Here is a 144,179-nt window from a genome sequence, read left to right on the forward strand (position 1 = left end):
GAGAGAACGTGAGCAGGGGGTAAGGAGCAGAATCCCAGGAAGTCTCCACACTCAGCACAGAGCTTGACATGGGGCTCGATCTCACAACTCTGAGATCATGACTTGAGCCAAAACACAAAGTCAGATGCTTAACTGACTGAGCTACCCAGGTGTTCGTCTCCTCTCTTCTCTTCTCCTCTCCTCTCCTCTCCCCTCCTCAACTCTCCTCTCCTCTTCTTTTCCTTTCTTTTTCTTATTCTTTCTTTTTCTTTCTTTCTTTCTTTCTTTCTTTCTTTCTTTCTTTCTTTCTTTCTTTTCTTTCTTTCCTTCCTTCCTTCCTTCCTTCCTTCCTTCCTTCCTTCCTTCCTTCCTTTCCTTTTCTTTCAATTTAAGTGTAATTAACATATGTGTCCCTGTTTAGGTGCCCTGGCTAGTTCAAACGGTTAAGTGTCTGACTTTGGCTCAGGTCATGACCTCAGGGTCCTTGAGTAGAGTCCCAGGTCAAGCTGCCTGCTCAGTGGGGAGTCTGCTTATTTCTCTCTCCTTGCTCATTCTCTCTCTCTCTTTCCCCCTTTCTCTCAAATAGATAAATATATTAAAGAAAAAGATATATGTGTTACAACAGTTTCAGATGTACCATATAATGGTTCAACAACACATTATTCAATGCTCATCAAGATTCATATATTCTGAATCTTGTCTGTTTCAACAATCTTCCACCCACACCAATCCCCCCACAACCACCAGTTTGTGCTCTGAATTTAAGAGTCTGATTTGTCTCTTGTTTTGTTTCTTAAATTCCACATATGCATCAAATCATATGGAATATGTCTTTCTCTGACATTTTGCTTAGCATTATACTCTCTAGGTTCATCCAGGTACTGGCAAATGGAAGATCTCATTCTTTTTTATAGCTGAATAATAGCTTATATATACATAAGAAGTGGATGCTACTTCTTTATCCATTCATTTATCCATGGACATGGATTGCCTCATTATCTTGGCTACTATAAATAATGCTGCAATAAACACAGGAGTGTATCTATTCAAATTAGTGTTTTCATTTTCTTTGGGTAAATACCTTCTAGTGGAATTGCTGGATCATATGATAATTCTATTTTTAATTTTGAGGAACCTCCGTAATAGCTAAACCAGTTTACATTCCCTCCAACAGTGCACAAGGATTCCCTTTTTCTCCACATCTTTGCCAACACTTGTTATTTCTTTTTTTTTTCCATTTTAGGCATTCTGATAGGTGTGAGGTGATACGTCATCACGGTTTTATTTATTTATTTATTTTTTTAATTTATTTTTTATTGGTGTTCAATTTACTAACATACAGAATAACACCCAGTGCCCGTCACCCATTCACTCCCACCCCCCGCCCTCCTCCCCTTCTACCACCCCTAGTTCGTTTCCCAGAGTTCGCAGTCTTTACGTTCTGTCTCCCTTTCTGATATTTCCCACACATTTCTTCTCCCTTCCCTTATAAATTCCATTTCCCTGATGATTAGTAATGTTAAGCAACTTTTCATGTGTCTCTTAACCATCTGTATGTGTTTTTCAGAAAAATGTCTGTTCAGGTCCTCTACCCACTCTAGACACAACAATTAAAGAAACAAACAAAAAAGAAATAAAAGGCATCCAAACTGATAAGAAGTAAAATTTTCATTATTTAAAATGACATAATACCATATTAGATAAAACCAATGACTCCATCAAAAAACTACTAGAACTGATAAATGAATTAAGTAAAGTCAGAGGATACAACATTAATATACAGAAATCTGTTTCATTTCTATACCCCAATAATGAAGTAGCAGAAAGAGAAATTAAGAAAACAAACTCAATGACAATTACACCAAAACAATAAAAAGCCTAGGAATAAACTTAACCAAAGAGGCAAAGGACCTGTACTCTGAAAATTGTTAAAAAATGATGATGAAAAGTGAAGATGATACAACCAAACAGAAAGATTTTCCATGCTCGGGGGTGAACAAAATTACTAACATGTCCATACCACCCATAGTAATATCCAGATTTTTTTAAAATATTTTTTTCTTTATTTATTTATGATAGTCACACACACACAGAGAGAGAGAGAGAGGCAGAGACACAGGCAGAGGGAGAAGCAGGCTCCACGCACCGGGAGCCCAACGTGGGCTTCGATCCCGGATCTCCAGGATCGTCCCTGGGCCAAAGGCAGGCGCCAAACCGCTGCGCCACCCAGGGATCCCTATCCAGATTTAATATAATCCTTTTCAAAATACCAAACTAGAACAAATAATCCTCAAATTTGTGTGGACTCTGAAAAGCCAAAGCAATCCTGAGAAAGAAGAACAAAACTGGAGGTAACACAATCCCAGATTTCAAGACATATCACAAAGCTAGAGTAAGTCAGAACAGTAATGTACAAGCACAAAGATAGACAAAGATAGATCCATGGATCAGAATAGAGAGCCCAGAAACAAACCCATGTTTATATGATCAATTAATCTATAGCTAAGGAAGCAAGAATACACAATGAGGAAGAGATAATCTCTTCAATAAATGGTGATAGAAAAACTGGATAGCTACCTGAAAAAAAAATGAAACTGGTTCACTTTCTTAAATCATACACAAAAATAAACTCAAAGTGGATTAAAGACCTAAATGTGAGACCTGAAACCATAAAACTCCTAAAAGGAAGGGAGGCAGTAATTTCTTTGCCTTTAAAATATGTATATCAAATCATTATGATGTGGGACACCTGAGTGGCTCAGTGGTTGAGCATCTGCCTTTGGCTCAGTTTGTGATCCCGGGTTCCTGGGATCGAGTCTTACATCAGGCTCCCCACGCAGAGCCTGCTTCTCCCTCTGTCTGTGTCTCTGTCTCTCTCTCTCTGTGTGTCTCATGGATAAATAAATATTATTTTAAAAAATGATTGTAATGTACACTTACAGTGTCTTACAATTTAATTGTCAATTGTACTTCAATAAAGCTGAAGTAGGAAGTAAAAATATAAAACCTCAAAAAATGGCTGAACAAAAAATTTAAGAACCTGTATACAATGTACTTTTAAATAATATACCATAGAATCAAAATAGGATAGGACAAGCATTTGTTACCTGAGGGTAAGTAAATAACGATGACGAGAACACAGAGTAATGCCTACATAGGAGACATGAACTTCTCAGGAAGCCATTTTAATGGTACTGGCAGATCAATAATTTTCAAGTGAAAAAAGAGTTGGTAGTAATGTGGTAACCCACACCATCACTTCTGTGAGTTAGTCAGGGGAGTGAGCTATATGTTGTCCCTGATGAGAGCAAAGAACTAGGATTCGATACAATGATTGCAAATGTTCAAGAGTGTGAAAAGTTTGTTCACATGAGATTGCAGATTTCCCGGAGCAAAACAGAAGGAATAGAATACATTCAACAAAGAATTTATTGGCTGTCTAGGGAAACGTAAGTTACTTAAGTTTCTGATGCCATCAAAAGATAGTAGGATGCAAGTGTGCTTAAGAGATGTAATTTCAGACTTGAGAAAATGTAGATAAAATTAAGTTGAATTTTTCAGCATCCTTATAACAGGTGATTTCTCTACTTTTCCTGAATTGTGACAAATACCGTACCTGAGATTCTTCTGCATTTGATATTTTGTTTTGCCATTAGAGCTTCCCAGTGATACAAGCAGTTTAGTGTTTTAGCTCCATTTTCTTTAAGATTTTCTTCCTATTTTTAGAATTTTATTGTATTTAAATTAAATTAATTAAGATATAGTGTATTATTAGTTCCAGAGGTAGAGTTCAGTGACTCATTAGTTGTATATAACACCCAGTGTTCATCACATTATAGGCCCTCCTTAGTGCCCATCACCCAATGACCCCATCCCCCCACCACCCTCCTCTCCAGCAACCCTCAGCCATCAAAAAAAATGAAATCCAACCATTGGCAATGGCGTGGAGAAAAAACTACAGGGCATCATGCTAAGTGAAACAAGCAAATCCAAGAAAGACAACCATCATAGGAGAGGGGCATCTTATGTGATGAGTTTGGAGAGAATATTCAGCTCTCTTTTGGTTGGCACTCAGAAGATGGGGCAAATATAGGAAAGTTGACAGTCACTGACCAGTTTTCACCATTCTGTTAGCTCCATTTTCTGAGTGAAGTAGGTGATATCTACAGAGATAAGTAACACAAGGAACTCAACGTGACACAGTAAGTAGTGGTCAGATTGAGGTCTTCAACCTGTAATTGAATATCCCAATCAGGACTTTATTTTACCTCAACAATACCTCCAAGGTATTAGGTATTAATCTTTGCCAGAAATTGTGAAACATGTTTTCTGTCATATTTCTTTGATATCACTGGTAGTAATCTACCAATATAGTTTACATCGGAGTTTACAGAATTTATTTGAACAAAGTTTTATGGTCAAATTATATAGATTGAAATCACTGTGGTTGATAAACTATTTTCCTCCTGAAGAAAAAATAAAACCTTATATATTATTTCTCGAATAAAATGAAAACAGAAACCTAAAAAGAAGGGGGCAACAGATATTTTCTGCTAAGAAACATTGCAGCTGATTGCACAATTTCTGTCCCATGCAACAGACTGTGTCACACTTAGTGACCGATAACAATACAAAAGTAATCCTAAATCATAAGATTTTTATGAAATGCCAGGTATGGTAAATGTGGCAAAATGAGAAAAAAAGACAAAACAAAACAAAACAAAACTCTGTATTCAGATGCGTGTTTCACAAATACTATTTTACCCTGAACAGCATCTTTATCATATAGCCTCTAGGCTGTACACATTTATAACAGGAACCGAGGTGAGACATCACAAAGATTGCTGTGTAATTTGGTGATCACAGATAAACCAGAGGTAAAGTCCTGCTGAATCAAAATACATTTGATATTAAGCAATGCATTTGATGCATTTGGCTCATTTTTGGAAAGTGAATCAGAAACGGCACAAAGGCAGGAACAAAATAGAAGTCTTAATAGATATTTGAATAAAAATATCTTAATTTATTGCAGCAATCTTTGAAGAGATAGTATTGTATTTGCTTGAAAACAGTATGAAAAAATATGGTTTTGCAAGTCATTTAGTTTGTGATATAATGAACCAAATGGCTTGCTGAAAATTTGGATGAATTCCAGTTCAACAGCCACTATTCAAATTGGTAGTGACAGCTCATTCTGAGGAAAAAATGTAATTTTGAAATGATTGATATGAACTCAAAGGGGTGTGGAGAACTGTAGTGTACTTTGTGCATAGGCGTTGTGACAGGTTGGCACATCTTTAATTCTGATTTAAAACAAGCCAGGGCACTGCAGTTTCAAATGCCATTAAGCTTATATACCACATAAATTATTTGATTTACTGGAATATTCCAAAAAGCAACATGTGCCAAAATTTCAATACTATGAGTCTGATTTCGGTATTAAATTGGCACGTTATCCTCTAAAACTAATTCCAATATTTTCTTCCTTTAGTAAGAGGAAAAACATTCATACATATTAATTAAATTTAATTATAACTTAGTAAATGCTGGTTCTTTAATCATGAAATCCAGAAGTATACCAGGTGAAAGGAAATAAAGAGTTCCCGCCATAAAAACATAACATTAATCTCAACATCAAAATGGGGTCATAATTCTATTGGATGACAAATGGCGCTAAATGTAGATTACTGGCAGGATTCTTCAATTCTGCCCAGTTAGATTTTACTGATTTGGCATGTAAACATTTAATTTCTTCATTGTATTCCCACACAGACTAATTAGTATTTTTCCAATACAAAAGAATTCAAAGGAGACTATATAATTTTGAGGGTAGATTTTCTTTAAAAAAAGAACTATGATTTTTCAGTGGCCATTGTCACAAAGTGGATCTTAACAAATTATATCCTCAGAGAAACTATTCTAGTAGTTATGACTTCCTAAAAAGCTTAAGGTGAGGGGTGCCTGGTGGCTCAGTTGGTTAAATGTCCAACTCGATTTTAGTTCAGGGCTTGATCTCTGTGTTGTGAGATTGAGCCCTGTGTTGGGCCGGTGCTGAGCACCGAGTCTGTTTGTCCCTCTCCCTCTGCCCCTCTTCTGCTCATGAGCACACTCTGCTTCTCATTCTAAAATCAATCATTCTAAACAATTTTATAAAGCATAGGTGGTATTCTCTTTAGTGAGATAGTTTATATTGTCCTTTTATTCAGAAGCACTGTTGTAGGCCCCTTTTCCTAACTGTTTTCCCTTTTCCTGTAAGTTAATTGTCATAGACTGTCACATGCAATATTACTCTACACACACACACACACACAAAGGACCAAGACCACAGGTCAAGGAAGTAGCCATCCTCATACTTTCAGGTATGAATCAGTTATTTTCCAATAAAAATGACAGGAATCCAAATCAAACATATTCAAAATCTAACTAAGAAGCTCAAGCAATAAATAATCTTAGACAAGACTTGAGAAAGGATCCAAAAATTTCCTGAAGGGAAAACCAAACCAAACAAAACTGTTCTTCAGTAATATTTCATCTGTCTTTTGTCTATGTGTGCCTATCTGTAGATTCCATTCTCTTGAAAGAGGTCTCTACACAGTAGCACAAATAAACACTAGAAGAGCTAGGATTTACTGTAAATAATGTTTATGGAAAGTTTTCACCATTTTCTGTATCCCTTTCAATTTGTTAAAATAAATCTGACCATTTCAGTTTTGGTCAAATATCCTTTTCTTAACTAAATGGGGATGGCACACATTGGCCGGTCTCAGAAGTCTACCATGATGTTTCCTATATTGAAGGTTGCATTTGTAGATCACATTAGTGTACAGGAGGGACGATTCTCAAAATAAATGAAAAGTTCCATCATCAAAGGAAAGGAGAGGAGTAATAGATGTTTTGAAAGAAACAAGGAGAAAGCTAAATTATTTGTATGATTAACCTCTGTAATATTATCTTCTTTCAGTGCCTGAAATTCCCATTTTTAAAAATGTCACATTTATATTATTGCAGATCATCATTTCCAAATGAACACTGTAAAATGTTTATATTGTGCATTGATAGAGAAAAGAAGTCCATGTATCGAAGAAGAGGTTTTTTAACTGAAAATAAAGTAATATTCATTTATTAATATACCACCCCAGATGGACCCAATCTTATTTTACTTTTTTTTTGATTTATTTATGGTAGTCACAGAGAGAGAGAGACAAAGACACAGGCAGAGGGAGAAGCAGGCTCCATGCACCGGGAGCCCAACGTGGGATTCGATCCCGGGTCTCCAGGATCGCGCCCTGGGCCAAAGGCAGGCGCTAAACCACTGCGCTACCCAGGGATCCCGTTACTCTTTAGATATACAACAGAACTCTTATATGTCAAAGCTCATAACTGTTTTAACTGAGTATATGGGAATTGGAGACTTTGGAGAAACAGCTTCAATGGAGCCCTTCATCCAGACCAATCATAAATCACAAAAACTTAGAGGTATTTTCAAATGGATTGAATATGTGAAGATAAATATCTAGAATTTTAAATTTAGCTTAAAACTAAATGATGTAAAGTATATAAGTTCAAGACTTTTATTTTTCAGCTGTGCACATTATTTCATTACTGTACTTTTTATACTGTTTGATGCGATCCATTTAAAAGTATACATAGACCAATCACATAAGGCACATGATCTACAAAGTCCACCAAATCACCCATTCTTCCAGATATAGACAAATCTAATTTCTTCATTATAGTATTATTCTAATTAAGATAAACATCAATGTGAGTTTATGCTTAGAAGCTCAGGGCACATAGGTATTCACCATCTTGATCCAATAATCTCTACTTCCCTTATAAAATCTGAATCAATATAATCAGAAATTTTAGGTACATTTAAAAAAAAGTCAAGGGATATGGCAAAGAGAAAAAACCAGCAGAGCTTGCAAAGGCTGAGCTCAAAATAGAAATATTCAACTTGAACTTTAAAAAGTAACCTTGATAGATTGTAAGTTATATTTGCTTTTGGAAGGCTTAAACTGTATATCCAGCACAAATGTACCAGACAAGTCAAATTCCATTGACCTTGGCAATGTCTGAAGGAAAATGTATTCATGGAGATCAGCTGTGCTGAAATTAATCTCTTCTGTTGACAAAATAAAAGTGATGTTTCTTTCTCAAAAAGAGAGAGAGAGAGAGATTATTTTGGCTTCTGGGTTACCTACAATGCTTGGGGCAGAAAAACTAGTCACTGTGGCATTGTAGTCTCTGAAAAAGAAAATCTCATTTACTATTTGTCACAGGAAGTCAATCATGGAGTATCAGTGCAGTGAGGCAGTTTAGCAATCTATGTTCCTGCTAATCTCTCTTTCAGAGTCTACGAAGGGCAACTCTGAGTATTTAAGTAACCGTCTTACACTGCACTTTGGGAAATTTCATTTCATTCTTTTAAGCATGTGTGATATGGAAACATCAATTTTTATTTTACCTGAGATTGATCTATATACTTATTAGCAGACTTTTTAACGTTGTTTTAAAGTTTCAGAGTAGGAGCCTCAGGAACGTGAAAATAAAGCAAAACCAAAACCAAAGACATTCTAAAGTCTATTTTTTAAAAAAATATACTTTTCACTTTAGGACAATTGAAGTTTGAGAGAAAAACTGTAAACATACTACAGAGAATTCCCATATACTCTACATTGAAATTCTTCTATTATCAGCATCTTACATTAATATGGTCTACTTGTTACAATTAATGAACCAATATTATCGTTAGCTAACATGCATAAATAGTGAACCAACCATTATTGTTAACTAAAGTGTATACTTTTTTCAGGATTCCTTAGTTCTTACTTGATGTACTTTTTTCTGTTTTAAGGTCCCATCCACCATACCACATTACCTTTAGTGGTCATCTTGCTGAAGTTCCTCTTGACTATGACTGATTCTTAGAAATCCTTCACTATTTTAGAAGTATCGGCTCAAGCATTTTGTAGGAAGTCTTTCTATTGGGAGTTTTCAGGTATTTTCCTTATGATAATACAGGGCTACGAGCATTTTGGAGGAAGATCACTATGGTAGAGTGCCATTGTCATCATTCATGAAAAAATGCTCCCTATTTTTAATTTTAAAAAAAGGAGGGGGAATTTGAAACCATAATCATTATATTGTAAGTGGTGAAAATGAAAGAGATAGACGATGTTCAACTATTTGTTTCTTAAATTCCATATGCAAGTGAAATCATGTGGTATTTGTCTTTCTCTGACTTATTTTGCTTAGCGTAATATGCTTTAGCTTCATCCACATCATTGCAAATGGCGAGATTTCATTCTTTTTGATGGCTGAGTAATACTTCATCATATATATGTGTGTATATATGTATACCTATAGAATTTCTATTTCCCAATACAAATGAAACATGAGCAAGTCCACAAATGCAGATATCTATAGATAATTAGAACAAATGAGTAAACAAAACCAAATGTATTAAGACTTCCTGAACAACCATAGAGAAAGTACAGGCTGCATGTGTATTCCATGGGTCTACTGGCCACTGAAGTCGACATTTAGACATGAAAATAATAAAATATACATCAGAGTGTTGAAAAATAATCAGAGGGAGATCTACATAAATGCAATGAATCTATAACTGTAATTCATTAACTCCAATAAGGAAAGAGTGAGAAATGCAAATTTACTTTAGTTTTTTTTTTTTTTTTAAACAGCAGAGTTAGGTATACCCAAAGAATAATAATGACAATAGCTATTTAGGATTATCTGGTATTTTCTAGTAAATAGCACCTAAAATAACTGCATTAAATTTATCATCAACTAAAACCCCAATTCTTATTTTGGTAATCCCTTTTGGATACAGAAATTATATTTATAATTTTCAATTCAGACTATATTCTCTAGATACAGAATATTTCTTTGAGTCCTATGAGATATCTAGGTTGCCCTATTTCCTATTCTGCAGTAATACAGGTACAACAGTGTTCTTAATAAAATAAATATGCTAGGTATCTATGGTGACTAAGTCAGTGTGAGAACATAGTTGTAGACATACTAGCTGATAAATCTGGGATGCTCCTCAACCATGGTTATGTCAGTTTCCTTACTTATAAAATGGAGATTACTTATAAAATGGAGATGATTATTATCAGTTATTTTATGTTTATTTTTCAAAAATGAATAAACATTTCTAATGAATTCAAGATCAAATATGTGTGTATGCATATATATATATATATTTTTTTTTTTACAACTTTTTAAAGTTAAAGTAATATAACCTGCATTTAATGCTATAATTAACAGTGAGCCATAATGTTTCAAATCTGGGCAGTTAGATGCCAGAACCAAAATTCTCAGAAAATAGGTTATCATCTTCCTCTAATAGTTCAATCAGTAATAGGCATCTTTAATATGCATGTGTTTGTTTCATACACATCCAGTATTTTGTTGCCAAAAGTAGGATCATTAATATAGGTTTTGTACTGACCATAGTCTCTAAGTTCCTTTTATGGATACAGTCATGGTATCAGCCTTTTTATTTTCAGTTGCTTCTCATAAAATTATAGAGCATGAAATAAATTCCAGTTGTTTGGATTCCCAGTAAAAGTGATTTCTCAGTAGATGCTATTAAAAAACAGAAGAATAAACACCATATCCTAAATTATATTTCAGAATAAGCACTGTAGGTAAAGTAATTTCCTGTTGTTTGCCAAATGTAAATTTGAAATTCACATAGCGAGTTGATGGTGGAACTAAACCTAGTCCTGTGAATGTTGAACTATCAGTGGAACAGTTAAAAAAATTGCAGCCTATAAAAAACCTCACAGTACTATTAACAAATTGAATGCAGTTATTTCTAGTGAGAATCCTAACCAGTTAAATAAATCTCTTTCTAACTCAATATAATGATGGCTTTCATTTTAGTGCTTTTGCCACCCCTTTATTAGATATTTTAGTTCATGTCAAAGAAAAGTGACTTTATTGGGTATTACAAGCTATTTGTATTAAGAATAATGTTGAACATTTGAGTTGAGTATACTGATTTTTTAGCCATGGCATTCCATTTTTGGCAAGATTGTTAGTTAATCAGAATGACTGAAAAAATAAACTAACCTTTTTTTAAAACAATATAATCCATTCAAGAAAAGATGGATGATAGAATAATTTCAATATATTGATTTGATGTCTTATTCCAGTTGAATTTGAATCAAAATCTTTAAAGTCTACTTTCTACCTCATCATATAAATAACCACATTAGTTTCAGTTTATGAAGAAATGTAGAAATTTCTTTGCTCAAATGAGTGGTCACATATCAATCTGCCACTAAGGACTAAAAAGAGTTTTTATTTTTTTTCCCATGACCTTATTTTTATAATTATAATTCGACAATCATGAATACTTCAATCAAATATGGTACCATAATTTTAAGCATTCTATGCCAATTTAAAACTTTAGGCATTCGCAACCTCCACACCATAGGAAATATAAGAATACTAGAACAGTACAAGAAACTTGAGTTCACTGTAACTTATTTTTTGAGAAAGAAAGCATAAGAACTTACAACTTATGTGATATATCAGTCATTTGAAGCTTCAAAGATTAATAAAATATATTAATTTTCCTCAGTAAGTTGAGAAAGATGTAAAGATGACAGCTATGCAACTAACCAGCACATTCAGATCTCTAGTTTTGAGATCTGAACAGAATATTTGTGGGACACCTCCTATTAGATGTGCTAATGATAACAAGAATTCAACATGAGAAAAAGTAAGTTCATTTTCTCTTCTTTGACCCTGAACCTATTCCTTAGCTCAAATCTACCTCATGCCTGCTTTTGCTAACTATGCAATGGCATCAATTTCCACCCAATCATAAAACTCAGATTCAAGAAGTAGTCCAGATCTCTACTTTTATCGATAAGCTTAGCCAACAACTGACTGACTCCCATTAAGTCTCTCTCAAATACCTTTTCACCTAATTATCCTTACAGTTGATTACTTACTTTAAATTGGTCTTCATCTTGAATCTCTGGGACTACAACTACTACTTCTCAAGTAATCCTCCCTCTCAGTGTATCTTACCTTTTTACATCAAATTTTCATACTATTGGGAGAATGATCAAGGCAAAACACAAATTAAACCATAGCCTTTCTTTTTGTGAAACATTTAAGTGCACCATCTATGACATAATTATTTATATTTCTCTAGCCCAATCTTGTTATTCATAGCTCCATTTGCACCTCAAACGTTGACGATTCTAAAACTCCTCTACACTAAGTGCCGCCACTTCATGTGTCCCACTTCCTAGCTCCCGTGCACTTCTATAATCTTTTCCCCTTGAGTGTGGGCTTAACCTAGTCACTTGCTTTTAATGCATAGAATATGGCAACAGAGATGATATGCCACTTATATTAGCACCCTCCTCCTCTTCCCACACCCCACTTCTCTTTTCTCCCTTTCCCTTTCTCTCTCAAAATGTTGTGAGCTACCTTGTCCATGAGGCAATCAACTGTTATCTCAGGCCAAAAGTCAAGAACAACTTGAGACCTGCCAATAACCATGTCAGTGAGCTTGATGCAGATCCTTCCCCAGGCACATTTTGAGGAGGCTGGAGTCCCAGGTGACAACTAAGTGATAGCCTGTGACAGAGCCTGAGCAAGAGGCCTCTTGTCAAGGTTCACCCAGATTTTCAATCCACAGAAACTATGAGTTAATTATTGTTTATTTTAAGCCACTAAGGTGTTGATAACTGGTTATACAGCAAGGAATAAGTACACATGTTGAAAACAGCTGCAATGGAGCAGAAAGGAATAAATAGAAATGATCGGCTAAAAATTCTATGAGGTAGGAATTTTTAAAAGGTTATCATTATGAGTCATGATGATACTAAGATAAGTGGCCATAATATACCATAAGAAAAAATATTCCTATCAGCCTCATAACAATTGTGAGGACTATTTTAGATATTGCATTGAGGTCTTAGCAAATACATCAATCAAAAAATATTAATGGCTGTCATAATGCTGCTGCTTATTATTTGAAGGGACTTGAAAGTAATATCTTTTTCTATCTATCTTTATTAGAAATCTACTTGAGATAGGCAAAGAATAATAAGGCATACAGAATATAAAATAGAATTTTTATTATTGTTAATATTATTGCTTTATTTTGTGAATGAAGGTGATACAGTTGAAAGGCAGTGACAGATTCTAATGCCGAATCCCATAGAAAACTTACTCACCCAATGATAGGTAGCTTTGGAATTATTTCAGATATTACCATGTATAGTCAGCTTGAAAAAAAAATCTGTCCTGAAGAACAAAATGTGGGCTCCCAGTAATCTGACTTGTAAAATTAGAGAAAAATAGTGGACTGAGCTACACATTCCCAGGTCTACTCTCAAAGTCACTGACAAAATACCACTCATCTTCCCATAAATAAAGGAGGAAGGAATGGAGATATCAAAGATATTCTAATGGTATGTCCTCCATGTGAAAAAAAAAAAGAAAACATTAAGAGTGAGCAATAGTTTCCCATTATCCCAACAATGATTATATTTATTTTTGTATGCTGTCTAAAACTAGCATAGACTTTATAAAATTATCTGTTCAATAAATATTTTGAGGAAAATATGAATAAGCAACCCAAACGTTGTAAATTAAAATGATTCATAATAATAAATTAAAATAGCAGGTAAATTCTGGGTTCGCCATAGATGGAAATAAAACAAAACAAAACAAAACTAGAAAGTATGCTAATCCCACCCATTCAACAAAAAATACGAGATAACTTTTAAAAAAGCAAAACTCTTCTTGAACTTCTCAGAAAAAAGAAATAAGGACAAGGCAAAATCTGAAATCTAAGGGAAGACAGTCAACTCCAAGGAGTTACCAATCACAAGCATTTGCATACATCCAGAAGATGCCATGTGATATACAAACTGCTACAAATAATGCAGGTTATATTTTCAAAAAATTATTAAAGACAAATGTGGGCCATTATGAGGATACATAAAACCCTGAGAACCTCAGATCCAAGATCCACATTCACTCCCAAGCTATTGTCCATGAACCTAATTGGGTAGTTATGGACTGCATGTTTATGTCACCCCTAGACTTATATGGTGAAGTTCTAACCCTAATGTGATACTGTTAGGGGGCAGGGCCTTTGGGGGTACATTAGGTCCAAAGAGTAGAGCCTTCATGAGTGAGATTAGTGCCCTTAAAAGCAGAGACATGAGAGAGCTCTCTCACTCATTTTCTCACTCTCTTTCACACACTCTCTCACTCTCTCTCTTTGTAAAGGTACAAAGAGAAGAAGACCAGATGCAAATCAGGAAGTAGGCCATTATAGGACACAAGATATGCCAGCATCCTGATCTTGGACTTTTCTACCTCTCCAACTATGAAAAATGTTTGTTATTTAAGCCCCCAGGCTATGATGATTAATTATAGCGGCATGGAATGACTAAGACAGCTATGCACGAGGAAGACTGGAATCAGGATGAAGGGCCAGAACAAGAATCTCTTGTTGTATAAACATAGAGGAAGGGAGCAGCACATGCTGTGGGAAAGACACACCTCAGAAGGATCCTCTTTACTTTCTTCCCATGAGGCAAAGCCTCAAGATACTGGGAGAAGAATCGCAAACACTGTTGCCTTTGGAACTCAGGCTAAGGTCCACTGTAGCCGAGAGAAGGGATCAGAAACGTACTCCCGCTACTCCTAGGAGGTGAACGAGGAAATCTAGCTTCAGTCCATTCAAGTCACCCTACAAGTGGAGCACAGAGAGGACCATTGAGAAAACCTCACCTTCATGACTCAGGGATACAAGGTCTGCCTGAGTCTGAGGCTAAATCAAGACAATAGGAAATTTACTGTAGGCCCGTCTCCACCCCAAACCTTAGGCTAGCAAGTACTAAATGACAACACAATTTACCCTTGAGGAAATTTAGAAGCATGAGTAATCTTCTCGAAGAGTAGTCACAAAGGGAAGACCTAAAACTGAGGGTAGAGCAACATCCCTGAAATTCTTAAGCAATCCAACTCCCACACTAAAAACAAGGTAACATTAGAGGAATTTGAAGCCTGTGGTAAGGTGCAAATAACCATAGCAACAACAGGACCAAACCCAGATCAATTCTGAAATAGACTGACTCAACAACCCACAGTAAAAACCTGGCAGAAAAAAGAAATGTGTCTGCATGCATTGATACGATTTTCCTAAGTGTTTTAAGCTTACAGAAAATATCCAACTTCAACCAAAACTTACAAAATGCACAAAGAAACAAGAAATGGATGTACCATCAGTAGAGAAAGTAATAAACAAAACTAGTCTTAGATAGGTCCCAGTTGTTGGAATTATCAAAGACAAAAACTTTAAAAATAAACACTCCAGTGAAAAAGGTGAACATGTATATAAAGAGATGGGCATTTCAGTACAGAATGGAAACGATAAGAAATAAATGAGATAGTGGGAGGAAAATGTGATTTTTCAGTCATAGAACACTACATGCTAACTGATGCACTCTTCCCTGTAGAACCACTCGAAACACTTAAGGATCTCATCTGAAAATATCTTGATATAATTTGTTTATATTTGGTTGGGGGTCTTTATTCCTTTATATGATGAAACAATAGTATGAATTTCAGGGTTAGTCAAACAAAATGTCAGCTCTCAGAAACATTTCTAAGTATGTGCATATTCTGTGCCCATCTCTCTCTCTCTCTCAGTGCATATGGTCCACCTGGGACTGCCTGTCAGATTTCCCACACCCACTACTTGCCTCAGAGTGATGATTTTCTAGGGTGACTGAGAGGTCCTCTCTTCCTTTTGTGAACCAAATCAAGCAAATTAGGGTTTTTACTGAGATCTGATACATATTTTATGGGAAAGAGAGGGTCGTTATTCCTCTAGGATCACTAGTTAGAAGAAGGGTTATGCAATCTTGGATCTTCCAAACTTTCTTTGCCCACATGTGGAATGTAACTGAAAAAGAAATAGCCATAGGAAAGTAACGCCAAATAGAAGGAGAAAATGAAAAAGGTAATTTTACAAAATTTTTTCTGGGGTCTTTATTTCTTGGCTTGCCAGAAAAAGCCTTCATTTGAATACAGACTTGGAATAAGCTTGATAGTTCAAATAAAATTACAAAAACTATGGAAATTATTTTTTAATGTTGGAAAATGTTTAGCAAAACAGAAAACATACAAAAATAGAAGACAAGTACCTTTTACTAAATAAAAATGTACAGATTTTAAAACATACCAGAAAACAAGAAGTTGTATAATGAGTATAAACATTTGCTACAAATATGAAAAGGATTTCATTTCCACAATAAATAATATTCCTGATATCAACAATAATGAAAAATGTTAACTACACTGGAATTTAAAATGGAACATGAAAATGTACAAAAAGTTATAACACATAGCAGGTAGCTAGCTACTCAAGATGTAGGGAGATTTGATAGGATAGATGACTTAGAAGCTTTTTCTATTTGCAAAACCAAGTGTACTTATTAAGAGAGACAAGTCAAATAGTTTAGCATATCATCCATTATTAACCTGGTAGTACATGGTATAACTTATTTCCCATAAAGCTAACTATAATAGTCCCTTATATAAGCCAGCCTCAATGATTGCTATTAAATTAGTGTCACCAACTGGTAGATTACACAGTTTAAAACACTTCTGCTGATTGTTCCACGGCATTACTGTTTATATGAAACCTTAATATCCGCTAAACATAAAAGTAAAGCTAAAATGAGATTATATAATTAAGAAATTCATCCTAAAGATTTCCATTTAAAGACAAATTAATTATATGCATTATTTCATGATGTATAATAAATATGTCACTTTCATAGAAAATTGCCTAATAGTTTTTAAATTTAAATGGAAAGATAGGGATCCCTGGGTGGCTTGGCGGTTTAGCGCCTGCCTACAGCCTAGGGCACCATCCTGGAGTCCAGGATCGAGTCCTGCATTAGACTTCCTGTGTGGAACCTGTTTCTCCCTTTGCCTGTTATCTCTGCTCCTCTCTCTCTCTCTCTCTCTCTCTCTCTGTCTCTCATGAATAAATAAAATCTTTTTTAAAATTTTTTAAAAAAATAAATGGGAAGATAAAGTATAAAGTCAAAAATACCAAAGATTACTTTGTTTAGATCAGAACATACACACTAGCTATTACAGAATATAAATCTGAACATGCTGAGTCGTGTGTGTATTATTAGTGTGACAGGACACTCTAGAAAAAAAGTACAAAAAAAGAAAGAAAACTTCAGTGGTGACATAATACATATTGGTGTAGAATAGTGTGTTTAGAGAAATAAAAGAAAGGCCTTATGATAGAAGTAAATGAAAAGAGCTACTTTTGCATAAAAAATGGGATTATCAACAATACTTTAAAAAAGTGTGGCAGTTATATTTTACGTCACAATTTTGCTTAGTATCATGCTTAGAAATATGCACTCTCCTATTAGTGCAGCCACTCATTGAAATGATAACTTGGAAAGTCACTGCTTAGAGCATTAAAAAGTTAGGTCTAGTTCATTGCAAAGAATTTCTTCAACTTTAAGAGAAACAACATTTTCCATAACACTAACTGCATCTTATTAGATTTGGGCTTTATAAACAAATTCCAAAATTATTTGAGTGTATTTTCTATATATGCTATGGCCAAATATTTTAAAAATTTATTTAAATCAAATATTAAATTCTAACATGTGAAAGATATCCCACTGATAGTTTTAAAATACTGCCTCATCTGAGTACTGTAAATCATCCTTATTTTATGATACATCTTTATATAAAACATGTTTAAAGAAATGCATTTATTGTAATCAGTTGTTGAAACAGGATATAAATATTATTTCCATTCAAAATTCATGATAATTCTATCAGAGCTAAGTTTAAACGTACCTTTAAATGTACTGACTCTAATGAATAAACTTTGCCAAAAGTACTATGATTATCATGGAACTATGATTCACATTTTTAAGAAAAATTAAATTCCCTTTAATAAACCTATCATGGAAAAGGAAATATAGATATCAATTAGCGCAACTGATAACATCACAAAAGGAGACAGTCATACACCATCTAGTATCTGATGAAAGAACATAATATGCTTAAATGCTACTTATAATACTACTTAAATAGTCCTGCCCAAATGTTAGACCTGATTCTGTTGAAACCTATAGATCTAGCTACTCATTTTAAAAACACAGAAACACAGATGTCAGAGAAATGTCCCCAAAATAGTATGAAGGTGTAATCAATAACATACAGACTGCATATGATCCTATGGGAAAAAGATTTTGTCAACAAATAAATTACAAAACAAAACCAGAGACAAAACTTGAAGATAAATGAGTGTAGTGTGAACATGTGCATGTATATATAAATTACAATAATTTTGGTTCAAACAAAATGAAAGTAATGGAATTTTTAAGACAATGGGAACATAAGAACAATGATTTTTAAAGGATACGGTTTTAAAATTTGCATATGATTATGACATTATTTTTTTTAAAGAAATTCTTTTTTAAAGATACATATTTAAGCTTTTACATATGTAAAAGTATGGTTTATAGAAGCAGTTAAGATATAAATAATATAATGTTAGACTTCAGTTGATAATCATTGAAGCTATGTGATGCTCACATAAGGAATCATATTAGTCTTCTTTCATCTAATTTTTTCATAATAAAATTTAGGGACACCTTAGTGGCTCAGTGGGTTAAGCATCTGCCTTCAGCTCAGGTCATGATCCCGGAGTCCTGGGATCAAGCCCCATATTGGGTTCCCTGCTCAACAGGAAGCCTGCCTCTCTCTCTGCCTCTGTCTGCCACTTCTCCTGATTATGTGTGCTCTGTCAAATAAATAATTAAAATCTTTAAAAAAAATTAAAAATTATTTTATAGTGCCTATTTAAAGACAAAGTATTATAGAGAAGCCATAATAGAGAAATTTATTTATTTATTTATTTATTTATTTATTTATTTATTTATTTATTTTTTTTTTTATTGGTGTTCAATTTACTAACATACAGAATAATACCCAGTGCCCGTCACCCATTCACTCCCACCCCCCGCCCTCCTCCCCTTCTACCACCCCTAGTTCGTTTCCCAGAGTTAGCAGTCTTTACGTTCTGTCTCCCTTTCTGATATTTCCCACGCATTTCTTCTCCCTTCCCTTATTTTCCTTTTCACTATTATTTATATTCCCCAAATGAATGAGAACATATAATGTTTGTCCTTCTCCGACTGACTTACTTCACTCAGCATAATACCCTCCAGTTCCATCCACGTTGAAGCAAATGGTGGGTATTTGTCATTTCTAATAGCTGAGTAATATTCCATTGTATACATAATAGAGAAATTTATTAATGATTTTTATCTTCTTACTAAGCAGTTTGATTGACTTTTATTATTCAAAATAGATTAACTTATTTTTTTCAAAATAGAGTAATTTATGCTGTTACTTTTCACATTTGTAAAACCCAAAAACTTTTTATTCTCTTTCAAATGTATAATTAAGGATTTCACTCATTATATTTACTGAAATTGCTTCCAATGATTGCATTTTATTATAATTACTTTTACTAGTAGAGTAATTTTTCTGATTAAAGCATTTGTAGATGTTACTATGATGAATACAGAAGATAAATGGATATCCAAGAATAATTTATATCTTTGGCCTTCTTATCTCAAATAACCATTTCCAAAATTATGCTCTTTCTCTTCCCACAAAAATGGAATGTTATATAATCAAAGTGAGATCAGTATGAATTCACCAGTTCTGATGCTGTTAATAATGAGAAGATAATACCTAAATTAAACATCTGTATGAGATTTATGGAAAAGGAGTTCCAGGCAGATGAGAGAGAAAGAAAAGAAAGAAAAGAAAGAAAGAAAGAAAGAAAGAAAGAAAGAAAGAAAGAAAGAAAAGAAAGAAAGAAAAGAAAAAAATCTCTGAGTTCAGAAAAGGATTAAACTGAAGAAATCAACAAATTCAGTTGTCCAGAAATGAGATAAGTCAAAGGAAGAATGGATTCAAGTAAGTTTTGTTAGCAAAAGTCATATTATGATTCATGATTAGGAATAAGCAAATGTGAGGAAGATTGATGAGAAATGGGGAGGCATGTTCTGGTTGTTGGTGAGGAATTTAAGTTCATAAAGTAAAGTTTAGGGAGTGTTCGGGAGAGAAAATGCAAGTCTCAAAAAGTAAAGAAGTAGGCAAACTGAAGTAAACCAATGTCAAAATCCTTGAAATAGTCTAGGAAAAGACCCTACTGAGATAGGAAATAAAAACTGGTCAAATACATGATATATTAGGAATTAGAGTAGATATGGTTTGAGGTTGGAGGAAAGAGAAGAATGAACTGTAAGATTTTTCCACACCTCCTCCACCCAAGCAGCTGCATATACAGTTTCGGGATTTACCAAGACAGAAAAGCTAATAGGAGAGCAGATACGCAGAGACAGAGTATGTAATCTACAATTGTGTTCTTTTCTTCTTTCCTTCCTTCCTTCCTTCCTTCCTTCCTTCCTTCCTTCCTTCCTTCCTCTCTTCCTTCCTTCTTGCCTTCCTTCCTCTCTCTTTCTTTCCTCCTCCCCTCCCTTAAATTCTTTCCTTAGCTTTCCTTTTCTTCCCTTTCTTTTTAATGAAATTTAAAATCTGTATTTTGTACCCAACCCAAAATGTTAAGAAGACAGTTGCATATATAAATCTGAAAAGTTCAGGGGCTCCTAGGTGGCTCAGATGGTTAAGTGTGTCTGCCTTCAGCTTGGGGTCATGATCTCTGGATCCTGGCATGAAGCCCCACCTCGGGCTCCCAGCTCATTGGGGAGCCTGCTTCTCCCTCTGCCTGTCCCTCTGCCTCTCCCCTTGCTCATGGTCTCTCTCTCTCTCTCTCTCTATCTCTCTGCCTCAATTGAATAAATAAAATATTTAGTAAATAAAATAAAATAAAATAAATCTGAAAAGTTCATGAGAGGAAATGTTCAGGAGTTATACATTTCATATCATTACATATCTGACTTTTTAAATCTGTAAAATGAAATGAGATTCCCTGCACAAAAACGGATTCTTGGAATGTTTTGCAATTTGTAAGTTTGGAAGACAAAACAAAAGCTTTTTAAAGTGAGTGTGCATTTTCATGTCAGGACTTTAAGTATCAGAGGTTATTTTTGTACTTCAAATTCATCTAATAATGCATCATGCTTCACAAGAATGAGTGAATCAATAAACAAGTAAGATGGAAATCCTGAGGAGAACCATTCAGAATAAAGTATTTTTTTTTAAGATTCTATTTATTTACTCATGAGAGACAGAAAGAGAGAGAGGCAGAGATACGGGCAGAGGGAGAAGCAGGCTCCATTCAGGAAGCCCAATGTGGGGACTTGATCCTGGAATTCCAGTATCACACCCTGAGCTGAAGGCAGACGCTCAACCACGGTGACACCCAGGCATTCCTAGAATAAATCATTTTAAAAAGATGAGAGAACCTTCTGGCCACAATATCTTAGCCATCCTCCTAAAATGCCTCAAAAACTGAACACAATATATAAGTTAATGGCTTTCAAAAAAAGTAGATAATTTCTGTCAGTGTAGGACAGTGATTTCTGAGAGATAGAAATAAGACCTCTATCAACATCTCAGCTGACTGCCTGGAGACAGTGCCCAGGGCACATCCAAAGGGAGTTGCCAGATTGAAGGTAGAAGAATAGGAAAAATAGGAGCAAAAATTTCCCCAGGTTTTATGAAAATCATTTACCCACAGATCCAAGAAGCTCAACAAACTCTAAATACAAGAAATACAAAGAAAGTTACATGAAGGCACGTGATCATGAAGTTTTTCAAAGCCAGAGACACAGAGAAGGACATAAAAGTAATCAGAGAAAGAAGACACATTATGGATAGAAGAACAATTACAGGATTAAAACAAGGTAATACAAAATAAAATAGAACAACAATTGAATGGACTGAAGAAGAAAATTGTCAACCTAGATTTCATATCCAGTAAAAAGGCAAAACAGAGGCAAAACAAAGGCAAAGACTCAAATATACAGAAACTATAAGGCTTCATTACCCACAGATCTGCCCTGAAATATGTTAATAGAAGTTATTAGAATAAAATATTAACACATAACAACCCAGTATGAAGAATACTAAAAATCTGTGAATAAATATAATTTCCTATTTAAATTACCTTCAAGAATAATTGTTTATAAGCAAATAATAAGAATGTTTTATGGCACTTATGACATATGTAGAAAGAAATGTATAAAAATTACATGTAGCATGGGAAAGTATATATGGAAATATTCATTTTATAGTTTACATAAGTTTTAAGTGACACAATATTATTTGAAAGCATACTATGACAAGTAGAAATGTATACTAGGAAATTTAAAGTAATCTATCTCACGCACAAAGAATTACAGTTAATAAATGGACAAAGCAAATAACAGGCAGTCATGAAAAACTCAGTTAATTCAAAAGAAAGTTAAAAAAGAAAGACTAGGACAAAGGTATAAAGAAACCACATACACACATACACAGCCCAAAATGATAGATACAAATCTAACCATATCGTAGCCAAATCAAACTCAAATAGGCTAATCATCCCATTTAAATGCAGCTATTGTAAATAAAATGTTATAAATTTAAGAGAAAAAAATATTATTAGGGATAAAATGATCACTATTTACTAGTGATATCAGCAATTCACCAGAAATAAGCAATCCTAAATGTTTATGAACTTAATAACAAAGCTTCTGAATACATTAAAAAAAAAACAGAACTGAAAAGAGAACCAGGCAAATCATAGTAAATTTTTTTTACAAATAACCCACATAAAAAGTAGACAGAAAATCAGTAAGGAATAAGAAAGCTTGAACATTATACTTAGTGGTTAAACACTCAGGACTTTCCTTTAAACAAGACAGGAATGTCTGCTCTCAGCATCCTATTTAGTACAGAAAATCCTAGACAGAGCAATAAGGCAAAAAAATGAAATAAAAAGATCTACAGTTTGGGAAAATAAAAAAAAATTAACATGGTGATATAATTGTCTACTCAAAAAACTCCCAAGGACTAGAGTTGTATATTTTGAACCATCCTGTCATCCCAAAGAGAAAACACACTTGGTCACAGTGTTTGATACTTCTAATGCACTGTTGAATCCAATTTGCTAGCATTTTGTTGACTATTCTGTACCCATGTCCATCAGGCATATTAGCCTATAGGTTTCTTTTCCTGCAGTGTTCTCGTCTTGTTTGGGTATCAGGGTAATGCCAACATCATAAAATGAGTTTGCATGTGGGTGTTCAATTTTCCCAACTCCATTTGTTGAAGAGACTGTCTTTTTCCTTTGGATTTTCATTCCTGCTTTGTCAAAGATTAGTTGACCACAAAGTTGAGGGTCCATTTCTGGGCGCCCTATCCTGTTCCATTGATCTGTGTCTGTTTTTGTGCCAGTACCATACTGTCTTGGTGATTATAGCTTTGTAATAGAACTTGAAGTGAAGCATTGTGATGCCATAAGCTTTGGTTTTCTTTTTCAATATTCATTTGGCTATTCAGAGTCTTCTCTGGTTCTATACAAATTTTAGGATTATTGATGGTATTTAGATAGGGACTGCATTGAATGTATAGATTGCTCTGGGGAGCATAAACATTTAACAATATTTGTTCTTCCAATCCATGAGCATGGAATGTCTTTCCGTTTCTTTTTGTGTTCCTCAATTTCTTTCATGGGTGTTCTATAGTTTTCCAAGTACAGATCCTTTGTTGTGCCTTTATTTTTTAAAATAAGTTTTCCGTCCTTTTTTTTTTTCTGTCTTGTCTCTTTCTGGGACTCCTACTGTGTATATACTGATTTGTTTGATGGTTTCTCATAAGTCCTTTAGTCTCTCTTCACTCTTTCATTCTTTTTTGTATTTGCTTCTCTAACTTGATCATTTTAAATGATCTTTCTTCAACTTTGCTGATTGTTATTTCCTTCTAAGATTGATCGAGTCTGCTGTTGAAGCTGTTTATTAAATTTGTCAGTTCAGTATTCTTTAGGTACAGAATTTTTGTTTGGCTCTTTTTTCCCCCTTTTTTATATTTCTATTTTGTTCATGCATCATTTTCTGGATTTCATTTACTGTTGCTATGTTTCCTTTTAATGCACTAGGCTCATTTAAAGTGATTGTTTTGTTTTGTTTTGTTTTTTGGTCAGGCAATTTATAGATCTCATTTTTTAAGGTCTCTTGTTGGAGATTTCTATTTTTTTTCTTTGACGTGTCATGGCTTCCTGATCCTTTGTGTTCCTTACATCTTTGTGTTGCTGTCTGTGCATATGAAAAAATAGCCACCTCTCCAAGTCCTTATCTACCATCTTTGACAAGGAAAATCTTCACCTGTCAATCCAGGGAGAGATTTTAGGAGTCTCTCAAGCCTTTTCTGTATATATGTGTCTTCTCTGGACTTCTCTATATAAATTACTGAACAAAGGATTGACTGGTTTCTTTTCCTTTTAAATTTTTTTTTAATTTTTATTTATTTATGATAGTCACAGAGAGAGAGAGAGAGAGCCAGAGACACAGGCAGAGGGAGAAGCAGGCTCCATGCACCGGGAGCCCGACGTGGGATTCGATCCCGGGTCTCCAGGATCGTGCCCCGGGCCAAAGGCAGGCGCCAAACCGCTGCGCCACCCAGGGATCCCTCTTTTCCTTTTAGGAGCCCATAATCTCTTGTTCCATCTGGTGTCTGACTGCTGTACAATAGGCCAGTATGTTGGATGCATGCTTTATTTCTATCCCTCCTTCCTTGTCCAGGTGTCTAACTCTGTACCTTCTCTCTCTGTTGCTGAGCCAGTCTGGGTACAGTAAGCCACCTGCGCCTTTTCTTTGTTCTGAGTTGCTCTCATTAAATTATGCCAGTTCCTTCAGCATTCCACGTAAAAAGAAACAAACTACTTCCTCCAACAGCTCATTGATAGATCAGGGCCATAGCAGGCATACTCAACACTTTATCTCTTTCTTGGGGGAGAAGCCTCAGATTCTGTTTTCTCTCAATCTCACAGAGCCATCTCACCTTCCGCAAGCAAGCAGCTTACCATGTTATTTTTTTCTCACCTGCCTCTAGGTATCTTATTTTTGGCTATTCCATCAACACTCCATGTGAAGCAAGACAGAAACTGGCCCCTCAGGTAGCACAACTAAAAGGCCAGTGTCTTCTATGTTTCACTCTTCTTTTATTCAGGGAGAAGTTTCAAGTTAAAGCCAGCCCCCTTTAATCCCTAAAGCCTCAACTCTTTGACCACATGGTCTTTCTGTCTTGACCAAACCCCATCTTGAGCCATTTCCTTAGCATTGTCTACCTAGGGTCCCACCATAAGTCACCTTCCTAGCATACATTATCTGGTGCAATCTGATTGGCTCATGATGAATAATAGACACTCCTATCACTTAGCAAATTCCAAGAGCTTAAAGGTTATGTCCCAAGAACTGAGGATAAAATCCAGCCACATATTTTATTTTATAGATCTTCTACTCAGGGTATGAAAAGGTTGAAATTAAGGTGTTCCCTAAATGTGGACCCTGAATCAAGGAATGAAGCACTTTCAATCTCCCTTAGGTTGTTTGAGAAATTCATTCATATGTAGTTTTGTGACTGATATCCTCTTTTTTTGTTGTTGTTGTTGTTAGCTCTTGGCTGGAGAGCATTCTCAATGTCTAGTGGCCACTTCTGGGTCTTTGTGACATGGCCCACTCAGCAATATGCCCATTTGCTCCTCAGGCCAAGAGATCAGTCTCTGCTTTGAGTATCTTTTAACATGGGCTCATTTAATTATGTCTGATCCACATAGGGATAACCTCTCTACTGATTATATTAAAGTCAACTGATTAGGGACATTAATTAGGTCTTCAAAATTCCTTTGACCATATCACAGGAATATTTCTCATCATATTCACAGCTGTTACTGGTACTCAAGTGGAAGAGTTTATAGGGTGGGAATTTGGGGTCTCAATTTTTGCTTGCCACATCTCTGGGAAACAATTTGTCAGTTTCTCATAAAATTAAAACAGAGCAATTGCACTACTGGGCTTTTATCCTAGAGAAATTAAAACTCATATTCACACAGAAACCTTCACATGAATATATGTATCATCTTTGTTCATAATAACTGGATACAAAAATGCAAAACTCAAATGTTAATTTTTAATTAACTTACCAAAGAGGAATCATATTTAGAGAAGAGATCTAGCAAAGGAATGAGGATTTCTAAAGGAATAAACTTCATGGGAAAGGACTCATACATGCAACAGGAAAACAGAGCAGTGCCATGGTGATTAACAGGAATTTAAAAAGACTAGTGTGGTTTAACCTCATAAAACAGTGGAAAAATGATGAAAGATTCCTTTCAATACTATAAAACCCATAATTGGCATATAATCAAATAAATTACCTAGGGAAATTTTACTAATTAAAATATAAACACTTTTAATACATCATTTTACTTGTTTAATATAATTGTCTATATATAGTATCCTTGTGAAATATCAATTTACTGTACAATAAAATGTAGCTGGATAAGCTATAGGTTTCATTTTCAACACCTATTGATGACGAGAACCTTGGCATTTTCAACAATATCTCCAAGTACCTAACAGTAATGAATCAGGTGTATGAAAGTATCATGCATGATAATAAAATAAATGTCCCTAATGACCTTTATAATATGTGAAGAAAATAAGGAAGGAGAAGGAGGCAGAAGAAAAGTAAAGGTAAAGGAGAAAAAATATTAAAACTCAAAGTTGAGATAATAGAGATTGGCTAAAGGAAAGCATTTGTTGGGGTTTTTTGGGTTCAATGTTGTTAAGAACATTATAAATGAATGAACTTTTTTCATCACTTATGTGTGCACGTATGTATATACACATACTTGTGTTTTAATATTTCCTAAATTAGAACATGTTCTGTAATCATAGTTGGTTAAAGGAATTTTATAATGAAAATTCTATTTCCTTTACATATGCTAGCTTGGACTGCAATTCTTTTGTTGACAATAATACAAAGAATATGGCAATATCAAATGTTATAAAAGAGATGTCAGTAGCCTAAAAGAACTTTTAAAGAAAATAAAAAGTACATTTTCAGAAATCCTACATTACTGAAGCTCTTCAAATCACAGAGGAAAATACTGTACAGAAAAACACAGATGTGGATACACCAATTAATCAATAACTGGATTTAAAATTCCAGAATATGAATAAAGAAAAGATTTAGGCATATCTTAATGAATTCTTTTCACTTGTTTTTTTAAATTGAGCATGAGGGATATATGATTAAAAGATATATTTAATTAAATTTAAAAAGCTCTTTCAAAAATATAAAATATACGTTGTGGAAATTTTGTATAATAATTTACTTAGCAATGTTTCTGAATTATTTTTTGTAGCAAGTAAAATAGAAGTGCAATTATACTCTATGGCATTTCTGGTTGTATGAAAATTGTATTGGGTAAGTTCTTAACATTTGCAATCCCAGGAAAGGAACAAAAAAATCATATACCGTATGTCCAGATATTTGTTATTTATCAAACTATTAAGCAAAACATCTATTATCCTCCCATTTTGATAAATACCACTTTATTGTTATCAAGAAGGCTCACAGTCCATCCCTTTTCTCTTTCCACCCTCTAGGTCCTTCTTTCATCAGGATGAGCCTCCCATTCACATATGCATATACTCTCTAGGCTGTTCATCCAAGTTCAGTCTATATTGTAGTCTCTACAATCAACAATTCCCTTTCAACAACCCTCTGGGATTAGAGGTAGATCTAAATGGGTGGTCTGAGCTATAGAAGACTGATTGGCTGTTGAGGATTTAACTAAACTATTCTATTGCTGCCTCAGCATCTAGTCTGTAAACTAAGTGGCTCGCAGGCCCCTTGAACTGACACCAGCCTCTTTCTCAAGTGCATGCCACTGATGACAGCCTACATAGTAACAAGGGTAAGTCTCTGTTAGGACTTTCCCTATGCTGCTGCTGAGGGACAGTCTCTTCAGCCTCTCAACTCCTTCATTTATGCACCCTCGAGATAAGACCATCCTAGAGCTTACCAAAATGTCTCATAGTTAGTTTAAATTGACCAATCCAGCCTTAGCCTGGGAACTCCAAAAGCATTCTACCCACAAATCCTAACAAAGACATGTACCTCAAGTCTGCTGCTTGCTTTCTGCCCACACCCTGCCCTGACCTCCCCATGTGGTCACTTAAGGCATGCTGTGTTCTTCCTCCAGTACTGTGAGTAATAAACTTCTCTATTTCACTTTCCCTTGTGGTCTTTGTTAAACTGTGGCTCAGTATTCACCCAAGGGCCTCATTTAACAAATGTTAATTTAAAAAAATATCTCAACACTAGCAAGGAAGCTAGCATAGGCCATGGAACCAAACTGAGGCTCATTTCGGGTAGAAGAGAATCTCTAAGGCAGCTATAATGTAGATAGGTGTTCATTAGGTTCAGCACTCTCCCCAGGGGCCTGAAGAAAAGGCTATAGCCAGAGAAGAGCCAGAATGAGTCCCTCATAGAAATCAGGCCCATATCAGAAGCTCTAAGCTCTTCTTGGCCAGGTATAAGGCTGGCACGGTAAGGCAAAATGCTTGAAAATCAAACTGACTTATAAGAAATGTACTTCAAGGCTAACAGGTTGTTGATAAAATGCTGGCATGTTGCTCAAATGATTTTTTAAAACTCCTGATATGAAATAGTGAGTCACGTTTTCACATTTTTTCCTTCCCTCCTTTTATTGTGTCAATAATTCCTTCATCTTGCCATCACATATTTGCTATCGCACCTCACAAGTTCCACTGCACTATTTATTGAGAAGAACTCTTCTGAGTTCTTCACTATTCCCATAAAAACACCTTTGCCAGAGAATCTGCAGTAATTCTCCAATTACCTAAGTTATCTAGAGAGTCCAACAAAACTACACCAAATAGTACCATGACTGATTGGCTGAATTTAAATTATGGAAATACTTTCATAACTACTAGATTCATCTATCTGAATATGGAAAGGATTTTTTTAAAGATTTATTTATTTATTCATGAGAGACAGACCGAGAGAGAGAGGTTGAGACACAGGCAGAGGAGATGCAGGCTCCTCACAGGGAGCCCAATGCGGGACTCGATCCCAGAACCTAGGATCACGCCCTGAGCCACAGACAGGCACCCAACCACTGAGCCACCCAGGCATTCCAGGATTTTTTTTTAACAAATCAGATTTAGTACATGCTTTTTAGTGAATGAAATTCCTTAGTGAATATAACTGAAGCGAAGGTTTTGTGTCATTAGAAGGAATTATTAAAAAACATAAATTAAAAAGCAATCCCAATGTTAAAGTAAAAATTTTGTTGAACATAAAATATTTCTTAATACAATGGTAAATTAAATATCTTTCGTTTTCTTTATTGTAAGTGTGCTGAGTGAAGATAGTATGTAACTACATCTAGATGGCTCTTCCAGTTTATCAAGCTTCGAGATTACCATACTCTAAAATGCTTCCCAAGTGCCATTATTTTAACTAAAATTATTTGATATGTACCTGTACCTTGGACAGTACGCTTTATATCAGTTAAATCTTTACATTAATATCTTTGTATTTTCCTTAATGAGTCCCTTTCAATGTTGAAGAAAAGTGATAAAGGAAAATAAAATGAATTGGAGATAAAAGAAAATGCTTGAGAATGCATGTTCACTCATCAGATTTTATCATTAGCATTACTTTCATTGAATTAAAGGAAAACTAATTTAGTACTGAAATACGCAAATAGCTTGTTTGTGATGTTATAGTTCTACGTCTTAGAGTGCTAATTGGCTGCCTGTTGAGCCAAAGAAATCACTGCAGGAAGATCTAATATGTCTGTTACTATTCAACTAACAGTGCTAAAAAAGCTAGCATATATTTATATACCCTTACTGCTTCGCACTAAATGTAGTATATAATAGGTACATAATAAAGATTAATGAGAAAAAAAATAGTGAAATGGAGGTCAATATAATAGTCCAATTTTCACAGGGTCTTGGTTACTCTCTGGTCACCAACCTGGCACCTTCAGAAAGTATTGCTTTTAAACCCTTAGAGTACACCTAAGGCACTTAAGTTGCCTTTAGTACACCTAAAAGCAACTTAATTATAACAGTGAGTACCCCCAGATAAATCTAATGAGTGAATGAAAATGCAATTAATATTGATGAGCTACTAGAAATACACACTATTACCAAGTCTTTAATTCTCATACATTAAAGCACAAACTATAATGGAATCCCAGTGAGCTGAAAGAGTTAATAAAGCTTCATACTGCCCTGAAAATCTCCACTTTGGAACAAAACTGAGAATTGAGTTTGAGATTGAATCACCTATTGTAGGAGTGATAAACAGAGGAATAGATCAAATGACTGTTACAGTGTAACCATGAATTTTCTATCCTGTCTTATTTCACAGAAGGTGGGTTATATATCTGGCTGATAGATTCTAGGTTTTTCAAGAAGACACGGGAGATGTTAAAACAAATACTAGAAAAAAGTATGTGAAATAGATTCTGTAATTAATATATCTACAAACAAACGGCTGAGCAACAAGCAAGAAACTCTCAAAGTTAATGATGGAGAAATCAGTCAATAATTATTTCTAGTTTGACTCCATGCCAAGAAACAGAAATCGTTTTAATGAAAAATGTAATAGGAGAAAAAGGAACACTTGAGCAAGCTACATGAAAATAAAAACTTCAGTGCTAGATGTGAAATTACTGATGCAGATAAAGAGAAACTCTTTAGATTTACTCTTTTCTTTGGGTGATAGATAGCTCACAATGCAGGCAGAGTATCTGCAGAATAATGAAAAGAAGAATTTTCTTGTATGCTTGATAGAAACTCAAGAAACTATGTGAGATTGATATAATGAGACAATCTACAATGCCTAGAGAAGAGGTATTGAGCAACGTCAAACCATTAAACAAATCACAGTGGGCTGGATACCCAGAGACCAAAAAACAGCTTTCAGAAAGTCTGATAGACTTTATGACTTGGCTAGTGGCCAAGGCACTGCACATGAAAGATGACTGAGATAGGTTTGATACTGAATTGCATTTGTGAAAGGATAGACAAAACTAATTCAGGAAGACATACAGAAATCCATGAGGAAGTAGATTATAGACAGAGACAATATTTCATTTGAAAAACACAAATCTGACAAATGAAACTAAAGGGATCACTAATCATACCATCCCTTTAAGAAGAAAGAGGAAAAAAATTAACGAATGAATTTTAAAAATTCACCCATAGATGGAATATATAACACTGTGCCCGGTGCAATATCAATCACTTGCTATTACTTAATTTTAGCAATACTTCAATAAGCCACTTTATCTTTTTTTTGTCATCTAAAGAAACTGAGGTTTATAGACTTCATCTCCATGAGAAATATATTTTAAAGTAAACTCAAGTAGCCTTCATCTCTACTTACTACTAGAGCTGTACCTAAAATTGTCCTTGATGATTCAATGTCATAGTCCTCTTCTCTACTTTTTATCACACTATTTCACTCAAACCCTTCCTTTCACCACTTGTGTTTATCAGTTCTATTGTTATACGCAAGTCTTTGAAATAACAATTTTTCTAATTTAACAACCCGTTTATTGTTTGACTTTTTTTTTCTTGGCCAATGCAGACAATACAGTTCACCATTCCCATCACTTTCTTGATGATTTAAAAAATTCTCTTTCCCCTGAGATAAATCGTCCCTCATCTTCCAATTCTGAATTAATCCTACCATAATCATTCCCATTTCTTTTACCCAGGATTCTAACCCCTATCTTGGCAAATCATCTAACTCTACCAATGGACATCAATGAAGATTCAAGGACTCCAATATCGATAATCTTTCTACATTCTTCCAGTTTCCTAGACAGCTTTGTAAAATGTTTATTGACAGCAGTTTTTCTGAGACTCTCACACTTCCCCAGTCACCAGGGGTACTTAACTACCTACAACCTTAACAGCATCTGAAATAATTTTTCTTATTTCTCTGCTGCCTCAGAAAAAGATGTAGTTTTTCTGTTTCTTGTTTTTGTTTTGCTTTGTTTTTTTTTCTCCTTAAATCAAAAGCTAATCCTATTTTGTTTTTCTGGCTTGGGTTACTAAAGTCTGTTTCATTTTAAAGATGAGATGCATTTAGCAACCCAAATCTCAATTATATGGTATATATAATATTTGTAATTCTGCAAGAAGAGAGGCATGATGTTGCATAATAAATCTCCATGAAAATGTGTAATATGTGTCTAGACATAATAAAATATTGTGTAGGTTTATTTAATGAATGCATAAATAGAAAAGGTAATTTAAAAGAAGTATTTCACAAAGATAAAAAGGAAAAAGTCACACTCTAAATTCATGTACTCATGATCCTTGGTATAGGTATAGATTTATTTGTATAGACTGCATTAAATAATACCAATTACAACTATCTTTTCATTAAAAACATCAAACATTCACATATTCCTCTTTCTAAATTACAGAACCACAGTTCATGGTCCCTTTCTTTTTATTTCTTTATTTTATTTTTTACTTTCTGTGACAAAACAATATTATTATATGCTGCACTGAATTTTTTATATAAATCAGTAAATCATTAGATTTAGCTGAGATATTTTAAATATTGTATTTAAAAGGAGGACAAGTCTTATCATTACCAAATTAAATCAGCTTTTCCTGCTCTCCAGTGATATCAAGACAAATTAAATTGTGTTATTCACAACTTTCTAAGAAACAGATTTTTAAAAGTTCTGCTTTACTCGTCCATAAAATCAATTATAATTACTTCTTGGATTTGCATTTGATTTAAAGTTGAGTAAAGCTTCAACAATTTTCCATGAAGTGATTTGACATAATATTAAATGCTTTTCCACTGTGTACAATTATATTTTCCTTAATAAGACCTAATATTAATATGTTCAATATGTACCTCATTATGATTCTGAAATCCTATACTTTTTAAGGGCAGAATATAGCTATTAACTTGATAAAGACTTTAAAAGAAAATAATTTACTGAATAAATATAGATTTCACACTTCCCCTATTTCAGTAATATTTTATTATCAAATATTAAATATGAATTCCTGAGTTAGGATGTGCATTCTAATTTAAAGGTAAAAAAGACGTTGCAAAATTTCTAGTCAACTTTTCAGGAAATGATTAGAAAATAATACATTAAAAGGGAAAGAAATAATATGAAAACCCTGAAGGTGAGGAGAATTTAGCATTTGATCTTATGGTATTAATAAAGCTATATATATAATAAAGCCGGTCTTTTTTTTAAATAAAGATTTTGTATACAGAAGTTAGATGAGGACAATATAGCAAGAACAATTCATCTTAATGTTTTTAAACGGACCCAGACCTATAGGCCCCCTATATTTTCAAAGTTTGATATATATTTAATTTTAATATTAAACTATTGGTTTATTGATCTCTTGGAAAATTGCATCCTCTAGCACCACTGCTACTTTAAATAGATTTGAAACATATTTCTAATCAATTTCATTCAGGTAACCTTTAATAGTTTAAACAGGTTAATTTTTAATGTCATTTATATTTGAAAGGAGCTCAAAATATTCGACTGTTAAATATTTAATAATATCATTACAAAACATTTAAGTAATTCAAGGCAAGACCCTAGAGGCATAGGGATCACTATTTCTGGCTCTTGAAACACCAAACAAGTCCATTGAGATTTATGCATTTTTTTCATGATTTAATAATGTGGTTTAAGTTGTTGCTAGCTTTGCAAAAATATAGTGTAATAGCACAGATGTGACTGTTAATTAAAAAGTCTCTTGTCAGAGCAAATGGGTTTCTGGGTGATGTTTTAAGCAAGATTATGTCATTTAGAAAAAAATTCTGGAAAAAAAAAAAGAAAACAATTCTGAGTACACAAAATCCTGAACTTATAAACATTATGTGCCTAAGAGACCACTACTCTTTTCTGTCCCTAACCACCATGCTGAGTGAAGAAAAGTAAAGGTAATTTACACAAAGTATTTTTACATATTTTGGTAATCTCATACTATTTTAATTCAACGATGTTACTTTTTTAAAGATTTATTTATGTGAGAAAGAAATGGGAGGGGCAGAGGCAGAGGGATAGAGAGACTTAAGCAGACTCCTTACAAAGTGCAGAGCCCAACACTGGCTGGGTCTCAGGATCCTGAAATCATGACCTGAGCCAAAAGCAAAAGTTAGTTGCTTTAACAACAGCGCTACCCAGGCACCCCAAGACAACCATATTTCTGCCAATGCCAAGATTTATCTTTAGTTTTTCACATTGTAGCTTTGTAATCTTAAAAAACAAAAAAAAAGCCAACAACGTAGGTGACAAGCACCTTTGCATCTTTATATCGATTTTATTGTCAGTGAAAATGGAAATGGCTAAAATTTGCCAAAATAAGATTTCATAAATAATTGATGGCATTTTACATAACTTAAAATGTAGGAAGAAATTAACATGCCCTTCTAAATAATCAGAAAAATACTTAGATTTAAATAAAACCAATTCAAACATTGATTGAAGATATTTTGTGCATGAGGTATCATAAATTATTTTTCCAAAACCATCAAATTTCACCATTTTTTCTAAATCATGATGAAAAGTATTTAAATCACATACATTGGAAAAAATTTATCAATATATATTCACAAGAGAATGAATGATCATTAATATTAAATGTAGGTAATTTTATATAACCTCCTGACATATCATAGATTTTGTAATTTACCAGTTAAGACACTTTGTTTTCCAGCTTATGAAAGTTCCCATGGAATAAACCAAGGAATTTCTCAAACTGTTTGACACATAAAGGAGTATGCTAATAGTGACATTATTCACTTAGACATATACAAACACATTCACATATACTGACACATGCACACATGTACACATTCACTCACAGAGACATGTGAGTGTACATTTGAGTTTTGTACATGTAGAAAACTCAAATGTATGGAATATATATGCATGTATGGGTGGCTGTGTATAGTTAAAAGTATACCCTTGTGAAAATACATTAGAAATCTGGGAGCTGTTTACAAGGCTTCAAATCTATCACTTCACTAATAAGATTTTTATTCTCTTTCCTGGAAATTCTTTCCAATTTTTTTAAAGATTGTATTCATTTGTTCATGAGAGACACAGAAAGAGAGGCAGAGACACAGGCAGAGGGAGGAGCAGACTCCATGCAGGGAGCCCGATGCAGGACTTGATCCCGGGACTCCAGGATCAGGTCCTGGGCTGAAGGCAGAAGCTCAACCGCTGAGCCACCCAGGGATCCCTCTTTCCAATTTTTTATCTAATTTTCATATAATTTCTTTGTTCTTTTATATAATTTTTTTCTCAAAGAACTTTTAAGTTTTTGTTTTAAATGTTCCACTGTGTCATTAGTAAGTATAATGCTTAGCTTAGGGTTTCATTAGAATGCTTGAATAAGAATGTAAGTGACTTTATTAACTTTTTTGGAAAATACCAGCCATCATATGCTTAAATATTCTCTACTCCTAGTCTGTCATCTAATATATCTGCTCAGACATAAAAAGTCAAAAGGAAAGTCACTTAAGATGTGGGAAGTTGGGGCACCTGGGTGGCTTAGCAGTTGAGCATCTGCCTTCGGCTCAGGATCGAGTCCCACATTGGGCTCCCTGCATGGAGCCTGCTTCTCCCTCTGTCTGTGTCTCTGCCTCCCTCTTTGTCCCTCAGGAATTAAAAAAAAATGGAGGGGGAAGTTACGGGGTTCTACCTTCTTGAACTAAATTATTACTACAGAAATTTGGAATTCTTCTGCATCGGTTTGTCTCCTCTGTTGATTAATTCATCTGATAATTTATTTATATCAGCATACACTCACAAAAATTTAAAATCTGTGTGAAATTCAACACTACTTTATTTTCTTGCATTGTGTATACTGACTTTCTTCCAGAGCACAGTATAGGATGAGTAAGAAAGAGTAACTTTATAGTGGAGAAATCTGACAAAAATCATTTCTATTAGGTGATCAAGGTCAATATCAATAGTGACAAGTCATGTTGATAGTATGTACACTTGATATGACATGTTGGAAATGATGCTTTACCTCCATGATCTTCCTCCACAACACATAACCTCAGTCTACTCTCATAAAAACATTATACAAATCCCAACAGATAGACATTCTACAAAACACTTGTCCAGCAATTTAAAAAAACTGATAAGGTCCTCAGAAACAAGGAATGTCTGAAGAACTGTTACTGTGGAGTCTGGAGAGACATGAAAATGGAAATGTAATATGGTATGAGATCCTGGAACAGAAAAACTCAAGTTATGTAAGTTGGTAATAATGCATCAGTACTGGTTCATTAGCTATAGCAATGTACCATGCTAGAATGTAAGATCTCACCATAGAGGGAACTGGATCTGAGGTATGTGGACACCGTACTATATACGTATTCCCCATATTTTTGTAATTCAAAAATGTCCTAACCAACGAAGTTTAGTTTTTCTGGAGTTTTGAGATAGAATTGACATATAACATTGCGTTAGTTTAAAGTACACAAATGGTGATTTGATACTTGTGTGTATCGTGAAATGATGACCACACTAAAGTTGGTTAAAACCTCCATTATCTCACATAATTACATGTGTGTGAGAGAGAATCTATTCTCTTAGTAACTTTGAGTAACTTTCAAGTTACTAAAACTTTCAAGTAACTTACTTAGTACTTGAAAGTACTAGAAAGTACTAACTTTCAAGTAACTTATTAACTCTTAGTAACTTTCAAGTATTTAATGTAGCAATGTTAACCATAGTCACCATATTGAACCGTTCGCTCTCCAATAGTCATCTTCTAAATGGAAGTTTGTACCCTTTGACTGACATATCAACAGTTCCTCCACTATTTTCAGTGTGGCTGTACCAATGTACAATCCCAACAATAGCACACAAATGGTCCCTTTACTCCACTTCTTTGCAACACTCATTATTTCTTGTCTAAAAGGCAACCATTTTAACAGATTTGAGGGGATATATCATTGTGGTTTCATTTGCATTTCCTTGATGAGTGATATTGAATATCTTTTAATATATGTTTTGGCCACTTGTATGCCCTCTTTGGAAAAGTGTATTCGCATCTGTCCATTTTACAAATCATAGTATTTGAGTTGCTTTGTTTCTGCTATTATATTTTGAACATATTTTACTATTTCAAATAGTAACCCCTTAACAGATAGTTTACAAATATTATATCTTTACAAAAAAAACTACATAGTTTTTTCCCCCATTGTATTGTTACTTTTTCTTTCGCTATGATAAAATTTCACATATTCCATTTATTTATTTTTGCTTTTCTTGCTTGTGTTTTGGGTGGCATATTCAAAAATCATTGTGAAACCGATAAAGCTTTTCCTTATGTTTTTTTTTTTATTAAGAGTTTCATAGTCTTTAATCCATTTTGGGTAGTTTTTGTGAGTGGTGTAAGATAGGAGTCCAATTTAATTCTTCTCCTTATGATTATCCAGTTTTCCAAACACCATTGATTGAAGAAACTCTAGTTTCTTCATTAAGTAACTTGGCTGCCTTGTCAAATATTAGTAAACTATATATCTGAGGGTTCATTTCTAGGATCCCAATTTTGTTCCATAGTCTACGACCTATTTTTATGTCAGTAACATACTGTTTTGATTATGATAGCTTTATAATATAATTTCAGATCTGCAAGTGTGGTGCCCCTGGCTTTGCTCTTAATTCTTAGGATTACTTCGGCTATTCAAGGTCATCTGTGGTTCTGTTTGAATTTTAGAATTCTCTTTTTATTTCTAGGAGAAAAATCCATTGGAATTTTGATTTGTCTGAGGTAATATGGTTATTTTAATATCAGTTCTTACAGTCCACAAACATGGGGTTGGATCTTTTTATTCATTTACAACTTCTTCATTTCTTTCATCCAAGTCTTCCAGTTTTCGGTATACAGGTTTTTATTGTTTTTGATGCTACTGTAAATGAGTTTCTTTTCTTTATTTCTTTTTTCAGATATCATGTTGTTAGTCTACGGTAACACGGCTAATTTTTTATGTTGATTTTGAATCCTGCAATTTTAATGAATTTGCTATAATAGCTTTTTTGTGGAATCCTTAGAATTTTCTGTATCTATAAGATCATATAATCTTCAAACAGCAAATATTTCTTCTTTCTTTCTGACTTGGATATTTCTTTTTCTTATCTAATTGCTCTGGCTGGAATATCCAGAACTAGTTGAATAGGAGTGGTAAGAACAGATATCCTGTCTAACTACTGATCTTGTATAAAAACGCTTTCATTCCTTCTTCATTGAGTATGTTAGCTGTGCGCTTGTCATAAATGGCCTTAAATATATCACATAGAGTTGTGGTATGTTCCTTCCATATAATTTATTGAGAGTTTTTGTCATGAATGGATGTTGAATTCCATCAAATGTCTTTCTTTCTGCATCTATTGAAATGATCATTTTCAACTTTTATTCTATAAACGTGTATCACATTGATTGATTTATGTATGATGAATCATCCTTGTATTCCAGGGATAAATCTTACTTGATATGGTGTATGACTTTTAATATCCTGTTGAATCCAGTTTCAAATTTCTATTTTCCTCAGAGATATGGTCTATAGTTTCTTATTTGGTGTCTCTATCTGACCTTGGCAGCAGAGTAATGCTAGCCTCATACAATGAGGCTAGAAGAGTTCCCTTCTCTAAGTTTTTGGAAGAGTTTGTGAAGATTCTTCTTTTATTGTTTGATAAAATTCACCAGTGAAACCATTTGGTCCTGGGGTTTTCTTTGTTTGGATATTTGTGATTACTGATTCAATCTCCTTACTAAATATTGGTCTTTTCAGATTTTCTATTTTTCCATGATTGAGTCTTGGTAGTTAGTATGTTTACAACCATGTGTCTCTTCTAGTTCCTCCAATTTATTGGCATATAATTAGTTGCATTGTGTCCTCTTTCATTTCTGATTTTCTTCATTTGAATTTCTTTTTTCTTAATATAGCTTGTTTGTCAAATTTTGTAAAATGTTTTCAAACACCAGCTCTTAGTCTCATTGATTTTTTCAACTGCTTTTTAAAATTTTTATTGCATTTATTTCTGCTCTGATCGTTATTTCACTCCTTCTGTTAAACTTCTGAGTTTCTTCTTTCTAGTTCCTTGAAATGTAAGGTAAGTTCTTTAAGATCCTTCTTTTTTCTTAATTTAGGTGTTTATCACTACAAATTTCCCTCTTATGACTGTCTTTTCTGCATCCTGTGTATATGGAATATTGTGTTTCACTTTTTATTTTTCTCAAGATATTTTTTATTCCTCTTTTGATTTTTTCTTTGACCCACTGGTTGTCCAGGAGCATATTGTTTAATTGACACATATTTGTGAATTTTCCTCCTTTCCTCCTGTTACTAATTACTCCTTACATATCACTATTGTCAAAAAAAAGATACTTGTTATTATTTCAATTTTAAATTTTCTAAGATTTGTTTTCTTACCTCATACACAGTCTATCCTGGAGAATGCGCTATATGTGTTTGAGAAAAATGTGTATCCTGCTATTGCATGAAATGTTCTGCATATACATGTTAGGTCCATTTAGTCTACAGTATAGTTCAAGTCAAATCTTTGATAAACCATAAACTCAGTATCTCAAACTTACATAATGTATAGCTCGGGATCTATGTTCTTTTTTCCCCATTCTCTCTCTCTCTCTCTCTCTCTCTCTCTCTTTCTCTCTCTCTTTCTCTCTGTCTTTTGACTTTAGCTCAATAAATTTAATAAAAATAAAAATGTAGGGAGAAATGTAGTTGATCACCTGTGATTTAGCTGTCTGTAAAACAATTTTAAAAAACTTTCAACACAACATACTCACCGAGTTTGTATATCTTTGAACTGTCCTGATTCTATTTTTTTAAGAAAGTAATACAGATATTTCTTTTTGGCACTCTGAATGTGTGGCAAATGCCTCAATATACAAATATAAATTTTTGGATAGCAAATTCTTTTTTTTAAGATTTTATTTATTTATTTCTGAGAATACACTGAGAGGAGAGAGAGAAGCAGAGACACAGGCAGAGGAAGAAGCAGGCGCCATGCAAAAAGCCTGACGTGGGACTCGATCCCAGGTCTCCAGGATCAGGCCCTGGGCCAAAGGCAGTGCTAAACTGCTTGAGCCACCTGGGCTGCCCTGGATAGCAAATTCTTTATTGTGACTTCCATATTGATTTATTGCATTCTTCTTAAATTTTTATTTTCAGTTGTTATGGATTGGTATTGTGTTACAAGAGAGATATATCAGTGAATTCAGATGAGAACTCTTAGGTATTTAGCATTTCTAATTCACATATTTTTTTTTAATTCAAAAAGAAAAAAAATAAAATACTTTTGGAAGTATTATTCTAGACTACTGAACTTAAATATTTTTAGTTTCTACAAGTATGTTGAAAATAATCCTCCAGAGATAGAAATCAACAAGTGTGAAAGGAAGGATAATTGGGTTATCTATGCAATTTTGTTTCAAATCGATGATGATTTCTAGACTAAAATTCATGAATAAAGTTCTGACTATTTCTAGGATGGTTGATAGCAAAATATTGTTTAAATATAAAACATTTGGTCTGTGGAACTTGAACTTGGATTTTACACTGAATGCCTGTTATATGTCTATATTGACTAATGGAGTGATGATTTCTATTCAGTTGTTCTCAATCTGACTATATAAACTGATCGCCTTCAACAACTGGTTCCTCTTTATATTTATAAATATAAACATATATATATGTAGTGTTTATGAATATTCAAGTGGTTTTTAAACATCAAGACAGGATGGCATTTTCCTGTATGCAAAAATATCAATAATAAAAGGAACATCTTAAAGAATATATATTAATTTTCTATGGTTGTGTAATAAATTACCATAAACCATTTAACTTAAAACAATCCCCATTTAATAACTCAAGTTTTTGTAAGTCAGAAGTGTAGCAGGGTTGGTTAGATTCTCTGTTCAGGTTGAAATCAAAATGTTGACCAGCTATTTTCTCATCCAGAATTAGGGCTCTCCCTTTCAAGCTCATTTGGATTCTCAAAAGAAAATTAGTTCCTTGAAGTTGTAAGACTGAAGTCCTCATTTCTTCAATGTCTGTTAAATGAGAGCTGCTCTCAGCTTCTAGAAGCCACCTACTTCCATGTCAGATAATCTCCTCTATCTTCAAGCCATCCACAGTGCATCACATCCTTCTGTTTCAAATGTTTCCGTCTGCTAAGCCAGATAGAAACTGTTTTTGAAATGGTTCACAGGATTAGTTCATGTCCAATCAAATAAATTTCCTGTGCTATACAACATGATATGATCACAGAGGTGATATTACATCATATTTCACAGGTATAGGGTGGCACAGTTTTGGGCTGCCATTTTGGAATCCTGCATATCATGGGGTGGATCCTGAGATCTTCAGATTTAAAAGAAAAAGGAAATATGGAGGGGTACAGGAGAAAAAGAAAAAAGGAAGATGACACAGATACTTAAAACAATCGATGATCAAGACAGGCACTCAGAATTCCTATTTGTTTTGAATATAGAATTTATTTTAGAAAGAAGTTTCAGAGGAAAAATGGAGTTATAAATTTGAAGGCAGAGCACTGTAGTAGGAATTGGGATTATACCGGCCTATTGTTCTTTCAAGAAACTTGGCAGAGATGAAAATGGTGCAGAAATTAAGAAAGTCAAGGATGAGAGAGATTTGGGTGTTTATGTTTTGAGGAGATCCAGGAGAGAGGAAAAGCTTAATGAAGGCCAGTAAAAAAGAATCAAATTAGTTAAGAATCCCATGTATAAAAGTTTTAAAAAATTAACAAAGCACATGAACTGAGGGTACACAAAAAGCCTATGTGGATTATTTTTTCTTATACGAAGTAAGTCTTTGCTTGTTTAGTAATACAAAAGTAAGTGGCTCTGGCATTTTCTGAGTGTGCTAACGTTTCTCCTGGTGTGTGCCTTGCAGTCCCTCAAAGTATATCTTAATTGCATTCTGAGCATATTTTCCAAAACAAAATGGTCTGAAAAGAAGGTGACCAAATATTTGAAATGACAACACTCCAAGAATAGCTAGATACCTGGTTGGCATACTCAATTAACATGGAAATCTCACTGAGGTTAGGATTTAAACTGTTAGGCTTAGAATAACTAACAGGCACATGTTCAATATATTATAGTTTTTTTCTATGAGTTTAGCAACTAAATTGCATAAATATCTATTTTTCAATGGTTATTTTAACCAAATAACTACATGTTCCATTTATTTGTAACTGATTGGCAAAAGACTCAAAAAGAACTCAATAAACCCAAACATGCTTCTTAGTACAAAATACACAATTAACATTAGAATTGTCAACATACACAATTTTTTTAAGACTGAGTAACAACATAGCATGTTTACTATTGTATCAAAAAGGAAATACAAGATTTCCCCTATGTTTGTCATTTCTGTTAACACACACATCTTAAAACATCTTTGTAAATGACTATTTTATATAACAGAACTATGTTCATTATTTAAAAATGATAGCTATATATTTTGGGGATAAAATCCCTATGTTGGAAGAAAAATGTTTACCTAAGAGAAAGTTAAGATGGAGCACAGTCTTTGGAATATTGTGGTGTGTGTGTGTGTGTGTGTGTGTGTGTGTGTGTAAGTAACAACATACTAAGTATTGTAAGTAGATCTAATAATTAGAGATAATTTCATGATTCCAAAGCATGGTAGACCAAATAATTGTTCTTCAAAGATGTCTGTTTCCTAATATCCAGACCTGTAATTATGTTACCTTGCATGGCAAATGGACTACTGGTTATTACCTTAAGAATCCTGGAGGTGAGGGGCATCTGAGTAGCTCAGTTGGTTGAGCCTCTGCATTCAGCTCAGGTCATGATCCCTGGCTCCTGGGATTGAGACCCACTTGTATGGTATCCTCAGCAGGGAGTCTGCTTCTCCCTTTCCTCCCTACTTTAGGCTCTTCTATCTGTTTCTCTCTCTCTCTCTCTCTCTCTCTCTCTCTCTCTCAAATAAATAAATAGTTTTTTAAAAGGCATTAAAAAAAAAAAGAATCCTGGAGATGAGACCATTATCCTGGATTACCTAGGTGGGCCCAACACAATCACAAAGGTTCTTATAAAATGGAGGCCAGAAGGTTAGAGTCAGAGAAGGAGATACAATAACAAGCAGAGGTTCAGACGATGTGATGATGGGATCATGAGAGAAGAATAAAGATGCTCTCTAGAAACTAGAAGAGGCAAAGGTACAGATTCCAGTTTTTGCCTTCTCCCTTTCCCACAAGGAGTTTGAACAGAAATGCAGCCTTTCTGACTCCTTTTAGACTTCTGATATCTAGAACTGTAGCATAATAAATTTCTGTGGTTCTTTTAAGCTACTAAGTTTGTGGCAACTTATTACAGAAGTAACAAAAAACTATTACACCAAGTGCAGTCTAATGTAACTATCCACACACCAGGTAGTATGTTTAATTCAATGCTTTTCTTTCCATAATTATGGCTATATCACACGTAAAAATAATTGTTTAGCTTATAAAGAATGGTAATTTTAAAAGTTGATTAAAGCATTTCAGAAAGGCTGAGCAAAATCTCAGGATTCCTGTCACACTTTTAACTACTCAGTGATTAGATTAATCCTGGTTCTAGTAAAGTTCCAGTAGGAGGAATTTAGTAACATGCACAAAAGAAGTGTTATGAGTCTTATGATGTAATAGGGATAAGACTTTTAGTGTGTTGACAAAAGACAGGACTTTATCAAAGATCTGTGTTTCTAGGTAGCATCTGGCTGAACAGTTCTAACAGAGGGATAGAACATGACTATGTCTCAGGAGGGTCCTCTTTCTGCCTGGGTAGCCTACAAATTGAAAAATGGCCTGTCCTCATTGCTGAAGTCTTTCTTGGCCTTCCTGCTTTGTGTCATGTCCTCTTGCTGAGGATGAGAGTTCAGAGACCTGAGATCTAGCTTCCAGGTATCTCATACAGATGCAATCTCAGCAGTTTGCCATTTGGGAGCAACACTTCTCTATTCCTTGCTCTTGTTTTTTACAAGATAAGATATTCCTTTGTTACCCTCAAAGCTACTCCATAAGTAAATTTAGGAAACTTCCACTTATGTACGAAGGATTGATCCAATGGTTTTCTCTCTGTTCCCTCCTTAAACCCCAGCAATACAAATAAAATATTCAAATTGTATTCCAATGCAAGTACAGATAAGAAATTTTGATGAATTTTGAGGGAAAGTCGATAAATAAGGACAACTGACTTAGCAGAGAAAGGAAGATAATCCTTACAGTCATGGAGCCAATTAATAGCAGCTAATTTATCCAACAGAAAATAGGGGTCTCAGAACTTTGGATGCAACAACTATCTCTGAAGGCTGGAATGTGAGAGTTAAGACTGCAAGTAGTACGACTGAGGCTCCTAGACTTTTTTTCTGCAAGGCTTTGCTACCAAGAGAATGTGGATTTCCCACCACAGCATAATAGAGAAAGTAACCTCTCTGAGAAGGCTGGGTTAGTAAGGCTCTGGAATCAAATAACTAAACTCAGAGAAGGAATGAAATTAAGAATGAATGCAAGCCTGCAAAGTGCATGGTGACACCCCTCTGCTCTCTTTTTAACATACTTCCCAGGATTCTTTCTGAGCAGTGGAACAGACCAAACGTCAAAACATAATGACATTTCAGATTTGCCCAGTGGATTAACATACTCTTATTAACCACACTATGGTAAAATTCTTTACTCTGTTAATGAAACCCATCCAAAAAGTGTTTCCAATCGCCACCTTACTGCCCTATTTTTAATTATAGTTTTCCAGAGATCACCATGCATGTGTCCATACCAATAGCAAAAACAAAAAACCAACAAAACGAAACAGCTCAGAAGAAATAAGCAGCGTTCTTAGTTTTTTTTTTTTTTTTTTTAGGAGGCAGCGTTCTTAGCTTTAAAAAAATTCCAGTAAATGTATAAAGCCAGGCAACATAAATGAAATGCATTCTTTAAAAATATATCACAATGCTATGCAAATGGAGTGTTCAGAAAAGAAAATAATTATATTTTTTTGGCTTGCAAAGTATAAAGTTTTTGATATGTGTGACTTCTTGGCAATGCCATTAAAGGTAACGGGTGCCCTACTCTCCCTTCTCCTCTTCCTGCTAACTGACATGCATGCAAGTGGCTGGGCCAGCCATGGCAAATGATAAAATGGAAGCCATATGGTGGAACAGTAGAGATTTAAGAATCAATAAACTAGATTCCTAATATAGGGGAGCTATCATGTCAGCCTTCAACTGAGGATATTTAGACAGCTACCTGAAGAGAGAAATATTTGATTTAAGCCACTGTTATTCAGTCTCTACAGTAACCAAATCTAATTGATAATGGTAGATAGTTGATGTCTTTTTTTTAAGATTTTATTCATGAGAGAAACAGAGAGAGACAGAGACAGAGACAGAGACAGAGACACAGGCAGAGGGCTGTGTCTCCATGCAGGGAGCCTGATGTGGGACTCAATCCTGGGACCCAGAATCACGCCCTGGGCTAAAGGCAGGCACCAAACCACTGAGCCACCCAGGGATCCCCAGTTGATGTCTTTCTGATAAGCACACAGACACCACAAAGGAAATAAAGGGAAAACAATGCAAATAAATATTGGGAGCAAGTAGCTAGTGAGTGTCACAAAGTAATAGTAAAAAACCTGCAGTTTTGACCAAAATATCAATAAACTTTATATTTAAATCAAAAATGGATATCAATGTCAACCTAAATATCAAAGGATATAAAGAATATATCAAATGGTACAAAGACCATTTAAGAATAGCAAGCTTCAAAATATTTATCTTCATGTATTGTTTTTCAGAAAGCTACTAGAGTACATGTTTCATAAAAATGATAAAAGTGAATCATAAAAAATAAACAGTGTGGGAAACAAAAGATAAGTATTCAATACAGAAAAAAGGCACAAGACTTCCCAGGAACAAAATAAAATGTTCCTCTACAACAGCTCTTTGTCAGATCTAGAACACAACCAGTTCAGGAAGCAAGATGAACACCAAGTGTTTCAGGAAACGTGAGTCCAAGAAAAAAAAAGATGGAATGGATATCTTACCTGATAAAATATTTGAGCATGTTGAGATGAGTTCTACAGTTCTCTTGGAAAGCCTAGGTTAATCAATCAGTGATAGGAAGAAAGAAAATACACACATACACTCACATGAAATAATTACTAGCTCCAAGAAAAGCAAAATGCTGTCCCAAACAGGAAATGTAATAGGAACAATAAATGATGGGAGCCAGTTTACTTATTATTATAATAATAAAATTAAATAGTAGAACATTGAGCCAGGAACTGAGACATGAGTACTGGAAAGTATGTGGCGAGGAAGATGGGTAACAGGACTTTGAACAAGGTTACATCATCACAATCCACAGCAGGCAGACAACTATTCATAAACAGAAAAATCTAGAAATTGTGACATTAGCGATTCCAATGTTTAGAAATACAATGCAACATGCAAGAAGAAATAGATGAATGAGTCGCATAGGTTTACCTTTGGGGAGTGGGAATCAGGAAAGAAGGATTAAGGTAGAAACTCCTATTCTTCCTTAGATAGCTTATAATGCTATTATTTTCCTAAATAAAACTTACACATTTAAAAAAAATTAAAACTTATCTCCCTACAATTCATGCTTTCATTTTAGCCACATAAAAAATCCAGATATCTACCAGCTTGGAAATGAAAGAGGGTATCAGAAAACTTTCCTGTCATATCAGTTTTAATTTGCCCACAGTACTTCAGTTTGAATCCTAACATAAAGGAAATAAAGAAGCTTTGCTTTCTGTCTGGTGCCCTGAGCATTGGCTTCCTGCACACACCCGTACTCAACCACCCATTATATTTCAATATTTCAGTAAGAGGAGGGTACTGAAATAACACAGGATCTTAGATTTATCAATCAAATACTGTCAGTAGACTTAGTGTATTGCTAATTTTTAACCAATATTCAAATAAGAGATGCACATTCATATCAGTTTCCTTGAAGATACAAGACAGTCTCAGTAACAATGGCGAAGTATTTATAGTTGTCTGTCTTCAAATAATTTAATAGCATTGAGTCATAATCAGAACCTCTATGGGGTTGAGTAGCGCAGGTTAAAATGTTTCTATAACTTAATAAGTATTACCTTATTGTGTAGTGTGATTAAGAAATCATTTATACCTTTAATTTTTCAGTCTGTCTTTGCTTTCTTTCCCTCCTTCCTTTCCTTCCTCTTTCCTTCTCTTTATAAGCTTTTCTCTTAAAAACAGTGATTTTGTTTATTCCTTCCAGAAATACTAGATTATAGGCATATTACTCCCAAACAATAGCTAGAGCAAACCTCATCAATTTAAGAATGGGGAGTGCATCATGTAATGAGTTTATGCCTGTATCTCTGTTACCAAATGGATCTAAAGTGACATCTCAGGGCCTTGTTAATGAGATTGTTCTTATGTAAGGGAATCTGGTAATGCGATCATACCAAATCAGATTATTTAGAGATAATGTTAACACAAATTAAATTAATTAGTGTTCAATTTGTCCTTCACAAACAAAAAAATAAAATAAAACAGCTAACTAGTAATATAGAGTGATACTAGTGATGAAATAACATACTTTAGGATCTAAGCCTAGAATTTGCAAATTAGGAAGTTGATAGAACAAAAGTAGTTGTATATTTAAAAAAGTCATATGTAAGACAAATGCTTTCAAGCCCATCAACAACTGATTCTCCTGCTCATCCAAAGCTTTGTAGGTAGGTCATTCTTATTTCTGCAAATTACATGGTTATTCTATTTTCTAAAGTGTTATTCTATGTACAATTTGGTTTTCCTTCAAAACTACTAAAAAGTCACACCTAATATGTAGCATTATTAGCCTAAGTTTTAGATGCTTTTATAGAAGCCATCAATCCCTCTGTATAATTGCACTCTTAAAGATGTGATTCCCGTCAAAAAGGAGAATTACAGACCAATATCCCTGATGAACATGGATGCAAAAATTCTCAACAAGATACTGGCCAATAGGATCCAACAGTACATTAAGAAAATTATTCACCATGACCAAGTAGGATTTATCCCTGGGACACAAGGCTGGTTCAACACCCGTAAAACAATCAATGTGATTCATCATATCAGCAAGAGAAAAACCAAGAACCATATGATCCTCTCATTGGATGCAGAGAAAGCATTTGACAAAATACAGCATCCATTCCTGATCAAAACTCTTCAGAGTGTAGGGATAGAGGGAACATTCCTCGACATCTTAAAAGCCATCTATGAAAAGCCCACAGCAAATATCATTCTCAATGGGGAAGCACTGGGAGCCTTTCCCCTAAGATCAGGAACAAGACAGGGATGTCCACTCTCACCACTGCTATTCAACATAGTACTGGAAGTCCTAGCCTCAGCAATCAGACAACAAAAAGACATTAAAGGCATTCAAATTGGCAAAGAAGAAGTCAAACTCTCCCTCTTCGCCGATGACATGATACTCTACATAGAAAACCCAAAAGTCTCCACCCCAAGATTGCTAGAACTCATACAGCAATTCGGTAGCGTGGCAGGATACAAAATCAATGCCCAGAAGTCAGTGGCATTTCTATACACTAACAATGAGACTGAAGAAAGAGAAATTAAGGAGTCAATCCCATTTACAATTGCACCCAAAAGCATAAGATACCTAGGAATAAACCTCACCAAAGATGTAAAGGATCTATACCCTCAAAACTATAGAACACTTCTGAAAGAAATTGAGGAAGACACAAAGAGATGGAAAAATATTCCATGCTCATGGATTGGCAGAATTAATATTGTGAAAATGTCAATGTTACCCAGGGCAATATACACGTTTAATGCAATCCCTATCAAAATACCATGGACTTTCTTCAGAGAGTTAGAACAAATTATTTTAAGATTTGTGTGGAATCAGAAAAGACCCCGAATAGCCAGGGGAATTTTAAAAAAGAAAACCATATCTGGGGGCATCACAATGCCAGATTTCAGGTTGTACTACAAAGCTGTGGTCATCAAGACAGTGTGGTACTGGCACAAAAACAGACACATAGATCAGTGGAACAGAATAGAGAATCCAGAAGTGGACCCTGAACTTTATGGGCAACTAATATTCGATAAAGGAGGAAAGACTATCCATTGGCAGAAAGACAGTCTCTTCAATAAATGGTGCTGGGAAAATTGGACATCCACATGCAGAAGAATGAAACTAGACCACTCTCTTGCACCATACACAAAGATAAACTCAAAATGGATGAAAGATCTAAATGTGAGACAAGATTCCATCAAAATCCTAGAGAAGAACACAGGCAACACCCTTTTTGAACTCGGCCATAGTAACTTCTTGCAAGATACATCCACGAAGGCAAAAGAAACAAAAGCAAAAATGAACTATTGGGACTTCATCAAGATAAGAAGCTTTTGCACAGCAAAGGATACAGTCAAAGATGTGATTCCACTTATTTATCACATTAGCTGTGCTACTGGTAATGAAAATGCATTTCCCACAGAAATCATGTGACCTACTGGGAGAAATGTTTAAGTAGAAGCTCCTCAGGTAATTAATTACACTGTGTAGAAGTAAGTTGAGATATAACACTAAGAGAATGTATTGCTATGAATCATAGTTCTTTATGAAACTAACTATGTCTCATATGGACATACTGAAAATGTTTAAAATACAGATTTAATTGCTTCTGATTCTACATGTTAATTTGGCTTTCTTTTTAAAAACACAAAACTTTGATTGTCTTAAATTGATTCTAATGAGTCAAATGCAAGCAGAAACACAGTAATAAAGCAACTTAAATCATCCAGTTGAGTGACTGACAAGGTTGGAAATCATTGGCAAGTCCAAAAAGCATTCAGTTATATATATATTCAACCTATGCCATTGCAAATAATCATATTCAAGTATTCATTCAGCATGTGATCAGTAAAGACCTCCTATGTATCATCAGCACGTTAAAAAATGGATGCATAATGAGGAATGAGACATGGTCCTTAACTTTATCAAAATCTGTAACCCATGCCAGATACATAATATGAAATTGGATTAGGTTCTACAAGTATAGGATGTTTTGAGAGAATGAATAGAATTCACTTAACTCTGATTATGCCTCTCCGAGGTAACATTTACTCTAACATGTAAAATATAAGCGCTGATTACCCTAGCATGCCACCTAGCAGGGTGGGGGGACTGTGGAGAATTTCAGGTATAGGCATGAGCAAGGAGTGTGATGTGAAGCTGTATTTGACAGAATCAATCACATGTAATGGAAAACATGTTTTTACTAGGGATAAACTGTAAGGACATAGTAATACAAAAAATGACAATAATATTTGCAATGTATATCCCATATCTGAACAATTTAGATTACTGCATTAAAGATTGCCTGCAGAATACATTTATGGGATATGCTTCTGGCTAGGACACTTCAGAAATCTTGAAGACAACATTTTGAATGGATCATAGTAGCAACTTTATCTTTGCTTTTTCCTTACAGAAGGAGAATTAGAGCACAACTCAAGTCAATTATGATAAATAGATTTACTCTGAAAAGTCTCTACTTTCTGATATATTTCTAAATTACATGGAAAAGTTTAATGTTATCCTGCTAATCATCTTATGTTTTTCAAGAAAAAAATATTTTTATCAGGTTAAAATTCATAACAAAACCTGGGGCACCTAGGTGGCCGTGTGGGTTAAGTGTCTGCCTGCCTTCCGCTTAGGCCACTATCCCAGAGTCCTGGGATGGAATCCCATATTAGGCTCCCTGATCAACACGGAGTCTGCTTCTCCATCTACCCCTCCCCACTGCTTGTGCTCCCTCTCCTCTCCTCTCTCTCTCTCTCTCACTCATACTGTCTCTCAAGTAAATAAAATCTTTTAAAAAATTAGCAAAGCCTATTTTAAAAATTTTATTATTAAGTATTAGACAAATTAGAAAATTAAATGTATATTTTGGGTTTTTTTTGTTTTTTTTTAAATTATTTATTTATTTATTTATGATAGTCACAGAGAGAGAGAGAGAGACAGAGACAGAGACACAGGCAGAGGGAGAAGCAGGCTCCATGCACCGATGTGGGATTTGATCCCGGGTCTCCAGGATCGCACGCTGGGCCAAAGGTAGGCGCTAAACCGCTGCACCACCCAGGGATCCCTGAAATGTATATTTGAATTCCAATTCAAAGATGGTAAAACAAACTTCATTTGAATTTTTCCTGAAAAAAAAAACACATAACTTCTGAATGTGCAATATTACTAAACCAAATAATAATGTTGGAAAGGACTCTGAAATGTATAGATCCAAATGATCTGTTCCAGCTTCATTAAGTACTGAGTTCAGGTTTTGTATCCCAAACTATTGTTGAAGCATGAAGTTCACTATGTTATTTGCAGAGATTAACTGGCCATGAAATCATCAAAATTTAATCAGCATTTACATTCATAATATTAATAGGGATAAATTCAAAGCAAGTTACCTGAAAAACTACTGAACAAAAAAGCTGACAGAGGCAGATAGGTATTTTACGTATAAACATTATTATTTTCCAGTTTTTCTTATAAAGTAGCACTATGATTTTGTAAGACCAACAAACTAATATCTAACACGTACATTTGCCATGACATGTGTGAAAGACAATACTGATTAGAAATGTTAGGTGAATCTGATGCAAGAAGGAAGCTTGTGGGATACTCTCCAACGGCACTATACCTGGGAGTGGTCAGCAACTGACTAAAGATATAAAAGACCAATTATTGAGCAAATAAATCCAGAAAAGCCTTTTTCATTGTACTTGACAAATGCACAGAAATTGTTAATACAGAATACTTCCAATACAGGCATTTGTGTCCATTATCTTAATGGTGATACGAAGCAAGAATTGTGTTGTCGTTTTTTTTTTTTCTGTTTTTTGGGGGGGGTTGGAGGATCTACTACCAACAAATACAGCTAGCTCTGTGTTTGTGTTATATCAACGAAGAGATGTGAAATGGACTTCACACTTCAGGTTTTGAGTAGAAATATGTTTTAAAGGCAGAAGCTTGCACTAAATTAATATTGGTGCATCAAAATATAAATCAAATACTAGTTTCCTTAGTAAGATTGACTTGGCCAAAAAAATCAGTAAGTTGCACAAACTAAATATATTTGATCACATGTATTAAAATTGTGAATATATAAATCGATGTATTAAAATCAATATTTGCTCAATTAATAATATAAGAACTGACTGTAAACAAGTGTTAATTCATGCTGAAGTAAAATGTTTTTCAATGGCAAGAGTACAGTTGCAAATTTGGAACTGAAGAATCAACTCTCAATGTTCCTGTCAGATAAGAAACCAGTTTGGTTCCAACTCTTCAATGATGAGAATTGGATAGTCAATCTTTCTTTGGTATTTTTAATGATTTTAATCCTTTCACACAAGGAAGGAATGCAACATGGCAGATAAGATCCAAGGGCACAAAATAAAGTTGGAAGTTTGGAAGAAAAACATTTGTAGGGAATGTTATGACATGTTCCATAATTTAACAATTATGAGTAAAACAGGTCATGATGCTAATATGTACTTAGTTGAAAGTTATCAGCAATTGTCCCCCATGTCTGTTGATGATTGCAGCCCTTCTGAGAGCTGTGAGGTGGTATCTCATTGTAGTTTTGATTTGTATTTTCCTGATGGTATGTCTTTTCATATGTCAATGTCTTCGGCCCTTTTTTTAAAATGGATTGCTTTTGAGATGTTGAGTTTTAGAAGTTCTTTACATATTTTGGATACTAACTCTTTATCTGATATGTCATTTGCAAATATCTTTTCTCATTTGTAGGTTGCCTTTGAATTTTACTTGTTTCCATCACTGTTCAAAAGCTTTTTATTTTGATGTAGTCCCAATAGTTTTTGTGTTTGTTTGCCTTGTCTCAGGAGACATATCTAGAAAAAAGTTGCTATTATAGTCGACGTTAAATAAGTTACCCCTGGGTTATTTTCTAGGATTTGTATACTTTCAGGTCTCACATTTTGGTCTTTCATACATTTTGAATTTAAGTAGCAGCATTACTTACAATAGCCAAGATACAGAAGCAGTCTAAGGTGTCTATCAATTGATGAATGGATAAAGAAGATGTAGTGTATATGTATATACACAACGGAATATTATTCAGTCATAGGAGAATGAAATCTTGCCACTTGCAGCAATATGTATGGAGCCAAAGAATATAACACTAAGCAAAATAAGTTACAAAAAGACAACTACCATATGATTTTTCTATTATGTGGAATTTAAGAAACAAAACACATGAGCAGATGGGAAAAGAGAGAGAGAGAGAGTGAGAGAGATACAAATCAAGAAAGACTCTTAATCAAACAAATTAATTGGTGGTTACCAGAGGGGAGGAGGCTGGATGCTATGGATTAAATAGGTGATGGGGGTTAAGGAGTGTACTTGTCATGGTGAGCACAGGGTAATGAATGAAAGTATTGAATCACTGTAATGTATACCTTAAACTAATGTTAACTACGTATGTTAACAGGAATTAAAATAAAAACTTTTTAAATAGGAACTCATAAAAATATAAAAGAGGGAAGTTATCACCAATCCCTTATTATTTTAATACAATGCTTTGTATTTTTTTTTACATTTTTATTTATTTATGATAGTCACAGAGAGAGAGAGAGAGAGAGGCAGAGACACAGGCAGAGGGAGAAGCAGGCTCCATGTACCGGGAGCCTGATGTGGGATTCGATCCCGGATCTCCAGGATCGCGCCCTGGGCCAAAGGCAGGCGCCAAACCGCTGCGCCACCCAGGGATCCCTGCTTTGTATTTTTCATTAATTAGATCAATCAATGATAGATCCACGGATTTGAATCTATTTTTAAACATTTTTTCATCAAAAAACTTGCTTAAACTGAAAAGATTTATACTATAAATTTTTAGGGGAGTATACTTCAAAAACCAAGTATAACTCTACATTTGGATAAAAATTATAAATTAGTATGCTGAACTTGCTTTATAATCTCCTCTCCTACTTTTATCAACATGCACCTCTGTCTCGCTTCTTTGACATATATTTTTCAAACTATATAAGAGGTTAAATATGTATTACCTCCTGCAAGTAGTGAGGTTATAATCCACTCTAGATTTGGTAGTAAGTACATAACAAGCACTTTCACCACAATAAAAACTGTAAATATTGATAGACCTCTTTAAAGTGGACCTAAAAATATTCTATACAGGGAACTGCTATTTCATTCATAAATTTCTGACTAGGTGTGATGTGTAAGGACACAGTGTTATTAGAGCAAAACTGATTCTTGTAGCTCATCTCCAGTCTGTTCATTTTTAAGGATCAACAAGTATATGTTTTGTGAATATTTTCTTTTTTTAATGCTATGTTTATTTTGATCTATTGGATATACTTTTATCCTTACCAAACCTAATAATGAAAATTGATATGTTCCATGTTTTGTTTTCATTTTTCCGGAATTTCAGTTTCTTGTTGGATTCTTCAGAAGTATTAGTTTATGACAGATGAGAGGGTAATGATGCTTTAGACATGATTTTAGAAGCACTGATATAGTTCATATTCCTACACCGTGTTCTTCCTGTAGTCTATCACTTCGAGCACACTTTTAAGGTTCTCATTTGTACTTTCCTTTCTCAGACCTAAAGTTCTTCAATTGCAAGAAATTATCTACAGCTATTTCTGGATCATAATAGATGCCTCAAACACAGTATAAAATCAATGACTAAATAGTTACATAAATAATTATTACAAGTATAACTGTAACAACACACTCATTCATACAATATACACTCTTCAAGGCTACAATATCGCTAAATTTAAAGTAGGTAATTCTAAATGTATTTTGATATGTGACAGTATTAAACAGAATTGTCAGGGCAGTCTTGGAGTATAGTAATTTATATGCAAGTGCAAAATTATTCTCCAAAATACAAATGGTATTTATCTTGCTATCTTTTGGCTGCTGTGACTTTGGGTGACTATTATTTTCTTCTTCGAGCTCTGCTATATTTCTCATCATTCTATAATGTATAGCTGATATCTTAGCAATAATGATACTGGGTTCAAATACAGCTTCAATGTAATATGACCACCATATCCACTTAAACATGACCTTTTGTTATGTTGCACATATTTTATGTAACACAATATTATTAGATATAGTAGGAAAATACAAATGTAGCTTCCTCAAGCATCATGTGCTAGTACCCAAGTTAAATAAAATACAGAACAATTATCATACTTTCTGATCCATTGCTTATCAAGAAATATTTACTTTTATATTACCTATTATTAGGAATTTACTGATTACCTATTATTAGGAATGTAATTACATGTAAAATATATGTAATATAAGTGTGTATATATACATATGAGTGTGTGTGTGTGTGAGTATATATATATATATATATATATATGATTAGTAAAGCAGATGTAAATTCCTGCCCATGCAGGCCTTATATCCTAGGTTGAAAACTGAGACATGCACAATAACTTTTTCTAGAACGTTCGAAAAGGACATAGTGTCAGCAAGTTGACCTATAACACTTTTGGATGATCATTTTGTTGGATGAGTTCTTTTTACCATTTTGATTATTTTGGTCTCGTCTAAAACACAAGGATAGCACACTATCACTTGATATACAAAAATATGCTTGAAGTATATTTTTTTCTGCACAAATACAGTGTGGTTCCTCTACCTTGTAGTCAAAATTCTCCATAGAAGAGTTCTCAGAATAGAAAACATTGCATTGAGGTTACTTAGCATCTCATCTGTCATACTTACGTAGACTTAAAAGAGGGGAAAGAAATCATACACAATGTCCTCAGAAGACAGCAGTCCACCTTTCAGCTATTTGAGAAATAGAATTATTATAAACTTAATAAAGTATTCTGCAGTTATATATTCCAACTAGCTTAAATTATTCATTTCATATCCTAGTACTTCCCCCCACATATGCCACTTTATGGTTTTAAGCTAGTTGATTTATAAAAATGTCATCAACATAGTGCAAATTAATGATTCCAGCGATACACATTTGCGATACCTTAGGTATGTGACAGGCAATTAAAAAAAGTTGTATTGATTTGTCTAAAATGTTAAATGACATAATAGCCATACAGTAAAGTATTGAATAATTTAAGTAAATCAATGTTTTCTGAATTTTGTAGGAGTACAAACTGTCTTGGGTGCTAAAGTAAATCAATATAATAAAATAAATATGAAGCAGTTTATAATGACGAATGTATGGGTTGATAATAACCAGAGGTAGAATCTGATTTAGCCATTGTAACAAACAACTTCCAGGCATCTTTTGTGCACTATTCCCATCAGAAAACATGGTATTATATAGTCAATTGATTTTAGCACTTAAATAGCTTTTCATTTGCAAGACACCTAGCCTCAGTATAAGCTAAACCTTTCCCAGAGTGTCATTAGTTATGGCTTGATTTAGAATGATAATACATATTTACTACCATTACAGCGATTTTGCGTGTTTTATGTGGTCTGTAAATAATGTTACATTTTATGAGGAAATGAGAAATGTTCATTTGTTGTTCTCCTATATTTGCAAGATTTAGGATTTAGCATTTTTGTACTTTCACGGATCTCTTTTTACCCTCATTTCCAATGGTAAATCCAATGAAAAATATTTATTTTCATGTAGCTAGGTCTGTATGCATTTTTTAGTTTCCCATTTTATTTAGAAAATAGAAGCATAGTATTATATGCGTATGTAGGGACATGTTTCTCCTACATAGTGTGTCTTTGTGGTTTACTACAATTTGAAGACTAATGAAATCTTTGGACCCTTTCCATAGGAAAAAAAAAGAAACTATGAATGTAGACATAAACACAATGCTATATATAATTTAAGAGAATTCAGATTTATCCCGAATTCTTTTCACATTCATACACAAAGAGTAACAATTAAAACATGGAAAACAGCCATAATTGCAGTGCTGGAAACTTTAAATACTTCAAAGTTGTAGCTGACTTAAAATGATGAATATAGATAATTGCTATAAATACTTTGCCCGTAATTTGTATTATCCCTTCACTATTAATTCAGAAAAAAGAAAATTCCCCAGGAAAGGGCAACGATGTGAGAACATCACTGAGAAAAGATAGGTGGAGCTAAAAGGAGTCATTCCTGAAATAGGAGATCCAGAGTGGACAAAGGACTAACACCCAAATTACAGAAAAGGAAATACACACACACATCTCATTGAGACCTGCTAGAAAATCATGGTGGATTAGGTATGGGCCATGTTGCCAAACGGAAATTGGATGGATTATTTTATACTGACCTTGGTAAAATGATTTGGACTCTGATACAACCCTCTTCTGCAAACTGGGGATATTAATATGATTTATTTCGTGCATCTGATGGTGAATTCCATACAAAGTATTTAGTTAAATTCCTGGCATACATTTGGTAGGAAGATTGTGACTAAACTCAGAGTGTGCTTTCATTTCTATACCAATTCTGTTTGTTATACGAGTTGTTCTGAACTCAAATGTGGGACATCTTGGAGATAGGGAAAAGCCTTAGAATGTTTGGAATGTTTGGAGGGACAACCAGGCTAATCAGATTTTTTATCCCTCACTTATCATACTAAACAGTAGGCAACAGAAACATCTACCCTAAGGGAAGGAGGGAATAATGAGGACCCTTTGGCCAGAAAGCAGAAAAGAACCCTGTGCAAGAGACACAGATTAATCAAAAGGTTCCATGCTCAAAGGTCCAGTCATAGATAGGCATACCATCTGGAAGTATATATCACCACACATGCAGCACCAGACCTGGAGGCAGGGTATAGTAAGCTATATGTAGTACTCTCAAAACAACCTAATGGGAATCTCAGATTCAAAAAAAATATTTATATTGGAATATAAAACCAAGAATCAGCAAAATGTTCAGAAAAGATAATCTCGTAAACCTAAGAGATCAAATTCAATAAACAGGTAATAATTTTTCTATAACGAAAGTTAATGTATAAAGCAGCAGATAAAAATATTAAAATAAATATATAAAAAAACAAGACTGATATGAGAAGGCCCTGCATCCATAAGGTAACATACTAGAGATTTTTCAAATGAAATATTTTATTTTAGGAAAAAGAAAAAAGAAAAGCTCAATATTGAACTGAATAGGGGAATGAGAGGAGAATGAAAAGAGACACTTAATGAGCAGGCAAATAAAATGGGACCATGTTCCCAGGGAAAGGGCAATGCAAAGGGAGATAAAATCATGAATGAAGAGTTAATAAGTATAGAAATCAAATTATAACTTCTCGAAGGAATGAGCAGAAGGCAGGGTAAGAAAGGTGAAAAGAGGAAAGTGTCACTCATTTTTAAAAACATACAGAGAAAAGTTAAAATGCTGACTAAAAAATACCAATAGTATAACTATGACATTTTTAAGGAAAAAATGTAAATAAAAGCATAAAATATTAGTGTAAATTAAATCCTCAACCCTATCCATGAACTCGAGACTCATAAAACCAGCTTCTCATTTAACAGCTCCATTTGCATGTCTGATAGATATCTCAAATACAGCTTGTTGAAAACAGAACTCCTGACTTTATCTCCATATAGACAAAATCTCTCCATCAGCCCTCTACATCTCAGTAAATGGAAACTCAATGGTCGGCGGCTAGAACAAGGATCTTAAATGATCTCTGACTCTTCTCTGTCCTTCAAGTGTATATCCATTCCAACAAAAAATCTAATTCGGACCTCATTCCAAAATATAGGCAATATCCTACCAATTCTCAACACCTCTATCACTTGTGCCTTTTTTCTAAGCTACCATTTTTGCTTACCTGGATATTTATTTTACACAAATCTCATATTAGCCATTCTAAATCTAAATCTGCCCAAAACCTTCTAAAGACTCTTCATTTCACTCTAAATTAAACTCAAGTCTTTTAGAGCTTGCTGGTTTCTACATGGTTTGGCCTTTAGCCACATTTCTGACCTCATCTCAATTATCTTCATCCTACCTGGCCTTTTTGTTGGTTTTTGACCATGCCAAGTGCCATTTACTTTTTTCACAGCTTCCGAATTTGGTTTTCGGTCTGCCCCAAATTTACTTTGCTCATCTCTTGGCTTCACTTGACAGGGATCATGAGTAAGTTCCAGACATCAATGGATGTCCTTCCCTTCTAAAATCCATAGCCTCGCCACTGTCATCTGTCTCAAATATGATGGAATTGATTTCATTATGCCCTCTCATCCTGTGCAAATAGGTAATCACAGGAAGCCTAAACCTTCATTTTATTAGGCATCTTATGCATTCCAATCTACAAATTGATTAAATCTTCCTTATTCTCATCACTTTAAAGCCTTCCCCAATTCCTGAACTCTTTCTATCATGCCTTTTGAAATGACCAATCATCTGCAAAATCCACTTTGTCTTCATATTTTCTCTGAACACCCTTACTCCTTTTGTTCCAATAAACCTGCACTCTGCCTGAGAGGTCAGTGCTTTTACATAGTCTTTATACATAGAAACTGTTCTCTATGCCACTGAAAAGATGTTGAACCGTTGGGTCTGGATATAAAAAGGTGTGTTTCCTGTTCTTCATTCCATCCTTAAAACTATTATCTCCTGCATTTCCCTAAAACTATCTGCATTTAAAATTCTTGTTAGGGCAGCCAGGTGGCCCAGCGGTACAGCGCCTGCCTTCAGCCCAGGGCATGATCCGAGAGACCCAGGATTGAGTCCCACGTCAGGCTCCCTGCATGAAGCCTGCTTCTCCTTCTGCCTGTGTCTCTGCCTCTCTCTCTCTCTCTCTCTCTCTCTCTGTGTGTCTCTCATGAATAAATAAATTTTAAAAATCTTAAAAAATAAAATAAAATTCTTGTTATTACTTTATATTTCCAATTATGAAAATTATTGTTGCAGTTTCCCAATACCTACATTATTAATCCTTATTTTTGGATGACTTCAGTTCCCAATTCACTGTCATCCTGTTTACTGGTTACCTGTCTTTTTGGGATTTCAGTATGTGTATAGATGATCCTTCCAACACCTTCACTTCTGACACCTTGAGTCCTCTACCTTGATGTTCCTATTCTTCACCCTACAAAAGCAACTCACCACAATCTTGTCCTTACAGATTTCTGCATATCTTTCATCTCAATTTCAGGCATTTCCTTCTCTGATCCTTGCCAACTAGCATTTGAGGTCACTTCTTTCAAGATCTAGGCTCCAGGGACATCTGGGTGGCTCAGCAGTTGAGCATCTGCCTTTGGCTCAGGGCATGATCCCAGGGTCCGGGATCAAATCCCACATCCAGATGCCTGAAAGGAGTCCGCTTCTTCCTCTGCCTATGTCTCTGCCTTTCTCTGTGTGTATCTCACGAATAAATAAATAAAATCTTAAAAAAAAAAAAAGGATCTAGGCTCCAAGAATCTCTCTACACCATAGGGGCTACAAATGTTACTGCATTTCCACTGCCTCTTACCTATTGGGTGTCCTCTTGTCTTTAGCCATCTTAAATACCATGGTCAATCAATATAATGTTTCTTTTACCAATTCCTTGTCTCTCCCCTCTTTTTTTTTTTAATTTAAACTCACTTGGAAAAAGCACCACTTCTGAGTTAAACCCAATTGTCTACATTTATTTCTGCATTCTTGCAACTAATCAACTTTACTTATGTGATGGCACAACCTTAGGAGCTTTTAGGCTGTCCAACAATCACACAACTCCAGGTCCTTCATCTCCTACTCTCCTAGATGGCTCCTTTACTGTCTTTGCTCTCCTCAAAAATTCTAGCTCTCCTTCCTCCCTTTTCCCTAATTTCAGGAGATGTCCTGATTTACCCTTTGCTGGTTTAATTTCAACATTAAAAAAATGTTCTACAGAATCCCACTACCACACATACCCACTCTCAGGATCTGCACCTTATGTACTCTCTTTCCAACTGTTACTTGAATCAATTGTCAAAGTACTATACCAACTGAATCTGTTTATTTTCTAGATAGAATCTCCTCTGTCCATTTAAGTTTTATGCTCTAGCAATTTTTTATTCTTCCTTCCTTACTCTATATTTTGTGCAATTTTATTCTCAGGAATATAACACACACACACACAGTTCCTTTCTACATACTAAGAAACAAAACAAAATGAAATGGATAATACAAACTAGCTTGATGCCATTTCTCTCAGGTCCCACACAAGTTATTTTCTCCCCTTTAAAAATATCATCTTTAAGTAGGCTCCACGCTGGGAGTCAAACATAGGGCTTGAACTCACAACCCTGAGATCAAGACCTGAGCTGAAATCAAGAGTTGGATGCCTAACTGATTGAGCCACCCAAGTTCCCCGCAAAATATCTTATTTCTCTTAAATTCACTCAGATTTAGCTCTTCGAGTCACCAAAATATGGTTTCAAGGGCAGGGGGAGCCAATATTAGGGATATTTTTACAACATATCCTTCAAAAAATAATTTATGAACTGGAAAGGATACAAGTAGATTCAAAGTTTAAAGGAGTAATAGAGACAAGGAAGAAGTTTTAGCATTGGAATAATCTACCTCTCTCATCATACTTGTCCAGGCCTATTGTGAAGCACATTACTTGGCTTATGTCAAACATCACAAAAACAGAATAGTATTTGAGTTTTTATACATTTATTTATTGTACATTGTTCTTTAGGGGCTTTGAAGAAAAAAATGTGGGTATATTATCAAAATCAGCTAAGAAGTCAGGTGAAATCCTCATTTAATTAAATCATGCCCAGGTAGACAGATTGATGAATATGTGTGAATTTATACAGAGATAAACAAAAAAATAGTTCTAAAGATTGATCAAAAAAGTTTCATATGAGGTCAAAAGATTAAAAATGTATGACAAATAGCATTTTAAGTATAAATATGTAACTTCATTCACAATGCACACAAATGCTCCTCTCCACTGCTCCACTGTTCAGTTGCTTTGTGTTTTCCAACAGCCCAGTCTCCCAAAGTCCAGCTATTTATTAACATAAAGCCATCAATCAGAAAGTTCTACTATCACTTGAGAATGAAAAACGTAGCTCCAAACCACATTTATTTACATATAAAATACATCTTGCTTTTCATGCTGTCACAGTCATGGGAGAGATTGTGATCTATTTAGTCGATCGTTTTAACTTAGTTCTATTGTTCAAAATTCTCAGAATGTAACACTAACTTTGTAATATGCAGTATGGTGAATAATATCATATTAAATACGTCAATGACAACAAAAAATTAAAAGTAAAAATAAATGAATTTATAACTTACACTTTTACTTATTATAGATAAAAAGAAAACTGTATTATTAAAATACTTTTGTCTTCCCAAATAGTTTGGGAGTTGGAAATAGTCCTGGTAAATATTCTCATTTGTAAAGCTCTAGTCTTTATTCACATCTCTGTATGTTTTTTGTTGTTTTAAATTGGGAACACATTTTAAATTTAATTTTCCTCTTAAAATCACAGCAAAACTATAAATCCCAACAAAGTTAGAAAATATGTAAAAAAAAGTAACATTTTTACTAACATTGGTTATAGGATTATAGATACATTGACAAAGGCCAGGAAGACTGATGCAATTATCTATGGGAACTAATTAGACAACTGTCTGATAAATCTTTTAATTGAAAGGCACATTGAGTTCCCAGACATAAACACATAGACATGAGTTTTCAAAGTTTTTTTTTTTTGAGTTTTCAAAGTTCTGATGAAAAATGCATAATTCTAAAAGATCTACGTTTTGAAAAATACACAAAAAAATTGGACAACCATCAAACTTGTACTGACAATACAACTTGGTACAATAAGAACTCAGTGATAACTGTTAAATGTTAAACAACTGGCCAGGTTGCAGTTTCCTATCATCTGAGAGATCCTGAAGGACAAACCACAAACACCAATACACAGATGAGAGTGTTCAGGTTTAATCTCTATGTCCAGATAGGCTCTCCATCTGGGTTCATTTGCAGAGGAAATTGATGAAAAGTAAAAACACTAGAAACCTCCTTTTTCTTCTTCTTTTTTTTTTTTTTGGCTAAAAAATGTATTGTCAGGTTGTAAAAAGATTTTATTTATTTGAGATAGAGATTGAGAGAGAGAAAGAGCAAGAGCCAGGGAGCAGAGGGAGAGGGAGAAGCAGGCTCCCCACCGGGCAGGGAGCTTGACTCTCAGGGCTCCATCCCAGAACCAGGAGATCATGACCTCAGCCAAAGGCAGATGCTTAAACAACTGGGCCACCCAGGTGCTCCTAAAAATGTTTTGTTGCAGAGACTACATGTCTGCAGAAGCCTGTGAGTGTTCTATCCCAAAACTGCATCAGGAAAACTTTAGCTGCAAATGCTCTGTAGATCTCATAAAGGGTACAGAAGACAACAGAAAAGGAAGGACCACTTAGCACAACAAATTTCAACTGTGAAGGACATAGGGATTTGTCCTAGAAAGCAGTACAGGGCTGACATATGGATTTACCAGGGGATTTACCTCTCTGCCTTTGCCTAAAGGCTTCATAATTCTGACCAAGCGAAATAGGATAATAGCTCTTGAGCAGTTGTTCAGTGTTTTATTTCTGTTTACCCTTTTTCAAATTGTATGTTGTATTGCGATTGCCTATGTTAACCAAACCACTGCATATTTGGCATGGGGAGGGGAGTGTGTACAGATAAGCTGCCTTTGTTTTTTAGTTTGTTTGTTTGTTTTTAAGTTCAGTTTATATATGGTCAGACCACTTGGTACTATAATTGACCCTGAAAGAGAAGACCACACATTAGCTAGAAATCCTGGGATGGGTGACATAATGGAAAGAACTTTGTGAATTTTGCATGTGAAAAGAAAGATATGCAAGTATTCTTATCTTTTCAAGAGCAAGAACTGTGGCAGAGACAGCGAGCTGCCCTCTAATAACCTCCTCTCGCAATATAAGAGTATTTTGTTGAGCAATGGTCATCCAGCTAAAGCAAACTTTTCCAATCTCTCTTGCGGCTAAGTATGGCTCTATGCCTAAGTTCAGACCATTGCACTATAAACATAAGAGTTGTCAGGGTTCTTTCCCTAACAGAAAGAAATCCTCCCTCTACATCCCAGCCTTCCTCATTGCTTCACTCCTCATGCATAAATCACAATATCATAGAGGAAACTGGAGTAGACATATTGGACTATGAGAATGAAGCCATGTGTTGAGATAATGGAGCAATGAAACAGAAGACTGACAGTTATGGAGTTGCTTTACCTTATATTTATTGGAGAAACAAACTACCTTTTTTTTTAAAGTAACAATTATTTGGAGTCATTTCTGACTCAGCTAACTCCAGTATCCAAACTAACCTAAGAAAGTATTCTAGGAAAATTAAAACAAGATTCAAATGAAAGGAAGACAAAGGAGGCCCCATGAAGACTGTCTTTTTAGGGCAATTAATCTAATTACATGTATACACTTGAGAAGTAAGAAGATAAAGATGGCTCTTTGATCAAGATAATGTAGTTCCCAATCAAAAAAATAGGTTATAGAAATTGCAATATTTCATATGACTTTTCTATATCCACAAGATATTAACTCCAGGAAAATCACAATACTGTACCAGTAGTTATGGTATGATTACAAAGCAATCTAACATATGATAATTGTTTTAAGCAGTTGATAAAGTGTAAGAAAGAGAATGAATTGAACCTGAGAGCTTGAACATGCTCCTTCACGTGGTTTAAAGAAAAAGATACATGTTTTCTTACTTGAGACCATCGCTAACCTTAATTATGTAGTTAATAATATGTACATAGCCATGATACTGACTTGTAAATCTCTCCAGTTTGAATGCTGAATGCATTTTAATGAACCCTAACAACAGATTTTTAAGATATAAGTTAATATTATTCTGCTTAAAAATTAGAGACTGTAGGTACAGAGTGTTCAGGTATTTTTTTTCAAGACCTAACTGCCTCCAGAAGCTGGACCCCCAGGTTTATTGCCTGTAAGAACGGACAACAGGATGTGTAAACTCAAATTGGTATATTATGTTTTAATTGCATTCTTTAGAACGATGGTACTAATAATCAAATCAAACAAAACCAGATATTTTAAGGTCTTTAAAAACCTTTTAAAACCTTAAAATATCTGGTGATTTCTAGAGAACAGGCTATCATTTGGGGATTATGGAAGGAGCCTGTTAGAGCCTATATAATTTATTTTTGCACAATTTAATGTTTCTCTTTTACTGTGTAAATATATTATCTCTATTGAAACAAAGCAAGGGTGAAACTCTGTGAATACTTTTCCATGATGAAAGTTGTAAAAGTCTGTTGACACCATAATTTTTATAATTAGACCGTATTGTCAGTCATATTTATAATAACTCCTAAGCTTTCTGTTCTACCTTTCATATACAGGAAAAATACATAGATTAAATTATGATCTAATTTATAATGATGCACGTTAAATGATAGGCAAATCATAATTTTAAAGGCATTACAAATTTAGAGGTGTAATATACTAAAACTACTGCTCACATATTAATGGAAAAAAAGTACTTTTTTAAACAGAGAAAGGAACAAATTAATCAAAGACTGATTCCTGCTGTAAGTTGGTCTCTCAAAATAAAAAAAGAAAAGAAAAGTCTTCCACTAAGCGCCCTGAAAAACGACTAAGGCCAAGGTTAATAACAATGGCCAAGCATTGGTCATGTCAGGCGGGAGGCCGTCCCCTCCCCTACTAGGGATGTGCACGGATGTAGCTGCTGGACTCGCCCCCCAGGCCTGGTCATGTCAGGCGGGGGTGGCCCTGCTGCAGCCCCGGGCCCCGCCTCGGCAGGTGCTGGCAGGTGTCAGGGTGCCCCGGCCCCAACAGGGGGAGGCTAGCAGAGCCTCCGGGCTGCGGGCTCCAGGACAGAAGAGCGGCCCAGGCTCCCCCGGGTCCCTGCTCGGCTTCCTGGTGCTGCCCCGGGGGAGGCGGAGAAGCCCCCCCCGGCCCCCCCGCAGCCCGCCAGGCCCCGCCAGGCTCCTCCTGGGAGCACCCGCCGGCGCTCTCGGGCCTGCCCCGGGGCTGGCCTGTGGCTTCTCTGGGGACGCAGCCCTCAGCGGGCCGCCCTGCGCGGGGAGACCGAGGCGGCGGCCCGGGGCGCCGGGGGCCCGACAGCCCGCCCCGCCCCGCCCCGCCCCGCCCCGCCCGGGACCAGCCCAACGACCCAACGGCCGGCGTCCTGCGGGCGCGAGGGGCCCCTGGAGCAGACGGGGGCGGGGGGCGCGGAGCCTTACCTGCCGCGGGAGGGGATGCGCCGCGGGGAAGACCCTCGGGAGCCCGGCAGGCAACCGCGGCCTCTCGGGGAGCCCCGCCCGCTGAGCCGGGCCCTCCTGGGGGGTGCAGGGCCCGCCTGGGGCCTGACCCGGCTGCGCTCCGGCACCTGCGGGTCGGCGGCGAGGGCGCTGCCTGGAGCCCCCCGCCCCCAGCCCGTGGACCTCCGCAGGCACCTTCGCACCTGCGCACTGCGGCGGGGGGGGGGGTGCGCGGGGCCACTGGAAGCGGCCGAGCCCCGAGGTCCCTGCACCTGCACCTGCGCCGCCTCCGCGTCTGAACCCTGGTTGGCAGCTGCCCTCGGGCCCCCGTGCGCCCCCTCCCGGGTGCACCTGCTGCGGGGGGGGAGGGGAGCGGGGCGGAGGACCTGGGCGCCCCCGCGCAGCCACACGCAGGGACAGTGACTGCGGAAGGGCAGGTGTGAGGAGCTGCAGGGGAGCACCTGCAGGGGACGAGGGTGCACGTGGCCGGAGGGCTCCCAGGAGCATCTGCGCCTTCCTCGGGCTCGCCCAGGGCCCCCAGGACAAAACGGCTTCCATCACCCCCTTCCGTCCCTCGCAGGGCTTGAAGGGGTTGGAGAAAGATTTTTTTCCCATGCTGTTTGTGTGCATAAAGTCCTTTTTCCCTTTTTTTTTTTTTTTCTTGCAGAACCTTTCACAGTTCGGCTTTGGCGAGTTCCACACCCCACCCCAGCCCACCCGGTGTCCGAGCCCGCCCCGCCGCCCCCAGCCCCGGAGCCCTCCCGCCCCGTGCACCCTCCTCCCCTGCAGGTGCTCGGACACGGGGTCGGGAGACTCGCCAAAGCCGAACTCTGGTAGGTTCTGGAAGAGAAAAAAATAGGGCTTTATGAGACAAACAGCATGGGAAAAGATCTTTCTCCAACCCCTTCAAGCCCTGTGAGGGACGGAAGGGGGTGATGGAAGCCCTCAGGTCCTGGGGGGCCCGGGGGGCGGGGAAGCAGCAGATCTCACCCACTCTCCGGGGAAGACCGCTGAGCGGACCCAAGAAGACCACGAAGTGACCAGAGTCTGGGACGAGCTCGTTTCCAGGAGGTAGAAGACCTGCCGTGGAAGTCCCTGGCCGTCCCCGTCCTCCCTGCTGTCCCTTTATCGCGGCCAAAACGGTTTATGTTCTTTGTTCTCATTTTATTTGTTTTTAAGATGTTCTTCATTTATTCATGAGAGACACACACAGAGAGAGAAAGAGAGGCAGAGACACAGCAGAGGGAGAAGCAGGCTCCATGCAGGGAGCCCGACGTGGGACTCGATCCCAGGTCTCTGGGGTCAGGCCCAGGGCTGAAGGCAGGTGCTAAACCGCTGAGCCACCCGGGGATCCCCTTTGTTGTCATTTTAAAAAGAAGTTTCCTCTAAGTTTAAGAAACAAAACAGAATACTGTGTGGCTTAAAACCCCACCGACAACTCTTTGGGGGGTCCCGAAAGAAGCAGGCACCTGGGCACCCATCACTCTTCTGTCCGTGAGATCCCCAGATACGGTCTACTCCAGTAGACCTGGTGTATCCAGTCGTTTACTCTGGAGTATGATGATATATTCACACACAGGAAAAAAATTCAAAGTAGGAAACATGATTTGTATACAAACATATTTGTGTACAAAAAGTGTACATCAGTCTATTTACAAAGCAGATTCCATCAAAGGGATAGATGGCTCAGCCCCACCCCCCCTGTATAAAAGATATTAGCCCAAAGGACTACAGAACCCAGAATGTATCACTCTGAAACCAGAAAGGACCCAGACATTAAAAGAAACGGAAGCGAAAAATGATACAGTGATTCACGATTTGTAACCTAAATTAGTCACTGAGGTCAACACAATTTATAAACATTGCATACTGGTGATAAATATGGTAATGATATCAATGATGTATTAGATGGAATAATTGTTTGCTAAGGACATCTCAACTCGTAGACTTGTGGCCGCTTTAAACCTTCACATACTTTTCTGAGATTTGCCTTCCTATGTTTTGATTTGAATTTCATTCCTTTTGTTAGAAATAGAAGGGTAGCATCTGCTTAATTCATCTAAATACAGTTCAGATAGCACTGGCCATCAGTAACGTGAATTTTTAAGGCGAAATAATTTATCATTCTTCCGTTCACTTTGTTTTTGTTCTGTATATATGACAATATGTCGATCAATATCATTACCCTTTCATGGAAATTTTAATAAAGTTTAGACAAATGAGCAGCTTCAAAAACATTTTAATCCCCCATTTATTCCCTTTAAGGCTGTGTCTAATTTTGTAACTGGCACTTGACAAGGCAATGAGTCTTCCTTCCAGCCTGCTGTTAAAATATTACTTTTGCATGAAATTCCCATTGGAATGATATGCCAAGAAATATGTTTCTAAATTCTTTTTTCTGTGATGGAAAAATTACATAGTTTCAAAATATTTAGCTACTCGGAAGATGAGAAATTAATTTTTAAAGAATCCACATGATATCGAAAAACCAGAATACCATCAATGTCTTGGTGCAAGATGCTCACAGATTTTCGTATCATTGTGGTTTTGCAGACTTCTCATGCAAAATCAGATTATAAACTGTGAGGGGTGTGTGAGTGGTTTTTTTTTTTTTAATTTTCGCTTCTTAGACATGCTCTTGGGAAAACAGAAAATGTTCTAATACATGACTGATTGACATAATCATGCCTTGGATGCTTGTGGCAAAGGCACTGCTATGACAGGGAATGAAGCTATAGCCAGATGGAAATTTAAGGATCTCCAAATTATAACAGAAGTAATTTTAATAAGATGTATTTTAAATAACAAGAGCTAGTTTGGGAGTAGAAAAGCGATAGGCAATTTTTTTCTAAGAGGGCGAAGTAACCAGCTTTCCTGGAAAAAAAAGGACATTTGTTTATCCATTCCACCCCTGTTTGTTCATGGGCAATTTATGTATGATCTGTAGATTTTAGAGATCCCATCACTCCTGACTAATATAACTAGGAGGACTGCAGGTATAAAAGGACGAAAGTAGAACAATTAAAATAATGCTCTTCAGGCTACTCTCTGATTACCTAAATCATTCATATCTGAGGCCCCTTATTACAAATGCAGAAACTTGGCCTGAACACAGATCTATAGAATGTGAATATTTCTAGGTAGGAATCCATAAAATATTCATTCTTTATGATTCTTGTGTATTATACCCATGTACAGGGCTTGATGAGGAGTGTTGCCCCTCCCTATATGAGGGGTGCATTTTAGTTTCATACTATAGTTACTGAGCGAACGATTTTACATAATATAATATTAATGTAATCTCTCCATGTGGCAGGAATGACTGCAAGATACAGTTCTATGTGAAGAAAAATAAATGTTGCTGGTCAAAGGAAGAGTTAGAGCATAAAAGAGTTTATTTTGGTGCCAGCACTGCCCTTTTAACGTTACCTGTATTGACTAAACCCCCAAAACTACTAGAATAGACTCCTCGTTTTTCAGATGAGGAAACTGAGGCATGGAGAGAATAAAAAAAAACTTGCTCACAGTCATAAAAAAGCAGGTGGCAGAGGCAGGCTTTAAACTGAGATGGTCTGTCTGCAGACTAATCCTGAGCACCGCACTATGTTATAAAAAAGTATGGCACTTACCTTAAGGGTCTCGGACTGTGGTTTATGAGCTTTTTGTGTCACAAAGCCCCTGAGACTCTAACACAGGCTTGGACACCCTCCCCAGAGAAGCGCGGAGATGCAAAGGTACGCACAATTTTGCCTGCAATTTTAAGTGGCTCAGACCCTTTAGAGCCCATCCAGAGATCAAGTTCATAGATCTCAGCTTAGAAATGTGTGCCCTTGGGAGCAAAGTACCTGTTTTGGTACCGGCCTTATAACACATACAATCTGTCTTATTTCTTCCTTTCTAAATTTCAGATTTGGGGCTATATTTACCAACCATTCCAAACTGATACACCGACATATATCAGGGAAATTACAGATTTCCCAAAATACTCTCTCCACAGAGTGGAAGGAACCAATTTGAAGTAAACAGGAGACAAAGGGATTTGGTTTTTTTCAAAGTCAGAAAACCACAGGTAGACCTATTCCTCCTCCTCACCTCTCTCTAAATTCTGTTGTTTCATTCTCTTCCATCTCCATCACTGTCTCAATTGCATTGCCCCTGTCTTCGCTCAGCTCTTCATTTTGTCCAGTCTGGAGACCTGCCCTCTATCAGCTCTCTTTTTTATTGGCAACAAACCTCCCACTCATGTTCCACTCACTGGCTGCTGAGCTTTATAAATAATCAAAGCACACTCCCTGCTTGTTTTTGGAAAGTTCTCCTTGGCAGTGCAGGACAGTAGGCCCTGTGGTGGCCACCACAGCCAAGAGTGCCTGGGGCCAAATTCCAGGATTGCTGTTTTGTAACCGTGTGACCTTGGACAGTTCCCTAACTCTCTGGGCATTGGTCTCCTCAGCTTTAAAATGGGTATAATTACAATAATTTCCACTTACAGATGTTGAGAGGATTAAATAAATAATATTTTTAAGTACTTAAAATAGTTTCTGGTGCCTAGAAAGCATGGAATCATGGTAGCTTCTTTACAGAATATGTGCAGTCCTTAAATAAATGACCATACAGGACAAGAAACCGCAAATGGTCCTCTCCACACACGTAGGATGCTAAAGATTGGGGAATACAAAATTTATACTTATAATTTGAGGAAAACATGCCCATGTGTTATCCAGGTCTACATACAGGACTATATTTTAAAAACAGGGCTGTCCTGGTAGTTGAAGAGAATTTAGAATTGGAAAATCTTTTTAATCCTAGGGAGAAAGCAGAGTGACACCAATTTTATCTTGCGTGTATCTCAGAATATATAAATCAAAGTACACATTTGTTAAAAACATCATGAAAATGGTTTACTTAATAACCTAACATGTATTTCAAATATGTATACTACAATTTCGTTTTCTAAGTATATAAGTGATATTTCAAACAATCAAGAATAGGGAAAGCCCTAATAGTGATGCTAACTTTAAAATTTATGGAAAATATATGATGAAAGTAGGAAGATTCTAATATCACTATAAGTTGCAAAACAATCTTAATTTAATAATTTGAATGGTAGTTACCAGTTAATAATTAAACTCCCAATATCCAACTTCCTTAAACATTACAATGACTTTTCTTCCCCTAATGGGGTCTACTGCAGGTGAGAACTTTGAGTAATGGAAGGCAGATGAGTCATTTCTACTGCATTCTTCCCTTCCTTCCTTCCTTCCTTCCTTCCTTCCTTCCTTCCTTCCTTCCTTCCTTCCTTTCTCCCTCCCTCCCTCCCTACCTCCCCTCTCTCTCTCTTTCTTTCTCTCTTTCTTTCCTTTGTTATTTTTTCCTCCTCTCCTCTCCATTCTGGTAAGCACAGTGTCTAATCTCTTCAATCTTGAGTAGAGTGACAAGAGGCAAGTCAAATGGAAGAAGAAATACATTAGCTTTGTATTCTCTAGGCTGGGAACATCTGATTGCAGATACAATGAGGAGTGATTTTCTTATTCTCCATGCAAATGAAAGATTGTAAGAGTGAGGAAATTGATTTTCAGAAATGTTGTTTGAAAATTTGCATCTTGGTCTATAAGAATGTCTTACCTATTATATCTTACTGCCTCAGTCAAGGTTTCCAAGTTAATATCTTATAATATCTGTACAGCTTATCTTTAAAATCTTAATAGAACTGTTCTCTCTCTTATCAATTTAAGGATGATCATATTTTGTTTTTTACCTGTGTCCTAAATTCCCTATATTTTATGTGGTCTTCTTTTTTAGGGAAAATCAAAACATAACTGGAATAAAAACTTTTCCTTATGTAGACTTATGGTGGTCTATAAATGATAAATTTCAAAAGCATCTCTTTACCCATTGCTACTCTATGGAGATCAAAGATCTAGCCTTTCTTATCTCATTTTCAGGGGGAAATAATACTTGGTCTTAAACTGAGCTTGATCATTTAGGAGTAGAAGTGACAATCATGGTATCTTATGTTCCTCATTCCAGTTAATGGCATTTCAATATCATGATATGTGCAAATATTTCCATGACATTTTAATATTTTTTCAGATTACCAATATGTGTATTTTGATCTAATTCTAAGCATCATTTCAAAGTTTCTTTCCTGAGAATATTACTGATTTTTAAGGGAAGACCTAAATAAAATATACAATCTCTAATGGCGTCTGGGTGGCCCAGTTGGTTAATCATCCAACTCTTGATTTCTGCTCAGGTCATGATCTTGGGTCCATGAGATCAAGCCCTGCATCAACTCCATAAATTCTGGGCCTGGAGCCTGCATAAGATTCTCTCTCTGTCCCCCCACCACCTTGCATGCGGATGCTCTAACATGTTCCCTTTCTCTTTCTCTCTCTCTCTCAAAAAAAAAAAAAGAGCACAATCTTTTTAAAGATAATAAAAATAGAACATCTCAAGTTATGCTAACTATAATTTTTACTTGCTTTTATATTTTTCCTTACTCTGGAAAAATGAAAACAAAAAATTAAAGCAAAGTCTAATACGCAAAATGCTTCATTTCCTTAATTTTTTATATGTATCATTTTACATATACCACTGAGAAAGAAAAATCTTGCCAATTAGGGTATGACATGCCATCCAGTGTAAGACTCAACTTAATGTCACAGAGCTTAAAAACGTAAAAACATGTGCAGTTGATAAATTGATAGAATATTGCATTTTTAAACACTTATTAACTAATGACAGTTCCCAGATCATTTTCATGAGTTGTCTTAATGGAAATCTTGGCATTGCAAAAATACATTAAATATATTTTTAAATGTTGGAAAATAAACACATATCTATCCTATTAAATCTTATTGAATTACTTGATCTTTTTATAAATAATATATAAATAATATTGTTTAATGTCTTATAGTCACCCTCCAGTGTTATAGATAGTAATTTCACTGCCCCAAGAAAAAATGCCATCCTTTGCTTATTTAATCTGTCCATCTTCCTGAACTGGGAACCACTGATTTATTTACCATAACTATAGTATTAACATTTGCAGAATGTCAGATTATTGGAATTATAGAGTTTTTTTTTCAGGCAGGATCCTTTCACTTAGCAGTAAGCATTTTTAATTTACCCATGTGTTTTTGTACCTTAAAGTTCTTTTTAAAATTTTTATCAAGTAATAGTCTGTTGTATAGGTATACCTCTGTTTATTCATCCATTCACCTTTGAAGGACATCTTAGTTTCTTCTAGTGTTTGGCCATTATGAATAAAGCTTCCATAAATGTTTGCAGTCAGGTTTATGTATGTGCAGAATTACTCAAGCAATTTCAAATTACTCAACCAATTTCCTAAGAGTAGTATTGCTGTATATATAGTGAGGCTATGCTTACTTAACTTTGTAAAGCTGCTAAACTGTCTTCCAAAGTGGCTGTTTCATTTTGCATTCCTACCAGCAGGAAATGAGAGTTTATGTTGCTCCACATCCTCATAAGCATTTGGTATTGTCTTTTTTTCCTAATTTAGCCATTCAAATGTTTTAGCATATCAGTGAGGTTTTAATTTGTAATTTCCTAATTGAAAAAACTTTGAATATCTTTTCATATTACTGTTTTCCACTCATTTATCTTCCTTAATGTATAATTTTAGAACATTTACTTTTTAAAAAAAAAAGTTTGGCTCTTTATTTCCTTATTCCTGAGTTTGAGGAGTTCTCGATAAATTTTAGATAGAAATTTTTTTATTAGATGTGTCTTTTGCAAATCTTTTCTTCCAGCCTATGACTTACTATCTCATACTTTTGCTAGTATCATTTGAGGATCCATATTTGCAGCTTTTTATTAATCCAGTGTTTAAAATTTTTGCTTATTAATTATGCTACTATTGCATCTGAAAACTCACAAAGCCAAGGTTATGAAGACTTTCTTCATTAAGTTTCACATTTTCATCAGGAAATTTTATACTTGTGTAGTTTTTGCTGCATTCAGAACTAGTTTTTGTGTAAGTTCAGTTTCTGTGTGCATTCTTTTCCATATGGACATCTAAGTATTTCAGCCATTAATGAAAAGCCTATCATTGCTTCATTGAATTACCCTTACTACTTTAGTTGGTATTTATTTAGTTGACTGTATTTTATGCTTTATTTTGGTGCTTTCTAATCTGTTCAATTATTATTTTCTTTTCCAGTGTCAAACTATCTTAATAGCTGTAGCTTATAGTAATTCTGAAATATTGTATGAGTCTTTCAACTTTGTCCTTGTTCAGTATTGTGTTGTCTCTACTAGATCTGTTTGCATTGAGATTGAGTTGGATCTAAAGACCAAGTTAAGAGAATTGACACCTTAATAATAACAAGTCTTCCAAAACAAAACTATGTAATAAATCTCCATTTATTTAAATCTTCTTTGAGTTTTTTCATCAATATTTTATAGTTTCCACATACAATTCCTATGTACATTTTGTTAAATTAATTCTTGTTAAGGATTTCAGTGTTGGAATACTGTTGTAAATGGTATTTTTAGAATTTTTATTTATTTTATTTTAGGTATAGTTAATATATAGTGTTATAATATTAATTTCAGGTGTACAAGATAGTGCTTCAAAATTTTTATGTATTACTCAGTGCTCATCAAGATAAGTGTCTTTTAATCCCTTTCACCTATTTCACCCATCCTTCTGCTTATCTCCCCTCTGGTATCCATCAGTTTATTCCCTATAGCCAATGATCTGTTTTTTGGTTTGTATCCCTTTGTCTGGTCTTCATTCATCTGTTTTGTTTCTTAAATTTCATATATGAGTAAAATCATATGTATTTGTCTTTCTCTGACTACTTATTTCACTTAGCATTATATTCTCTAGCTCCGTCCATGTTGTTACAAATGGCAAGATTTCATTTTTTTATGACTGAATATTATTTCATTGTGAGTGTGTGTGTGTGTGTGTGTAACACATTTTCTTTACACATTCATTTATTGATGGACCCTTCCATAATTTGGCTATTGTAGATAATGCTGTAATGAACATAAGGGTGCAGATATATTTTTGATTTAGTGTCTTAGTACCTTTTAGGTAAATATTCAATGATGCCATTATTAGATCTGTATGGTAGTTCTATTTTAAATTTTTTGAGGAAACTCCATACTGTTTTCCAGAGTAAAAGTATTAGTTTCCATTCTCATCTACAGTTTCTCCACATCCTCACCAACACTTGTTATTGATTTTAACCATTCTAACAGGCATGAGGTGATATCTCACTGTAATTCTGATTTGCATTTCCCCCATGATGAGTGATATTCAGCATCTTTTCATGGGTCTGTTGTCTGTCTGTATGTCTTTGGTAAAATGTCAGTTCATGTCCTAAATATCAAATTCTAATTGCTTTTATTGGAAAGAAAATAGAATCACTGTTTGTATATTTATCCTTTACCCATCTTCCTCTACTCACTTATGAGTTCTATGAGTTCTTAATTCTTTGGGATTTTAAAAAAATCAATCAGGGATCCCTGGGTGGCGCAGCGGTTTGGCGCCTGCCTTTGGCCCAGGGCGCGATCCTGGAGACCCGGGATCGAATCCCACGTCGGGCTCCCGGTGCATGGAGCCTGCTTCTCCCTCTGCCTGTGTCTCTGCTTCTCTCTCTCTCTCTCTGTGAGACTATCATAAATAAATAAAAATTAAAAAGAAAAGTAAATAAAAAAATAAAAAAATAAAAAAATAAAAAAAATCAATCAAATTATTTGTGACTAGAGATAGTTTATATCTTCCTTCTCAATCTGCAAATAATCAATTTCCTTTTGTTTGTTTATTTTCTTGCACTAACTAGGATTCTTTATATATCATTGAATGGGACTATAGAGAAAACATCCTCCCTTGTTCCCAGTCTTAGTTGGAAAGGGTCCAGTTTCTCACCATTAAACATGAAGTCAGTTTTGCTTCTGTAGATTTTTTTAAATAAATTGGAGATATCCTCCTTATTCCTGCTTCGCTGAGAGGTTTACATAATTAAGATTTTTACACCTTGTGAAATGTTTTTTTCCTGCATGAATTGCTATGGTCATACTATTTTTTTCTTTAGTCTTTGATGGTTTAAAGATTACATTAATAGTGTAGTACATTGATAGATTTTCACATCTTGAACTGGCTCTGTGTATCTGGAATAAATCTCCCTTGGTCATGGTGTATAATTTTTTATACATTATTAGATCTGATATGTTAATATTTAATTGAACGAATTAATTCACTTTTCTTCTATGTTCATGAGATATGTTAATGTTCCTAAAAAGGTCTTAATCTATAGTTTTTATTCCTTATAGGTATTTATCTTGTTTTGTTGTTAGGATATCACTGGCCTTGTAGAATAAGTTAGGAAGTGCTTTTACTAATCCTATTGACTTAAGTGATTGTTGATAATTGCTTTCATTTTTTTCTTAAATGGTTAGTTGAGTTGAACTGACTTTCTTTTTTTTTAATTTTTTTAAAATTTATTTATGATAGTCATCACAGAGAGAGAGAGAGAGGCAGAGACATAGGTAGAGGGAGAAGCAGGCTCTATGCACCAAGAGCCAGACGTGGGATTCGATCCCGGGTCTCCAGGATCGCGCCCTGTGCCAAAGGCAGGCGCTAAACCACTGCGCCACCCAGGGATCCCATGAACTGCCTTTCTTAATAGATAAAACACTCTCAAGTTTATCTGTCTTTCTGAGACTTGTGGTAGTTTGTATATTTCACAAAGTATTCCATTTACCTGAATTACCAGACTTATGGGCACAAAATTATTATTTAATGTATTCCTATGTTATCTATTTTATTTTATTTTATTTTATTTTATTTTATTTTATTTTTTTATTTTATTTTATTTTATTTATTTTATTTTATTTTATTTTATTTTATTTTATTTTATTTTATTTTATTTTATTTTATTTTAGTTATTTGAGAGAGAGACAGAGTGAGAGACATGAGCATAAGGGGGAGGCAGAAAAGAAGGAAAGAGAGAATCTTAAGCAGGCTCCACGTCCAGCATAGAGCCTGACTTCAGGCTGGATCTCACCACCTTGAGATCCTAAAATCAGAGTTGGCTCACCACCCTGCGTCAAAATCAATAGTTGGATGCTTAAGGGACTAAGTCACCCAGGAGCCGCCCTTTGTTATCTTTTTTAATCCCATGGTAGATGTAGTATTGGCTTTTATTTATGACATTTGTAATTTGCTTCTATCTTCCTTCCTTCCTTCCTTCCTTCATCTTTTCTCCCTCTCCCTCTCCTCTTCCTCCTCCTTCTTCTTCTCCTTCTCCTCCTCCTCCTCTTTCTTTTTCTTCTCTCTTCTCAACTCTTCTCTTCTCTTCTCTTCTCTTCTCCTCTCCTCTCCTCTCCTCTCCTCTCCTCTTCTCTTCTCCTCTCCTCTCCTCTCCTCTCCTCTCCTCTTCTCGTCTCTTTTTTTCTTTTTTAGCCTACCTAGAAGATTATCAATTTCATTGATCTTTTCAAAGAAGGAGGTGTTATTTTGGTTGATTGTTCACCCTATTTTTTTCTTAATTTGAGTTTTATTTCTGTTCATTTCAAAATTATCGTTTCTTTTCTTCTGCTTGCTTACATTAGTCTTCTTTCTCTGGTTTCCCAAACTGACAGTTTTAGTTATTCCTGTATCTTAACATATGTGTTTTATGCTATAAATTTCTCTCTAAGCACTACTTTTTTCCTGCATTTGGCACATTTTTAATGAGTTCTATTTTCATTTAGTTAAGAATTTTTTGAAATGTTTTAACATTTCTGTGACCTGTGTACTGTTAAGAATTGTGGTTTTAGAAATATTTGAGGATTTTCCAGGTGGGCTTCTATTACTAATTTCTAGTTTGACTTCATTGTGATCTAAGATATTTATTGTTTGATTTATACATTTTAAGATGTGCTAAGGTGTGGTTTATGGCCCTATGTAATCTATTTTAGTGAATATTTCATGTAAGTTTGAGAAGAATTTATATTCTACTCCTTGTGGATGGAATATTTTTAGGATATTCAATTAGGTAGGTGGATGATATATTGTTTAGGCCAATTATATCTCTTCTGATTTTCTGCATCATTGATTTATGAATTATAATATATTATCACTGCTTGCCCCAGATATTTTGATGCTTTGTCCTTAGATGCATATATATTTAGGATTGTTAGTTCTTGGAGAATAAACTTCTTTACTATTTCATAGTACTTCTCTTTATCACTGATAACTGAAAATTTTCCTTGTTCTGATGTCTGTTTTGTCTGAAATGCATATAACTAGTCTGACTTTGTTTTGATTAGTTCTACCATAAATATATCTTCATCCATCATTTTACATCTTATCAACTTCTTTATATTTAGAGGATGTTTTCTAGGTAATATATAGTTGTGTCTTTTTTATTATTTTGACTAGTTCTGTCTTTAACCACTGTATTTAGATCTTTCACATTTAAACTGATTATTAACATATTTTGATTGGTATCAACCATATTTGTATCTGTTTTCTATTCCTTCTTTTCACTTCTTTTACTGCCTTCTTATCTTCTAGTTATTTTATTATTCCATTTATGTCCTTCGTTATTATTTTGATTTACTTCCTTTAAAAACTATGCATAGTTCCCTAGAGTTTAGCTAATCTGTGTTAACCTACTAATAATATTGCTCCACTTCATGTGCAGGTAACTTATGTTGGATCATTTCCAATTCTTCCCTTTTGTCCTTTATAGATACGCTGTCATTCATTTCACTTATCCCTATACTATAATCACCCAATAATACTTTAAACAGTTATATTTTAGATTGATTAAAAATAAACAAATTTTATTTTACCTTAATATTTCTTCTTTGACATTCTTTCTTATTAATATAGATCCAGGCTACTGAACTAAATAATTTTCCTTCTATCAAAATTTAAAAATTAAAAAAGAAATAAAAGATCAGCTAGTGATGAGTTCTCTGTTTTTGTTTGCCTTAAAATACCTTATATTTCTTCTTCTCTTTGAAGGATAATTCCACTGGAAATAGAATTCTAGTTTTTTTAAAGCACTTTAAATATTTCACTTTTTATTGCTTATATAGTTTTGGATAATAGTCCATTGTGATTCTTACTCCTTTTCTCTGTAGGTGAGGTATTTATCTTCTATATCTTGCTTTCAGATTTTCTCTTTCATTTAGTTTTTTATAATTTGAATAATATATACCCAAGTATAGTGTATTTTTGTTTGTTTTAACTTGCTTGATGTTCTCTGAGCTTCTAGTGTTTGTGATTTGGTGTGTATTAGAGTATCCTCAGACATTACTCATTCAAATATTTCTTCTCCATTCTTTCTTTCTTATTCTTCTGGTCTCTTAATTAAGCATATGTTACATCTTTTGAAACCATCCTATAGTTCTTAGATGATCTTTTCTGTTTTTTGTTGTTTGTTTTCTTTTTTTATTTAGTTAATATTTTCTTTGCACTTTAGTTTGATATGTTCTTTACCTATCTCAAACTCAGAAATTCTGTACTCAGCAGTGCGTATCTACTTGTAAAATCATGAAAGTCATTTTTCCTTTTTGTCTATGTGTTTTTAATTTCTGAATTTTTTACTCTTTTCATAGGGTTTTTATCCCTGTTTCTATTATTTTCTATTCTAAGAATTTTAAACATATTAATCCTAGTCACTTTAAATTTTCTACCATGTAATTCCAACATTGGTGTTTGATTCTAATACTTGCTTTGTATCTTCACACTGTGTTTTTTCTTGTCTTTTTTGTATTCTTTGTATTTTTTTTTTTGTTGAAAGCTGAACATGTAGTTTTGGGTAATAGTAGGTGAGATAAGCAGGCCTCTCCTGTGAGGATTTTGTGTATATGATTAGGAGTCTGGCTTTGTTTGATGATTACTGTAGCTATAAATGCCAGAAACTTTGGGCTTTCCCATGTATTTTTTTCAGTCTCATGTCTTGCAAACTTTCACCTATAATCCACTATTATTGTATTGGGGTCTTGGAAGGGAAACCCTCTAAAATCTTATGACTAAATCTCAGTCATTTTGTGGACCTGTTTCTTACCTTCTGAACTTCACATACGTTTCTTCTTATATAGTATTCTCTCCTTCTCCCTTTAGTAAGACAAGAAAACTATAGGAAACTGGAATTAGAGGGATACCTTTACCCAGCTTGAATAATGCTCTGGTAAAGTCTTTTTCCTTGGATGGGAGGTCTTTGTTAATGGAGACAGCTCTGGTCATATTCACAAGGATTACTCTCCCCTTTCACTTGCCAAGGTCGTGAGAAGATCTTGCTCAAATCTTCACTGTAGGGATCCCTGGGTGGCGCAGTGGTTTAGCGCCTGCCTTTGGCCCGGGGCGCGATCTTGGAGACCCGGGATCGAATCCCACGTCCGGCTCTTGGTGCCTATTTGTAAGATAGAAATAAGGACAAAATTTTAAAAACTTCCAGGTCTGAAAAGAGAAATCTGACTTCAGTTACCATAATGGAGAGATAGAGAGTCACTTCTTCTTTTTTTTTTTTTTTTTTTTTTTGAGAGTCACTTCTTTACTGAATTCTCAACTTTGAAAATATACAGAATCAGGACACTGCAAAAAAGGAAGAGTCTGCAAACAAATGGGATGCTTAGATGCTGCCATAAGCAAAATTACTATGAATTTTCCTCTTGACTTTCAATAAATGGATCTATACTAATATGGCAAGGAAATGATTTTCTGGGGACAAATAAGCAAAGATTTTCAGGGATTACATGACATTGTGTATGGGCTAATATTAACTATGACCCAAAACATGACAATGGTTCAATGGTGAGAATGTGAAATGATAGGTGATAAATTGTGTTCTCAACTAATTCTGTAAACCAGAGGTTGTAGTAAGAATATACTCTGTGGGAAATTTTCTAATTCTTGAATGTATAGCTACATTAAAAATTCCTGGTAACTGGAAGAATTGCACATTTGCTCTCTGACCTTTGGAATGAGGTATATTATAGTGTCATGCATCAAGTGTAAATGTCTGTGAATGAACTTTCACCAAAACAGTAAACCAAAATCAACACTGTATTTCTAAAAGAATTTTAGAAGAAATTCTAAATTAAAAAATGATGCAGGGTGGTCTTTTCTACCTTGTTCTCATTTTCAGACATGATTGGCCTGTGCACAAATAATTCAGGACATAATAGATGATGGTACATCATGACAAACCTGATAAAATACTTTAAAATCTGGAACTCTAAATGCAATTGGATTTCCATATGCTGGAGCAAATTAGCATAGATTCTTGCAGTTGATTTATTTTGGAGGAGGAAGAAACTTTTATTTTTGCCTGTATCAGAGAGAGAGAGAGAATAATAAAAACAGCCTTTCTTGGCAGAGAGAACAGGGCATGTTCAATGACTTTTCAGTGTCATATTTTTGGACCATCTCAGCACTCTAGATCTTGAAACAATTTCATCTTCTGAGACCATGACCTCCTATTGGGATACTTCATAGATCTCACCATGCTGATGGATTGTACAACCAGGCAGACACTCAACCACTGAGCCACCCAGGTATCCAAATATTTTCTTTCTAATTATACGCTTATACATTATTTTTGACTCTCCTTTTAATTCCTTTAAAAATATTTATTTCATAAGAGAAAGATGGCTAGAATGTGACAATAAGAATTGGCCGTTTTATTTGAGGACTTCGGAACAGAAGATAGGAATGTGCCAGGGGAAAAAATTTTTTTTCCTTCTGGCTTTTTCTAGAATTTCTCTATTATGAAGTACAGGGAGAAAAGAGAAGCTGTATTATTATATAAAGATAGTTTCAGGTCTTCTAATGATTTGAGTTATAGTCTGTTCATATACACAATTGCCCATGGGATAATGTCTCACATAATAGAGTACCCCATTCAAGTCAAATACAAGTCAAACACATTCATATATACACACAGTATCTCGGGCAACCCGTTAACTGGAGGTTTCATAATTCACCATAACATCGTGTCTTCTAAATAGCTTTGCTAGATTCTCTCTTGTACTGTGTCAAAGATGAGGCTATCAAATTCTCTGTATTTTAATATCGTGAGTGCTGCTGGTCCCAGCCTACTTCTAACTATCCCAGTCAAGTCATAATATATTTTTTTGACACTAAGCATGTCAATGCTTAATGCTTAATATATAACAGTAAATAACACTCTTAAGTTTACTTTAAAAATTTTTGTATTCATAAGGAAACATGGCCCAGATACAAGTGCATAAAAAAAGAGCTAAAATAAACCATTAAATCTCATGAATTAAATTTGATGAAATAACTCAATATTTCATATTAAACACAGGTTAACTTGTGACAGAAATGCCTCTGCAAAACCTGCTCAATCTGTGCACCTGGGTGCCCTAAGAATAGCTTGTCTTCTCTGAAGGTGTGGTAAACTAGGTCAGTTGGGAGGGGTAACTTACAGACACTTAGGCCACCACTGAGCTAGGTTTGCTGTCAGGCACTGACATCTGTGGCTCTCTGTGAAAGCACTAGAAGAGGCAGTACAATTTTCTTACAAAACAGCAAAATGAGAATTCATGATAACTATAACCACATTTTATTTTTAAGGATAAAAATCCCCAATTCACCTAACATTTTGATTACATCTGAAGTTTGAGTCATCTACATTTGCTTAGAGAAACTGACAACAATATACATGTGTGACTGGCAAAATAGTAGATTCAGTGTGAATCTACTAAATAAAATATGTGCAGGAGAAATTAATGTTGATTCTAAAATGCTTCTGCTGCCCACCTTTAATAAGTGTATATCTAGTTTTTACTTCTGTTGTCCTAACCTAAGAAATCACAACCTCAGAGTATTTGGTTGTTTTTGGCTGTCACTTTAAACAATCTTAAATACTACTGGAAAGAAAATGCCGCAGGTATTAACAGCTGATATTTTAAACATCTTATGGGCTTTAAAAGTCTGATTAAAAGATAAAGAAATAATATAGAGAAGTTAGAAGCAATTTAATTGAGAAGTGGGTTTGCCAAAATGAGAAAGGAGAATAGAATAATGCATACATCATTAATTCATTATCGCAACAAATGTAGTTTGCTAGGTACAGAATATGCTGCGAAGACCATGTTAGATGCATCCCTCTTCATCTGACAGAGAAGAAAGACAAACAAGAAATCTCAAGAAAGTTTGAATGTTATGTTAATGAATCATCATGGGAGCACTAGTCAAGGAAATCTGCATTTGGTAAGGATGGGCTTCTCAGAGGCAGGGACAACTAGAGTAATACTACATGTTTGAATGAATAGGAGCCAGAAAAGGGAATTTCCAGATTAAGGTAAATTTCCAGTAAGAGCAAACTGCATTTGGTAAGATCCAGTAGTAGTGACAAAAAACATAGTACTAGAAGAACCAAAATCCAAAAGACTTTCAACATGGCCACAGCAGATACTGTAAGTGGAGAGTAAGGAAATAAGCTGGACCTGGAAATCTGGGTGGGGCTAAATTTTGAAGGACCTCATAAACCACATCAAGGAATGTTTATGCATCAATATAGTAAGAGGTCACTAGCCAGCTTTAAGCATGGTGTAGCATTTCCTCATTTGTGTTTTAGAAGAATTACACTGGTTATAGTTTACAGAATGTAATGAGGGAGTCCATCCTCATCAATGAAGAGACCAGTTGCTTAGAGACTATTGTTAACTAGATTGGAAATAGGAAATGGGAAAGAAGAGAATTTTTCATTTTCAATAAGTAATATTAAAGAGGGAGAAATGACAGCACTGGAGACTAAATGTATGGAATAAGTACAAAAACAGAGAGGGTAAAAAAAATTTAAAACTTTAAAAAATTAAAAAAAATTTTTTTTTAAATTAAAAAAAAAAAAACAGAGAGGGTAAACCAATGCTAAGATCATTTCACTGGCTGAATAGCTAAGAGCAAAGAAGTATGTTTTGTACAACTGACAAAGAAAAAAGGGGGAGCAGCTAGTATTAGAGACTGGTGAACTCAGTTGTGGTCACGAAACGTTGAACTACTTGTAGGACACTCAAGGGTAGACAGCAATTTAAGAAAAGAGTTAAGACCCAGAAGTCATCAAAATACAACTACTATTTGAATGCCTGGGAATGAATACAATCCTTCAGAGCAAATGTATGATTGAGAATAGAATAGGATCTAGAAGTAATATTAAAGAAGGCTAAGGCTTACAGGAAGAGAAAAATATAAGAAGTTCTCCTAAAAGAAAGACTGAGGGGGAGGAGGGGCAAGATGTCGGAAGAGTAGGGTCTCCAAATCACCTGTCTCCACCAAATTACCTAGAAAACCTTCAAATTATCCTGAAAATCTATGAATTCGGCCTGAGATTTAAAGAGAGACCAGCTGGAATGCTACAGTGAGAAGAGTTCGCCCTTCTATCAAGGTAGGAAGACGGGGAAAAAAGAAATAAAGAAACAAAAGGCCTCCAAGGGGGAGTGGCCCGCGAGGAGCCAGGCTGAGGCCGGGGCGAGTGTCCCCAGGACAGGAGAGCCCCGACCCGGAGGAGCAGGAGCTGCACCGACCTTCCTGGGCGGAAAGGGGCTCGCGGGGAGGTGGAGCAGGACCCAGGAGGGCGGGGATGCCCTCGGGCTCCCGGGGACACTAACAGGCACCTGCGCCCCAGGAGAGTGCGCCGAGCTCCCTAAGGGCTGCAGCGCGCACGGCGGGACCCGGAGCAGCTCGGGGGGGCTCGGGGGCGGCTCCGCGGAGGGGGCTGCGGGGAGGGAGCATCTCGGGGGGCTCGGGGGCGGCTCCGCGGAGGGGGCTGCAGGGCGGGAGCGTGAATCCAACAGCACAGGCTCCGGAGCACAGGGCGCCGGGACACAGCCCAGGATCCAGCCTCCCCCCGGGACAGGCAGAGGCCGGGAGGGCCCAGGACAGCGAGGACGCTCCTGCCCCAAGCTGAGCAGATCAGCGGCCCCGCCCCGGAGCCTCCAGGCCCTGCAGACGGAGAGCTCCTTAGTTCCTGCCAGTGTTGAATCCAGGTCTCCAGAGCTGGCCAAACCACTGGGGCTGTTGCTCCTGGGGCCTCACGGGGTAAACAACCCCCACTGAGCCCTGCACCAGGCAGGGGCAGAGCAGCTCCCCCAAGTGCTAACACCTGAAAATCAGCACAGCAGGCCCCTCCCCCAGAACACCAGCTAGACGGACAATTTCCAGGGGAAGCCAAGAGACTTAAAGTACACAGAATCAGAAGATACTCCCCCGTGGTTCTTTTTTCTTTTTCTTTTTTTTTTTTGTTGTTTTGTTTTGCTTTTTGATTTGTTTCCTTCCCCCACCCCCTTTTTTTCCTTTCTTTCTTTTTCTTTTTTTCTTCTTTTTTTTCGTGTTTTTCTTCCTTTTTTTTTCCTCTTTCTCTTTTCTTTCCTTCTTTCTCTCCTCTCTTTTTCTCCTTTTCCCAATACAACTTGCTTTTGGCCACTCTGCACTGAGCAAAATGACTAGAAGGAAAACCTCACCTCAAAAGAAAGAATCAGAAACAATCCTCTCTCCCACAGAGTTACAAAATCTGGATTACAATTCAATGTCAGAAAGCCAATTCAGAAGCACTATTATACAGCTACTGGTGGCTCTAGAAAAAAGCACAAAGGACTCGAGAGACTTCATGACTGCAGAATTTAGAGCTAATCAGCCAGAAATTAAAAATCAATTGAATGAGATGCAATCCAAACTAGAAGTCCTAACAACAAGGGTTAACGAGGTGGAAGAATGAATGAGTGACATAGAAGACAAGTTGATAGCAAAGAGGGAAACTGAGGAAAAAAGAGACAAACAATTAAAAGACCATGAAGATAGATTAAGGGAAATAAATGACAGCCTGAGGAAGAAAAATTTACGTTTAATTGGTGTTCCCGAGGGCACCGAAAGGGACAGAGGGCCAGAATATGTATTTGAACAAATCATAGCTGAAAACTTTCCTAATCTGGGAAGGGAAACAGGCATTCAGATCCAGGAAATAGAGAGATCCCCCCTAAAATCAATAAAAACCGTTCACACCTTGACATTTAAGAGTGAAGCTTGCAAATTCCAAAGATAAAGAGAAGATCCTTAAAGCAGCAAGAGACAAGAAATCCCTGACTTTTATGGGGAGGAGTATTAGGGTAACAGCAGACCTCTCCACAGAGACCTGGCAGGCCAGAAAGGGCTGGCAGGATATATTCAGGGTCCTAAATGAGAAGAACATGCAAACAAGAATCCTTTATCCAGCAAGGCTCTCATTCAAAATGGAAGGAGACATAAAGAGCTTCCAAGACAGGCAGGAACTGAAAGAAAGAATATGTGACCTCCAAACCAGCTCTGCAAGAAATTTTAAGGGGGACTCTTAAAATTCCCCTTTAAGAAGAAGTTCAGTGGAACTATCCACAAAAACAAGGACTGAATAGATATCATGATGACACTAAACTCCTATCTCTCAATAGTAATTCTGTACGTGAACGGGCTTAATGACCCCATCAAAAGATGCAGGGTTTCAGACTGGATAAAAAAGCAGGACCCATCTATTTGCTGTCTACAAGAGACTCATTTTAGACAGAAGGACACCTACAGCCTGAAAATAAAAGGTTGGAGAACCATTTACCATTCGAATGGTCCTCAAAAGAAAGCAGGGGTAGCCATCCTTATATCAGATATACTAAAATTTACCCCGAAGACTGTAGTGAGAGATGAAGAGGGACACTATATCATACTTAAAGGACCTATCCAACAAGAGGACTTAACAATCCTCAATATATATGCCCCAAATGTGGGAGCTGCCAAATATATAAATCAATTATTAACCAAAGTGAAGAAACACTTAGATAATAATACACTTATACTTGGTGACTTCAATCTAGCTCTTTCTATACTCGATAGGTCTTCTAAGCACAACATCTCCAAAGAAACGAGAGCTTTAAATGATACACTGGACCAGATGGATTTCACAGATATCTATAGAACTTTACATCCAAACTCAACTGAATACACATTCTTCTCAGGTGCACTTGGAACTTTCTCCAGAATAGACCACATACTGGGTCACAAATAGGGTCTGAACCGATACCAAAAGATTGGGATTGTCCCCTGCATATTCTCAGACCATAATGCCTTGAAATTAGAACTAAATCACAACAAGAAGTTTGGAAGGACCTCAAACACGTGGAGGTTAAGGACCATACTGCTAAAAGATGAAAGGGTCAGCCAGGAAATTAAGGAAGAATTGAAAAGATCCATGGAAACTAATGAGAATGAAGATACAAGCGTTCAAAATCTTTGGGATGCAGCAAAAGCAGTCCTAAGGGGGAAATACATCACAATACAAGCATCTATTCAAAAACTGGAAGAACTCAAATACAAAAGCTATCCTTACACATAAAGGAGCTAGGGAAAAAAACAGCAAATGGATCCTACACCCAGGAGAAGAAGAGAGTTAATAAAGATTCGAGCAGAACTCAACGAAATCGAGACCAGAAGAACTGTGGGACAGATCAACAGAACCGGGAGTTGGTTCTTTGAAAGAATTAATAAGCTAGATAAACCATTAGCCAGCCTTATTAAAAAGAAGACAGAAATTACTCAAATTAATAAAATCATGAATGAGAAAGGAGAGATCAGCACCAACACCAAGGAAATACAAACGATTTTAAAAACATATTATGAAGAGCTATACGCGAATAAATTAGGCAATCTAGAAGAAATGGACGCATTCCTGGAAAGCCACAAACTACCAAAACTGGAACAGGAAGAAATAGAAAACCTGAACAGGCCAATAACCAGGGAGGAAATTGAAGCAGTCATCAAAAACCTCCCAAGACACAAGAGTCCAGGGCCAGATGGCTTCCCAGGGGAATTCTATCAAACGTCTAAAGAAGAAACCATACCTATTCTCCTAAAGCTGTTTGGAAAGATAGACATGGAGTACTTCCAAATTCGTTCTATGAGGCCAGCATCACCTTAATTCCAAAACCAGAGAAAGACCCCACCAAAAAGGATAATTACAGACTAATATCCCTGATGAACATGGATGCAAAAATTTTCAACAAGATACTGGCCAATCGGATCCAACAGTACAGTAAGAAAATTATTCTCCCTGACCAAGTAGGATTTATCCCCGGGACACAAGGCTGGTTCAACACCCATAAAACAATCAATGTGATTCATCATATCAGCAAGAGAAAAACCAAGAACCATATGATCCTCTCATTAGATGCAGAGAAAGCATTTGACAAAATACAGCATCCATTTCTGACCAAAACTCTTCAGAGTGTAGGTATAGAGGGAACATTCCTCAACATCTTAAAAGCCATCTACGAAAAGCCCACAGCAAATATCATTCTCAATGGGGAAGCACTGGGAGCCTTTCCCCTAAGATCAGGAACAAGACAGAGATGTCCACTCTCACCACTGCTATTCAACATAGTACTGGAAGTCCTAGCCTCAGCAATCAGACAACAAAAAGACATTAAAGGCACTCAAATTGGCAAAGAAGACGTCAAACTCTCCCTCTTTGCCGATGACATGATACTCTACAAAGAAAACCCAAAAATCTCCACCCCAAGATTGCTAGAACTCATACAGCAATTCGGTATTGTGGCAGGATACAAAATCAATGCCCAGAATTCAGTGGCATTTCTATACACTAACAATGAGACTGAAGAAAGAGAAATTAAGGAGTCAGTCCCATTTACAATTGCACCCATAAGCATAAGATACCTAGGAATAAACCTAACCAAAGAGGTAAAGGATCTATACCCTCAAAACTATAGAACACTTCTGAAAGAAATTGAGGAAGACACAAAGAGATGGAAAAATATTCCATGCTCATGGATTGGCAGAATTAATATTGTGAAAATGTCAATGTTACCCAGGGCAATATACACGTTTAATTCAATCCCTATCAAAATACCATGGACTTTCTTCAGAGAGTTAGAACAAATTATTTTAAGATTTGTGTAGAATCAGAAAAGACCCTGAATAGCCAGGGGAATTTTAAAAAAGAAAACCGTATCTGGGGGCATCACAATGCCAGATTTCAGGTTGTACTACAAAGCTGTGGTCATCAAGACAGTGTGGTCCTGGCACAAAAACAGACACATAGATCAATGGAACAGAATAGAGAACCCATAAGTGGACCCTGAACTTTATGGTCAACTAATATTTGATAAAGGAGGAAAGACTATCCACTGGAAGAAAGACAGTCTCTTCAATAAATGGTGCTGGGAAAATTGGATATCCACATGCAGAAGAATAAAACTAGACCACTCTCTTGCACCATACACAAAGATAAACTCAAAATGGATGAAAGATCTAAATGTGAGACAAGATTCCATCAAAATCCTAGAGAAGAACACAGGCAACACCCTTTTTGAACTCGGCCACAATAACTTCTTGCATGATACATCCACGAAGGCAAAAGAAACAAAAGCAAAAATGAACTATTGGGACTTCATCAAGATAAGAAGCTTTTGCACAGCAAAGGATACAGTCAACAAAACTAAAAGACAACCTACAGAATGGGAGAAGATATTTGCAAATGACCTATCAGATAAAGGGCTAGTTTCCAAAATCTATAAAGAACTTATTAAACTCAACACCAAAGAAACCAACAATCCAATCATGAAATGGGCAAAAGACATGAACAGAAATTTCACAGAGAAAGACATAGACATGGCCAACATGCATATGAGAAAATGCTCTGCATCACTTGCCATCAGGGAAATACAAATCAAAACCACAATGAGATACCACCTCACACCAGTGAGAATGGGGCGAATTAACAAGGTGGGAAACAACAAACGTTGGAGAGGATGCGGTGAAAAGGGAACACTCTTCCTCTGTTGGTGGGAATGTGAACTGGTGCAGCCACTCTGGAAAACTGTATGGAGGTTCCTCAAAGAGTTAAAAATAGACCTGCCCTACGACCCAGCAATTGTACTGTTGGGGATTTACCCCAAAGATACAGATGCAATGAAACGCCGGGACACCGGCACCCCGATGTTTATAACAGCAATGGCCACAATAGCCAAACTGTGGAAGGACCCTCGGTGTCCATCAAAAGATGAGTGGATAAAGAAGATGTGGTTTATGTATACAATGGAATATTACTCAGCTTTTAGAAATGACAAATACCCACCATTTGCTTCAATGTGGATGGTACTGGAGGGTATTATGCTGAGTGAAGTAAGTCAGTCGGAGAAGGACAAACATTATATGTTCTCATTCATTTGGGGAATATAAATAATAGTGAAAGGGAATATAAGGGAAGGGAGAAGAAATGTGTGGGAAATATCAGAAAGGGAGACATAACGTAAAGACTGCTAACTCTGGGAAACGAACTAGGGGTGGTAGAAGGGCAGGAGGGCGGGGTGTGGGAGTGATTGGGTGACGGGCAGTGGGGGTTATTCTGTATGTTGGTAAATTGAACACCAATAAAAAAATAAAAATAAAAATAAATTAAAAAAAAGAATATCTGTGGGACTTATCCCAAGCCAGAAAGAGAGCCAAGGTAGTATGTTGTAATGACTACCATTAGTGTATTTTAAGAAGAAAGGAGATAACTTTTGAGTATCTTAAAAGATCTATATAAGGTCTGAAATTTCCTGGATATTAATAATAAAAGAGTCATGGATGATTTTCTTGGGAGGAGTTTTTAAGCGAGTGGTGAATGTCAAGGAGACCTTGCAGATAGTTACAGACTGTTTGAGCTGAAGAAGTAGAAATGGTAAAAACATAATAAGAATTTAATATGACACATGTGTTACAGGTAGAATTTCCTAGGAAGCAAACATTAAGGAGGGGTTATCAGGGTTTTTATTAGGGAATGTCCTTGGTATGAACATCTTTGGAAAGAAGGGTAAGGGGAACAGAATTGGGAAGTAGACCTATGATTTAATACTGACCACCTCTTCAGCTGAATCCAGGAAGCTCTGGAGCAAAAATAGCCTATTTTGAGACTACATCTAAAATTCCTATCTCTATTATCATCCCATACTCTTCTAGCCATCAGCTATTACCACCACAATAGTAGGGATTTTACCTGGAGATGTGACACAGCTTCTTACAGTCTAATACCTTGACCTCCATGGCCTTCTCAGGTCAGAATTGTGATGTTTATGCATTGATGATCAAAACTGGGTGGGAGAGACATCTGGTTTCTAAGTCATGTAAGGGTCTTGGAAGTCACAACTCCACACAACAAATAAAAAGGTAAAGAGACTGAAAAACAAATACTCCTCTTGGATCTGGACGTGAGGGGAGGACATAGGGCAAACAGATGCCCCCAATGACTGGAGACACAGGCAACTATAGAGAGTCGAGGCTTATGAGAGGAAACCACTACAGCAACCAGGCCCACAGTAGGAAAACCTGAGTTGTAGTTGACAAATTACTGAGGGCTCCGTGTGAACAAGCCTAAGAGTTATATACTCTAGGGGATTCATTCACGGAGGTGGGGGGATAAGGCACAATATGGTAAGGGTTACTTCCAGGATCTTGACAGATCCCCCACAGTAAATATCAGAGAAAAACTCCCTTCCTACTTCTGGCAGGGGGAGAGGAAAAGGAACCATTTTGAAATAGGCCAGAGCACTCTGTTCTTCTGAACAAGGCAAATCTTCAGGAGAAACTTGTTAACCAGAGCCTGACCTGCTGGGGTGTTGTCAGAGCCTAAGTGGCCCAGAGGGAGGGAGATACCAACTCTGGTCAGTTCTAGCCTTCCACATAGAAGAAGGGAAATGTACACGTCTAGCCCACTCTGGAGCCATCTTGACCCACCTCAGGAGGGAGAAAAGCTCTAAGAAGCTCTTGTGAAAGTCACAGTCCAGAGGTGCAGGCTCACTATAGGCCTGAGAGCTGGTCACAGGCCTGTAGAATGCCTCCCCCTCCACCACAGCTCACCAGCACAGTACTGAAAACCTACGTGCAGCAGTTCCTTTTACCCGATACAACATGTCTGACTCTCAAGAAAAAAACATCACAGCCTAGTAGAAGTCATACAACACAGTTTGAAGAGACTAAACAAGCGTTAGAAGCAGACATGGCAGGGATGTTGAAATGATCAGAGTGAGAATTTAAAAGAGCTGTGATAAACATGCTCAGGGCTCTAATGGCTACAGTAGATGGCATCAGGAACAGTTAAGCAATGTAAGGAGAGACACAGAAATCCTAAGAAAGAGCAAAACAGTAGAAAATGCTAGAGTTCACAAACATTGTAACTTAAATGAAGACTGCCTCTGATGGTATTAATAATTGACTGGAGATGGTTGATGATGGGATCTCTGAGCTAGAAGATATATTGTTAGAATGCCTGAAAACCAAAAATAAAGTAACCAAAGACTGAGGAAAAAGCAGGATAGGGCATTGAAGGACCCTGGAAACTAGAAAATATATAACATACTTTTATTTATTTTTTTTAAAGATTTTATTTATTTATTCATAGAGACACAGAGAGAGATGCAGAGACACAGGCAGAGGGAGAAGCAGGCTTCATGCAGAGAGCCTGATGTGGGACTCGATCCAGGGTCTCCAGGATCACGCCCTGGGCTGCAGGCGGCGCTAAACCACTGCGCCACGGGGGTTGCCCTATAACATACTTTTAATAGGAATATCAGGAGAAGAGAGAAAGGAAGAGCATATGTTTGAAATAATGACTGAGGATTTCCCCATATTAATAAGATCCATAATTAATTAATCAGATACCATAACACCCACCCAGGGAGCTGAAGCAGGAAAAATGTCATTATAAAACACAAAGTAAAACAACAATAAGATAACACTATCCACCCGTTAGAATGGCCAAAACCTGGAAAACTAACCTCACCACCAAATGCTGACAAAGATGTGAAGCAACAGCAACTCTTACTCATTGCTGCTGGATGTGAAGAATGATGTAGTCTCTTTGGGAATGAAAAGTAGTTTCACTCCCCAAAATAGAAAACTTTTGTCCACACAATATTTATAGCAGCTTTATTCATAACTCCCAAAACTTGGAAGCAACCAAGACATCCTTCAATTGGTAAGTGGATAAAAAACTGTGGTATAAAAAAAAAACAAAAAACAAAAAAACTGTGGTATATCCAGAGAATGGACTACTTTTTCAAGGCTAAAAAGAAATATGCTTAAGGGATGCGAAGACATGGAGGACCTTATATGCCTATCAGTAAGTGAAAAAAATCAATATGAAAACTCTACATACTGTATGATTCCACCTCTATGAAACTCTGGAAAAGGCAAAGTTATTGAGGGATAAAAAGAGATCAGGTATTGCCAGGAGGTGCGGGGCCCGGAGAGATGTTTAAGTGGATATCAATGGATTAAAAAGGAGTTTTAGAGCCATGAAAATATTCTATATGATACCATTATGATGGATTCACTTCATTACATATTTCTCCAAACCCACAGAATGTCCAATGCTTACAGCAAACTGTAATATAAACTATAAACTTCCGATGATTATAATGTATTCATGTCGGTTCATGACTTGTCACAAATGTCCCAAATGTTAATAATGGGAGAAGCTGGGCTTATGTGGGGCCAGGGAATAAGTGGGAAATCTCTCTACCATCCCTTCAATTTTGATGCGAACCTTAAACTGCTCTAAAAAAATGTCCTAATTAAAAAAAAATAGATAAAGGAGTACCAAGTGTTGCTCACATAGACTCCCATATATTCTCTCCTGCTATAATTATGTGACAGCAGTCCTGTGCCTACAAAGGTGGTGACTCACTGTCTTGCCTTCTGGTTCTGGACCCAGTACCCAGGAAGCAGCTATGGTTTACAGTTGAATGGGGGCTCATGCGACGTTCCCTGGAGGACAGCGAGTCTCTTCTGAAACTGATTCATCTCACTATGCAGAGGCCAGGATTGTGGAGATGATTAAGTATAAACTCCCCTAGCATGTGATGAGACTGACGGTAAACAGAGCCGCTCTTGGCTTCCCTTTGCTTCCTAAGTCCACCTATTTTTCCTATGGAGGATGGAACACCACCCAAAATCTAGTATTTCAAGTACCTATCAAATCTTTTGTACGATGTGCAACCTCATAAAGTATCTCCTTCAAGGCCATGCTTTAGTTGTTCTTTTAGCAGGCATTCCAAAGCTCTGTTAGGCTTGTAACCTCAGGGCCATGGCCCCATACCCACATATCATTTGTTGTTTTAAGATATTTCTCTAGGTCTGATAAAATGTTACATGGAGACTCTGTTGAGTATATCAAACGCTTGGTCAACTTTCAGATAGTGGTGGTGGCTACAGCCTCATGGCAGGAAAAACAAAAACCTCTACCCAGAGTGTGTATTTACCCCTATGGAAATGAATTTCTGGCCCTTCTACGGTGGAAGGAATCAAGGTAGTCAACTTGCCACCCACAGTGTGATTGAATGTCTCACAGACGGATTCAGCCAAACACGGGGCTTGGGGCTCAGCCCTGGTCTCTGTTTCTGGTAGGCTGGACATTCAGCCTTATATCCAGTCTGAAAAGCACACCCTGTAGGAGACATGTTCAGTCTCTATCTTTGCTACCACGGCCCTTTCGTTCGTGTGCTTATGACGTCTGTACAGCGTTGGGGTTGCTGAAATGGAGGCCAACTGACAGCGGGCTGAGTCATTTTACCTAATTGTTGCTTAGGACCATTTCTATAATGGATGCTCTTTCCTGGACATTAACATGTGATGTAAAGATTGTCATCCTTGCCCATTCCATTCCATTTAAAATCTGCCTTTACACCCAAATCACTTTGTCCCAGATCGTCCAATGTTACTCCTTCTAGAAGACCTCTGACCAGAAAGCCTGTTTGTTTGCAAATCTCCAGGAGTCCATGAATATCCTAATCCTATGAGGCTTTTCTATTTATACAAATTGGATAACCATGTGCCTGGCATGAAGCTCTGATAGGAGGATTTTCCCTCATCATCCTTGCTTGGCTGTGGTGCAAACACATCCATTTTCTACTTATAGCTACACGCTAAGATGACAAGGGATATAAGAGAGCCCCCCTCCCTCCGATGGTCTCAGGTATAAGCTGTGGAAGAGGCACTAGCCAAAATCTGGTGGCTAACATGAGGGTTCAAAAGATAGTCATGCAGTTTTCAAGGGTCTTCTGATTATGCTTATGCTTGATCCTGAATGTAAATCTTTCCTTTTATGTGATATGGCCCAGTTCTTTTTTTAAAGATTTTATCCATTTATTCATGAGAGATGCAGAGAGAGGCAGAGACACAGGCAGAGGGAGAAGCAGACTCCCTGCAGGGAACCTGATGTGGGACTCGATCCCAGGACCCCAGGATCGTGACCTGACCCAAAGGCAGATGCTCAACCGCTGAGCCACCCAGGTGCCCCTACTGGCCAGCCTACCTTACTTCATAGAAAGGTAGGTTTGACAGATTCATGTCAAAGATATGTCAGACCTTAAGTGGTGAAAACATTTGATTCTGTAACTACTGACAGTAAGAGAAAAAACCCTGAGCTCTATTCTGATTTGTGCTAAGATTACCAGGCAGGATAAAGAGAGGATGAAGGATAGAGGGGGACGAGAGATTCAAAGGAAAACTTTCAAAGGGTTTGTCAGTATACATGGGATTAGGCCAGGGGTGTGTCTATTTCATGGCCACCCTGGAAGTTAGGATTCTATCTTCCCACAGAGACTGGCATACAGAGGCCCTCTCCTCCCTGATTACATTTTAGGTCCTAGAGAAAGATACTGCTGCATCGTAAGACATACATATACATCTCAGCGAGCAGAGAAGGAGTTCACAATTGTAAGCCCTTTTTAGTTAAACTCTAAGAAAATAAGGTCAGGGGTCTGTTGTCAGGTGTTGGCTAGAACAAACACTAAATTCTTTTGACATCCTTAATTTCTTATCCAGACAGGAATTCAGAAGGGAGCAGAGTTTTCCCAGAGACGCATCCTCAGGGGGCAAAGAGTCTTGCTATGGTTTGGTCGGTCTCTCAGCACATAGGTTTGAATGGAATGTCTGTACGAAGATAGTTTGCAGTTCTCACTCGTGACAAGTACTTCTGGGGACCCGATGAACTGGTGCCCTGTGGTCAGACACTGCCTCTACAGTGGCCTGGCACAATACCAGGTGCTATTTGCAAAAGCTATGTGACCTGCCCTTGCAGAGGTCATCATCTTGCTCCAGACCACTAGGAACCTGTGTTCTCTCTTGAGGCTTGTTTTACATTCCATACTACTCCTTGCCCCACCACTGATTCCTCTAAGCCCAAAGTGTTTTCTGAGTAAAATGGCGCAAGTGCTATTGCACATCAGCAATATGTGCAGGCTGTGCACATATTGTGTTTGCACATCAGCCTAGATCTGCAGGATCTTATGCTCCACAGCAAAAGTCAGTAGGCTTTTGTTTCTGGTACTTGGGTCAGAAGAGTATTTCTAGGCATAGGATATACAGCTTCCAGCATCTGCTGAAGTGTAGGAGGCATTATACTTCCTTCTTCACGTTCAGAAATGCAAGATGTAGTAAGATTCTTTTTCCTTTGCTCTAGATGGCATGTTCACTCTCCTAACCACTGCACTTCTGAAATGTCCTAAGATATCTCTTTCACCCTCTGGAGTGCGTGTTCTTAGCAATGCATCTAATGTGATAGATTCTTCTTGATCATCTGGTCCAATGTGCATGATGTCTTTGCTATGGTGCATTAATATGATGCCGTGTAGGATGTCCAGATGGTCCATATCTCTTTGGACTATATTATGACAGAGAATGGGAGAATTCATATAGCCCCAGCCAAGAACTATAAATGTGCACATTTATTCATGCTTGGTGAATGTGAACTGTTTCAGATTTTCCTTCCTGGTCAGAATATAAAAGAACACATTCACCAAAGCTATCATCATTCACCAGGTACCTGAGTTTGAGGTAATCAGCTCGAGCAGAGATGCCACATCTGACGCAGCAGCTGCAGTGGTCTACTATCATCTTCGAAGATCTATGTAGTTCCTCCAGGTGCCATGCAGTGAATTAAATACAGATATGATGGGAACCATCATCCTTACAACCTTTAGGAACATCAATTACAATATTAGTCTGTTCCTCTTCCCAGAATGGCATATTTTTCTTGACTTAATACCTTGTCTGGAGGAGGAGTATAGATTCAGAGGCTTCCACTTGGCCATCCTCACTATGATATACCTTACCCTGGAGGCCAAGAATCCCCCCTTCGGAGTTTGCACCAACTACCAAATATGTCTATTACAATTATACATCTAAGGACCAGAGAGATGGTAGAGGGAGGAATCAGAGAAACAGAAGAGACAGTTCAGGAAGAGATCCTTGAAGGGAAATAAAAGAATATTTAGAATGGGAAAAAATGGTATAAAAGGCAGTATGTCCTTTGTAACAGGAGATCCACGTGTACAGCAATCATACTTTTGTAAATCCAGGGAACTCCCAAATGATGATTCATTTCCTCCAAGAAGAGGTGGCAGGATTGTCATCAAAGAGTGAAAATCCATGGTTTTGAGAAGGGTGAAGAATATTTTGGAACAGACACTGTGGAGGCTAGGGAAATAAAAGTAACAGAAACAACATCAAGGGCTCAGTTGAAGCTGGCAAACATAAATTCACAGTGGCACCAATTTCTGAGCTGTGTAATGATTTCTAACAGTGCTCACATCTGGGGGTAAGGTTTGAGAATTCTGGTGAGGATGAGAGTCCACTGAAATGGGGAAACTGAGGACCCTACCAATAGAGTAATTAATTTACCTAATGGTAAGTATTTGTAATAATTATTTAAATTTGAAATGGTTAGATTTGCTTTATAGATTTTTAAGAAAAGTCTCAGATCATCTAAGGTATGAAAATCTTCATTATTCTAGAAGTAACTTTGGTTTATCCAAACTCGAGGTAAAATAGGTAAAGAGGTAGTACTGAAGGGAGGCAGGTGTCCTGTCTTTATTCACATGTACTGCTGACAACTTGATCACGGTTTCTCCCTGAATGCAGCAATATAAATACCGAAGGAAAATCAATGGACACTTACTGAGTGTATCCAATATGTGGCATTATAGATTACTTTTAATTTATCTCATATATTGGGCAAAGTCAAACTTTTCTGTTCATCTCTTATGAGGAAAATCTAGTCTGCTGATTATAGGGTATAGAATGAACAAAAACTATCTGGCTCACTCCACATTGCAGTCGGTACAGAGTTAAATCAGTGGATGACTTTTTATTTTTCTTTTTGGCTACTTTCAGATTTACTGAGAGAGATGAAACAGTCAATTCAAACACTTCTTAATTAGTTCTTAGAACCTGAAAAATTTGCCTTTTCAAAATATACTTAACATTTTAGGATAGAATTGTGCTTAAGTGAAGATGAAATCAAATTTATGGTTAAGAAGTCAATAGAGTAAGTAGCTGACATCACTAAATACAGACAACTCTGGTGACTATTTTATTCATTTATAAATTTCAATCACTAGACATAAGTTTGAGACTTATATGCCCTTTGACTATATAACTGAAATTAAAATGAAAACACTGTTGCAATTATTTTTATTAATTTCAAACAATCCTGTGCAATAAAAATTAAATTTGAAATGACAGCAAGGCACGAGATATAAATCTGTTGGTGATGTGCTTAGCAATGATTTGCAAAAAACCATTAGGAATCATATAATTATTGGAAGAGATGAATTATTATGAATATTTTAAATACTCATGAAAATGTAGACCCAATTTGTTCATTTTTAAGTTTTGAATTACATTATATTTTGCTTGTTTGCTTTTAACTTTCTTTTTTACCATTAAAAAAACCAGCCTTGTTACTTATAGTTCCATTGCCTCTAATAAAAGGAATACTCTGATCATCAACTAAAAACGATATAATACAAATCCCTTATTCTGCAAAGTAATCATTACCTGGTTGAAAATTACCCCTTTAGTGCCAGTTGTTTATTCTGGACATGTGAATAGTATAATAATTCTATACAGGAAAAAATAGCTTTACTTTATATCAATTACACTGTTGAATAAGGGAAAAAAGACTGGTGTTCTGAAGTAGTCTCCCAACAGCTACCACCGGTGCTTTGGATAATACAAGCATATACTCTAACTCTTTTTCCCTGTCTGGATTATCAATTCTGTGAAAGCAGGATGGGTACCTGCTTATGCCTCCTAATGCATCAAATGTCTCTAGTAATACACATGACATACAGTTGGTGCCTAATAAATACTTTTTGAATGAGATGACAAATGGACAGAGGTTGCACTACTGGAAGTAATAAAAAGAGAGCATATTCGAAGCAAGACTTGCAGCAGGAAGGTTTGCTTAGAAGTAGGATGCTTGGAATGTGTATTGAGATGATGAAGAGACTGTCTGGACAAGAAGCTAATGGATTCTATTCAAGGAAGAATGGACAATTAACTTCATTCATTCATATAGCCTTGGAAGACTTTGAGGTTCAGAGAAATTAAACATTTTGCCCAAGGTCAAGCAATGACTAAGTGGCAAAATAAGGATTGTCAGAGCTGTCAGATGAAATATTCTGAGTTCTTAACTAAATGGGCCAGTAGAGAGATCAATGAGATGCTAATCAGGAAATCTGGTGGCTCTGCCTAATTCTGTCACTAATTATCTATGGCCCCGGGCAAGTGAGTCATTACCTCTTGCCTCCATTTCTTCATCTCTCACATGGAGTTAAAAGAGGACTATCCTACATCCTTCCTAGGATTGAATGAAACCCAGGAGTCACAAAAAAGTTAGAAGGACTATATTACACATGTTGATATCACTGTTATTACTGTTAGTCTCAGTGGTGAAATCATTCTCCAAATACAGATTAACTGGGATCTTCAGTACCTTGAGGGCATCCTGACTCCTGATGACCTACTTAATTCCAATGGAAGAACAAGTAAACACAGATCTATTCTAGTATTTAAATTTAAAATGGTCAAAAGTCAACTTGCCAGATGTGCAGTCTACCTGGCATTCCTTGCCAGCCAGTGGCCTTTCTCTATAATTGACCACTGAGGTGCAGGTTTCAAGCATGCATCACCAGTCCTACCTTCCTCCATCCTTACTTTGAGGCAAATTGGCATTCCTCCTTTTAAGCTGCACTATTTTAATCCATCTAGAAACTCAAATGCAGTTAAAGTTTCAACTGGAAGGGTCAGAATAGAACATATTTTCTACCCAAAGGATTCTTTGTTTTGTATGTGGGTTTATCCACCCATTCCCCAGGAAAAGACTAGCATTCTAAGCAATGTAAAGAACCACATTCACATTTACCTAAGTCAATAACTCCCTACTAATTACTCAAAGTAGCTAGTTATTAGTTAACTAGAACATACAGAAGGAGATTCTGAAGTAACTTTCTGTTTTGCCTACTCAGAGAAGCTGCTGACAAATTTAAATAATAGTATTTCTCATGAATAAGACAATATAATGCATGTAGGCACTACAATAATAGAAATATTTTATTCGTGACTTGAACTGTCTTTCTTGCCCCATATCCATTCCTCTTTTTTTTTTTTCTTTTTTTCTGGTTAAAAAAGCCCAACTTTCCTATGAAGAAAAACATTTGTTTTTCATTTAGGGTTCTATGCAGGAAAATGAAACCACTAGAGATATATAACCAGAAATGAATTTTATAAAGGAAAACAAGTGCTTGTAAAATCACTGGAAGGGTGAGAGGATCTGGAGTCAGCAGGACTCTACTAATACAAATGAGTCCAAACATAGACACCATAGTTGTGATCCAGGGATCAGAATGTCGCATCAACCACAATACCTGTCAAACAAAGCTGGCAACTCAACAATGAGTGCCCAATAAAACCATCACAGTTGCTTTGTTGTCCTTTGAGGTTCAGGACTTCTTTCTCTTTTCTTTCAGAAAACCAAACAATACAACAACAACAAGCCAAACCAAAAAACAGAGAAGAACAATGCCTTCCACCTCACATTCATCCTACAAATCTCATTCTAGTACATACAATGGGAGACTTTTATTTGCATTTCAAAAATCTAGCTATAAGGGTGTCTAGTGACACAGTCTTTCAGCTCTCCTGTCACTTCTGCACACAAAAGTTCAACAAGAATATGAAATTAATATGACCTTCCCATCAAACTTATCTATCATATTCTTTGGGAACTCTCCTTTTGGCAATTCAACCTCTACACACACATAATTCATCTACACTTTCAAATAACAAAATAAAATAAGAACAACAGAATATGCTCCTACCTTACACAACTTAGTGCCAGCATGATGAGCCTCTAATACCTCTGTCATCATATCAAACTTCGGGTAGCATTTCTTCTCTTCCAGTCCCAATCACAGGTCAATTTTTCTGTAATCCAAAGAATAAATTATAAAGACAATCATCACCAGTTTACCTCCTATAAAGATGAAAAGTAAGAAAAATAAATACACATAACACAGAGCTAGAACGAAAATAGGGGTAGCTACCTCTCTTAACAAGGCATTACATCATGGTTAATGCAGATTTTTCTCCACTACCTATTTTATGTTTCCCTTTGCTCTTGGTCAATACTTGAATTGATTGGTAATCTAAAACCAATGGGGTGATCCAAACCTTCATTCCTAGGGACTCCACAAACCGTTGTTAAATTTTCCTACACAGGATTTCATGTTGGTCTATTTATTTCATCTTCCTCTGTATCCATTTCATAGAAGTAACTCTCTTTCTTTTGTTAATAAAGGTCAGTGACTACTAAGTAGCTAAAGTTTTGAGTGTTATTTCCAGGGAATGAGAAGTAAAATAATAGCCAAGTGGGATTTTAAACTTCCAGTTTAATTGAAACATTATTAGATCCCCTAATAGAATAATTTATTCTTTGGATATTAAGAACTCCAAACTAGTGAAATCCAAATTTATAGAGGAGGGAAGACAATAATTTTGTATGGGTATAATTAGCTATATTAGAGACATGTGTTCTTCACACATCTCAACCTTGGTTACCAGTAAAATGGAGCCATGGGAGACACAGACATGTATATTGCTTCAGAGCATATTCTGCATCCTGTGGAACAGGACCCAACACCGCGATATCTTCTAATAGGTGCCATAATCGCATCTTCAATAGTTTTTTCCCCATTATTCCATAAGACCAATTATTTCAGGATGATGGGTTGCAATGAAACAGCAGTTAGCCACTGCAACAAGTCACTTAATATAGCATGACACCCTTGCTCATAAACAGTATCATGTGGGATATTATAGAAGTGCATATGGAATTTTATCAGTCCTAAGGTTACATTTCTGGCAAAAGTACATAGACACACACACACACACACACACACACACAGTACGTAGACAGGAGAGGCAAATGTAAACACGGAATAAGGGACTATTTCCGTAAGAACAAATCACTGTCCCCTATCTAATTAAAGAGATTTAATGTAATTAAACTGGCATGAGATCTTTGATGAATATACGTTTAAAAAAATGGTATTGTATTGCCCAATCAGCTTCAGCTCTGTTGCTGGCAATGTGGGTATAGCATTAAAAGAAGTTAGATGTTCATAGCAGCAATGTCCACAATAGCCAAACTGTGGAAGGAGCCTCGGTGTCCATCGAAAGATGAATGGATAAAGAAGATGTGGTTTATGTATACAATGGAATATTCCTCAGCCATTAGAAATGACAAATACCCACCATTTGCTTCAACGTGGATGGAACTGGAGGGTATTATGCTGAGTGAAGTAAGTCAATCGGAGAAGGACAAACATTATATGGTCTCATTCATTTGTGGAATATAAAAAATAGTGAAAGGGAATAAAGGTGAAAGAAGAAAAAAATGAGTGGGAAATATCAGAAAGGGAGACAGAACATGAAAAACTCCTAACTCTGGGAAACGAACTAGGGGTGGTGGAAGGGGAGGTGGGTGGGGGTTGGGTGTGACTGGGTGATGGGCACTGAGGTAGGCACTTGACAGGATGAGCACTGGGTGTTATTCTATATGTTGGCAAATTGAACACCAATAAAAAATAAATTTATAAAAAAAGAGTTAGATACACCTTGTATTGGAAAGTCCATTTTTTTGCATAATATCTAATCTTCAACCGTGTTACAGCAGCCATGTAGTTCAGGAATCTATTGACAAGTGCTGGTGTGACTGGAAGAAAAGGTCTAGCACTCACAAAATGGGTCTTTTTTTTATCCACTTGATTATTGAGTTCCTTATATTGCTGTTTGATTAGAATTCATATGTAACAAATAATTCTCAGAGTCTGGTCCATTTGGAAAATCAACTTACACATAGTTTGCCCATGCCATCTGTTACCATATTTCTAAATCTTATCCTTCCAAATTTCTGACTGTTAACCAAATGGTCACTATCAAAGAACCAATGTAGCTCCATATGTCTGAAGAGTCTTGTTTTCAGGTCAAGTGAAGCAGGATAGTCTGTCCATTGGGAAGATTTGCCTTCAAGACAGAATCTATCCCATGTGGAGTTGTAATGTTAGCCCTTGGATTTCCTGTGGTACCTATATATTGTCTGCAACCACTTGTAAATCAGGTTTGCATGGTAGCTTCTTTACTGTATTTTACATGAAAACTCCCTGTGAGATTACCTGGAGTGGTTTTCAGGGATTTAAAGAAACAAGTGTGGCAGGAGCAGGTGCACTGGAGTGTGAGCCATGTACCTGTGTAACTCAGTTATTCCTCCAGGGTTATCACAAACTGAATCTCATTGACACCACTTTGACTTCATATGCAGCGCTTCAGTGCACTACAGTTTTATGGCTTTATGTATCAATTGTTACCTAGTCCATGATGGGCAAAATCACTTGCTGCCCCAGTTTCTACTATTCATTTTCTTCCAGGGTCGGGTAGGAAGGAAACAACTGTTTCTCATAAAGAAAATAGTTATTTGTCAAAAAATGGCAAGACTTTGCTCTAAATTACTGGGGATCATGTTCAGATTAGCTTACAAATCTTAACACATTTTGCAGCGAAAATTCTATTGCTCTTGTATCTGTCAGGAAATAAGTAGCATGGGTGCAAACTGAAAATGCTGATGAAACTTCTCTTGCTTTGAGTTTAACTAAAATTTTGGAAAGAGATTTTTTACTTGGTAATAGGACTGAAGAGAACAATTATATGCAGGATATTTTTTTCCTCTAAAATCGAGTTTTCACTACTGGAATTAGGCTTTGTAATTGTCTTACTGAAGCATGTTGGGATCTCACTTCTTTCTTAGTGATAGAATGTGGAAGATGTTATCATTTTGATTTTCAATTTGTTGGCAAAATCATACAACCACTTGGTTCCCTAAAATTTCACCAATATTGTACAACCCTGTAATTTTATAAGATGTATCTCCTACGTACATCCAAGATCCATTTTGTTTTCTTGCCTATAACACCTAACTCCTGGTTGTAAAATCCATCAGCATGGTGAGATCTATGAAGTATCCCAATAGGAGGTCATGGTCTCAGAAGATGAAATTGTTTCAAGATCTAGAGTGCTGAGATGGTCCAAAAATATGACACTGAAAAGTCATTGAACATGCCCTGTTCTCTCTGCCAAGAAAGGCTGTTTTTATTATTCTCTCTCTCTCTCTGATACAGGCAAAAATAAAAGTTTCTTCCTCCTCCAAAATAAATCAACTGCAAGAATCTATGCTAATTTGCTCCAGCATATGGAAATCCAATTGCATTTAGAGTTCCAGATTTTAAAGTATTTTATCAGGTTTGTCATGATGTACCATCATCTATTATGTCCTGAATTATTTGTGCACAGGCCAATCATGTCTGAAAATGAGAACAAGGTAGAAAAGACCACCCTGCATCATTTTTTTAATTTAAAATTTTTTTCTAAAATTCTTTTAAAAATACAGTGTTGATTTTGGTTTACTGTTTTGGTGAAAGTTCATTCACAGACATTTACACTTGATGCATGATACTATAATATACTTCATTCCAAAGGTCAGAGAGCAAATGTGCAATTCTTCTAGTTACCAGGAAGTTTTAATGTAGCTATACATTCAAGAATTAGAAAATTTCCCACAGAGTGTATTCTTACTACAACCTCTGGTTTACAGAATTAGTTGAGAACACAATTTATCACCTATCATTTCACATTCTCACCATTGAACCACTGTCATATTTTGGGTCATAGTTAATATTAGCCCATACACAATGTCATGTAATCCCTGAAAATCTTTGCTTATTTGTCCCCAGAAAATCATTTCCTTGCCATATTAGTATAGATCCATTTATTGAAAGTCAAGAGGAAAATTCATAGTAATTTTGCTTATGGCAGCATCTAAGCATCCCATTTGTTTGCAGACTCTTCCTTTTATGCAGTGTCCTGATTCGGTAAATTTTCAAAGTTGAGAATTCAGTAAAGAAGTGACTCTCTATCTCTCCATTATGGTGACTGAAGTCAGATTTCTCTTTTCAGACCTGGAAGTTTTTAAAATTTTTTTCCTTATTTCTATCTTACAAATAGGCCTTTGAGGGTACACATCAAGCTATCACTGCCCAAGGCTTCTCTGAATCAAAACACAGTAGTTATAGTTCTGGCCCAAATTGTCTTAGGTAGTTGAGAACCAACATTTGATTGTTACCACTTTGAGATTTCACATAAATAAAAATCAATGTAAAATTATTGTATACATAATATAAAATAGATATAAATAAAATTTCATATATTTATCTTCTTCATTTTTCTACAAGATGTTTTTAACATAATGATATTAACATGATATTTGATGTTTATAGCATATGAATAAGTGAAAAATAAAGAAAATAAATATAAATAAAATTGCATATATCTCTTCTTCATTTTTCTAAAACTTCTAAAAGATGTTTTTTAACATAATTGTATTAACATAATGGTGTTTGATATTCATGGTGTATGAATAAATGAAATGAATGACAATTATGTCAAAAGGGAGTAGAGTAGAAATTGGGGTTACTCTGTTATAAGGCACTTGGATTTCACGTTGTATTAAAATCACAAAAGTGATTGCAATTTATAAGATAACTATTTAAAAATTTTGAATTATTATACTTAATGTGTTGAGATGAGTAAAATGGAATCATATAAAATGTTCAATTAAATGAAGTCAGCAAAATGGGAACAAAGCCAACAAAGAAATTCAATAAATAGGAAACCATTAAAAATGTTGTATATGGGGCAGCCCCGGTGGCTCAGCGATTTAGTGCTTCCTTTGGCCCGGGGTGTGATCCTGGAGACCAGGGATCGAGTCCCATGTTGGGCTCCCTGCCTGGAGCCTGCTTCTCCCTCTGCCTGTGTCTCTGCCTCTCTCTCTCTCTGTCTCATGAATAAATGAATAAATTTTTTTTAAAAATGTTGTATATGTTCATCCCACATTATAAATAATCTTTCTAAATGTCAGTGACCTCACTATACCAAGTAAAATACTGAGATCATCAGTGTGAATAAAAATCACAAGGCCTGAATAGATGTTGTCTACAATGAAACAACTTTATTTTTTTTTTTTATTATTATTTTTTTTTAATGTGATATTTTTTTTTATTGGTGTTCAATTTACTAACATACAGAATAACACCCAGTGCCCGTCACCCATTCACTCCCACCCCCCGCCCTCCTCCCCTTCTGCCACCCCTAGTTCGTTTCCCAGAGTTAGCAGTCTTTACGTTCTGTCTCCCTTTCTGATATTTCCCACACATTTCTTCCCCCTTCCCTTCTTTTCCCTTTCACTATTATTTATATTCCCCAAATGAATGAGAACATATAATGTTTGTCCTTCTCCGACTGACTTACTTCACTCAGCATAATACCCTCCAGTTCCATCCATACAATGAAACAACTTTAAATATTCACTACTGGAAAACACTAAAGGGATGAAGAATGTATATTATGTCAATATCAATAAAACTGCTATAGCTATATTAATTTCAGATAATTTTCATGCTAATAATTTCAAGGCTAACATTTCTGATAGTTCTATACAAGTATAATGGAACTGAATAACTAAAGGGATGGTGTATAACAGAAATGCATTCTTTCACTGTTGGAAGAGTAAGAGCTCACTGATAAGCAAGTGGAAGAGGCTAGAATTAGACCCAAGTGTTAAAGTATTAGAATTAGGGGTATCAATATTAACAAGTGTTTAGCTTAGTACAGATTAAAATGGTCACATATAGAAATATTCATTGATATGCTACAGTTAGTAGACACAATTATTTTCTTTTATCTCTCAGCTGAGACTGAGAAACACCAAGACCGATTGCAGCAGCAAGGAGCACATCTAGTAATCAAATATTGGTTTCAAAAACCATTCTCCAATAGAAGAAAACAGTGCTTCTTAGAGAAATGACTGATTCTAGGATTCAGCAGAAAACACATAAACAAGCTGGGAGCGATTGTGGTTCCAGAAAGTAAAGAAGTGATGAAAACAAACAAAAGCCTAAAGCCCCACATTAATGGGGAATGTCAAAGGCCACAGTAGCCAAATGAAAGACCTCCAAAGGTCAAAACTGAAACAATTTGAATAAATAAAATACACAGTTTGCACTTATAACTCAAAGTATAAAATAAGATCCATAAGCCCATAGTGGTATATAAATAATTGAATAACTAATTCATCGAGGAAGAAGAGATATCTCCCATGCAAAAGAATTCCAAATAATTAACATAGATTCTTCAATGCAATGGAGCATAATTTCCCAGTCTTTTACTGTGGGATATACATAGTAGCTTCTTTCCAAAGAGTATAGTATACGGAAGGAGAGTAGAGAGGAACTGTACTATGAAAAAGCCTAATAAATGCTATCTCAGCAAGACCATCAAGGTCAACACCAACAGTAGTAAGCCATGCTGATAATATGTACCCATAATGTAAGCAGATAAAGATGGGACTTGATATATTTCTGTTTTATTTATTTATTCATGAGGAACACAGAGAGTGAGGCAGAGACACAGGCAGAGAGAGAAGCAGGCTCCATGCATGGAGTCTGAGGTGGGACTCATCCCAGGACCCTGGGATCATGACCTGAGCCAAAGGCAGGCCCTCAACTGCTGAGCCACCCAGGTGCCCCAGGACTTGGTGCCTTCAATCTTATTCCAAAAACATATTACCACAGTGTAATTAATCATTAAAAACATCATATAAATTTCAATTGAGGGCCATTTTACTGAATATCTAACTCTCCTCAAAACCTGTTAAAAGTAATCAAAAACAAGGAAAGTCTGAAAAAATTTCATAGGCTAGACAAGGCTAAGGAGATATGAAGCCTAAATGTAATGTAGTGTCCTGGATAGAATCCTAGAATAGCAACAACAGAAAGATAAAAAAATAATAATAAAAATAAAAATTGAAAAAGGCAGGGTATCTGAGAGAAGAACGGACTTGAGTTTAAATTGATAATATATCAGTATTAAATATTGCAACAAAAGTTCTGTACTTTTTAAAGATGGTATCAATGGGAGAACTGGATGGGGAGTGTATGGTGCTCTATATTCTCTTCCCAATGTTTCTGTAAGCTTCAAATTATTTACAAAAATAAGATTCATTTTAAATACAAATTATAAAAAATGTCGGAAAGTTTGGACACTCAAATCAGGTAGTTGAGTCCTCAGACTAGCTCTAGTAAAATCTCATGGATCAGAATGATTTGGCAGCACTACCATCCTCACTGCATCTTGACAGCTAATAATACTGTCTTGACAGTAGACACTGAAACATTAAATTCTGTGACCCAAACTGTTGCTCCTGCTATTTATGTGTTCCTGCTCTTGAGTCTCAGGGCAAAAAAAAAAAAAAAAAAGGTAACAAGGAGATCATCTCTGCCTGACTTCCTCCTTTCTAAACTGATAAAATAACATTTGCTTCCAAACACTTGGAAAGACAACTTATGAAACATAGGATGTAGCCTTATGGTCTCTGCAGAAAGAGAACACATTTAGAAGTAAGTAGATGTGGATACTGAGTACCAATCATCCAAATCCAACACACCTTCCATATTCATAGTCTGTAATGATTTGGGTGGACTTTAGTAGTTTCCTTCCTTCTAGAAGGATGGGTACAAAACCAGTCTCATTAAGAGAGCCTGTTCCTCTAAAGAAAATAAGAAGCACATTACTGTGACAGCCAATCTTAATCTTGGGACTTGAGGAGGAACAACTGAAACCTGGAGACAACTCAAAAAAAAAAAAAAATCACAGCCACAAGGCAGAGACATGACATTGCTAAACTTTTGGTACCGTTTTGCCTAAAGCTATCCTTAGCTTTATCTTTTCATCTAAGTCAACTAGTCCATTCTTTTGTTTAAATATGTTTGAATCACAGTTTTAATAATTCACTACTAAAATGCCATCAATAAAGACATGGTTCCTTAAAGGATTTTGTTGCAAATGAGAGGACCGAAAATGTGGAATTGACTTGCTGAAGCTTGAGTGTGAGGCAGGGTGAACCTCCGGATCTTTGGCTGGGAAGTTTGCAATTCTCACTGAGTAGCAAAACTGCAGCTCAATTTTAGTTTCATCTTAAGATTAGATCAAGTATTCAAATGGGTTGGGTATTTAGATTTTATAGAAATATCTGGCGATATTTAAGAACACTTGTTATTTTTGCAGCCTACAGTAATGCCCTGTAAGAAAGAATGGGCTGAAAAGATAGCCCATCTGAAAGTTGAATGAAAGAAATACCATTTTTATAAAGGGGTGAATTCTGCACCAGACCAACAGCAGAAGAATATTAAAAGTCAATCTTGAGGATTTTAAATAGAGAATTAGGGGAGAAGTAGGACAAAATCCGGATAATGAAACTCTCTGTTGTGTCCATTAAAGAACCACCACCTTGCACGCATCTTGAAAGACTAACAGATTAAATCTGCCTTTGCTTCTCAAGTTAGAGTTTTGAATTGATAGCCACATTCCGAGATGGAACAGAAAGCTATGGAAACTAATCAAATCACTGATATGCTGCTAAATGATAGAACTCCCTCTCCTCTTCTTCCAGGTTGCAATCTTTCTGGCATTGATCACTGTCTTGTAGGATTTTAAAACTGCTGGTAAAAAGAAACCTAAATGTCTTTAAGGGTGTTCTACTGCTGACTTGGACCAGGATGCAGTAATGTGATAAGACTGCATATAGGACATGACTGCTTTCAGTTTTTGGAATAGATGCATGGTATTAGTAACTGGCACTTTAAAAATTGAGTTACCAGATTAAGAATGCATGTTGAACAGCTGGACTGTAAAATGTAGTCAAATCCTCTATTTCTGCATTCTTATCATGGTTCTAAAACCTTCTCTTTGGGGAACACATTTCCCTTTCTCCTATTCATATAATTTGAGTGGAATGGACCCTATGTTCCACCGCTGGGAATCAGCATATATCCCAGGGCTATTTAGTCAAGCCCAAGCCCCAGAGGATTGACCTGTGAATGGGCTCATTGCTCAAGGAGAATTAGAGTTTGAGTTCATATGAAAATCTTACTGTGTAGATTTTAGTAAAATGACAAGATGCAATCGTAGGGGTGCTAGGGCTATTATTTAGATTTCCGGAAAGTAGTCTATTTGAGAATAAAGTTTGTATGAAAAAGGCAATGCTTTTGGTACTTAATAGTAATTTGCTTAATATGAAACAATGGTAAGAGAGATAGCACCACTTGATCCCCTGTATGAACCATCATTGATATTAACACAAACACAAAGTAGTTTTTGTTGCTGGTTTTTGGTTTTTTGTTTTAAGCTACTTTGAGTAGAGTTTCCATTTCTTCAGTTGAGATAGTACAGACTGACACATTTATATATCAATTGGCTATAGCCATTTTTTTTAAATGCAATGCTACCAGCTTAACATCTTAATTTTTATTAAACAATCTGACTTTTATAGAACTTGTGGACATATGTGGACATTTGTGTGCAGATACTAGCATACTTGCACCTGGTATCTCTAGTAGTTGTATCATAGGAGAGGCAGGATTTCTTCCATCTATATATTCATCAGAGTAGTATTAAGCTAGTGGTACTAGTTCTGCTTGAGGAGTCATTCTACAGACAATTTATTCTCATGTGATTATAAGACAATACATAATATAGAAATATTTAAGAGATTTGGGAATCTTGTATAACTGCAGTAGTTAATTATTTCCTATCGATTAAACATCATTTTCAGGAAAACTCAATATACAACCAGTGGTGGAACCAAAGTAAAATACCTCTTTATGCTTGCATAACAAAAATTTGACCTTATTATTAAAACTTCAGTAGATGGCGTGAAACAATAACCTGAAGTGCTTGCATTTAATGATAATGAAAGTGACTGAAATGTGGGAAAACAGAGTCCAATTTCAGTTTGGACTGGAATTAATAATTTCTAAAAGCAATCAGAATATAAAAAGAATTTGCAAATAAATACAATGTCATACTTCAAATGTGAACTAATTCTTTAGCTCACATTTATTTTTTTTTAAATGGGTCTTTCAGGGACACCTGGGTGGCTCAGCGGTTTAGTGCCTGCCTTCCACCCAGGTCGTAATCCTGGAGTCCCGGGATCAAGTCCCACATCGGGCTCCCTGCATGGAACCTGCTTCTCCCTCTGCCTATGTCTCTGCCTCTTTCTCTCTGCGTCTCTCATGAATAAATAAATAAAATATTTAAAAAATTTTGTAAAAAATAAAAGAATGAGTCTTTCATATTTTCTTTGTATTTCTCTTCAATAGTTGCTTGACCCAACATCTGTCTGCTCTATACAATGAAAATACAAAGTAAATGAGAATAGAAAAAAATAACTAAAGCATTAAATTGTACAAATTACAAATCTGTTCCAAAATATACTTGCATTAAATAAAATACACATTTCAGTAAGAGATCTACAGTGAATGACTGTGCGTTCTGGGAAGCTTCATGACACCTAGGCAGGGCTGGCATCCGTGGAGGAGCTAAGAGAATATGCATCCAATCACAGTATGCAGCGGGGTTCTTAGGGCCCATCCGTGAGCTACACTGAGCACATCATCATCACTTGTGTGGGGGAGGATTTTGTTTGGGAAAAGGGGAAGAAGCAAGCGCTGGCCTCAATTCTGAGTTCATTACAACTTCCCAGGAATCTCATCAATAGCCTATACAGTACAGTTTCCAAAAGGTAAACATGTTAAGGTAAGCAGACAACTCTTTAGAACCCCAAACACATTTTCTTGCTGTATTTATGTGGGACTCTCCATCTACAATGGGCAGTCGTGAAGAGGTTCTTCCTAGGGACAGCATGGTCACAGGATGCGGATGACCCTGTGTGTGTGTGTGGGGGGGGTGAGCTAAACATTTAGAAATAACCCTGTACACAGATACATTAGGAAAAATGTGGAGAGACAAGATTCTTTTCAGGTATTTGATAACTGCTAAAAGAAATCAGGCTACGGGATCAATAACAATAATAATTATTATTAGCTAATAGTCTAGTTAGGATAAGTGAATCATATTTTACCTTATTTTAATGTAATATAGTTATTAAATACTTAGCAGAGAAAAATAGAAAAAAATATGAGACACTTTACTCAATACAATACTCTGACATTGGGATCCCTGGGTGGTGCAGCGGTTTGGCGCCTGCCTTTGGCCCAGGGCGCGATCCTGGAGACCCGAGATTGAGTCCCACATTGGGCTCCCGGTGCCTGGAGCCTGCTTCTCCCCCTCCTATGTCTCTGCCTCTCTCTCTCTCTCTCTGTGTGACTATCATAAATAAATAAAAAATTTAAAAAAAAACAATACTCTGACATTGATTTTATTAGACCCTTCACCATCCCACTTAAATTAACCTAAGATATCTGTAGATTCATGGTGAAACCATTCTACAGAGTGATAAAGAGCATTTATTCCAAAAGAGATAACAAACAAGTTTTAAATGTATGAGCAAACATAAATAGTATTCAAGTAATAAGATACTGTGCTTTCTTTCTGTTCAGAGTGCATTCAATTCTTAAAACTGATACGCTTCCTTGGTGGCTTTGCACTCAAAGCCAAATGCGTTATTTTAGGAACAAGCTATAATAATTCTTCATCCTATAACACACAGAGAAAGGGATTTCTGCTGCCTTGGTATAATACCTAAAGTGCTGATTATGACAGCAAGATTCTACAGATGAGGGAACAGATGACCTAGGTGAGGTAAACTCTGAAATTAGGAAATCTGCTGAGATCAATTAAGTCCTGGTTATAAATGGAAAGAGATACTCTTGTATCTCTCTCTTTTTCGTACCCAGACTGAACTTTAGAGAGATTACTTTAGGTGGGAACCAATGACCTGTAAAATGTACTTGAAGCTAAAACTGCCTTGACTGGTCATGATAATCTTCTGAGCAATAACCTCTTTGATTTAGCCCCCCACTGAGAATCATCCTGGCTCACCTGCCTCAGATGTGACTAGGAAAGTGATTCAATAAATTTAAAAATTAAACTAATAACTTCATTCAAGAAAGAAAGAAAGAAAACTTATCCAGGGCACATGTGGAAAAAGGGTTGACATAATGGTGTTTTAACTTTGCTGATGTACAAGAAATAGGCTGCCTAACTCTAAACTGATGCTATTAGAAATGACAAATACCCACCATTTGCTTCAACGTGGATGGAACTGGAGGGTATGATGGTGAGTGAAGTAAGCCAGTCGGAGAAGGACAAACATTATATGTTCTCATTCATTTGGGGAATATAAATAATAGTGGAAGGGAATATAAGGGAAGGGAGAAGAAATGTGTGGGAAATATCAGAAAGGGAGACAGAACGTAAAGACTGCTAACTCTGGGAAACGAACTAGGGGTGATGGAAGGGGAGGAGGGCGGGGGGTGGGAGTGAATGGGTGACGAGCGCTGGGGGTTATTCTGTATGTTAGTAAATTGAACACCAATAAAAAATAAATTTAAAAAAAATAAATAAACTGATGTCATGATTTCTCATTGGTACAGACTAACTCTCCTCCTCTTTTCTCGAGAATAAGATGTGCTAACAACAGTCTAACTGCTAACATTTTAAAATAATTGGTTAGTGTATGGTCGGGTTAGAACAGAGCTCCATAACTGCTGAAGAGTGGATGCTGTAACCATAAGTGAATTATTTACATATGGAAGCTCTCTTAAATCCTGGAAGAACCAGAATAATGAGTAGGGAAAGCTTTGCTTTCACAAACCAGTTGCTATCATTTTATTGTGTATTAAAAGTTAATCGATTTTAGATTAGTTTTTTTTTCAGTTGTTTCTACTCCTTCCCCTTCTCCTTCTTCTTTTTTTTCCTGACAAATAAAGAAGCTCAACCAGGATCTTGAATATCTTTCCTCCAAAAGAAATGTTCTGGGCCTAGTTTGCCACTTTTCTTTCTTTTTCTTTTCTTTTCTTTTCTTTTCTTTTCTTTTCTTTTCTTTTCTTTTCTTTTCTTTCTTTTCTTTTCTTTTCTTTTTTTCTTTTCTTTTCTTTTCTTTTCTTTCTTTTCTCTTCTTTCTTTTCTTTTCTTTTCTTCTCTTTCTTTTCTTCTCTTTCTCTTTTCTTTTCTTTTCTTTTCTTCTTTTCTTTTCTTTCTTTTCTTTTCTTTTCGTTTCTTTTCTTTTCTTCTTTTCTCTTTTCTTTTCTTTTCTTTCTTTTCTTTTCTTTTTTTCCCTTCCTTCCTTCCTTCCTTCCTTCCTTCCTTCCTTCCTTTCTTCCTACCTTCCCTCCTTCCTTTTTTTTGCCACTCCTAAATATAAAGAGGAGCTGAGGGTTAGTGGAGGGGAGGTGGGTGGGGAGACGGTTTGAATAGGTGGTGGTTATTAAGGAAGGCACTGGTGATGAGCACCAGGTGTATGTGATTGTTGAATCACTAAATTCTACAGCTGAAACTAGTATTACACTATATCTTAACTAACCGGAATTTAAATAAAAACTTGAAAAAAAAAAGAAAGAAATGTTCTGGTTCTTATGTTTTTTAGAATCAGAATGTTTCTTCAGATTTTTTTAGGACCATATAAAACACTGTTTATAATATTTACTTTGTAACATTTAGGAAAGCAGAAGGCTATTTTTTCCTACAATTCTAAAGCATATAGGTAATGATTTTTTTTTAAGATTTTTAAAATTTATCTGAGAGAGAGAGATGAGGAAGAGAGACAGAGACAGAGAGAAAGTGGCAGAGAGTACAGGCTAGGTGGGAGTGAGGGGAGAAGCAGACTCCCCGCTGAGCAGGGAGCCTGCTACTGCAGAGGTGGGCGGGGGGTGGTGGTGGTGGTGTCTCTGCCCAGGGAAGATCCCACGAGGATTCCAGGGTCCTGGGATGATGACCTGAGGTAAATGCAGACACATAACTGACTGAGCCATCCAGGCGCCCCTACAAGTAATATATATAAATATAAATATAAATATAAATATAAATATAAATATAAATATAAATATAAATATACTTATATATAGTAACTGACAGAGATTTCCATGATTTCAGAAACAGAGGAGTAGAAAATGTCCTTTTGCTCTAGGACAAAAAAAAAAAAGAAAAAAAGAAAGACACTTTCCATGAATTATGCTTTGTCAACTCACTTCATTCTGAGTACATACAGGAAAACACTACTCCATTAAGTACGTCTCAGATGCTCAATGATCTTGAAAGACAGATTTGAAAGAGGCAGAGAAGCAAACCAGAAGGCAAAAGGCCAAATATATGTTTTATATCAACAAAGAAGTATTTAATAAGCTCTACTCTATCAGATATTGAATTCCTCTATTTATTTGTCCATCTATCACTGTCTACCATATGTTTATATTGATGAACATCTTTGCACACAAACATTGTGCCAGTTTATATTTTGGAAGTAGAAAGGTGAAGGACTAGTGTCACCCCAGGAAAGGAAATAGCCATTGAGTACCTATTCCAGATCTGCACTATATTATAGGTTTTACATGGGATATTTGTGGCGATCTTCCTCAGAGGACATTTATTAAGATGATATTTGTATACAATGTTTCAGAAAATAAAACAACTACACAGTTAACTCATGAAAGTGTTTATATTAGTTACAGCAAACCAATGTCTATCTGACTCTAAAATATCCTCATTTGTTGCAGATCATTTTTGATATATAGTAATCACATAGCATAATAACATAGCCGTTAATATTTTTTTTAATTTTAGGCGCTGAACACTGAACTCATGAATGATCTTGCAAAAATTCCTCTCTAGTAATTAGTAATTATTAAAAAGTAGTTCTAACAAGTAACATTTATGGTGTGCTTCCTGTGGTCCAGGCAGTGTTCTTATGGTTTTATATACATTGGCTTATTGAGTCTGAACAAAATCCCTATGAAATAAATCACTGCTGCTACACTGCAACTTAGGCAGTGTGCTGTTCTCAGAGCAGAATTCCTGGATATTTCTGTCCTACTAGGGCTTACATCAGAGGCCTGCTATACCAGAGCCCTGGCATCCCCCAGCATGTGATGGTTGTGTAGGAGGAGATGGTGCTGCAGCTAGCTGCCCTCGTTCACCTCTTTCCAGCCATGTAGTAGCTGGTATCCCAAACCTTTGTGTTAGTAGGTGAGTAGGGATTGGAAGTAGAGGAAGAAATCTCCTTAAAGCAAAGGACCAGACCATATGTGAAGATGGGACCAGTACACTGGGCTGAAGACATATTACTGGGTCCAGTCCATTGGTAAAAGAAATTATACTTATTATAAATAAAAATTTTTAAAAAGTCATGTGGCATGAGCACACATATTACATTTATATATAATCGCATGTGTATGTTAAATCATTCACTTCACTTGGAGAAAAAAAATTCACTAAGAAATAGGATTATTGGTATATGTTACTGAGAGAGAGAATTAGCCACAGGGAAGAAAGGCCTGAAGAAAATATCCAGATAGAACTACAGAAACATAGAAAGGAGGAAATTCCTTCTTCCAGGAAAGAAGATCTCATGAATATACAAACAGACTATATGAAGCATAGTAAAATGGTCTAAGGTTCAAAAAAAAGAAAAGAACAGGGCAGAAGCCATATTCAAAGAGTTAACGGTGAGAGTTTTCCAGGACTTACAAAATACAGTATTCCTCAAGTTCAAAAAGTAAGAAGGCAAATAAGAAGCAAAATAAATACTCCACTCCCCATAAAGTTACATCTGTTGAAAAACAAGGGCAAAGAGAAAGACAATATAACAAGTGAGACTTGTTAGAGGAAGCAAATAGTAAGACAGTACATTGAACCAACATATCAGTAATTATACACATAAAATGGAGCAAAATCCTCAATTACAAGACAAAGACAATTACAATTCAATCATTCTGAATATTAAGTGACAGTCATTAGCCTTTTCTAAGAAAGGCACTTTAGATACAAAGCTATGGAATGGCTGAATGTAAAAGAATGGACCAAGTTGCCCCACAATTTTGTTTGCCTTAAGCATGTTAAAATATTCCACAATTGCGCATCTGAAACTCTGAAATCCAAAATTCTTAGTGTACCAAAAATTTAGATCATGGTTTCAGCTCAAATATTTGTCACACTTTTGGCAGAAAATCTGACCTTAACTGACCTAAAGTCACCTTTCTTTACATTCCTTCTTATGCTTCCTACGATGAAGGTTCCTATTGTATAAGACGTATTAATGAATGTGTTTACAAAGTTCTGTGTCCCCCCCTAAAGGAAACATTTCATAATATAGACATTGTGAGAAGTTACATTTCATTTGCAAGTAGTTCTTCTATCTCCCCTCTCTTAAGATAGTATACTTCCCTGCTCCCTTGATCTAGGGCCTGACCGTGTTACTCGCTCAGCCATTCGGACGTGAGCAGGTAAGATACATCCCATCTCTAACCACAAACTTCAATCTGAACACAAATTTGCATGGATCATTTTTCTCCTTCCCTTGCACTTCCATTGTAAGCAAGAGAACAGTATGGGTTAGATAGAACCCATTCTTTTGGCCTAGATCCTCGAATTAAGAAAAAACAGGCAGAATAACCCCCCGTTAACCCATAGCTACCAACAATTTTCATGTACAATGAATAAGAAATAAATATTGTTGATAAGCTGTTCTTTGCTTTGCCATGACCATGCTTTGTCTTGCCGTGCAAAAACAGACTAATAGTAATATATCACGTTGTGTTTTTAAAAATCCATCCTAAATAAAAATAAAAATCCATCCTCTTCTCAGTACTAAAACACACTAGCCTCAATGGCTTGGGGTAGGCAGTGAGTTTATTCATACGAGTCAATGCGGTCTTGATCCAACTAGCTCAGCAGCTTAGTGGAACACTGGAGAAGGTCCTTGGCTATATCCACCCAGGTTTGGTGTGTACACAGAGAGTAGGGTGACAAAATGGTGAAGGGTGTTTTTCAATATACAGAAGGAGACTTTTTTTTTTTTTTCATTTCCAGAAAATTTCTTTTGCCTGTCGTCTCCCTTCGGATTTTCCAGCTCTCTCTCCCAGTCCCCAAGACAAAGAACTACCTACCGGGATTTGAAATAATCAGACATCTTGATTTTGCTGGCAGGAAGGATCATTGTTAAAAGACAGAAACTCGGGATCCCTGGGTGGCGCAGCTGTTTGGCGCCTGCCTTTGGCCCAGGGTGCGATCCTGGGGACCCGGGATCCAGTCCCAGGTCGGGCTCCCGGTGCATGGAGCCTGCTTCTCCCTCTGCCTGTGTCTCTGCCTCTCTCTCTCTCTCTCTCTCTCTCTGTGTGTGTGTGTGTGTGTGTGTGACGGTCATAAATAAATAAATATGACAGAAACTCATGATGTAGTTTCTCTCTCTCCTCTTTGGTTACATTTTCAAGTAAATTGTCTGATTTTTTTTTCATTTTTTAAATCAATTGATTAATTAATTAATTTATTTATATATTTGAGAGAGAGAGAGAGAGGAAGAGCACTAGCAGAAGAAGGGGCAGAGAGAGAGGAAGAAGCGGACTCCCCGCTGAGCAGGGAGCCACATATGGGGCTCCATCCCAAGACCCCAGATCATGACTTGAGCAAAAGGCAGTCCCTTCATCAGCTGAGCCGCCCAAGTGCCCCCTGGTGTGTGATTCTTAGAACATACTCAAATCTGTGTCTCTCATTGTCTCTTCTTAATCATGCTTGAAAACAATGGTTATTGTACCAGATTCCTGAACAGAGCAGAAGGTGATAAGATGCTAGCATGTATATTTGGAGGAAGAAGGATGTCTCATTTATGTCTTATGTATTAAATTGATGTCCTTACTTAGTTTTAACATCACAATTTCTGGTAGGGTTAACACATTGTAATAATAAAGTATTAATTATTTTCCCATTGTAGAACCCTGTTGGTCAGGGATCGCTGTTCTAATTCCTCCCTTTTTTGATAACTTATTTTATCATCAGGATCATTGATAAATACAGCATAAGACTTAATTATTGTAAAATATTCAGACAATACATCTGTGCTTCTCTGTATCTGTCTCCTAAAATCTGAAATCTCCTTTCCTAAAAAATATGTTCATCAACATAGTGCCTTATAACAGAAAGCATTTTATGTGGTATTTAAGAGCGAATGCATTGGAGTCAGACAGGTCAGACAGGAATATGCAATTTCAATAGAAATTGAATTCTGAAGCTTCTGTTTATTGTATGTGAACTTAGTGATTCTTTTAGCCCCAATAACTTCACTTGTTGATAAAATTGGAACAGCAGTATATATCTTATTGAGTTGCTGGGACAATTTTATAATATAATGATTTGGAACAATTAACTATATATCTGGCATTTCACAAGTATTTAATTAATCTTTATCATTATTGTTATGAAAGTATCTTTAAAAATAGATGTGCTATGAGCACCTGGGTATCTCAGTGGTTGAACATCTGCCTTTGATTCAGGTTGTGATCCTGGGGTCCTGGGATCAAGTCCCTCATGGGCTCCCCTCAGGGAGCCTGCTTGTCCCTCTGCCTGTGTCTCTGCCTCTCTCTCTCTGTGTCTCTCATGAATAAATAAAATCTTAAAAAATAAAAATAAAACAATAAAAATACATATTCTATGATTTCTTCCTCTGCATTTTATTTCAGTTCAGGAATCTGCATTTTTAAAAAATCTCATAGCAATACAGAATTTTGAAACCTCGTTTACTTTTTTTTAAATTTTTATTTATTTATGATAGTCACACACAGAGAGAGAGAGAGAGAGAGGGAGGCAGAGACACAGGCAGAGGGAGAAGCAGGCTCCATGCACCGGGAGCCCGACGTGGGATTCGATCCCAGGCCTCCAGGATCGCGCCCCAGGCCAAAGCAGGCGGTAAACCGCTGCCACCCAGGGATCCCACCTCGTTTACTTTTTAACATCGATATATTAGAGCTTGTTTGGAGTTGCTATTTTTTTTTTTTGTTTTGGGGTTTGTTTGTTTTAGATATTTCTTAGTTTATCCTCTGTTGTTTTCTTTTATTTATCATCCACTTTACCTCTCTGTTAATGACTGATATTCCTCATCATCTTGGCTTTTCTTATTTAGCATCAGGGTTTTGTTTTCCCTCACCTTTTTACATAATTCCACATAAATTCCATTATATTTTTTCTCAAATATTATCTTTATTAGTTTTGAGGTTTTACTACATGTAGGGAAAAAGTCTACTACTTTATTATGACTGGAGGGCAAATTACAATTGTATCATGCTAGTAGTGTTTTAATTAAATTGTACATAGCAGGGGTAAGGACCACATAGACTACTCAGAGGACTCTCCAGGCACCCACAGAGATCCATTCATGGCAAATGATTTTATACTTAGTATAGAGGAATATCATTTTGAAGACTACACCTGGTTAGTGCTATTTTTTCCAAGCATCTGTTTTTACTACCTATGCCATTAAACTTCATTTATGCTGACTAAAAAGGTAAGGACAAACATTATATGATCTCATTCATTTGGGGAATATAAATAATAGTGAAAGGGAATATAAGGGAAGGGAGAAGAAATGTGTGGGAAATATCAGAAAGGGAGACAGAACGTAAAGACTGCGAACTCTGGGAAACGAACTAGGGGTGGTAGAAGGGGAGGAGGGCGGGGGGGTGGGAATGAATGGGTGACGGGCACTGGGTGTTATTCTGTATGTTAGTAAATTGAACACCAATAAAAAATAAATTAAAAAAAAAGGTAATGCTTAGAATTTTGTAGAAATAAATAACATCTTAATTTACTTATTTGTTTAAAGACTTATTTATTTGAGAGAGAGAGAGAGAGAGAGAGAATACATGTATGAGTCAGGAGGGTGGGACAGAGGGAAAGAATCTTCAAGGAGATTCCCTGCTCACCTGGGAGCTCAATCCAGGCTCCATCTCAAGACCCATGAGATCATGACCTGAGCCAAAACCAGGAATCATACACTTAACTGACTTAACCCATTTCTTAAAATGAAATGCTATTTTATTTCATTATAAAATGTTACCCTTATTACAGTCAGAGGGAGTGGGAAATACAACTCATTCTAGTCTATGGTATCCTACAATAAACATTTCTAGAAATCAAGCAGAGTGAATTTTGTGTTCTGTGACTATGGCTCTGAAAGGTTCTTCTCCATCTGTGATTTTTCTCATTTTACAAGGAATGTTTGCTTCTTTGAAAGAAAGACAACTGGAGGATGATTGATGTTCCAGGTAGTCCATGCTTTTGCTCACAGATTTTTGACTGGGTATCAACAAGTGGCTCAGTCAACTTAACTACACTGGAAGATGGGGAATATGCAAGAGCACATGGGTATTTGATAACTAGCGAGTATCTCAGCCAAAAAAATTTTTATCAGATTTTTCAAGGTTTCATTCTACCCTTTGGCTTGGGATTTTTTTAAAGATTTTACGTATTAGAGAGGGAGAGAACGAGTGAGCAAGAGCCAGCACAAGCTGGGGGAAAGGCAGAAGGAGAGGGAGAAGCAGACGCCTCACTGAGCAGGGTGCCCCATGCAGGGGTCCCTCCCAGGATGACCCTGAGATCATGACCTGAGCTGAAGGCAGATGCTTAACTGACTGAGCCACCCTGGTGCCCCGATTTGGCTTGGAAAGTTTTAAGGTGGGAGCCCAACTGTATCATTTGCTTTTTCTGAATCTATTAGGATGTTCATATTTTTTATTTTTTCTGTTTGTATAATAATTAAATCCATTGATTTTATAATAGTAATTCTTTGTTCCTTTCATTCCGTGGTCATATCATTATTTAAATATATTGCTGGATTCAGTTTGCTAATGTTTTAACATTTTTTCCCTCTTTGCTAATAAAATACGTTAGTCTGTAATTTTATGTCCATATTATGTTTTGTCAGATTTTAATATTAAAATTATGTTGGCTCACTGTAGCAATATAATGAGCCTCTTTTTTTTTTTTTTGTCTTTTTCTTCTCCAGGAAAGCTTACATACAATTGGTGAAATATTCTCTTTAAATATGAATAATTAATAAGACAAGCCATATGTGAATAGAATTTTAGTTTAAAATTCAATTTTTAAAAACTATACAGCAAAGTTTTCATTTTTTTACTATTTTTACTTAAGATTGGTTTTCAAACAACTTCTATAATTTAATTATAAGTTTATTATTATAAAAGTTGCTCTAAAATACTCTGAGTTTTGAAATGTCTACAGAACTTAAAGTGAATTTCCAATTTTTATTCTTGATATTAGCATGTTTCCTTTCATTTATTCTTAATTAATCCTGCTGTGTTTTTGATGTTTTGTGTGTGTGCGTGTGCGTGTGTTTAAGCAATTTTTAAAAATATTTATTTTGTAATGTACCCCTAGTCCAAAGTAACTATGTTTTAAAAATTGAGGGCCAAAAAACTTACAAGAATCTATTCAGTTCAACCTAAAAACAATGATACCTGGAAAATACTCCATACTAATAAGTCAGGCCTAAGAGGTTAAGATTCTAAGGCATTCCTAAATCATGGTGCTCTGAAAAATATATGCGTTTCTGCTGGTATTGTGTGATATTTTTGTTTGTTTCCAATTTAACCCTTTAAATGAATAATTTATTCCTTTGCAGATTTCCTTATTGTATGTTTCTTTCTATATACTTAGTTATTGTCTCTGTCATCATAAGTAGCTTTCTTTCTTTAGGCTTACTTATGCACTTTTACCTGTTCTTTTTTTTTTCTTTTTATTATTAGCCCTTAATTTCTTTCTTTCTTTTTTTAATAAAATAATTTTTATTGGAGTTCAATTTACCAACATACAGAATAACACCCAGTGCTCATCCCGTCAAGTGTCCCCCTCAGTGCCCGTCACCCACTCACCCCCACCCTCCTCCCCTTCCACCACCCCCAGTTCGTTTCCCAGAGTTAGGAGTCTTTATGTTCTGTCTCCCTTTCTGATATTTCCCACACATTTCTTCTCCCTTCCCTTATATTCCCTTTCACTATTATTTATTTTCCCCAAATGAATGAGAACATACACTGTTTGTCCTTCTCTGATTGACTTACTTCACTCAGCATAATACCCTCCAGTTCCATCCACGTTGAAGCAAATGGTGGGTATTTGTCGTTTCTAATGGCTGAGGAATATTCCGTTGTATACAGAGACCACAGCTTCTTTATCCACTCATCTTTCAATGGACACTGAGCCTCCTTCCACAGTTTGGCTATTGTGGACATTGCTGCTAGAAACATTGGGGTGCAGGTGTCCCAGCTTTTCCCTGCATCTGTATCTTTGGGGTAAATCCCCAGCAGTGCAATTGCTGGGTCTTAGGGCAGTTCTATTTTTAACTATTTGAGGAACCTCCACAGTTTTCCAGAGTGGCTGCACCAGGTCACGTTCCCACCAACAGTGCAGGAGGGTTCCCCTTTCTCCACATCCTCTCCAAATTTGTGGTTTCCTGTCTTGTTAATTTCCCCCATTCTCACTGGTGTGAGGTGGTATCTCATGGTGGTTTTGATTTGTATTTCCCTGATGGCAAGTGATGCAGACCATTTTCTCATGTGTGTGTTGGCCATGTCTATGTCTTCCGCTGTTAGATTTCTGTTTAAGTCTGTTGCCCATTTCATGATTGGATTGTTTGTTTCTTTGCTGTTGAGTTTAAGAAGTTCTTTATAGATCTTGGAAACTAGCCCTTTATCTGATACGTCTTTTGCAAATATCTTCTCCCATTCTGTAGGTTGTCTTTTAGTTTTGTTGACTGTTTCTTTGCTATGCAAAAGCTTCTTATCTTGATGAAGTCCCAATAGTTCATTTTTGCTTTTGTTTCCCTTGCCTTCATGGATGTATCTTGCAAGAAGTTGCCATGGCCAAGTTCAAAAAGGGTGTTGCTGTGTTCTCCTCTAGGATTTTGATGGAATCTTGTCTCACATTTAGATCTTTCATCCATTTTGAGTTTATCTTTGTGTCTGGTGGAAGAGAGTGGTCTAGTTTCTTTCTTCTGCATGTGGATGTCCAATTTTCCCAGCACCATTTACTGAAGAGACTGTCTTTTTTCCAGTGGATAGTCTTCCCTCCTTTGTCGAATATTAGTTGACCTTAAAGTCGAGGGCCCACTTCTGGATTCTCTATTCTGTTCCATTGATCTATGTGTCTTTTTTTGTGCCAGGACCACACTGTCTTGATGACCACAGCTTTGTAGTACAACCTGAAATCTGGCATTGTGATGCCCCCAGCTATGGTTTTCTTTTTCAATAAATCCCTGGGTATTCGAAGTCTTTTCTGATTCCACACTAATCTTAAGATAATTTGTTCCAACTCTCTGAAGAAAGTCCATGGTATTTTAATAAGGATTGCATTGAATGTGTAAATTGCCCTGGGTAGCATTGACATTTTCACACTATTAATTCTTCCAATCCATGGGCATGGAATATATTTCCATCTCTTCGTGTCTTCCTCAATTTCTTTCAGAAGTGTTCTGTGGTTTTTCAGGTATAGATCCTTTACCCCTTTGGTTACGTTGATTCCTAGATATCTTATGCTTTTGGGTGCAATTGTAAATGGGATTGACTCCTTAATTTCTCTTTCTTCAGACTTATTGTTAGTGTATACAAATGCCACTGACTTTGGGCATTGATTTTGTATCCTGCCACACTGCCAAATTGCTGTACGAGTTCTAGCAATCTTGGGGTGGAGGCTTTTGGGTTTTCTATGTACAGTATCATGTCATCTGGGAAGAGGGAGAGTTTGACTTCTTTGCCAATTTGAATGCCTTTTATTTATTTTTGTTGCCTGATTGCTGAAGCTAGGACTTCTAGTACTATATTGAATAGCAATGGTGAGAGTGGACAACCCTGTCTCGTTCCCGATCTTAGGGGAAAGGCTCCCAGTGTTTCCCCATTGAGAATGACATTTGTTTGGGTTTTTCATAGACGGCTTTTAAGATGCTGAGGAATGGTCCCTCTATCCCTACACTCTGAAGAGTTTTGATCGGGAATGGATGCTATATTTTGTCAAATGCTTTCTCTGCATCTATTGAAAGGATCATACGGTTCTTGTTTTTTCTCTTGATGATCTGATCAATCACACTGATTGCTTTACGAGTGTTGAACCAGCCTTGCATCCCGGGGATAAATCCCACTTGGTCATGGTGAATAATCTTCTTAATGTATTGTTGGATCCTATTGGCTGGTATCTCGTTGAGAATGTTTGCATCTGTGTTCCTCAGGGATATTGGTCTCTAATTCTCCTTTTTGGTGGAGTCTTTGTCTGGTTTTGGAATTAAGGTGATGCTGGCCTCATAGAGGAAGTTTGGAAGTACTCCATCTCTTTCTGTCTTTTAAACAGCTGTAGTAGAATAGGTACAGTCTCTTCTTTAAGTGTTTGATAGAATTCCCCAGGGAAGCCATCTGGACCTGGACTTTTTGTGTCTTGGGAGGTTTATGATGACTGCTTCAATTTCCTCCCTGGTTATCGGCCTGTTCAGGTTTTCTATTTCTTCCTGTTCCAGTTTTGGTAGTTTGTGGTTCTCCAGAAATCTGTCCATTTCTTCTAGATTGCCTAATTTATTGGCGTATAGCTGCTCATAATAAGTTTTAAAAATTGTTTGCATTTCCTTGGTGTTGGTGCTGATCTCTCCTTTCTCATTCATGATTTTATTAATTTGAGTCTTTTCTGTCTTCTTTTTAATAAGGCTGGCTAATGGTTTATCTATCTTATTAATTCTTTCAAAGAACCATCTCCTGGTTTTGTTGATCTGTTCCACAGTTCTTCTGGTCTCCATTTCATTGAGTTCTGCTCGAATCTTTATTAACTCTCTTCTTCTGCGGGGTGTAGGATCTATTTGCTGTTCTGTCTCCAGCTCCTTTAAGTGCAAGGTTAGCTTTCGTATTTGGGTTCTCTCCAGTTTTTCAATGGATGCTTGTATTGCGATGTATTTCCCCCTCAGGACTGCTTTTGCTGCATCCCAAAGATTCTCATTAGTTTCCATGAATCTTTTAAATTCTTCTCTGATTTCCTGGTTGACCCTTCCATCTTTTAGCAGGATGGTCCTTAACCTCCACGTTTGAAATTCTTCCAAACTTCTTCTTGTGATATAGTTCTAGTTTCAAAGCATTATGGTCTGAAACTATGCAGGGGACAATCCCAATCTTTTAGTATCCGTTAAGACCTGATGTGTGACCCAGTATGTGGTCTATTCTGGAGAAAGCTCCATGTGCACTTGAGAAGAACGTGTATTCAGCTGCATTTGGATGTAAAGTTCTGTAACTATCTGTGAAATCCATCTGGTCCAGTGAAGCATTTAAAGCTCTTGTTTCTTTGGAGATGTTGTGCTTAGAAGACCTGTCAATTGTAGAAAGTGCTATATTCCAGTCACCAAGTATAAGTGTTTTATTATTTAAGTATGTCTTAACTTTGGTTATTAATTGACTGATATACTTGGCGGCTTCCACATTCGGGGCATAAATATTCATGATTGCTAGGTCCTCTTGTTGGATAGATCCTTTTAGTATGATATAGTGTCCCTCTTCATCTCTCACTACAGTCTTTGGGACACACTTTAATTTCTCTGATATAAGGATGGCTACCCCTGCTTTCTTTTGAGGACCATTTGAATGGTCCATGGTTCTCCAACCTTTTATTTTCAGGCTGTAGGTGTCCTTTTGTCCAAAATGAGTCTCTTGAAGACAGCAAATAGATGGGTCTTGCTTTTTTATCCAGTCTGAAACCCTGCACCTTCTGATGGGGTCATTAAGCCCATTCACATTCAGAGTTACTATTGAAAGATACGGATTTAGTGTCATCATGATACCTATTCAGTCCCTGTTTTTGTGGATAGTTCCCTTGGACCTCCTCTTTCTTTTACAGGGTCCCCCTTAATATTTCTGGCAGAGCCAGCTTGGTGGTCACATATTCTTTCAGTTTCTGACTATCTTGGAAGCTCTTTATCTCTCCTGCTATTCTGAATGAGAGCCTTGCTGGATAAAGTATTCTTGGCTGCAGGTTCTTTTCATTTAGGACCCTGACTATATCCTGCTGACGCTTTCTCGCCTGCCAGGTCTCTGTGGAGAGGTCTGCTGTTGTCCTAATGCTTCTCCCCATAAAAGTTAGTGATTTCTTATCTCTTGCTGCTTTAAGGATCTTCTCTTTATGTTTGGAATTTGCAAAGCTTCACTATTAAATGTCGAGGTGTTGACGATTTTTATTGATTTTGGGGGGGGGATCTCTCTATCTCCTGGATCTGAATGCCTATTACCCTCCCCCAGTTAGGGAAGTTCTCAGCTATGATTTGTTCAAATACAGTTTCTGGACCTCTGTCCCTTGCGGCGCCCTCAGGAACCCCAATTAAACGTAGATTTTTCCTTCTGAGGCTGTGATTTATTTCCCTTAACCTATCCTCATGGTCTTTTAATTGTCTTTCTATTTTTTTACTCAGTTTCCATACTTGCCATCAACTTGTCTTCTATGTCACTCACTCGTTCTTCTACCTCGTTAACCCTTGTCGTTAGGACCTCCAGTTTTGATTGCATCTCATTTAATTGATTTTTAATTTTGGCCTGATTACATCTAAATTCTGCAGTCATGAAGTCTCTTGAATCTTTTATGCTTTTTTTTGAGCCACCAGTAGTTGTATAATAGTGCTTCTGAATTGGCTTTCTGACATTGAATTGTATTCGAAATTTTGTAACTCTGTGGGAGAGAGGACTGTTTCTGATTTTTAGTATTGAGGTGAGTTTTTCCTTCTAGTCAGTTTGCTCAGTGCAGAGTGGCCAACAACATGTTGTACTGGAAAAAGGAGAAAAAGGGGGGAAAAAAAAGAAGAAATAAAAAAGAATAAAAAAGGGTGTGGGGAAACAACAGAAACAAACAGAAAAGAAAAAACAAGGGGAGTATCCTCTGATTCCATATACTGTAAATCCCTTGACTTCCCCTGGAACTTTCCAGGCTGCTTGGTCAATAACTTGCTTTTCCTCTGACCTTCGAGCTGGTCTTCTGGGGGAGGGGCCTGCTGTGCTGATTCTCAGGTGTGTGCACCTGGGGGAGCTGCCCAGCCCTCTACCAGGTCTACAAATCAGTGGGATTCTTTATCCTGTGAGGCCCCTGCTCAGGCCCAGGTACAGGGTGACACCAGGAGGGACAACCACAGTAGCAGCGGCCAGCTGTCCAGCTCTGGAGTCAGCTCCCACAGTAACTACTGCAGCTCCCAATGTGCAGGGGTCTGGGTGCTCCGGGGTAGGCGCACGATCTGCACAGCTCGGGGCCACCCGGCGGCAGGAGAGACCTGGCTGTCCTTTGTCCTCCCGGCCTCTGCCTGTGCTGGGGGAGCCCCAGATCCTCGGCTGTGTCTCCCAGTGCCCTGGGCTCTGGGGCCTCTGACACTGTGAATGGACCTAAAGTACCACGATGTGTAATTTAAAAGCATCAGAGTCAATTTTGTGTGAAGTTAACTTATCCTTTATTGCAATAAAACTCTATAAGCTATTATACAGGTTAAAGAAAAACTCAAAAAATAGAAACAGTGAAATAACAGGGGAGGGCAAGCCTCTGTTGGGCTGTAGCCATCACGAGCCCCACGGTGGGAGCTGGGGCGGGCCCCCGAGGTGGTCAGGGGGCTGCTAACGGATCGAGGCAGGTTGTTCCAGAGGCAGGTTGCAGGTCTGGCCCTCTGGGGACCCCGATTGCAGGCACCAGGGCCTACTCTTCCGGGGTGGCCATGGGAGCAGGTGGCTCCTCCTCATCGGGGCAGGGAACCATAGGTTCGACCAGCACGTGCACCACCTTCACTTCAGGAGCCAGCATCTCTGCCTTGACCAAGTCCTCATCTCCAGCAGCCACTATCCCTTCAGACCCGGAACCTTCCCCAGGCTCCACAGTTGGAGCTGGGGCGGGCTCCTCGGGTGGTTTAACAGGTTGCTCCATCCCCGAGGCCAGTTGCTCCATCGAGTTAGGAGGTGGCTGGGGCACATCCACGACCTCGAGAGCAGGGGGTGGTGCCTGCTCCTCTTCCAGGGCTCCCAGGGGTGCAGGGGGCTCCTGCAGGGCAGCAGTGACCACTATCTGCAGGGGCTTTGCCTCCCCAGCAGGCGGCTCATCGCAGGCCAAGCCCTCAGCCCCAGCAGCCAGGCCCCACGGGGCAGCAGGCCCCACGGTCGGAGCTGGGGTGCACTCCAGAGTGGGTTCAGGGTGTTTTCCTCGGGCCGAAGCTGTAGATCCAAGAAGACAAAGTATCACCACCAGGACAGACTGTCCACGTCCCTCCCAAATCAAGGCCACTCTTCCCGCCACTCGACGTGTGTGAGGGCAAGAGCCCTGGGAGGTGTCCCCAGGCTGCAGCCCGTGGGGTGGGGTGTGAGCCCACCCCCTGCTCCTGGTCCAGCAGCAAGGAGGCTGGATCTGCGGCCCCCCCCATCCCCAGCTCGGCCACCCCCAGTCCTCCTCACCCCCAGCCTCTCGCTCTGCTGCATGGAGGCGTCTGAATTGCCTCAGGTGACGCAGGGCCCGGAGATGCGCATCTGTGCCTGGCATGTGCTGTCTTAACAATTCCAGGAGTTTTATAAGGGAGGGAAATTCTGGGAACTGATGAAAGTCGTCCCCATAATAATTCAGCCATATTTCCATCATGAAGGACATGGCCCTGGGGAGGGACAGGCGGGAACAGGCATCAGAAGACAGGGCTCTGTCACATGCAGGTGTCCCGGGGAAGCCCTGCAGGACCCGGCCTTCCGCACAGGGTGTCGGAGACCAGTCCTGCTCCTCGTCCCCCTGCCACCTGGTGGTCCTGCCTGCCACAGGCCTGCTCCCCGAGGAGGGGCTGGGATGCAACCTCTGTGTGGGGAGCCCAGGCCCATCGGGGTGACCATCAGCGTCTCTCCTGGGGAAGCAGGGCTCCCTCCTCAGCCTGGTCCCTGCCCACCTGCCCCTTAAGTCCACCGGCAGGCATCAGGGGACGGGGGGCGTCTGGCCTGTCATTGCCCTCACTGCACACACTGTCGCTCTGGGAAGCTCCAAGGCAGGAGGGCTCGGGCTCTGTGTCCTGCCAGGCCTTGCCAGGAGCCGCCCGGGACCGCCACCTTCCTTCCTGTGTCTCTGTGCTGCCTCCCTCCCGAGGGGCCCCCGGGGGTGTCCTTCCACTGACTCTAATCTCCCTTCTCCCACGGGGCGGGGGCCGCCTGGTCCGGGAGCCCTCACCGGCCCTCCTGAGCATCTGCTGTGCCCCCGGGTCCAGGTGCCACCAGACTGGGGAGTACGATGCTCCCCACCCCCTCTGCTCTGGGCTCCAGGTGTGGGGCAGAGAGAGGGTTGGGGGGGCATGGAGAAGGTCTCCCTGAGGGGTCTCAGTGCCTCCCACCAAGCCCACACCCCATCCACCGCTCTCCTTTGCTCTTTTCCAGAAGGGGCATTAGACCTTTTCCCTGTCACGGGAATTGCAGATGTGTGGGGTGAGGGGGCAGCCCCCCCACCGCCCCACAGCCCCTTCGCTGCCCTCCAGGAGAGGGAAGGCCCTCCTGCAGGAGCCGGAGTCACTCACAGTTTCCAGCACTGCAGGACCACATCGTTGTTACCCCACGCATCTGCGATGCACCCATACCTAGAGGAGAGCAGGGACATCCCATGAATCATCCTGTGGACACGACCTCTCATCATAGGGGCTTCACCCTCTGACCCCGACTAGGCCTTGCCCCGGGGGCAGTCAGCTTTGTGCGTGGGGCCACGGGCAGCTCCCGGAGAAGTGCCTGCACCTGCTGGGGCCTCCTGAAGGCTTGAGCATGAAAGGGGGACCCCCCTGTCTGGCTGCCCCAGGACACAGACCCCCGATGGACTCTCAAACCTCCCTTTCAATGGGGAAACAGGCCGCTCAGGACCCTGGTGATGGGGGGGCAGGGAGGAGGCACAGGCCTGGTCACGGGGAGGAGGACGGCTGCTGAGCACAGGCACAGCCCCTCTGGCTGACCCGCCACAGGCCAGGCCCCGGGGCTGCCCTCCAGGACCCCGCTAGGCCCTGGGGGACCCTGCTCCAGGCGGGGGAGCAGCCCGAGGCCGGGAAGCTTACACCATCCCCAGCCTCCCCAGCAGCAGGTGGCCCAGCCCTGGGCTGCGGAGGGGCAGGTGCTCACTTGGTGAACAGCAGGTCCAGCACCTCGTCCGTGGTGGCGAATGTACGATAATCCTCTAAAAAGCTGAAGATGTAGATGACGTCCCTGCGCTGCAAGGCGAGCAGCAGTTGTCGGACTTTGTACTCCAGCAGCTCCGTCCGGGTGAGCTTGGTCAGGACGATCTGATGCCCCTTCCCGGCCGCGGCCCCTGCACCCTGAGGTGGGACAGAGGGGACGTGCAGCCTGCAGGGAGCCACCAGGAGACCTGGGATCCCGCCCCGGCAGGCCCTGCGCTGGGGCCCCGTGGGCTTGAGGAGCTGGGGCTCCCTCTCCCGCTCAAGCTCCCTGCCTGTCTCTTACACAAACAGGACCAACTATGCAATAAAGAAACAATCTCAGAGGATAAACGTTCAAAATATTTGGATCATTACAAGGACCTCCAGAGACACAGAGAGAGAGACCGAGAGAGGCAGCCACACAGACAGAGGGAGAAGCAGCCCGTGCAGGGAGCCCAGGCAGGGCTCGATCCCGGGCCTCGGAGATCAGGCCTGGGGGAAGGCAGGCGCTAACCCCCGGGGGACCAGGCCTCCCCTGAGGGCTCTATTCTGATGTTCCCACACATCTGTGCACAGGGACTCTGCATCTGGCCCAGGCAGGGGCAGGGCCATGGGGGCAGGTGTGGGGAGGGGGGATCCAGACTCATGTGGGAGCAGGAGTGTCGGGGGGCCCAGGGGGTAGCAGGCTGGCTTCTGGGACCCGGGGTCCTTCCTGCCGCATCGGGGCCCGGGTGTCGGGGGGCCCAGCCCCTGCACTCACCCTGAGCCCGCGCTGGCCTCCATTAGCTGCGCAGGGCACCTCCCTGCTCCTGGAGGCTGTGGGGCAGACGACCCCTTCCTCCCGCTCGCGCCCCACGACCCGGGTGGAGCTCTGTGGAGACAGTGCCCGGCAGCCAGGCAGGAGGCCTCAGCGCCCAGTCTGGCCCCCTCGGCTGGGCCGCACCCCCAGCTGCCTCCACCCAGACACCCCACAGTGCAGGCGGCACCCACCGCCCCCGGGAACAGCAAAGGGATGCGGCTGCAGGGCCTCGGAGTGACTCTGGGGCGGGTAGAGGACCTCAGGAACCCTGTTTCCCCCCTGCCCACCTTGACATCAGGGTGACCCTGAAGGGATCCCCGGGGAATGTGCCGCCCTGCAGCGTCCTCCAGCCTGGATGGGACCTGCCCACACATCCCTGGTTCCCTGAACCTGAGGAGGAGGGGATGAGGCTCCCAGGATGGTGGCACAGGGGGCCTGGCCTGGCCTGTGCTGTGTTACCTGACGGCGCCTCCGGATCACCGCCCTGACACCTTGGTACCTATGCTGGAGCCACTGCCTACAGCATAGGAACAAGCCGCACCCCTGGGGTTCCTGGGAGCCAGAGCCCCCAGACGTGGGCCGGCAGCAAGAGAACATCCTCCAGTAGCAGATGTCTCCAGCCAAGTGAGCCTGAGCTGGGGCTGCACTGGATGCGGGTGCCTGGTTACGGGGGTTCCGAGTTCTGTTGGGCTCTGTGACACGGCAGTGACCTCACTTCCTGGGACCCCCTCCCTGACCCACTCCTGGAGGAAGCTGCAGGGGCAGCGCTCGTGCTGCCGACGCCCCCCCTCCCTGCAGGCGATGGCCTGTGCACACAGGGACACAACCACACCCCTGTCCACAGGCCCCGGGGAAGGACTGTGTGCACCCAGGGCCCCAGCCTGGACACACACCTGGGTTCAGACACGACTATCCAGTCTTCCCCGGTTTGACCCCGGAGAAGCCGTTGTGCCCGTCGGGGATGGTCTGCATCTTGCCTGTGGGATAGGGAGTGTCCTAGCGGGTGCTTCCCCCAGATGTCCCAGGCCACTGAGGCCTCATATCTATGACCTTGGAGGCGGGTGTCACCTGCAGGACATACCTCCACCCACACGTTCTTCCTTGGTGTGTACATGCGTCCAGGCCCACGAGGTCCTGTGGGCACAGGACTAACACACTAATGTTACCTATATGGCAGGGCTGTTTACCTGTAAAATACTGCAAAAAACTACCTATTACAATGTCTGCTATTTATTGCTGTCACCAGTGATGTCGATGATAAGAGTCTTTTAAAACGATACTTTTATTTTAAGATTATACTTTATTATACAGCTCTAAAGCCACACATGTTTTAAAATCCTAAATCCACATTGGGCCAGAACAGCTGGCTGATAAATAGATTACATTCCAAATATGTGTCAGTAGACACCATTAGCCAAATTAAAAAAAAAAGAATAATAGAAAAAGAGAGGCACTTTCTAGGGACAGTGTCCTTTACATCTCAAGACTATGTCTTGTTTTTTACATGTGGTATCTTATAGTAGTTGGAATTTTTGGTATTTTAAATAAAGGGATTATTTTCCTCAAACACACACACACACACACACACACACACACACACACACACATGGGCACCGGTACCCTCATTCTGGAGGCCCAGAAGATGACAGTCCCCCCGGGGCAGGGATGGGCAATAGCTCCCCACGATCCTAGGCTCCTGAATCCAAGGCAAACCCTACAGAAGGTGTCGGGGTCTTGGCCTAGAAGGGGTGAGGCCGTCCTCATCCTGAACCCCTGCCTGTCGTGCGTTCCGGGCCCTTCCCTCGTTTCCCCTGGGTGAGCTGTGGACGGCGGTGCCCCCAGTGGGTCGCCCTGACCTGGGCCCTAGGAAACCTGCCGTCAGTCGCAGAACTGCACGTAGACAGGAGGCCCTGACTCTCCAGCCTGACCCCGACTGAACTGAAATCATGTGGTGTGTCCACGCACACTGACCGAGAAACAGAGACACGGACACACACGCAGACACATGTGCAGAACCAGGAAGTTGGCAGAGGAGAAGCAACATCATTGAAGATCATTAAATAAAAAAAGAAAGAAAGCTGAATCTCGAATGGAGAAAATGGAGCAATTAAAATAGAATCATGAAAAAATAATTCATCAAACCAAAAAGCAGAAAGAGGGATAAAGAGGCAGGAGCACATCGGTGACACAAAGCGGCAAGCCTCGAATGTCAGGATGATCGTGCCTCACGGACTCCACGGAACACAAGTCGAGCAACAAGCAGCACCTTCCAGCAAAGGCCTAAGCGGATTATTTTGTGTTGTTTGTTTTTAGTTAAAGATTTTTATTTCTTTATCCAAGAAGGTGGATTTATTTATTTCTTTATCCATCCGAAGGTGGATGCTCAACCCCTGAGTAACTCGGGGGGTCTAGACTAAGCTACTTAAAATGTTCAAGTGATTGTGAATACTGTTTGTAATGTGGTAAAATTTCTGTTTACTAAGAAAGAGAGGGCAGCCTGGGTTACTCAGCGGTTTAGTGCTGCCTTCGGCCCAGGGCCTGATCCTGGAGTCCCGGGATCGAGTCCCACGTCGGCCTCCCTGCATGGAGCCTGCTTCTCCCTCTGCCTGAGTCTCTGCCTCTCTCTCTCTGTGTCTCTCATAAATAAATAAAAATCAGTATATACCACATTTTCTTTATCCATTTATCTTTGATGGACATTTGAGTTGCTCCCACCCCTTGGCTATGATAAAGAATGCTTCTATGAAGATGGAGGTCTCTCGGAGACTTTATTTCTCTTTCTTTTTTTTCCATCTTCTTACCTTAATAGAAGCGCGAACACTTCTCACTGTAGTATTCCAGCTGTTCTCTCTTTAAATCTCAGGCCGAATTCATAGGTTTTCAGGATGATTTGAAAGTTATCTAGGTAAGTGGGTGGGGACAGGTGACCTGGGGACCCTACTCTTCCGCCATCTTGCCCCGCCTCCTAAAAAATCTTAAATAACTGACTAAAAACTATTAGAAATGGTGGAAGAGTTCAGTAAGCATTGCACATAAAAGATCAATCTCCAAAAATCAACTGTATATCTACATACTTTCAATGAACAATCCAAAAATAAAATTTGAAAAAATAAACCCATTTACAAGAGCATCAAAAATATATAAATAAAATTCTGAGGAATAAACTTTACAAAAGAAGCTTATAACCCAATTTCTGAAAACTACAAACACTATTTAAGGAAATTGAAGATCTAAATATTTGGAAAAAATCATATATTTATGCACTGAAAAATTTAACATTGTTTCATAGCACCCCTGGTCCAAATTATCTCCAGATTCTATTACCTTCCAATAAGTAGATAAACATTCTCACACTCAGATGGAATTGCATGGGTGCCTAGTATCCTGAAAAAGAACAAAGTAGATGGAATTCTCAATTTCGAAACTTTCTGAAAAAGAATAGGAAACAAGACAGTGTGAGAACAGTGTGGTACTGGCGTAAGGATAGATATATTAATCAATGAAATAGGTTTCAGGATCCAGAAGTACACCATACATCCATGATCAGCTGAATTTAAGTATCCGTGCCATGACTATCCAATAGGGTAAAAAACAGTCATTTCAACAAATGATCTTGGAACACTGGATGGCCACATGCAAAAGAATGAAGTTGCATCTTCACCTTACACCAAATACAAAAACTAACTCAAAATGGATTAAATCTAAATACAGGACATAAACTAAAACTTCTTAGAAGAAAACATGCAGATAATCTTTTGACCTTGAGTTTAGCATAGAATACTTCAATATGGCACAAAAAGCACTGGACTTCAGTGTTAAATGCTCTTGTTCTTCAAAGGACATAATAATGAAAATAAAAAAGCAATCCATATAATGAGATAAAATGTTTGTAAATCATATACCTAATGAGAAACTTATTTCCTGAATATATGAAAAACACTAATAAGTCAATAATATAAGTACAAAAAGCTCAATTTAAAAAAAATGGGCAAAGGATATAAATAGACATTTCTCCAAGGAAGATCAGAAATTGCTGATAATTACTTGACAAGATACCCAACACATTTTCAATTTTCATTGTATTCATTACCAAAGCATCTAACCATACCGTGAAATAGACTCCTATATGTACCACACCGTACAGAACAGTGCCGCTTCATAGATACTCAATGCAGTTGTTCCTCAGGACAATCCTATAAAATAGGTATCATGGTGTCCATTTTATAGATGAGGAAATTGAGGAAAAGGTACCTCATCAGAGTTTTACAAAGAGCAGGACGTAGAACTAGGATTTCATCTCAAACTTTTATTAAGTCCACAAGTCCAAAGATGACTTTTAGAGCTGTAAACTAAGTATTATATTAATGTTTTGCTCTATTCAGAGTTTTTCAACTAGAAGGAATCTGAATTTATAAATTGTAATTTTTCTAGAAATATTTGCTTTTTCTAAATGATCAGAATAATTAACAAAGTTCTATTCTTATATTTTCATAATCTCCTACATATGTAGGTTTATAGATCTACATCCTTTCTCATTATAATAAATCTTCATTCAAATTTCTGTCCTCCTTCCTTTTTGGTGGATTAAGATTGATGAGATTTGGTGGATTAAGATTTCATTTAGAAATTAATAATTTTATTTTATTAATATTTTATATTTAGAAACATTTTAAATAAATATACTTAACAATGGATTTACTCTACTTTTTAATTTTATCCATTATTTTATTTCAGTTATTATTATTATAAGATGTTTTAAATAATTATTTTTTCTGAATTTCTGGGAAAAGTTTACATTATTTTTATTATTTCTATTCTATTCTATTTATTTAGTTTTAGAGAGAGAGAGAAAGAGCAACCACAGGAGTTGAGAGGGAGAGGCAGAGGGAGAGAGAAAGAGAGAATTGTAAGCAGGATCCACACCCAGTGTGATGTGGGACTCCATCTCATGACCCTGAGATCATGACTTGAGCCAAATCAAGAGTAGAACGCTTAACTAACTGAGCCATCCAGGTGCCCCTACTATCTCTATTTTAAAAAGCTTTAGCAAAATTTTTCTAAGTGAATGAATGTGTACTATTCTCTTTTTTGCCATTATTTTTCATTTTTAGGGCAAGGTCAGTTCCCATCTGATGGATGTCAATAACCATAGCTGATGATGATACTTGGTAATACGCTTTGTTTGACTGCACAGTAGTAGAATCCTCTTTGCAGACCTGCGGCTGGCAAGACAATTGTTTCAACTTCCAGTTACCATTAGGCTCGTATCAATCATATTTCTTCTACAGGAAGGGTGGCATCTTTCACTTCATATTCTAGATTCTATATTGTCTCTGTGCAGGGGATGCAACACTATCCCCCTTTGGATGGAATACTAGTAGAAATCACCAGTCTCCTTTCATAAAGGATTGCACTGCACTGTACTGCATATCCCACAATATTCAATCAATTCATTTATTAGTTCTACTTTCTCACTATTTTTTTTAAGAAATTTAAAGATATTTAAATTGGCATATAAATCCAAAAAAGAACTCCACAGAATTTTTTGTGAAAAAGACACCTGGATACAGTGCTAGAGATGGTGTCGTCACAGTGCTTCTTCAGAGATACTTGGCACAGTGCAGCAAGAGTTAAATGAAAAATGAGAAACCATTTGAACGGTGACTACATTTAGAAATCTATCTTAGGGATCCCTGGGTGGCGCAGTGGTTTAGCGCCTGCCTTTGGCCCAGGGCGCGATCCTGGAGACCCGGGATCGAATCCCACGTCGGGCTCCCGGTGCATGGAGCCTGCTTCTCCCTCTGCCTGTGTCTCTGCCTCTCTCTCTCTCTCTCTGTGACTATCATAAATAAATAAAAATTAAAAAAAAAAAAGAAAAAGAAATCTATCTTAAAGAAACCATTAAAGATATTCAGAATGTATATTTAGTATTATTTAGATCAGTAATATAACAGCTGGAATTACATATTTAAAACAAAGGCATTTAAAAATAATTATGTGTTATATGTGTGATAAAGCATTAAATTCTACCCTTGAAAACAACATTACACTATGCCTTAACTAACAAGAATTAAAATAAAAACTTAAATGAACAAAAATAAAAATACAGGATAAAATAACACCGTTAGAGATTATAAGGAGTTCCCGAAAATCTTTTATTAGTGAAATTCATTAACATGAAAATACTCCAAAGTTAATGTTAAATGAAATAAGGGGTTAAAAACTGAAACAGAATATGTATATTGCAGAGAGATGAAAGCTAGCATTTTGAGGTGACTGTTATTATTCTCTTTTTTTCAAGATTTTCCAGGTTTTTTTATGATATGTATAAATCACTTCTATCACCTAAAACTTATAATTAAATTATTGTAACAATAACTTGGAATTAATTTTATTGGTTAATTTTTCTTCATTCTCTGAATTTATTCTGGATACATATTGATGAGCACTCAAAGTTCAATGTACTATTGTACATTGTTAACTGTAGACTTTATTTGTTCTCTCATCTTATATGGAAGACAACAATACAAACTTATATAATATAACACCACTACCAGTTTTTTTGTATATTATGGTTTGTGTAAATTAAATGAAATTAATTAAATATTAATTATTAAATATTTTATGTAGTCACCAGTGGGGAATGTAATGAGCGATAGAAAGGATGCATTTGCAATTATGTGTCTTTGTATATATGTAATTATAAATAAATATTTTTGAGGCATTAAGATGACTCAACTTTCAGTACTTTACTATAACACTGTCCAGTCAGTATAATTATTTTTCAAAATTGGTTTTTAAACATTTTTAATTAATTGTAATAGCTTCAAAAATGGATATATTATGGAAGTGTCCTCAAAAACTTAAAAACAGAATGACTATGAACTAGCAATGGCACTATTAGGTATTAAAGAATACAAAAATACTAGTTCCAAAATACGCATGCACCCTGATGTTTATAGCAGCATTATCTACAACAGCCAAATTATGGAAGCAGTCCAAGTGTCCATCAACTGATAAGGGAAAAAGAAGATGTGGGGGATCCCTGGATGGCTCAGCAGTTTAGCGCCTGCCTTCGGCCCAGGGCATGGTCCTGGAGTCCTGGGATCAAGTCCCACATCCGGCTCCCTGCATGGAGCTGCTTCTCTCTCTGCCTATGTCTCTGCCTGTCTCTCTGTGTCTCTCATGAATAAATACATAAAATCTTTAAAAATAAAGATATGGGGATCCCTGGGTGGCTTGGTGGTTTAGCGCCTGCCTTTGGTCCAGGGCATGATCCTGGAGTACCGGGATGGAGTCCCATGTCAGGCTCCCTGCATGGAGCCTGCTTCTCCCTCTGCCTGTGTCTCTGCCTCTCGCTCTCTGTGTCTTTCATGAATAAATAAATAAAAATCTTAAATAAAAGATATGGTATATATAGATATATAGATATAGATACATAGACCGTGTGTGTGTATATACATACATATATATATATATATATGTATTAGAATATTACTCAGCCATTAAAAAAGCCATATAAAAAGAACCAAATCTTGCCATCTGCAAGGACGAGGATGGAGCTAGAGTATTATGTTAAGCAAAATATGTCAGTCAGTGAAAGACAAATACTATATGATTTCACTCATATGTAGAATTTAAAAAACAAAAGAAATGAGCAAAGAAAAAAAAAAGAGAGAGGCAAACCAAGAAACTGACTTCTTAACTATGGAGAACAAACTGATGGTTAAAAATGGGCAGACAGGTTAAATAGATGATGGGAATTAAAGAGTGTCCTTGTGATGAGCACCAGGTATTGTATGGAAGTGTTGAATCCCTATCTTGTAAACTGAAGCTACTATTACACTGTATATTAACTAACTGGAGTTTAAATAAAAACTTAAAAAAAAAGAACAGATGTCTACTATTTGAGTTCCTGAGAAAATTATATAGGGGGAAAGAACATCTTCTTTTTAAAACAAAAAGCTCAGCAACATTAACAGCTTAATTTTCTATTTAGAAATGCATATTTCAATGGCAAACCAATTCAGATTTTCAAAAAATCATATTTCATAAAATACTTTAAGAGTGAAATACTCAAATACATATATTAGACCATGTTTGTAAAAATAATTCTATATTTAAACCCACTAATATAAATATGTGTGATGTTTTAGATTTTTAATAAACTACAGACAATATTTAAAGTAAGTTATGTATGTTGATACTAGTCAGATTAGTGACTTGATAAAGAAACTTTTTAATGCAGATTTTAAAAACATTGTTGATTAGCACATCATATGTTTTGTGCTTTTACATTACTTTAAAATTAAGTACTTGGGATCCCTGGGTGGCGCAGCGGTTTGGCGCCTGCCTTTGGCCCAGGGCGCGATCCTGGAGACCCGGGATCGAATCCCACGTCGGGCTCCCGGTGCATGGAGCCTGCTTCTCCCTCTGCCTATGTCTCTGCCTCTCTCTCTCTCTCTCTGTGACTATCATAAATAAATAAAAAAAAAATTAAAAAAAAAATAAAATTAAGTACTAAAGAGAAATAATAAGTTTTTAAAAACCTAGTCATCTACTATCAACTTATTTTGTTATATATGTCATGTTTATTTTTATTTTCCACATACTGAACGTACTAAATAGCACATCTGCTATCTAAATATTTTCATTGAAGTGCTGCTGAAATTGAAATCATTTCTACTCGTGGACACTAAAATATCAGCTGCTTCTGGTTAGTTAATTGAACTAGTGATTATTCTTGAACATGTGGGTTGGTTGTTTTCTGCCTGAAATAATTACCCAATGAGGCTTACACTAAGGCTATCAGCAGGAAGCTAACAATTGGGGTGTTGGTGAGAAGAATGTACATAACACTTCTGTGTCTGCTGCCAGATGGAGAAGCAGATGGGTGTGTAATACATTCAAAACTAACTACATGACCTCAAATCTTCTCAGTATCTATTACCAACAAGGTCAAGATTTTTGAAAATCAAATTTTCCAACCAATAAATTACTAAAAATTAGCTAAGAACAAGTTTCTGCTTAAAAGTCTGCATATTTACCTGCAAAATCATTATTGAACCAAATTGTACATTGTTGTCTGTCACTAAAATGTGTGGTAATATGAATTTTTATTAATATATATGACTAAATAAGCAGTTACTAAAAAAGTGGTTATGTCTTAGTGTTTCAACTTAATATCATTCCCTGGGTAAAGAATTAAACAATTTTAGTGCAATTATTCTTCTAAACTGTGGTAAATAGAGGTTTTAATTTGTAGACCAATTTGTATTTGTTTTTTTTTTAATTTTTATTTATTTATGATAGTCACAGAGAGAGAGAGAGAGAGAGAGGCAGAGACACAGGCAGAGGGAGAAGCAGGCTCCATGCACCGGGAGCCCGATGTGGGATTTGATCCTGGGTCTCCAGGATCGCGCCCTAGGCCAAAGGCAGGCGCCAAACCGCTGCGCCACTCAGGGATCCCACCAATTTGTATTTGTTCTGTGTGTATGTGTATGAGAGTGCAGGTACATCTATTACCTATCTATCTAAATATATGACTTATTATTGTGCTATGCTGCCTTAGAAATAAAAGTTCAAATATTTCCAACACATCTGTTTAATATTCCTTTTGGAATTTTATTCTTAATTATATGAACTTGTAGGAAAACATTGCTTAATTCCAATAAAAGTAAATAAAGTACACTTTTTTTTCCTGATTATTCTTAGTTGTCCATTAGGTTTTCTTCAGGTGTGCTGTCATTACAAAGGAAAATTAATACTATAGAAGAATGTGTTCATGCCACTAATCTGAAGAGGTAAGTTAATCATAATACTCCGAAAATAGCACTCAGAAAATATATATTTACAATCAAATAATACTGCTACTTCATTTTCCCATGTTTGTCATGCTATTATTTACATTTCTTACATTTGTAACTACTGCATTGTACTTTGTGTCTCAAACACATAAATGCTTCAATCGTTTGAAAATTTAATTTACCAAATTGGAAAATGGTACAAGAAATAGTAACAAATGCAACTGAGATTAATGCCATAAATTCACATAATGAACATAAGTATTCAAAGAGTAGATGAATCTATATTTGCTAACAAATGAATATGTGAAACTTGTTTTACACAATTACGCATAAGAAAAAATTCAAATGAGTCAGTAACACCTTTAAAAGTGGGAGATTTGGGCAGCCCCAGGGGCACAGCGGTTTGGCACCACCTGTAGCCTGGGGCGTGATCCTGGAGACCCGGGATCGAGTCCCACGTCGGGCTCCCTGCATGGAGCCTGCTTCTCCCTCTGCCTGTGTCTCTGCTTCTCTCTCTCTCTGTCTCTCATGAATAAATAAATAAAATCTTAAAAAAAATAAAATAAAAGTGGGAGATTTGTTTTTACATTGGTTATATATTATTCCTAGTCCTAACAGAATACATAATACTATAAAGACGTTTGATATAGGGGATCCCTGGGTGGCGCAGCGGTTTGGCGCCTGCCTTTGGCCCAGGGCGCGATCCTGGAGACCCGGGATTGAATCCCACATCAGGATCCCGGTGCATGGAGCCTGCTTCTCCCTCTGCCTGTGTCTCTGCCTCTCTCTCTCTCTCTGTGTGACTATCATAAATAAATAAAAATTAAAAAAAAAAGAAACTCCTTGAGCATGTGGATAATAGATCTCACTTAAAAATAAAAGACGCTTGATATATATCTTCAAAGTTATTGACAGACATGGCTAAAAAATTGCAACAGTTTTCTGGCAGTATTTGTCAATCAAATCACACTAATGCATAATGACACTATTTTTACTTGGCCATACAAGCAGATATTTTATTTTTGCATGTGAAAAAACACTAAAGATCAAAATATAACCAGCTTCTGGCATGTGCTGTGTATATATAGGATAAATGTTCATGCCTTTTTATTCTTTTTAGCACTGAAAACCCAAAGCTCAGAACTTTTGGTTTTAGTTCTGATGTGTAAAGAGCTTAGACATTGTCACTCCTGTCTTTGCAACAAGAAAACTCAGGACAAACTGAAAGCTCTTGACTTCTCTTGGCCCTATCTGAAAACTGGGCTTGTAGGGAAAAGCACAATCTTAAATCCAGAGATAGAGAAGAAAATTCAGAGAATTATAGCCAAGATCTGTTTACCTGGAGAAGTAATTGTCAGACCCACAATCTAGTAAGAACATTTATGCAGTAACTTGCTTAATTCCTGGAGGCTGAACATGGTCTTGTGTGAGCAGGAGTAATCTCTGGGCAATATACTCCTGAAGGCCCCCAAACTTTCATGAGTTTTATCTTGAGGATCCCCACCTATTTATTACAGCGATGATTTTTTATAATTTTTATTTATTTATGATAGTCACACACACACAGAGAGAGAGAGAGAGAGAGAGGCAGAGACACAGGCAGAGGGAGAAGCAGGCTCCATGCACCGGGAGCCCGATGTGGGATTCGATCCCGGGTCTCCAAGATCGCGCCCCGGGCCAAAGGCAGGCGCCAAACCACTGCGCCACCCAGGGAT

At 37.3% G+C, this 144,179-nt stretch overlaps 1 protein-coding gene and 1 long non-coding RNA gene across 3 annotated transcripts; both read right to left on the minus strand.

Annotated features, from left to right (window-relative positions):
- Positions 1-8,940: 8,940 nt before the first annotated feature.
- Positions 8,941-66,642, minus strand: LOC144283923 (uncharacterized). 2 transcript variants are annotated; one of them, XR_013352418.1, is made up of 4 exons: positions 66,443-66,642; positions 55,979-56,044; positions 10,457-10,593; positions 8,941-9,073 (listed from the first exon to the last, which is right to left on the minus strand). It is a non-coding gene; the product is annotated as an uncharacterized LOC144283923 (long non-coding RNA). The 2 variants fall into 2 exon arrangements; XR_013352417.1 differs by lacking the exon at positions 8,941-9,073 and having other exon boundaries at positions 10,253-10,593.
- A 62,521-nt stretch (positions 66,643-129,163) lies between these two features.
- Positions 129,164-134,422, minus strand: LOC144285138 (ral guanine nucleotide dissociation stimulator-like). Its single transcript, XM_077850385.1, has 6 exons — positions 134,372-134,422; positions 132,620-132,730; positions 131,825-132,018; positions 131,239-131,298; positions 130,151-130,344; positions 129,164-129,913 (listed from the first exon to the last, which is right to left on the minus strand). The coding sequence occupies exons 1-6, from the start codon at positions 134,420-134,422 to the stop codon at positions 129,405-129,407; spliced, it is 1,119 nt and encodes a 372-aa protein (XP_077706511.1). The 3' UTR covers positions 129,164-129,404.
- Between the last annotated feature and the right edge of the window lie 9,757 nt (positions 134,423-144,179).

Source organism: Canis aureus, chromosome 15 (assembly GCF_053574225.1).
Source record: "Canis aureus isolate CA01 chromosome 15, VMU_Caureus_v.1.0, whole genome shotgun sequence".
NCBI lineage: Eukaryota > Metazoa > Chordata > Mammalia > Carnivora > Canidae > Canis > Canis aureus.

What these genes read in the sequence shown, in the direction of transcription:
- LOC144285138 (XM_077850385.1), bottom strand. Translation starts at nt 134,422, where the DNA reads ATGAGGACGGCCTCACCCCTTCTAGGCCAAGACCCCGACACCTTCTGT. An exon ending in ACCCCGACACCTTCTGTAGG is followed by an intron (nt 132,731 to 134,371) that starts GTTTGCCTTGGA and finishes CTGTCTCCACAG; the next exon opens with AGCTCCACCCGGGTCGTGGG. An exon ending in CTGGACCTGCTGTTCACCAA is followed by an intron (nt 131,299 to 131,824) that starts GTGAGCACCTGC and finishes GCTCTCCTCTAG; the next exon opens with GTATGGGTGCATCGCAGATG.